A 131,105-nucleotide genomic window follows, 5' to 3' on the forward strand; every position below is an offset into this window, starting at 1 on the left:
TACACAACCTGAGTTCAGGTTGTGCGCCATCTTGGTGCGCATATTTCAGGAGGTCCACATTATATTGCACATACTAAAAGAATTAGACAACAGAATAAAACAATTCCAGATAATTTTTCCATATGTTGGAAGTATCTAAGTTTAGGATTTGTTGTGTTACTATATTATATTGACTATAATTATCTTATCAATGTTTACCAAAGGTCTATTTTAGTTGTCGATTCGGAGAGAGACAGTTTATATGCTTCGTCAAACTTAAAACACACTATACACATATCTATAAAATATAAATAAATGAATGAAACATTTAAGATCAAGTTACCACACCATCATTATTGTGTTATATATATGATATAATTGCACGTGTATAAATTTGACTTGCTGCTTAGTTTGTTACTGCTATGGTGTCTTTGGTTTAAAAAGCTCGTTTCTTACAATAAAGTAGTGTTGTAATGGAAACTTGGTGCTTGTCTAAAAAGAACTAAAGGCAGTACACACAATAAATAAACCACAATGTTTTATTGAGTTCATCGGAGTATTGAACACTGTCTATAATCAATCAGTATACTCTTATATTTTCACACTATGTATAAATCGATCCGTGATTATTTATAAAAAAAGGATCAATTTAAACGCATATCAAGGCAGGGAGCTTCTCAGCAAATGAGAGCCATATCAAACCATAATGATTTGTTCATATCTGTCACACCCAAACTGCTCATGTTTTTGTCTACAACAATGTATGATCCCAACTTTCTTGTTTGAGTTTATTCCTCGAGTCCACAGATGTCATGGAATCATGCATTGTTAATAAGTCTGAAACACCAATAAAACAGTATTACGCTCAGGAGGCCACATAATCTCAGACCCTTGATAAGCTGTATTGCTTTTGTTTATATTGTATCCATAATTTATCTACTTTTCTACAGCAACTTCCAGATTTCACCCTGGACACTATATCAACAGCATGTGTTTTAGATGTTCTTATTCACACTAAGCCATCAACTGCTAAACTGAGCCACAAGTACAAAGACTGGCAAACGAAATATGAATCTGTGTAGTGATTTTGCGGTATTCCAGAGGAACAATTATTACTGAATTAGAAATTATTATAATTCAGTCAAGTATTTCATGACATATGGTCACACTTTATTCACTGTAACTAAGCAAGTCTTAATTTATTCTTGCTTAGTCAAGCCACTTGTACTGTGAAATTTAATTTAGTGCTGTTTAAAAATTTGTACACAACTTTACAATATTTTGTGCACTTTTTTAAAGTGGAAAAAGTACTATGTAGTATTATGTCCGCTTACTAATTGTCACATTTTTATAAGAAAATTTTAGTGATATATTTTCCTATTTCTTTTGTTAAAACCTCTTGTCTGTTGTAAAAGATTAAATTATTATCATTGGTCGTGATTATATGAGGTTGGTTTTGGGCACAGGTTGCTAAGTGTAGGAAATGCTTCATTTACGCTGTATGGGAGGGGGGGGGGTGGTTGCGGGACAATGATCAAGTCCATGCTTTCGAAAACAAATAACTTATTAATCCCATACCCGACTTGGAACAATAACCGGACGAGAGGCCTTGGTTCGCCATATGGATAACCCGTCTTATCACTTTCCTCTCCCCCGGGATAAATATGTAAATTCTATCCATCTCACAACCCAATAAAATCTAGATAAATGTCTAAGACTCATTTATCACGATATTGCTGAATCGGGAATTGTTACAGATGATGGTTAGCAGTGATTCAATATACAGTATAAGTTTGTCCGCTTTTGATTAATTTATAAGATAATTTTTAGCTGAATCGCTTAATTTTTTCACTGGACCAAATGGATATCTTCAGTCGTCTCGTTTTTGTAATCTCAGGTTTTGTTTGTCAGTTTTAAATGATGTTTCCAAATCTTTGTTATGTACAAGAGATGAAAATAGAATTAAACCTGTACATATGCTTAATGCGTCTGAAACAAATAACTGGCCACCATTATTCCATACCTGACATGTACTCGTATCCGGACGAGAGGCGGTGCTTCGCCATATGGTTGAGCCGTCTTAAAGCTTTTATTTTTTTTGAATTCAGCTTATTTACGCCAAATGATGAAAACCGGAGGCGTGTCTAGTAGTCTATCGCAAATTATTCGGGGCTAATTATTGCAACTAAACTGAAGGAAGACATAATAACAATTAAATTATTTGGTGACCGTACATTTGAACCCATGTACATTTGAACCCATGCGTATATCCACGGGTTCAATCTATATTCGGGTGCTAAAACCCATGGGTTAGGGTTAGTATGGGTTTAACTATCCGTGAAACAAAAAAAATTCCATAGGTGCAATAGCATACAGGTGCAATTGTCATGGGTTCAAATGTACGTGGGTTCAAATGTAATGGAACCAAATTATTTGAATTACGACTAATTTTTGGAGACACAACTGAAAACTGACAAAGAACACGCAAATGTCATCGTAGACATAATATTGATTGGACAAGGTTACGGAAATAAACAAGGAAACATCCATGGGCACAGCAGAGCCGTTATATAATGGCTCTGGGCACAGCACAATGAGCACATGGACATGAAATTTTACGAGATCAAAGGTCACGCACGCGGATTTCTTGTATTTGAATTATTTTTTTATTTGCAATCTAAGGTTGGGAGTGTGACTACGAAGAGTACGGTACTGTATCGCTGCTACCGCATTTTGCTCGTCTGTATCTGAGTCTCATTAATTAAGTTGTCGGCGAAGGTACGGTGCCATTTGTAGAGGGTTTTTGGCCTAGATTAGACTATTGTCTGGTAATACACTTACCGGTATACCAGTATACAGAAGTTATACCGTTCAGACGTTAGGTCTTGTTTTCATTCACGTCTTCCAGGTCCTCTGCGTTTTGTTTGTTGTTGTTTTGTTTTATACCAAAGCGACCAAAATAAAATTGATTGATTGACGGTATCTACTTATTTTTCTACTAATCTGCAGTTCTGTAACACAATGAGCGTGCGCTTAATGCTGTAATGTGAACTTAGGTTTCAATTATTACTGTAATAGGTCGAATTGGCGCATTCTACTCTAGTCTGCAAGAATGGCAATTGCAATACTTGGTGATGCAGAAAAGCGCTTTATAATTCATGGAATACAAGAAGATTTGCGGAATGATGGACGAGGTTGTGAAGATTACAGACACATTGATTTGGAAGTAAATCTTGTTTCTAACACAAATGGATCTAGCAGACTGAGAATTGGGAATACAGAACTTCTTGTGGGCGTGAAACTTGATCTCGAAATGCCACTGGCAAATTCTCCTGACCAAGGATTGGTGGACTTTAACATTGACTGCTCCCCAAATGCCACACCACAGTTCCAAGGTAGGGGCGGTGAAGATCTTGCCGCAACCATAAAAAGTTTACTAACAAGAGCCTATAACAATAATCTTGTGTTAGACCTTAAAAGCTTATGTATTGTGCCTGGGAAAAATTGCTGGTCAGTGCATGTTGACGTTCTCATATTAGAATGTGGCGGCAATCTTCTTGATGCAGTGTCGATTGCAGTCTTCGCTGCTTTGTTTGACACATCTATCCCAAAACTGGGAGTGACCGAAGGTGATGAGGGGGAGGTGGAAATTAACTTGCCAGATGATCCATTGGACAGTATCCCCATGAATGTGACTAATTGTCCAATTTTTGTGACTTTGTCAAAAGCTGGTCAGAGATATATTATCGACGCCACAGCCGAGGAGGAAGCATGTTGTTTGGCAAGTGTCATTTTATCAATTATGAAAGATGGCCGCTGTACAGCTCTGCGTAAAGACGGCTCTGGTAGCCTGGACCCACAGAGTATTAGCGAAATGCTAGATGTGGGAAAGAGAGTAGGAATGAATTTACATAAATCTATTTTGAAGTTTCTCAAAAACATGCCAGTTATGAAGTTTAATGACAAAACTGGTTTTCTTTGACTAAAACAATCTGCCTTTTCAGAAAATTCCCAATGCTAATGTTTCCCCATAAATATTACCTAAAATTATATTAGCATTCGTTTTATAATGCTTTATTTTGATATCAGATCAATCATACAAAATTAACGCTTCATTGAAAATAATTGCATAGTATGTATAAGTAAGAATTAGTAGGGGTAGATAGATAATAACAAGCATGTGCTTTGTCAGTTCGGCGTTAATTTCATGGAGGGTTTCGCTATTTGTACTGCAGCTAATAGAGAGGACAACACGCCACATAACCCAACGACCCCGTTATTGAAATTAGTGTATCCCAGACTGTTTGCGGGGATAACTATATCGAATCCATTTTTCAAAAGGTCGATTATTGCTTGTTGATTCTGCTTCACAAAATTGGAAAAGTAGGTCTGGAACGAGATGGATTCTTCGCGCCTTCTTGCATCTCTAGCCAATAGTTGCATATTGATATACAACGAATAGAGATCCCTTGCAAAAGCCATCATCAAAGATGCCAACCAAAACTTGTTCGCGCTCTCTGTCCACTTCTTCAGATCTGCGTGTACCAAGCCAACTTTCCCCATCCATATATAGTGGTCAATGAGAAGGTAGGCTGCTTTATTTGTATGAGAGGTAGTTAGTGTGAGACTCAGAACATAGTTTTGCAAATTTATTGCTCTCTGGGCTGCTCTGAGACTGTCCACACTTTTCCCAAATCTAAATACTGAAAAAAATGTATATTTTTTTTTTATTCAGTAAATTGAGCTTTGGTAATGTGAGATCTGTGTCTGTTGCCAGAATTATTAAAATATAAACTCACATTTTCTGGACGTGCTCATTAATTTTTCCAGCTCTATGAGCATGTTGACTGCATTTTCCTTATTGCCATTTCTCAGTAGATACCATACAAGAAATTTGCTGCCATATTGCGTGACTCTATAAAACATGTTGTATTCAATTACAAGAAATCCCAATTTCTGCACATTTACCTAAAAACAGTCTTGAGAAAAAACAATCAATTACCTATATAATTTGTCTCGACCAGCCGTCTTGTTGCAAAAAGCTAGGAAGTCATCCATTTGAACTTGACCTGATTTATTTTAAAGCTATAGCTCTGGAAATGAAAAAAAGCATTTCTGTCAAAACATCCCAGAATCACATATGTAAAAGGAGTGAATTATGAGGAATACATACTATACAGAAATATATAGTATAAAATACCAGTGGACAGAGGTCGACAATGCTAGGCGCAAAACTGATTTTACTTTTCACTTTACAAGAAAACTCTGCTTGATAAAGTTATTTCACAGGGTGTTTTCACTTTGTGCATGAAATGTTTCAACATAATGGGATTTGGAATCTACCAATCAAAATTACACTATAAAGACCAATGATATGAATGATAAACAAGGGGGCCATGAGTGTTTAAAGTCGGGACGGGCAAGGGGCCACGAGCCATAGCATGTTGGGAATCACTGGTCAAGGCAACATGAAAATATAAACCCAATAAGCGCAGTTAATTGCCATGCAGTCAATGATCTTCCGTATTTTGGGCAATTGAATTGCGTAACTTAGAGACAACTATCAAAAATGAATAAATCAAGCTCAAACAGGGCAAAGATGATGTTTGATGTTATCTAACAGTGAATGATATAAATATAGTCGGTGGGCAAGTTATGGCAAAACCATCGGTCCGGAAATCTTGTCTCGGACTTCCTTTCCCTTCAACATTTCAACTAGCTCTAAAGCAAATTCAAATGATGTTCCTGGACCACGACTTGTGATCAGCTTGTTGTCCTTGACAACCCTTGCCTCAGAATAGATGTACCCTGAAATACAGTTAGAAACTATGTTAGTTTAAAAGCTATGTAACAGATGAACTAATATACAAAAATATGATTCCTCACAAATCTAGCACGCACTCTCTCAGTATAGAATATTGATCTCTGAGCAAAGTCAAGGGCGGGCAAGCACTAAAAAGCCATAAACTACTGGGACTGTAAATTATAGCGTAGAAGTGCGCGTTAACAAAATCCAATTGACACAAGAGTGGATATTGCGACGCAGATTATAAGTATTTTTATGAAGACGAACCTTCTAATTTGTCCTTTAAGGATGGATGAGATGTGATATTGCTCCCTGGTTTTATGTTATGAGATTTGAGAGCTATAGGAGCAGCACATATTGCGCCGATTAAGTTTGTATGTTGAATCTGCATCTCCAGGAGCTTCTTTACGCCATCTGACTGTACAGAAACAATTTTATGAGTCAAATGATGGTTAAAACATCTTGGGTGATCGTGGTATACTGTAGCATCTTTACCTCAAGACCCAAGAATTATTGACATATCTACTAAATTTAGTCAGCGAACAATATTTTCTAATAAATATCTATAGTAGGTAAGTCAAATATATAAGATTTTACAATATTGTCTCGATATTTTTGTATTTAAGCGATTGCCCTACATAGAATATTAAAAATTCAAAACAATTTTAAGCAACCAGCTACCTCTGCGAGTGTGGTCGCACCCTTTAAACCACCAGGCATTACAACTGCATCATACGGGGCAGCATCTATGGCTGTTTGGAGATCAACATCTGGAATTATGCAAACCCCTCGACTACACATAATTTTATCTGATGCGTCAACGCCAGCAACAGTCACTTCAATCTGCATATAAAAAATTAAGAGTATAGATGTGTATGGAATAATTATTTGTCAATACCGCTTATTGGTATTTATTTTAATGTCATTGATGAATATTATTTGGTCACAAAAAACTTTTTGTTTGTTACATCAGTAAGTTCTGTCGTTATAAATTATTTCAATTTTGCTTTAATACCGGTATAGTTTATAAAAAAGCTTAAAACTTGTTGTATATCATAATTCACTTGAATCCTAGCGTTTCTAAACTAGTGAAATAGAGCCAGGTTGTATAAAAAAAAGGAAAACAATTCTGAATTTTCACAAACCTCTGCTCGACGCATCACATCAATGGAAATAACGGCCTCCATCTCTTCTGCGCCATTCGCAAGCAAGACCAGTGCCCTTTTCAAAGAACCACTCATTATAAATTCTTTTTGTCGTTTACTCAATAAGCGAATAATCGTGAAAATAATAACCCGTAGAGCAAGAAAAAGAGCCCTCAACTAGTGCAATTGCATTGAATGAATCCAAACGAAGTCAATGCAGCAATGTTTGAGCTCCACAGCAGGAGTCGAATTTTACACTACCCGGGACTCTGTACTCATATTTGGGTTAGGACAGGAATTTTATTCGCCCAGTAGGAGGGGTAGAAAATACGATAAAATTACTTAATCATATGGTGAGCCATGGTTTTTTGTACTACAGTCCATGTAAAGTATGTAATTAGGCAGCTCATTAGTAGAATAAGATTATCTTTTTACATCGCATGGACTTGACTTCTAAATATTATTCCGAAGTCAGGAGCTCAAGTCGAACTTTTATATTACCGGTATGCCGATTCTGTATTCCAGACTTCAATCAATCAATTTTATTTCGGTCGCTCTGGTATAAAACAAAACAATAACAAACGAACAAACACAGAGGACCTGGAGGACGGGCATAACTTGAAGAAAAGTTAAAAACGTGAAAATACGCGCCCGTCCACCAAAAACAGTCAAATAACACAATAAAACAAAAATACACGATACAGAATCGGGCAATAACTTCAAATGAATAAATTTGTGAATAACAGTGACAACAATGAGTTTATTTTGAAGAGGGGTCATACAGATAAGTAAACATCGTTTTTATATGTAACAAGAAAATGAAGTGATTGTAGGAATAACACTGCAAATGGTAAAGGAAAATTGTGATTAGAATAAACAGGTCGTTTGAATGATGACTTTGTTCGAACATTAAATGACTGATGAAAATTGTTGAAAGAGGTGCTTTTGGGTGTTGATCAACTAAAAAAATAGTGCTGTGATGGTGTGGTGTTTATAATAAACTATATTAAAATCTTAGGCGAACTGGAAAGCTATTCAGTGCCTTCCAGTGGATCAATCAATCATTTATTCGTCGTCACAAAAACATCAAATGCAAAAAAAATTGGTACAATAAATAAATATAATAATAATGATATTTGTGCGACAGGAGTCGCGAGGGACCATATTAGGTCTTCAAGCAGCGACACCTAAAGCGCTGTTACTGGTTCAGTGTAAAAAAAATAACTACATTTGCTACAAACATTGACTATGCAATAGTCGTTGTGATGAACATATTTTGAATCATTGAAAAAATTCGCAGCAAACGCAACTTTACTAAAATCATGTAATAGAGAAAAAAAAAGAAAAACAACTCAACTATAAATTCATAAAAAAGGCATATTTGAATAAATGTATATAAGTTACATAAAAGACAAACGACAAGCGAGGGGAAAATGGTTAGACCAAAGACAAAATTGTAAGAGATTAATTGAATAGGAGTTGGTAAGCTCTAATAAATCATAAAACGTTGATATGTATATATATATACAATACGCTCCACAGTAAGTGGGCATAAAATTTACGAAAGAATGGTAGGCATATGCTTGCTCAATAAATTAAAATATAACGAATTTTGGCATTTTAGTGTAGAGGTTGCACCAAGTTTGGTAAAGTTAAAGTACCGGGTACTTTAGAAATAGACTCCTTACACCTATAGTTCCTCCGGCTTTTTGGGCAGCCATGGCGACGGTCTACAAATGCGACTACTGGGCTATGGACAGAAGATGGCGAATCATACTGAATACTCCAATCAATGGCTGATGGAAGAGAGATAATAACTAATATATTTACTTTTTAGATATAATTTGAAACCGTAATAGCCTAAAGATTTAATGGTACTTGGTAAGGCATTCCACAGTTTCACACCCGTGTATTTTATGGATTTCTGTGTCCTGCTTGATGAATATCTTGGGACATAATATGAACTTGACAAAGCTGATCTAGTAGAGTATGAATGGATATTACTCTGCATTCTGAAAATTCCCGCGAATGCCATGGGAAGCTTGTTATCGAAGTACTGGTGCATGAGTTTCAGTATCTCAAATTCATGGATATGACCAAGCTTAATAATTCGACACCTGTGGTACAAAGGATCTAGTCTAGATCGGAAAGGTGCACTACATATGGCTCTAATTGCTTTGTTTTGCAAAACTTCTAATCTGGGGAGTAGAGTCGATGACGCACTACCCCAAGTTATAATGCCATACTGCAGATACGACTGGAAAAGAGAAAAATAAACCAATCGGAGAGCTGGCATGGTGAGGAATTTTCTTAGTTTAAATAATAAACCTGTTGCACTTGACAACTTTCCAGCAATGTAATTAATGTGTGATGTCCATTTCAATTGGTCATCAATGTGGATACCTAGGTATTTGTATGAGTTGACATTTTCAAGTGGAACCTTGTCAATATTAATTTGAAGCCGAATTTTATTTTTTTCATTTATCCTGGGACTAATTAATAAGCATTTTGATTTTTCAATATTTATGGTGAGTTTATTTATGGTCATCCAGGTTGCAATTTTTTGCATTTCAGAATTCATCCGCAATTCCAAGTCGTTTGGCGAAGCTGAACTTCCAAACAAACCGGTATCGTCAGCGAAGAGTTTGACAAGTAATTTAGTGGCATGAGGAAGGTCATTGACAAATAGAATAAACATTATCGGTCCAATGATCGATCCTTGTGGAATTCCGCATTGTACACTAGAGAGTTTGGAGCAATTCGAACCAAATTTAACACATTGCTGACGTGAACTCAAATAGCTCCTGAAAAAAGTCAACGCGTGACCGCGAATACCATCCTTGGATCGTTGTTTAATGTTAAAGAGTCATCTGAACATAGAAGAATGAAGCACCTGAACTGGGGCCACGGTTTGAATATAATGTGAGATGGAGCCAATATGACTTCTGAATATAATTCGAAGAGTCAAGTGAAAATTATAAGTTATTGTTGACGATCACAAACTATTATTAAGTATCGAAAATTTCCTCCTCCCAATCGGCAAATCATAAAGAAAGTTGCCACTTATCCAATATGACAAAAGTGGCTTTAGAGATAACAAAATCGTATAAATTGATTCAGTAGTTTGCATATATGATGGCTCTTGAATTTTATTTACGTTTGAACACTATCTCTAGTAATATATTCAATTATACTGTAGTATTTGTCAAAATCATGCGGAACTCACCGACTATGACGGTCGTCCCGTAAATAAAAATCTTTTTAATTAGATGTTAGTAGGCTCGGCGGTGTGGCGCATCGTGCTACGCTTTAGGAATACTCTCGCCACAGCATCTCTGCTTAACCTTCGTGAGATCGCAGGTTTGAATCCCATGCGGGGATGATGTGCGAGAGATTGCTGAACTCCTCGCCGCCGTAGAGTGGTTCACGTAACCGCTGGTCGATTACGGCTCCCTCCACCATCAAGTCCAAGCTTCCGGAAACAAGTAACTGTCTAACCAGTATATATTTACGGTCTAACCGTAGTAGTCCGTAGTCGAAATAAAATCTTATGTTATCTTATCTAGTATATATTTACGGTCAATCAATCAATCAATTTTATTTCGGTCGCTCTGGTATAAAAAAAAACAATAACAAACGAACAAAGACAAAACACAGAGGACCTGGAGGACGGGCATAACTTAAGAAAAGTTAAAAACGTGAAAATACGCGCCCGTCCACCAAAAACAGTCAAATAACACAATAAAACAAAAATACATGATATAGAATCGGGCAATAACTTCAAATGAATAAATTTGTGAATAACAGTGACAACAATGAGTTTATTTTAAAGAGGGGTCATACAGATAAGTAAACATCGTTTTTATGTGTAACAAGAAAATGAAGTGATTGTAGGAATAACACTGCAAATGGTAAAGGAAAATTGTGATTAGAATAAACAGGTCGTTTGAATGATGACTTTATTCGAACATTAAATTACTGATAAAAATTGTTGAAAGAGGTGCTTTTGGGTGTTGATCAACTAAAAAAATAGTGCTGTGATGGTGTGGTGTTTATAATAAACTATGTTAAAATCTTAGGCGAACTGGAAAGCTATTCAGTGCTTTCCAGTGGATCCTTGTTTAATGTTAAAGAGTCATCTGAACATAGAAGAATGAAGCGCCTGAGCTGGGGCCACAGTTTGAATATAATGTGAGATGGAGCCAATATGGTTTCGAACCAGCTCTCCAGCCCTGCTTGCACTGAAGTTGAAATTATCAAGAATTGAAAGAGTCCTATCTTAAGAATAACTATTATAAACATAATCCAATAAGAAAAAATATTTCAAAAGTAATAACAGTGATTGACTGAGTACGAAAGGTTTAACTAATCCCATACTAATCCCTTGGGTGAGCGAACACGTACTACTTCTTTTATCAATACCTTTCCATCTAAAATCTGTACGTTTCAAACCTTACTCTAGGTTTTGTTCGCTTTCCCGATTCTATCAGTTACTTTTAGTTTTGTTTTTATCTATTTTTTTATCGTCTATTGCTGATTATGGAGTTGAAATAGACTTATACTTATACCCGACCTGGACTGAAAAATGAATTAGAGGCCGTGGTTTGCCATACGATTAAGCCGTCTTATCGGCTTTCCTCTCCTCTGAGATAAAAAGGTAAATCCTATCCTAACCTTGGGTGTCGCTGCTCGATAACCAGCTACTTCTCCTCCCCAGTAAAATTGTATGACTATATATAGTTTTCTTTCAATGTTGTATACAATTGTTTTTTACTGGTAGGAAAAAATAAACTTAACTTGACTTACGCTTATATGCATAAGATAAACGTATGCTATTAGTATGCGCGAAAAGCAGCCAAAACCGAAAAATGACTGGGTGTTTCGTACTCAGTCAATTACTGTTATTACTTTTGAAATATTTTTCCTTATTGGATTATGTTTATAATAGTGCTAACTTTGTTTTTGTGGCAACAAATCTTGCGCTCTCTCTCTCATTCCGGGAAATAAGCCGATAGGATAGAATTTCGTATTTGTTCCGAGGGGGAGTTGGGAGTAAGACTTCTAATAAGTTTATGGAGCGTTTACCGTATAAATTTTCACCTAATGCATTTTTGCTTAGGCTCTAGAAGCAGCAAAAAGTACAGTTACTCATATACAAGATATACGCGTCAGCGAATTTTAAGTTCTTTCAGTCATATGTTGCTACAAATTTTTCAAGAGATTCAAAGACACTTCTTCGCAAGTTTTTGATGATATTTGGGATTCTGTGCATAGTATATTCAATCAGCACGAAATAAAATCCGGAAAGTCGACTCCTCTCAATGCAATGCAACGGCGAAGTTTCGCGTAGTTTCGTCCTTTATCGCGCCAGTTTATGTTGTTGGGCGTTGCGTGGTTTTTTGGAGCTGGTGTTCCTTGGCGACTTCCAACAACTGGTTTGCTGGTCAGCGTGCGTGTATCGAGTTGATTCAATCAGATTGTTCGTGTATATTATGGTACAGTACTTCTAAAATAACACGAGATATTCAATAACGGCAAAATTTTTGTTTATAATGTCTCATTATAATTCTACCGTTAGCCCGTGTCTGTATTTCATTACCAATTTCTAGATATCTGAACTTTCTGACGTTAAAATTGTTGACTTGATAACTCAAGATTCTGAAATTTATGTGTAGCGTGTGCCGTATATGTTTAGGTATATTCTATTATTAGTGTAATTCTTGAATGCTAACTAAGTAATCAATGAAATTAGAATGAAAAGACTCAGTACAGCAGTATGTACATTTGTTCTAATTAACCCACGTTTTCTGTCTCCTCAACATATTTTGAATAATCTGATCGGAACTTAAAATGTGTAGCAATTTTTAGCTCATTTCATATTTACACAAAAAATGATTCTTATAGCTACGCCACTGAATTTAAAATATACTTGAAATTTAGGTAGAGCCTGATAGCTGAAATCGAATAATTTAGCACTAATTTGTCACTTGTATTGTTGAAAGTATTTTCAAAAAGTTGTATGTAGGATATATATTTCAAATTGGTTCATGTTCAACAAGGAAATTATAGAAATGCAAAATGTATTTCATGTAATGAAAAATAGGTGAGATTTATTTCGAATTCTTAGTGTCCACAAGTTGATGTCAATTCTTGAAAACCCACACATTTTCCAATAATATAATAATAATATTTGTGTAGAAATTACCATATCAAATATTTAACAAAACTAGTAATGGATATTCGACACATTTTGGATATCTCTGATTCTGATACATGACGGCACTTCATAACCAAACTTGATTTTATAAACCAACGTTTTCCAACCAAGGTTGAATTTTGTATTTGCTATATTACAATTACCGGCACTAATATTCTTTATATAATTATTATAATGCTAATTTATGCTCACATAAAATACTTAAAGAGTTCTACTTGTGCTTAGCTAAGGACCTATTAAAGATTGACCATATACAGATATAAGTAGTTTTTATACATATTGAGGGAGGAACAAAGAGTTCCAAAATAGACAGAAGGGAGAAATTCACTGAAAAAGGTTGTGGACCGCTGCCGGATACAATTATGGAAGTCGTAGCTTCTCGCTTCATCTATATCGAATAATTATATTTCGTGGCCTAGATTGTGTGGGGATTCATTTGAAATGGTGTTATTTATCTACCTTCACTAGAAATAGAAACGTCAATGAAAACAATCAATAATCGAGAAGAAATCAATAAGCTTATAATAAATATCAGGATTCACACACAAATTAACTAATTTAGTAATAAAAATAGTAAATAATGATATACTGAACTGGCCACAATGCAAAATTTTTGAACATTGAAATCTACCAATAGCTTCGCAGCATAACTAGCGCAATCATTGACTTCACCATAACACTAAAAATAAGAGAATTGTGTTCAATAAGCAATATTATTAACATATATTATAATTCCCAATTAAAAATAATCCCATTGATTCCTGAAAAGTAGATTTCTTTAATCGAAACAACCATTTTTTCGTATAATGTTCAACAATATCATTCTAATTATTTTTGTCTGAAATAGACATAATGAGTGAATCTAATTTGTCCTTATTTGGTGTTGTGGGAATAGTCATGACATGGTTACTAAATTAGGTCTCTACGGGTATTGGAAGAAAACTTGCAATGTATAAAATTTCCAAGAAACGATATTATTGGGATGGTTTCAAGACGAAAGGGTGAATGTAGAAATTTTATTTGAAAAAATTACAATAAAAATAATTGCTTTTTGACTGGCTTTCTAATAGAAATTTCAATTTGATATTCACCAAAGTATCTCAATAAAAAGTTGGGAGAGTTCAAAAATTATATTTTTTCGTCATTTTCCCAAAACTGTTTTTTTTTTCAAGTTTTATTTTTTTGGGTTGGAGCCCTCAATATCGACTTTTGAAGGTTGGTTATCGCAAGAGCTTCCATTTGCCAAAGTGATGGATATTTTTCAATCTTATTTTAGACAGAATTTTGAATGTTACATTTTGAGTTTGACCATTTTAATTATATCTGTATTTGCTTGGGATTTAGGAATCATGCAACTGGTCTGATGAAAGTTTTTCCAATGGTAATTGGTCCGAAAAAACTAGAAATACCTTCATAATTTTTAATGTTACCTCATTTTTTTTCTGTATGTAATGTTGTATACTATTACTTTACTCAAAATAAAAACGTTATTGGTTGCTGTTTTGCTATCTGACGTACAATCCGGTCATCATTGTTTGTGGTTTCTTTGAACTGATGAAATCATAGACGTAAATTTGGACATTTAGCTCGGCTTTTCAAATACAGTTTTTACCGAATTCTGAACACTAATTATTGATCATGGGAGATTCATCCAGAGCTAGCTACGTGTACCAGGCAAAACTTGCCGAACAAGCTGAGAGGTATGATGATATGGTTAAGGCCATGACAGAAGTCGTAAAATTGAACACAGAATTATCTGTTGAAGAACGCAACCTTCTCTCTGTGGCATACAAAAATGTCATAGGGGCCCGCCGAGCGTCATGGAGAATCATAAGCAGTATTCAAATGAAAAATGAATCGGCTGGTCAAGGCAATGAAGAAGCAAGTGGAAAATATGCCATGGCAACAGAATATCGAAAAACCGTTGAAACTGAGCTTCAAGATATTTGTAAGCAGATTCTGAAAGCTTTAGACGATCACCTGATCAAAAATGCAGAAAAAAATGAGTCAATAGTGTTTTACTACAAGATGAAAGGTGATTATCATCGGTATTTGGCTGAATTTTTGGATGGTGATGAGAGAGACAAGGCCGCTACAGCAAGCTTAGACGCATATCAAAAAGCCACAGATGCGTCAGATAATCTGGAACCTACTCATCCAATTCGTCTCGGCCTTGCTCTAAACTTTTCAGTCTTCCATTATGAGATTAAAAAGCAAAGTGAAGTGGCTTGTCAACTTGCTAAGAAAGCATTTGACGACGCAATAGCAAAACTGGATACTTTGAATGAAGATTCGTACAAGGATTCGACTCTAATTATGCAGCTGCTTCGTGATAACTTGACTCTGTGGACATCTGATGCTGAATCGAATAAAGACGATGAAAAGTGTGATGACGAGGAAGTCGATGTTCAAGACGATTAACTATCTAGATTCAGACACACACCCTTCAAGCAATAAACATTCTGATTTTGGTTGAACAGGCGGTCACCAAAAACTATTATCAGCTGAAATATAAAACATATTTTCTTCTCTTATAACACAATATGCCGGATGATGAGTTGTTGAGAGGGAATGGTCTTGTGTGCTGTAATCATAATGGTTGTAGTTATTTACCGTTCAGTTTGTCTCTGTTGTTTTCAAATTTATAATCCACTCGTTTTCTTTCTGTTCACACTGTCTATAATTTTGGAGAAGATAAATTCTGTGCTTTTTTATTCGTAACATCCGAAGGGTGGAGGTCTATATTGTTCTCATTCTGCCATTTATAAGTTTAAGCTGTTCTAATTGCTGGGAAATTTTGCATTCAATTCGTGTATTAGTTAACTTGATGTAATTGGTTTAAATCTCATTGGCAATTCAGCATTTGTGATTGGACTATTGCTCCAGAAAATTGAATATGCTGGATATGTTGCCAACATTTCAGGATTTATTTACATTTATTATTGAAATTATAAATCAACCTAAAAAAATTGCATGGTATTTTGAGTAGCTGTTCTTGTATTCTTGCTCTTCGCAGTAATCTAACTGCGTCTCTCATAGCATGTTTTTGTATGGCCACAGTTTCTGAAAATGTTCAAATTTTTGGTTTTAAGGTTTTAGGATTATCAACTTGAATATTCAATAGTTGTTTCAATCTAAAAGTTAAAAAAATATTCTGTGAAATATATCGAGTGGTTACTTTGAACAGAGTAATATTTACCTGAGATAAATGAGTGAGTTCTTTGTTGTGTGAAATGGAAGATATGAAAGGCACAGATGAATGTGGAAGGCTGAATGAAAAGACAAAGAAACAGAAGTTCTTACGAGAGTTGGAACAAATAAAATTTCAGTAAGTGTCAGGCAGGATTGATTAATAAATCTAATCAATTTACTATTTCAAATGTATTCTAAATTGGGTCACTTCGACGAAAAAAAAAAAGATTTTGAAATCAGAAATCCAAAAAGGTTAATAATATAGACTGATACATCTGATTGGTTAATAGAACTAAAATAAGGAAAATCGGAATAACATAATGGCCTAACCTGGTACATGCACTACAGGAGTACCCAAAATAGTAACCATTCAAATGTATATATTGTTCCTAGATTCAAACTATCGAATATATTTGAATTGAATGTCGGGTTGTTTTGAACATATTTGGTATCGGGGTTGATTTGTATCCAATGCAGTTTATTCAATACAGTCTATGAATCTCGAATGCGAAATTCCCATAACTGTTATATTTTCAATGAATTCACTATTAAACAAGACTTCTCTCAGTAACTTTACATTGTTCCACTTATTCCAAAGATCAACTTCACAGAATAAAATATCATTAAAAAATAAACTGACAAAAGTACTTATCTAACACATACACATAATTTTTAAATGCTATTTATTTTGTTTGGCGGTTTAAAAGTCTTGAACAACTTGATACTGCACCTTCAAATCCAAAAAAAAAACATTTATACAATGCGGCCATCAAATGTCAGGCAGTGTTTTTATTAGGGCTGAAGCTCCATTATAATTTGGGTTTTATCTGCATGACTGCTGTCATGAAATATCAGCCCAAAGGCAGTTTTGCTGAAGTGGGACACAAATCTAATAAACAAGGATTATAAGTATTAAAAATGATGGGATGTGGTTAGGAGCTGGAACCACTAAAATTTCTGGCAGCTCAAGCTCCATTGGCTCCAGCTACAACAAAATGGTATGGCTCGATTCCTAGATTTTGCTATAGTCAAATACAACCCTATTGGTGGCACATCACATCAGTAGGGTCAAAACAGTCAATTTGTTTTGGTTTAAACAGTTTATTCAGGGGTCTTACTACTTACTGAATACAGCGCAAAACACCGCAAAGAGCGCAAAACCGTGCAAAATAGCGCGAAACAGAAGGAAACCAGCGCAAAACAGAGGGAAACAGCGCAAAACAGGAGACACAGTCATTACCACCTCCTGCCACGAAAGAACCACGGCGCCTCTCGCCATGGTTTATGGCGCTATTTCCGGTATATTTACAAGGTTATGTACCGGATTATAGGTCATCATGCCGAATTTTATCTACCTTTTTGGTGCTCCAGAAGTATGTGCATCAATATGTCGCACAACCTGAATTCGCTACATACACACACACATACTATTTTCAGGTTGTGCGCCATCTTGGTGCACATACTTCTGGATGTCCCTTTTTACCTAACCCTAACCCTAAAGCCAACCATATCCATATGGAAAACGTTCTAAATTATGGTACCCAAAATGTGTCACCAGCAGGGGCAGACCTGCCATTACAGCATTACTGGCTACATACGTTGGTTTCTGTTTTTAATTTGCTGCCGTGGTACTCCAACTCAAAACAAGGTGCCCCGAACTCATTGAAAATTTTTTTTCTGCTTCACACTGTTTCCCTCTGTTTTGCGCTGTTTCCCCACTGTTTTGCGCTGTTTCCCTCTGTTTTGCGCTCTTTGCGGTGTTTCGCGCTGTATTCAGTAAGTAGTAAGACCGGTTTATTCAGTGTTGAAATATATTCTCATGATTTTAACATACTCCTGGATGAGCATCTTAATTTTTTGTACAGGATTTTTCAAACATTGAAATAAGACTGAATATGCTTGCAGCATCTGGAAGCTTCAGCTATCTGAATGGGATGACCCTGACTAGATATGGACTAATTGCCAATGACTGGGCGTTACTTTAGGGAGATCTGCCTATAACTGTCCATGAGACCCAATGACTTTTTTCCAGTAATTACTAGAATTTAGTAATCCATACAGAAGTGACGTTGGCCCAAACACACATAAAAAACACAAACCGCCGACCTGTAAGAAAATTATCAAAAACATGAAAATAAAACAGACTCCATTCATATGCAAACATAGATTTGGAGTAAAAAAACCATGATTGCATTTCATAGAAAAATTCGAAATATTTTTATTCATGCATATTATTAACATCAATTACACAATATGGGTGGTGCATACACTAAGTAAAACCCTAATAATGCAGTTAGTGATTACATGGAGATCTCTTATATATTCATTATAGAAAAAAATTCTTGACACTTTTATTTTTTCCACAAAGAGATATTACTGTTGAGTGAAAGAACATTTCAAGTCAAGGTTGTGCTATAATAATATAGGATTTACAGGGGAGAGGAAAGTCAATTAGACGGCTTACTCATATCGCGAACCACATCTCTTTCGTCCGGTTTCAAGTCCCATGTCGGGTATGGATGAGTGTGTATGGATAATAATTTCAACCAAAATCATTCGTGGAAATGGGATAGAACTTGTCAAAAATTCAAACATACCGATCTTAACAAAGAGGTGTTATTTTTCAGAAAAAATATCGTTGAAAAAGAAAGAGCAGGATTTATATATGATAAGCGTGGTGAATCATACAAGCATTTCCAAGATGTTGAAAAGTCCCTGAGTCATGAATTATCATCTGAAAGTAAGATTTTATAGAAATTTCTCAAAGTAATTTTGTAGGCGTGTCCAGTGGTTGAAGCATTGGACCTAGTTATGTTGGTTCGCTGATTAGAAATTTTGGTTCGCATCTCTGCCCTTCACTTTGTCCCGCGTGTAATAAATTGGGTAGGCAGTGATGAACCAGACAGATTCCTATCCTTTGAAGAAGGTAGCTACATACATAGCCGTAGCCCATAGCTGCTTGTACAAAGCCTTGTTTGGATTGAAAGGCATACAAAAAGCACTGTGTTCAAGTCTTCGACGCGAGAATTTTGAGTAAAATCTCAAACAATGAAAAGCGAAATTGTTTTTTATTTCTAGTACACATTTGTTTAATAATTTTTGGATCAAATATGTGAGTGTTACATACTCTTTCATCCATTCCCAGTTCCAGATAATATGAGCAGGGTAGTTTATAAACACAAAACATATTGTAACATTCTCCTTAACCTAGTACCCTTTTGACAGGAATCAAACTAGAACAACAATTGAAAAAAATGAAAGAAAAAGTCGATGGGTTCCAAAGAGAATTGAAGCAGGTTAAAGCCACACCAGAATGTAAGAATGAAATGATTTGAAAGTACTAACAATTTGCTTAGATATATCATAACACCAAATTGATTGGACCACAACTAGCACTTGACTATATAATGAGTTGAATCAAAATGCATTTTAGCAAATTGCTGGATATAAGAAGTGTACTATTAATTGAACATCAAGTTAATGGAATAAAAATCAGTAATTAAATCACATCCTAGTTGAAAGACAACATTAAAATGCTTCTGTATAAGAAATTATTGCGTGTCACTTTGGTATGCAATCTCACTTGCTTAGAATGATCTTAATTGCATAAAGACATTCTCATAGATTTCAGTTCCTAACCCTGACTAAAATCATTGATATCACACAACCATTGTTTTTATACAGATCTAAAATTGAAATACACTACAGTCGGCGCATTGAAAAAATTTCGATTAGGACTCTTTTTTCCTATCATATTCCAAAGGAGAGGATAGTTTATAGTCCACTTTCCTCATCAGTTATGCTTGACAGTGAAATACCTGTCATTTCATTAAAATTGAATCAATATTTCTTTTATAGTTGTTGCAAGACTAAAAACAACAATGGAGGATATTGAATCTACTATTGGTTTCTTCAAACAAAAACAAAGAGAAACGTATGCTCATTTTGAACTTAATTTAGTAAGGATATCAACGATCACGAACTCAATTTTCATTCAATCTGCGATTATACTTAATCGGCCTCACAACAAATTGTGTAGAAAGCAGTGGTTCCCACCTTTTTTCTTGATATATTTCTCCCTGACTATGCATAAAAACTGTGTTTACGTACTTTGTTCAATTTTTTAAGGGTTTGAGTGACCCTGTGGTTAGCAGGTTTGTTCTGATGAACATAGCAATCTGCGTAACTACTTTCTGCATTCACTCTAGTTGTTATGTACGAGAAACCCCCATGTTCACAACCCTCTATAACAGGGGTGGGCAAGGTGTTTGAACCAAGGGCCAAAAATTTTGCCTACCTAGACTAGACTGGCATGGGTGTAACATAAAAGTTACATTTTATAAACAATATTTACAGTGTTACAAACATAAAAGTTGAAAACAATAAATCTCGGGTCAAAACAATTTTTCAGCTTAAACATCAAAATTTGGTTTTAGTTTAGTTGTAGCAGCATCAGACGGGCTAGATTGAATTACCCAACGAGCCGAATTTGGCATGCTAGCTGTAGTTTTATAACCATCCAATTCATATGTGGCATTACAGATTTGAAACTTTGATGATCGCTGAGAAAGAAACTGAACAAGAGCTCATGATATTAGAAGGCAAAATTGAAGCCATGAAATCCACAAAGGCTCATACATCTGCAAAATCAATCAAACAAGCAGTTAAGCAGCAAATGAGTAATTTGCCGAAGGAAATTCATGATTTTGAGGTTTGTATTCATTTTCACATAAGGCAGAAGTAGTTAAAAACAAATGCTTTCTATATTTTGCCGTTCGAGCATTTTGATTTACAAAGGCCAATGGAAATGTTTTGAAACATGTTTTCAAATTCTTCCTGGTACAAATTTCATGCCTTCAGTGTTGGTGGTCAAAGTCAAAAGTTCCATAAACTTAAAAAAGCATTATGGGTTGATTAAACTTTCTTAACAGACAATTGAAGAAACCTTATACGCCCATAGTCATATCTTAAATGGCTAGGAGTCTGACGGGGTTGTAATTCTTTTGTGACTGTACAGCCCTGGCAGTAATTGTGGAAAGTCACAGTGAATCATTCTGGAATGATCAGCTAAAACTCGTAATCATTTTTATTCATGATATATCTTATATTCTGTCTTCTTGTCTTGTATATTGTGATGTCTCTTGAAATGTACAAGGTTTTAAATTCAGGTTTATGTTGCACAAAATGGAGGTTTGCAAGGAGGTTGGGATGATTATGATCATGGTGCTTTTCTTCGAATCCGAGATAAATTTAAGGTATGAAAATGTTTCCTACTGATATTAAGATTGCATACTTAATCCTGTTTTTTTGTCGATTAGTGCTGTATTGAAACAAACTTCCCACCGCACTGATTGCACTGCGTAAAGTTCACGGGTTTGATTGTTGTGACTTGTGAGGAAAAAAAGGCTCGAGTGTTGGCACTTGGCACACACGAACCAATAGGATTACTCTTGTCACTGTTAATCTGATTACCGTTCATGGCAAATTTGAATTCTAGTCCCATACCCAACATGTATTGATAACCCAGGGGTGGGCAAATAATGGACTATGTGCCAGATCCGGCCCACTTTTGTATGCTGAAATTACGACTCTGACGACGATAATGACCCTGATTGTTACATTGTGTTTCTTATTATTACATAAACATTAGCCTTGCTGTTGTAACTGAACTGTTTTTTATTCATAGCTTTTCATATTGAGGTTTGAGCCTCCGGCCCAGTAACCAAGTCTATTATCTGTAATTGGCCCACTCCCGTGACCGGACAATGAGTTGTGATTCGTCATATGATGATTAAGCTTTATTATTGCCTTTCTTCTTGACCAAGATAAATATGAATTATGCACAAGAACATCACTGAACATCACTTGCAGCTAAATTGCCCATTGTCATGCGCATGAGGATAAAATAAAGTACAATTTCCAACTTCTATTCTGAACCTCCCGTTTATTCAGGCGAATCGTAGTTTCATACCAGCTGCAGCAAGACAAATTCCCGGTCGCTCACAAAAGGACGTGGAAGATCATGAAAAGTGGTTTACACACTTCATTGAGCTCAAAAGAAGAAAGAAAGAGGCAATTGAAGTTTGGCGTAGAAATAAGGTTAGTATCAAGAAGGAAGATAACATAAGTATACGCTCGGCTAGGCGGTGTGGATCATCGTGCTAAGCGTTAGAAATACGCTCGCCACCGCATCTCTGATTACCCTGCGTGGGTTTGAATACCATATGGGGATGATCTAGTGCGAGAGAATTGCTGGACTCCTCACTGCCGTAGGGTGGTTCACGTAACCACTGGTCGGTTATGGCTTCCTCCACCATCAAGTCTATGCTTCCGAAAACAAATAACTGACTAACTAATCCCATACCCGACCTGGACTGGTAACCGCACAAGAGGCCATGGTTCGCCATATGATTAAGCCATGTTATCGGCTTTTCTCTCCTCTGGAATAAATATGGGTATGCTATCCTATCTGACTTTTCACTTTAGCAATGGTTTAATGATTCTGAGAATTTTCCAAATTTTTTATTTTTGTGTACGCTCCTTTCACTTCAAACAAGGCTCTGTACAACATGCCCCTGTATCTATCTAACAATGCGCAGCGTAAGTAGCTGCTATTTTCAGGACTGAAATTACCTACCTGATTTGTTACACTCTGAGTGAGTTGGTGGGCACAAGATTTTGAACTGAGATAACAAGATGGTTAGAGTATGGCCATGTCCCAAGAGTATTGATTAGTCGATGTAAATTTCATTTAATTCATTCAAGGAAGAAAAAGAAAATTGTAGAACAGATCCTGATAAAGACGATGAAGAACTACAAGAATTGAGAGAAAAAGAAGAAAAGGAAATTAGAAAAAGACTTCAGCATGAAAGAGAAATCAAGAAGGAACAATTGAAGATTTGGAAGGTAACTTTTAACTTGAATGGAGGTCAAGTTAAAAAGATGGTGGCATTCTTTCCATCACACTATCAGTCTCTCTGGTTTGAGTCACATGGGGGATATTCATGAGAGGATTGCCGGACTCCGCTCAGTCATGGCTTTCACGATCAAGCTATGAAACAAACTTTTACCAGATCTAACATTTTCTGACTTATCAGCTTTCATTTCTATTCTCTTTGTGCTCACATGTTTTTAAAAAAATTTATATCAAGTAATAGATGATTCCCCGACCCTTGGCCCCAGAAAACTTCTCTCCATACTTTACTATTGCAAAAAATTTTCTGTCTATTTTGGGAGCATTTCTGTTTACAAACTGGTAATTTTTGAATATTAAAACTAACCTAAAACTTCTTAAAAGACAAAATGACAATCAGGTGATTTGATTTAGAACTAATTTTAACCACAAAAACATGGCAATGTTTACCATGCTTGAATATCTGTCTGAACAAAAGAATTGTCTAATTGGCTGCACGAATTGCAATTGTTATGTCAATGTTGACTTATTGGTTATTGTTGTAGTATGTTTGGGAAAACATCCCTTATCATTCAATTTAATTACATGTCATTATCGATAACTTTGTATTTTATTAAAGACCCAAAAATTGGAGAAACAGCGACAAGAAGAAGAGAGGAAAATGGAGGAGGAAAAACTTAGAGAAGCTGCTGAAAGGAAAAAAAGAAAGGAGAAGGTATGTCTTGTAATATTGTTGCCAGATATGAGATTTGCATGAAATATTCAGTAATTGCTATAGCAGGGATGCTAATTCAAAATGTTTTCTTAAGTCTGTTGATTGGGTACTCCTGTAGCGTGTGTACCAAGTCAGGTTTAGGCCATAATTTTATTCTGATTTTCCTCATTTTAGTTCTATTACAAGTTTGGGGACTGCCTGTGTCAGCCAAGTGAATATACGCCCTGCACATAGGTTTAACTTGATGTAAAGTAGGCGAACAAAATTAGTTACCTCCATATTGGTACACACACTTCTGGAGCGCTGTTGATTTGACTTGTAAATTAAATCCAAGCATGGCTAAATGTCTTATTCCTAGACTCCTGTGACTGTTTAAATAAGCACAATGTTCCTCTCTTGAGTGAGCGAACTCTTGTTTTTTTTATTTAAATAATTCTTTGCTCTTCTGGTGTGGTGTAGTCATGGTTCTTGCTAATTACAGAATCAATTCTGTTTGTCATGTTAAACTTTCATCTCATTCTCACAGGAAGAAGCAATGAAACCTGCCCTTGAAGCTTTGAGACAGAAAAAAGAAAACAACGAACGTTTGCGCTGGATGGAAGAATTTGAAGCAGAACAACGAGAAATTGAGAGGCAGCAAGAAGTTCGACAAAAAATTTCTTCTTTCCAAAGCAGAGTGAGATTTGTGATATGCCTTGGCAGCACCAAGCATTATCTTTTACAAATAATAGGAGAAAAATCAAACAACTTATGAACACTGAATTTAGCAACCATGACCGTATTTCATTTACTTTATCTGCAAGCAATAAATATATAGACATTGATAACACAAGATGTAAATTTTCTTAAGCTGGTTTAAATAATTATTCGGGGTAGAGTGTACATAGTGTAGATACTGTGACAAAAATGCATAAACGATGGGACCTAGACCTACTAATTTGCTTAATTACACCTCTGACAAACTGCAGTATTGAACTTGAATATTACAAGAGCTTATTGGTAATTTAAATGTATCTGAATGTAGTTGCAATTTTTTTTCGCTCTTCCAATCAATATCAGGTGTCTCATTGTTCTTGACAATGTTAATACTAGTAATATTTATATAAAGGACCGTGTTGCCCTGAAGTTAAAGCAGACAGAACAGATGAAGAGAGATGGATTAGAAGAGATGAAAAAGAAGAAACTAGAAAAGACCAAATTGAAGGTACCGGTACTCTTCTAGTGTTGCCACTGAATGCACTGCTCCAAATAACACGAATATTCCATTTTTGTCTACCCAGGTTGAAGTAGAAAGAGATCCGACAAGACTATACAGAATGACAGAAGGTTGGGTAAATAGGACCAATGCACAGTCCGAGACGATAGCAACAAATAATGGTGTTGCGAGAATGCCCCACAGGTAAAATTGAGTGAAATCCACAGGTTAGGCAATAATTTTATTCGGATTCACCTTATTTTAGTTCTATTACAAGTTCAGGGACTGTCTGTGTTAGCCATAGGCTTACACAACTTGATGTGAAGTGGGCGAAAAAAATTGGTTCATTCCATGTTGGTACGCAATGAAACTTTCAAGCTTATACCTGACGACTACACACATTTATTTCAGGGCTGTTCCATCCTGGAGACAAAATCTTTGACATCTATGACAATCCACCACGGTGGATGATTATATTTAATTCAATCGTTCTCATAAAAAATTTAGCAACAAAAATAATACACATTGTTGGAGAAATGGCGGACAACCTGGGTGACATAAACATCTGCACGGATTAACTACAAAATGCAAACGAGATACTAATTATTTTTTCTGGTCTGCAATTCCATCGTGCGTCTTCATTACATCTGGAAGTTCAGGAGGTGAAGAGTACGGTTCGATTGTTAAATTTTCAAATGCATCTGTAAAACATAGAAAACATAGGATCGTTTTTAAGTATTTTTTTGTGCCTATTATTTTGGATTATATTTTTGAAATTCCGATTCTTTCAACTTGTATATTGGATATTAGGAAATATAATGTGATCTTGGGTCCTCGAATCAAGTAAGTCTCACTGGTTGGTTATTGGTTAGAGCAGAGTTTCTCCACTGGGGGTCCGCAACATTGTATATGGGATGGGATCTTATCTAACTGCCTTTAGTTAGCCTGCCAGTATTCAACGTTAGTATGTATTGATTTAGACTTTCATATCACCAAAGGAAACATTATCCTTTCCGTCGGTTAGGCATAAAAATGATACGACATAGGATTCACAAACAGGGGTCCACACGATCCAAAAGGTTTGGGAATCTATGGGATTCTGACAAGGATAAATTGATAGAATCATACTTACCACCCTCTCTTACTGCAAGTCCAAGTATTCCAGGAGTTTGGGCTTTAGCTGTTTGTGAGGTAAATCCGCTGTCTGCTAAGCTTTTGTTATCATCCAATTGCTGTGAAAAAATACAATTAACAGGAGATAGGTATTTGTCTGTTAGACACTTTCATATGTTACGCGATATCTCACGAAAGCGAGATTGAATCTGCTTCAAATTTTGCATGTGCATTCATCATATCTCGGACCAGAAGCCTATCGATTTTGAATGATTTATATAGTATAATTAGCGATTTATTAGTGATGGGACCCGTGGTGTCGCTATTGAGTCAGAGCGAAGGATACACGAAGAGAAAAACTCAATGGGCCAATGCAGGGATTGGTTTGGGATTCAAAATCAGGTTCTCTTTTGTATCAAACTAACAAAACAGTTCGTTTTAAAAGTGGTTATTTCTTACTTGATCATCTTTGTATAACATTTGATCTTCCGGTGAAACCTTCAAGATCCCCTCAATAATTTTCTTCAACTCTAATACTGTAGTTGACTCCTTGGCATCAGTGAAGATCGTAGTCTTCTGCCGACGAATTGTCAGAAAAACATCCTGAAATGAATAAAACAAAGATGTTTGAGATAATGTAAGGAATATGGCACTACTTCTTCATTTGGTGGCCAAGCGCAGCGGTTCTCAACCTGGTGCCCGTAGTCCCTCAAGATAACCACAGAGCAGTTGGAGGGGCCACAATGTGGTATTTTACTTTTCCCTTTACAAGATAACATGCTTCCTAGTTCCATTGCTCGATAAGGTGTTTTCACTTTGTTGAGCATGAATTGATTAATCCTAATGGAATTTGAAATCTCACTATAAATACTACTGCAATGACAAACAGGTGGCCCAAAAAGTTTGAAAATAAATAAAAAACTACTTAGTACTTACCATTTTACATTAGAATCCCTGGAATCTAGATCATGAAATAGTTGTCCAATATTACAATCTACAGTATAATCCTAAGCTATGATTGGACAAACACAGAAACAATAAATTTACACAGGAACAATTCCAGTGAGAAAGCAAAATTATCAAAGATGTTTCACCACAGGACAGATATATATAAAGGGAAATTATAAGGAAAATCAACAGTTTACTGAACATTTGATACCGGTATCAAGTACATTTGAAATAATAATGAAAATCAAAATTGTCAATTGCGGGGTTTAGTTGACATTTACAATGTTTGATTGTTGAACTCTTCAAAAACTTGATTTTTTTAGTTGAAGGATTCATTGTAACTTTTTATATACCACTGGATGGTATATAAACAATTTTTCCAACTTGGAACTGATTAAAATTAAATCAAAAATGAGCAGTCAAAACACTCAGTGAAGTAATACGCCCATGTGACATAGACTGAAAAAAAAGTCCATAAGTTCACAAATATTCAATACTCATGACACCAGAATAATATTATCTTTTACAATGGATGTTTCCTCTGACCTCTTTTTAAATAATCTCAATTAATGACCAATCAGCAATAAGTTAATGATGATGTAACAATCGAATTTAGTATAGCCACTCTTTTACACAGACAAATTGTAACAATCGCATTTAGTGCAGCCACTTTTTTACACAGACAGATTTCATTTTTCTGTTTTACAAGCTATTTTTAGTTTTGTATCCAGAATTGCGACCAGTACTTTTTCAATAACCGGTGGTTAAATGTTTTGAAATAAATATATAAACCAGTTTGTGAATGCAATAAAAGACTAAAAATAAGCAGCATGGTTCGTTATAACAATTTTTCGGGAGATAAGGGCCAGGGTAAAACCAACAACTACTCAAGATGTCCGTTTCAAAGTTTTATGTTTCACTCAGGTAAGGTTGGTAGTATTTCAGGCTCAGTGGGCTTATTTTTAAGTTTTCTTTGTTGAGCAATAGTGAGTTTTGGTCCGTTCTTTTGAACAGAATCTACTTTAATTATGGATTCAGTTTGTTCTCGGATATCAAATCCTAAAAGTTTCAGCATGTTTTCTGAAGCATTTCGTTTTGCTTCTTTTTTACTTTTACCGTCACCAGTTGCTTCGTGACTGCCTACAGCACATTTAATGCAAAAGTATGTCAAATGATTGTCTTTCGTGAATGCCACGATAGAGTAGACCGGTAAAGGTTCTTTTTTAGCCTGTAAAATTTGCGTGAGTCGACTGATTGGATGCATTGCGGATTTCGATACAAGAATATCTGCAATTTTTGTCTCTGAATCCTTTTTTATATTGCTTCTTGAATTTTTGGAATTTTTTGATTTCTTTTCTGGTAAAGATAAATTTTGAAGTTTTTCTAGAGCAGCCGATGCAGACTTTTTCTTTGCTGTATGTTTATTTGGTCCTTGCGCATCCGCCATAGTAACTATCTCATCTGAGGACTTGAAAACTTTTATATTCATGGTGAAAAGCTTCAAGTGCGGTGGCCCTTCTTCTGATGTCACAGTGAAATCTACTTTTAAACCATGGTTTGAAGCTTTTTCATATAGCAGACTTATTGGAGATTTTTCCACAGCTATTTTAGTTCCATTTTCACTATTTTCTCCATTTTTTGTATCCACAGATTTCTTTTCTTTTATGGGAACTGGCATCGTCTGTAAAACATCAAGTGCATGCTGCGCAGCATCATGTCGTGCCGCCTGCTGTGTTTTGCCCTCTCCAAAAAATGATCGTTCGCCCACAACTACCTCGACACGAAAAAGTTGGGGATGGATCCAACGTTTGATGGGTTTGCCATTATATTTCTGAAAATCAATTCCTGTTTGGAAAGATCCATTGCTGTATGGTTGAGGTTGCTTCAAATCAGCACCATAATACATTTTGGGTGCCCAATTCAAGGGATCATGTTGCTGCCAATTAGTTGTTTTGTTATATATGGGCTGACAAGGTAAAGGTGTTGTCTTAACAACTGCGTACTTAACTGTTTCCCCTCTAGCCATCGCAAGTCCATTCAATATCACAGTCGGTGTTAATGAAGCCGGATTAGCGATTTTGGTTTTCTTTGTCGATCTCCTCGGAAGAGGATAACCAAGTTCTTCCAGCGCTTTTCTAGACGCGTCAAACTGTGCTTTCTTGACACTTCTACCTTCACCTTGCCATGTATAATTGCCAAGAGTTAACATCACTTCATAATTTGTTTCATGTGGAGGGCCTTCTTCTTTGATGATCTGAAAAACTGGTTTTAGGCTTCTACTTTTCCCCAGTTCTTGGATAACAGCCACTGGAGAAGTTGGTTTATCCAAATCTGTGCCTGGTTGTGTCTCAGCTATATTATTCATGATGGCCTCCATATTATACTAGTTTCCCCTCATTTTCTGAATCGATGAGAGTTGTTTAAAAACTAGTAGAGTAAAGGATATAGTGGAATGTAAGTATGTTATTCCCAGAATCATTCTTTCAAACTACATCTTATGTAAAAAAAACACAAATCAATAAAGAGTCCAGCTGCACACTCTACAGGGGTGGTGACTCCTCTACGACCCATGGGCCGGGGCCACGGCCCATCTAATTGGGCCACATGGGCCGTGGCCCATCAAGCTATGGGCCGCGGCCCCGTCAGGAAAAATTCAATTATCTTACCAAAATTTTCAATTTTTACAAAATTGTCAATATTCGAACCAAAAAATAAACTCCTGTAGTATGTGTACCAGGTTAGGGTTAGGGAAAAATTTTGTTCAGATTTTTTACATTATAGTTCTATTATGAGTTTGGGGACTGTCTGTGTTAGCCAAGTGAATAGTTTCTTCACACAACTTGATGGGCCGCGGCCCATAGCCTGATGGGCCGAGGCCCAATTTGATGGGCCGTGGCCCCGGCCCATGGGCCGAAGAGGAGTCACCACTTCCACTCCACTAACACAGAATAGTCATGTTTATTCCAGCTACAGCATCCTGGCAGTATACGCATACGATTCCACTGGCATAAAGGCATAGAGGAAAGATAGGGAGTTAGTCTCGCGCAAACCCAATTCAAAGTCAAATCAATAATGTCAGGAGAATTCTATAGTCAGATAGACGTGATGACAAAAAAAGTCATACTGGAGATGTCAAAATACGGTCGATGGGTGTTACAGGCGGCAAAATAGGGATGCCGAACTACAGTCGACATTCCCAATAGGACTTTTATGCTATCAACCCCTCTCATAAAATTGGCAAAAAAAAAATTTCTATAAAACATTTAACTCCAATAATGAAGATTAAAAAAATAGTAATTGATAACAGTGATCGGTGTTGGCACTTCTATAAATTCCTGAATTCTGAAATTCCTGTTCCTAAAATCCATACAAATTACCAGCCTTGATTGGCATTACTGCATATTCAGATATTATACGAATACAAGAATCCATTTGGACATGCACTACTTTGTGGCAACACCTCTTACTTCAGTACTTGATTTATGTGGGTTTTAAAGCTTACATAAAGTTTTGTTCGGTTTCATGATTCCGCAATTAGTTTTCATTTTGTTTCTGGCAAATATTTTATACCTTGATACTTATAATTTCATCAGGTTGTCAGAACTGCTGGTAGGCTACATAATATTCGAAGACAAACAAAAGTCTGAACGTACATACTGACATATACCACTATACCTGTATACTGATTATACCGTACCAGTATACTGCCTACTGGTATACGGTACCAGCACGGCAGCATACAGAACAGACATAACTTACACAGGTTATCTTGAAGTCCTGAAATTCAATATCAAATAACAGATTTTCATTTGATCAATTTTTTTATATAAATAGCTACGGTAGCTTATACAGTTATACGGGTCCGCTATCAGAGAATATAGTCACAGAAACTATCAAATATCGAATAATTTTGCCTATGCATTTCGCTGGTGATGGTTTTTAATCATACTGCTGTAGACTACTGTCATATCATATGTAACACATCTGTTTGCTAAATAATTACGCGTTTTCAATTATTTACGTTCTTCCATAAAAAATCTGAAGTTTCTACCCTTCCCTACGACGTATCAACAAAAAGTTAACGCTAAGTTCCACCTGATTTAAGAATTCAAACGCACGACGCCATTACAGTATTAACCCACGGCGAAGGCACAACCGATCTTTTTTTTTTATCTAATCGACAAGGGAAACGAAACGAGTTAACAAAAGAATACGGCTGCTGCCATGGGTGCCAGAAGGGACATCCCAGCTTTTGCTTCTGTCTTGGCGTTATGGTTTATTCAATACGAATGTCCTCGGGTTTTACTTAAAATGAGAATAGGTAAATAAGTAGAGTGTGGTTATAGCAACAAGAAACTTCAGTTTCCTCGTGGCTTATATTTTACATTAATTCCGTATCATATACAATTTATTAAAGTAACGTGTTGCTTTATTGTGTTCGGCTAATGTGGACCTGTTTTTGTCTAGAAAATAATTTTCCGTCTGGCGCACATAATCTTGGTAATTAAAAGCGCAATAACTTATTATAATAACACGATTTTTCGACGAACCATGGATGCCGGCCCTGCCAATAATCCAGTAATAAAAATTTCAGCGATCTTTGACCCCGTACAGATTTTTTTCGGCATTAATAAAAATAACATTTCTTACACTTTATCATTATAATAAGTTGTAATTGGTATTTTGATTGATATATCGTAATTGACATTTACTTTTTTCGAGTTCATTCGCTAGTTGATGGTTTAAACCGATTCGGAAGACAAACGATTTGTTGGTGTGAGAAATCGAGCTAATATATATTAGGCCGCGAGCCGAGGCCCTGAAAGACGCCTAGAAAGTGAGTTTCGTAGCGCACATCAGGTAACTAACTGAAAATGATTTTAAAATGTTCCTTAAAAATTTAGTAACAAATATTGCCTTGTTCCCACTTCTAAAAGTTGCACGTTTTACGGAAAAGACGCTTTTACTACAAGAAATATGTGCTACGATCTGTCCTATATTCTCTACATTTCCGGCAATGAACAATGACTTCTGCATGACGTAACAATTGAATCGAATCAGCTGTTAGCGAGCGGATGAATCTTAGTTATTACTGCTCGATCTTGCGTTGAGTTGGGCAGCCTTTCCATAGCCCTGTTTAGTTATTATTAGTTAAGTTATGCTTAGACGTTGTTAAAAAGTATAAGTAAGTTACTAAACACTTGTACATCCCTGCCACGGATATGGGCGTGAGACGAGGCCTTGAAAAACGCCTAGAAAATGAGTTTCGTAGCGCACATCTGGTAACTAAATAAATTCTTTAGTTTTGTATGAGAATGAACATACTGAACGCATTACAGCTTGTTCCACAATCCTGATGCGAAATTGAATATAAGGTTTCCGGGAATTCAATAACCATAGGTTTACATCAACGCAGCATAAGAACTATGCAATTCAAGAGCCCTACAGCACACTAACACAAATGTATTTCTGTAACGTCTTGCCTGACCAAAATCAGACTTCCTCTGTCAATCACAATTTATTAGGTAGATTACGAAAAATATGGTATACATGTAACCAACAACAAAAAATATTTTAATTGTGTGACAGGATTCGCGAAGGACCTCGAAAGGTCTTCAAGCATATGGACACCAACAACGCTGATTCAGATTAGCGAATAAATTTTATGTAATAACCACAAGCAGTTTACAACAAGAACAGCATAAGAAGTTGCATTCATTTTATAGAAGCTATCAAACGTATTTATTTTTAAGCAATCAAGTCACAAATTAACATCGAAAGCACAAAAACACAAATAAATCAGCTATTTCTCACTTAGAAATTTACATGAAAAGTCAAGAAAATCAAATGAATGTACATAACATAGTGAACAGAAATATTACAATTAGTCTTTTTTTAGTTTATGTATATATAATGTTGGGACGCATCCGACTGTTTCTCAGTACTCAAACGCTCTGATACAAAGTACCACGTGGTTTTACTGATGATTGTTATCTGAAGAGCCGTTTTCTCCAATATTCTCATATTTTTTTTTACAGAATTTTGCTTTTGTAAGAAGAGATTACTATCATTTTCATCCGGCACCTAATAATACTTTTTGAAAAATAATAGCGTGGAACTTGAAAAATCTGATGGGATTTATGGATTAAAATAATTACTTGCATTATCAAAAGTTCCTGAAAAGTAAGATTTTGCCAGGAGCAAGTTTTGGCACATCTCGCAAAGTCAAGCTTTATACGTACCATTTCCACAATATTCCAGCTGTGTTACTTAATAGTAAAGTTTCCTGAATATCTAGATAAAATTAAACAGTAGGCCTACTTAAATCTTCACACAAGGAGCCGTAAGATTTATCTGCGATGAATTCTCTCAAGCATGTGGCAGCCCTCTTTCTTTCCTTTGTAATCCAATTCTACCTCTACAAATTAACCGCGCACTTCCATTGCCCTAAACCAGGGATCGGCAAACTTTTGTCACTCGCGGGCCAAAATTAATTTTGCAAGTCATTGGCGGGCCGCACATATTTTTAAAAAGTTAAAAACCGAAGGAATGGCCAATGAATCACATTTTTCCACACAGATTTCAGTGAAATTTCAAGCAGTGCGCAAAGACTGATCATTTGAATATTTTCTGCGCCATTGAACCATTTGCACTCAGCATCAACATTTTTACGTGCTGTTGCCATTCGTCTATCTATAATCAATTATAGGCTCATTAAACCAGTGATTGTGACTCGTATATACTTGTTAGGTTATAATATAATTTAGTGTCTCAAAACAAATTCTGTCACATAAAGAATATAATCGTCAACACAGCTGTTTTGTTAATATAATTCGGTGAAGCGTCGCAGGCCGGATTATATTGCTCCATGTCGTAGTTTGCCGACCCCTGCCTTAAACCCATCAATGAGATGCAAACACTCCAATGCCAGAACCTATCATTTATTCCACTGTATTTATCTACCACCAATATTTCATTCATATTTCCATAATGGCATCTATTTATTTTTTGTTAGAGTTCTTTGTTTTTCTGCATGTTGAACTGTTTTCTCTTCTACAAAAAGTCCTTTTCTTCTTCGAACAGTATTCATATATTTTGTAGCCTGGTTTTCAAAATCTGCTTTTTCGCCAAAATGTTGCATTTCTTCCTCTGTCGTGGGAACCCAGAATGGGTCACTCGGGACAACCTAACAAATTGAAAACATACATGATTGATGGGATTTATTCCAATCAGACGACTTCAGTCACCATTTGATGACTTTGGCCTCACCTAATTATTTTCAAGATGAGTAGCGAATCCAAACAAAGTATTTTTTAGTCTCAGATCAATTGAGCTAGCATGCAGCCAACATCAGAATCGAGAAATGAGCAGAAAAAATAATTAATATGGATGACAGCACATAGAAGAGTGGCAATTTTTGGTCTGCCTAGCACAAAGTAGATGATTTTTAAAGACTATGTAGAGAAATTTTCCCGCTCAATAAAAGCAAATACAGATTTACCTATGGAAGGATAAACAATCCAAATTTACATTTTATTGACTACATGAAGAGTTTAATACATTTTCAATCTATTCATACCTCCCAATGACTAAACATTAGTTGAGGACTGGCCAGTCCACTTGTCCTCTTCCTAATTTCCTCTGCAAATCCAAAACTTTCTGCAACTGGTAACGCGGCCACAACGTTGAAAATATCTGATCCTTCTTTCATATCTTCTTTCACAACACGACCTTCCCGTTTTCCAAGCACAGCATAGACTTTTCCTACAAAAATTTACGAATAAACCAAAACCAGCTAGTCATAAGTGTCTTGCTGCACACCAACACAAATAACAGAAATATATTTGTATTATTGTGCAGATAATTATCTTCACTCTTGCTACAGCATCCTACAGATCCACCAATGCAAAACATAGAAGCAGGATAAGCAGTTAGTGTGGCAGAAACAGAATCAATAACTAGCTATAAGTTATAGTTAAACTAGGACAAAAATAATTATCTAAAACAATGTTGCAATATTCAACCAACTATCATATCTTATCCGCAACAAACTAATTGCAGACAACACAAATTAACGAGCTTATCATATCAGAAATAGATCAAGGTACCTAGTACATCAACGGTTGCTTGTATATCACAGGTATACATCGCAGCCATGAGTCGTTGGGGCTGATTCTGGAAAGCAGACCTGAACGCTTCTTTCATCATAGAAATCAATTGGCCAGACAGGGAACCCTTTATGCCACCAAATTTTCTGAAAATAGAATACGCAAGTGAAAATATATAGCAAGCAAAATAGATTTTCTGTACACAAAGAAAGTTATGAGAAATGTTTTAGATGTCTAGAAATCACATTGAAATATGTATATAGAGAGTTGTGTTGTGTGAAAAACTATGTGCCCATTGTGGATGAGCCTTGTACCACCGGAATTGTACGTGACAACCACTGGTATGTACCACTGGTATTGTATGTGACATACGTTACAAGGATGCTGAAACAAGATGCAACCGAAAGTTTATAGTACCAAAAGAGAACGTATGCCTGATGAAGCTAGACTATGCAAAAGCTTAGCAACAAAACTTGTAGTATGTGGAATTTGTTGCATTTTAGTTATTTGGAAAATTTTCAAATTGAATTTATGGAGCGAGCGTAAAACAATCATTGCATTAGCTTTGAAAATGGATAATAATTCAAATTTTCCAGACTGACAATTATTGAGGAAAAGATAGTCTTGAATTGAAATCACATAAATTCGGCAAATGAATATTGACATACCTTGTACCCATGTGACCATTACTCTCAGTAGAGTCTACATCATTTTGTTGTGAAAAATCTCCAGCGTTCCATTCTTCCAATATAAAAGCAACACCATGCATTGGCTCTTCACACAATGGACCAGCCAGAGTAGCCAACTGAAATCCACTTGTTATACTACGATCAAGTTCACGATATTGTTTATTTCTTGTATCATCGTGGCCTAAAATACCACACCAGATGGACGGCCTATCATAATCTTTCACTGCATTAATTAAAACATTGCATCCATTACGACGTGGACCAAAAGACCAGATATTATCGGCCACATTAAGCCACATTCCTTTTTCAGTTTTTTCAAATTTTTCTTTTATTTCATTATAAAGAGACTTTAATCGTTTCAAAGCTTCACTTTTAATTTGTGATTGCTCTATTGGGATTGTATTATTTGTGTCACTTTCACCATTCGTCTCTATAGTTGTATCCATTTGATTTTTTCGTTTTAGCTCTTCCCTAAATGTGACATCTAATCTATCAAGAATTTTAAGGTCATCTGCGTTACTTTCCAGTATTCTTGTAACTTCCTCAGGTAAAGGGACAGCACGCAAGACAAATTCATATTCTTGGCCAGGTGTGAACACACTTATGCAACCTTTTCTTTCGAAATAATTTTTTCTTCGACTTTTAACTTGGTATGATTGTTCATCAGCGTCATCCTCTGAAATATAGCAAATGAGGCATTAAAAAGCTAGTAAACAGCAATGTGCAATATCTAGTTATAAATGTGTCGGCCAGTTGATCAACTAATGCCAAAAACAAAAACTGGGTTACTATGCCACAATATTGGGTGGAGTTTCCTGAGTCAAAGTCGAGTAACAGAGTCTCAAGTTGAGTCAATTACAGAATCTCACTGGCAGTTAGTTGAAAGGGTCTGAGTCTCATGAGTTTTACATTATCAAGATGGCTCATTTCATAGTGACTTGCGTCTGACTCACGTAAATGGCTCGAGTCTATACAAAACAGTTAGTTGATGATGAGTCTTCAGCAGGGGTGTGCAACATGCGGCCCAAACAAGACTCACAAGAAAAACATATGCGGCCCGTGGAGACCGGGTCTTCAGTTTTGTTTAATCAAGTATGTGTGATCTCAATCCCTTTGTGTTGCGAAGCCTATAGTTGAGTCTGTTTTTATGATGTTACAATGCCCTAACAGCCAGCTTACGGGAAGCGAACAACACATGACATAAGATTCATGACCAGAATTTTGTGCAACTAATAGAAAGCCTATGTTAATTAAATATAAGTGCGACACGCGATGCCACCCAATTATTTGAATCTGGCATTCCTGTATCAAACGGTTGCATACCCCTGGTCTTGAGTCTTCCCATTTAGACGACTCAGGTCCTTTCGAGTCTTTGATAAACAGTGATTCGCATCCAACTCTAATCGAGTCAATTACTCGAGCATCCGCAAAACTGCTGTGTGAGTAAAAACTTAGTTTAAAATAATTATGAAACACATTACCTTGATCTTTCGACTTGAATTTCTGCTTTAAATCTTTTTCCTGTGTTTCCAATAGTTCGTTCATCACATCAAACTTAGGTCGTGGTATCACAGTCTCTCGGAATGGGACAATAGGAGTGGATACATTAAAGTCAATTTTTGCAAATCTAAAAATAATTGTAAACGATAATACAGCATTAACTTCGGAAAAACATGTTCACTTGTTTTCTTTGAATCACAGAAATCATTACTGTCAGGTAATTATTTCAATATACAGTAGAAATACTGATTACTCAACTGTAAAAGCGATCTGTCATTTGTGATATGTTAAGCATGTGCCGTTTTTATTCATTTTTTAAGAATAACTTTTGTTCAAGTTATCAATCCATACCTTTGCTTCAAATCGTCCAGGCATCTTTGTAAATGAACTTCACCCGCAGTTACAATGACATGTTCCCCTGTTTCTTGCACCAAGACTTGAACGCAAGGATCTGCCTGGTTTAGCAATCTCAATCCCTCCATCAACTGATTCATTTGACCTTCAGTAAGTTTAGTAAAAATTAGTCTCAAATCGACTTCTGATGGGGGTAAATGAGTTCTGATGAGGGTAATGAGTTCAAAATTTACAGTTTTCAAGTATAGTTCAGTCTCAATGCTTACAGAATGCAACATTTGTAGGTCATTGCAGGCCTATGGAGTCTGTGTTAGAGTTTGGCATGTTTTCGCTGGAGTTGGCCGGATGTATATTTTCAAACTGCCCGCGGTTGAAATTAAAGTCAATTTTTTTTAATTCCTCTCAATTTCGTACTTTCAAGGTATGATATAAAACTTATAGAAACTCGAAATCATAAAGCGTACTGAACATTTCAAATAGTATAAAGGAGGATTGTTATCAAAATTTTGCTTTGCTCAGAGTTAGTAGATTGAGTCTAAGCCAAACTTTTCTTAACTCTGTGGCCATGGCTTAGTGCATTTATTCGAAATAGAAAAACAGCAGCAATACCATACAGCCCATTACAATTATACAGTTATCAGTTTGCCAAAGACCTCTCAAGTACGACTCACATTATTTGATTCGATACCAAAAAGACAAATTTGAAATTTCAAACTTTTCAACCGTATATTAAAACTGCTAAATCTCATTTCGGTGATGAAACATTGAAGCAAAAACTTAAAAAAAAATTGTTTTGAACATCTAGAATAATAATCCTAATTATTCTCAGTATAAACATATTAGAAAAATAGGTCCTTGTTTCACAAATACTAACTTAAAAGTTTAGGTTCTATTGCTACCCTTATTATAGGTGCTGTATCTTTTGATAATGCATTGAATGCTGGACAAGCAATTGTGGTAGATAATGTAGCAGACTTCAAGACGTGGTCCTCCAATCCTGCGATACCTAAAATAAAAATGGTAGATGAAAATTAAATTTCAAAATTTGGATTACAACAATAAATAATTGTTCAAATCATTTTTAATTGTGTACGATGTGGCATAGTGTTAGGCATAACTAAGATGACAGCACAGGTTAAAATCTCGGATTTAAATTCCACACACTCACCACCCCACCCAAGAAGTTAATAAATTGGGTAGTTGATGGCAAACCAAAAAGTTTCTGGTTCTTTCAAACTGTAGGAGATACCCTACCTAGGAAGTAACTGCTTCTACAGAACATTGGGCACAGAAAGGTATATACCAATATGGAGGTAATTGTACAATTTGTATAAAGGGACTGAAACGTATGGACATGGGGTATAGTATATTCACTTGGTTAACACAGGCAGTCCCTGAACTCGTAATAGAACTAAAATGGGGAAAATCGGAATAAAATTATGGCCTAACCCTAACCTGGTAGGCTGGTACATACACTACGGGTGTACCGAACATTGTTCAGAGTGAAAGACGAATAAATATGTCATATAAAAAGTAGTATAGGTCTACATACCAACTATATTTCCTGGAGGAACTTCATCCAGTGATGACAACTCTCTTCCCATGAGCAAATATAAATCTCCAATAGAAACCTTCGTAATATGTGGATAATCATCCAACTTGGCCAAAACATTTTCAATCCTCTGCAAGGATTCAAATAAGTAACATTTTTATAGAAATTATTTAATTTTCCTCAACTAGATTTTCTTGAGAAGTAAAATGAAGAATAAAAAGGGTTCCAAACGCATTTGAAGTGCATTGTGTATAAAATTACACACACTGAGGATCTAATCAATCAAAAATCAAGTAACAACAACAATTACAAGGCCTGCTTCTACTTCTTGCAACCAAAAACTTCACTGAGTTGCTCAAGTTGTGAGCTTGATGGCTTAGTGGTTCAAGTGTTACACGCAGGTCGGATTCAAATCCTATTCCCACCCAGGGTGTAAGAAAGTAGGAATGCAATGTCTTACTGGGGAGAATCCAGTCTCTCATCAAAAACAGTAGCTCTCTACAAGTACCGGTAATAATATATCAGTACATGCTAGTATACAGAGTTTGGAGTTATAAGTTATAAAACTACTGTAATATACTTCAATGGTTTACATGGCACAAGCATATGACTTACATGATTGCATAATATCTCTGTTGGAGAATGCTTAGGTCCGAGTAAGAATAGTTCTTGACCTTTTTTCAAGGTGCCACTAAACACTCTCGCAAACGCAACAAAATGAGGAGAATCAGATATTTCATTATCTTCATTGTCATTTTGAATTTCTTTCGCTGCACATTCCTGATTTTCTTCCCCAGAAGTATTTTTCTCCAGTTGGTTTTGTCGTTCTAGAAGTTTCTGTCGAGCAGCTTCTCTTTTTTCCTTGATTTCTTCTTCTGTGAGTGGGCTGTTCAATGGAAGAAGAAAGTGATTAACACATTGGACAAATAGGATAAGATCTTTATGTGTATCCCAGGGGGGAAAATCCGATAAGAAGTTTAATCACATGACGGGCCACAGTCTCTTGTCTGAATACTAGTCTATGTTTTGCATGAGGATAGTTGCCCAGTTACAGATGAATGGACTTGATTTCCTAAGAACAAGGAATGGATGGAAAGAAAACATTCTGAAAAGATTCTTTATTGTATATCTCTAGCTAGTAGATATTTTAGCCAATGTCAAGCTTACAGTTAGCAATTTATCTTTAGTCCCTATGATGATTATCTTTGATAGACTGTTATCCTGGCCAACCTAATTTATTCAGAGATTCTTTTAAAAATTTTGACTTTGATTATCGCCATTAAAAGTGTGAAATACAGATTCCAGGAATATCTAAATTTCACCGCAACTCCTTTTAACAAGTTTTGGAAATATGACTCTGTCACTAGGTAAAATAGGCCAAACACCGTCTCTACAGCAACTCCCAATTGAAATGAGAAATAAGTGTATTAAATGGAGCGAGTTTGTGCTCATTTGTTGTTGTATTCACAATTAGATTAATTCTCACCGTTTCTTAGCCTGGGGAAGATGACTTGGATCAACAGCCACCATCTTAGAAACGAGAACAATCACTTTACCGGATTGATCACAATTCAGAAATTCTAAAAAAAGGGAAAATTGCTTATAGAAATTACTTCTTCAAATTTCAAATTACAGTTTGGTCGTCCCCACACCGATTTTGCCCCCACAGACTCAGCTCAGGTTGGGTTAGTTTCTTTGCCCTTGCCTGGTAAGTCATAAACTTAATTCTCAGTTTTGATTCTGTACGAAAACCATGAAAAAGCATGTGTAGTTCGCATTCATGAGTATATTTTGTGAATAAGTAAAATTTATATATTAATAACATGGTTGGGTAGAGGCCCCTAAACAAGAGTTGTGAGTCAAGTTTAGCCATGGGTTATCTGAGTCAAGTCTGAATCTAAAGTTAAGTCAATCACTGAGTTAGTCTGTTGTTTGATGAGTTTAGATGAATCTAGTCATTTCGAAATTAACTCAACTCGAGTTGATTCAACGACTCATACCTCCTCTACACCGATGCATAGTACTAGTTCAACAGTTTTCCATAAATCTATGTTTTTGTCTACAGTAATCATCACTGTCATCAGTATGTCATTGCATGCCTTGCTAGTCACTCGTATAAATACGGTTCATTCAGCTGCAAAAGGACAGTCTGTCCTTGATGCTGTGTTAAGCATGTGCCCTGTCTGTTTCAGTTGTTCACTTTGATAATGAACTTTTATTCGACTTACCAAATACTATAACATCTCTCACCATTCCAGCATTTGTTATAAAGAATTCCAATACAATACCAAACCAAAATTAAAAATTACCTGGCTTTAAATCTTTCGTTTCATTGGGAAACGAATCAAAACTATGTGAATTTCCACACATCAGTCCTTCCACTTTTTCATCAGATATAGATAAAGGATTTGGCAAATGCAAACAAACACTAGCTGCACAAGTGGGAAAGATAAGGAAATATTTCATATTAAATCATGTTTAATAATGTATCAAAAAATAAGTAACGTAAGCAGAGACCCGTCGGGGAGAATTAACACCTTCTTAAAAACGCTATGGCTTCATCTCCAGATTCTAGCTCATAAGAAATTTGTATGCAACTTCGATTAATGCGCTTCGTGAGTTTCTCGTTAAAAATTACTACTTCGATTATCACCATAAGAAGTCTGAAATTATGTCTCCCGAGTCCAGACTTTAAGAAGTTTGGAAAAACGACTCCAGCTTGAACCTCAAAATCGATAAACCATAAGAATACCAATCACCAAGTATTGCGACACATCACTTATGATCAATAAAATTAATATGTTACAGATTCCATCAGATTCATAACTATTTGATTTATTTCTATTACGAAAGGATACATAGAACAGCTTGAGACAAAGGAATCCATTGATTGCATATTGCACGTAGATAAGATTTAGGTTCAGTGCTGATTAATCTTTTATCTCTTGCAGATACATTTATATTTAGAGATTGAACTATCTTCTCACATTTATCTTTGTCCCTGGAGTGATTAATAAACACAAAATAAATAATCAGGTTGATATTACAGTACTAAGCAATACAATTTTACGTTTTTTTTTATTACAATACAAGGTCACCTAGTATCTTGCTTATTTCTCTTCGAATGTGGCAATTTCACAGCACAATAGCATAGCAGTTAAAAGCGTTTGACTCAACTGTGTTGGCGTTGCAGCATAGACTTCTTTGGTTCAAATCTCATGACAACCACGTCGCCCAAAACCAGAAAAATTTTGGTCCGTCCAAATAATAATAGCTCATTGCATTTTTCTGGATATCAGTGGTTGAATGTTCACAGTGAAAATTTTCTATTTTTAATTCGCAAGTATTCCAGAGTTTTTAAAATAAACTATCTATCTATTATTTGAACATTTCAGACCACCTCCCGTCCTCCATAGTCTCAATATCCCAAAGGAATATGAATATTTTCCATTACGCATAATATATAATCCAGATCAAGTAATAACATTTTTTACCAACCTCCTCACAAGCACAGTGTCATATAATGACCAGATATTTTCCAACACAAATTGTGCAAACAAACATTTCTTTCCTTTTGCCTACAAAGTAAAATAATATTTATCAAACTTTCACACAGAGAGTTCACATTGGGGAGTTGATATAGATTTACCCTATATACATCCAAAACAAAAAAAACAAGAGGAGAACCCAAAAAAGATACAAAACTTGAAGTAAAGTTTCAAATGTGGAAAGCACTCGTTTCTCACTAACATACAAAATATAACAACAGTACATCGCACATAAATAGATGCATAAAAACACAAACCATCTAATGAGACTTTAAGCTTGTGATAATACAAAAAAAAAATAAAATGATAAAAGAGACATATATTAGCCAGGGCTTTCTAAGTCTTACATTATCATCAAAATCTAATTAAAATATCAAACAAAATGTTTATACATCCTACGCCAAACCTAAACACACAGCCAAATGAAAACAAATTCAAAAGGTAAAAAGATTTTCAAGTTGGTGTGCTGGTGTATTTTAGGTTTTACCTGTAATATACTTGATGGATATTTGGAATGCTAACTCAATTTGATATTATCCAAAAGTTTTGAAATCTTATTTATAACATACTTGAGCTCCCTTGAATATCTTTTTGGCCTTTACATTTGCATAGTAGTCGCCCCACAATGTTTTCAACAAAACGTTTTCTTGAATGCCAAGCTTCTTTGCATAAAGTTTAGAAAAGTGGTCGATTCTATGAAAGAATAATTAATTTGTCAATCACATTGCTTTGCAAACCGAGAAAACATGTATGTACAATTCTATCTATATGATTACCATTATTTAATGTGACAAAAAAGTTAATTTGCCTTGTCTTCAAAAGTTTCGAATTTTATTGTTTAACTATTACTTAATAGAACTGAAATAAGCTGATACCAAGTAAGAAAATAATTTTCTCGTCTCCAAGAAGTTTCGCGAAAAAAAAGAATAAAAAAATAGATAGAAAACTTACGTGAATCCCCATCCATCTGTTGCACTTGCAAAAACAACATTTCCAGCATTCGGAGAAAAATAAAGATGAGAATCATCCGTCAACTCTAGACCAGCACTCCAGTCATAAACGATCTGATATTTTATAAAAGAAACTGAATAAATACCGTACAAGACACGCCAAAATTAAGATTCATGGTATGGCATGAATAATGCAAGCGACTATGATTGCAAAAGAGCAATGCTGGAATATATCAACATGAACGTCGTGCATCGGTACTTGAGAAATAAAACCCTTTCATTCATATAAAACAGCATTTTAGTGAAATCCTGTAGGACTTCCACTAGCGGCTTTTACCATTTATTAATTGTAGAGAAAAGTGATTTTTCCATAACATTTGCACTCAACCGAACAAGAAGAACAACAACAATGAATTTAGCAAAATGAATAATACAAAGTAATCAGTAAAGTTGTAATGTACAGAAAGATTCCCATTACGTGGTCCCCTAACATATCATAATGTGTTTATCCCCTTCGACTGTTTGTCCTGCAGCAATAATGCAAAAGATGTCATTAAAACTTGAAAATAATGAAGTTACTCACATCAGATCCTGTTTCAACTTCAGCCTCATTAGAAGTTGTATTCTTATTTGACTTTTCAAGAACTTCAGCAGAAAATAAACTTCCTGTGACGGCATTGACCTAGTAAGAGCAAAAATAAACTTAACACATGAAAAGATAATGCAAAGCAATTTTTAACCAAAGCTTTAACATACAGCACTCTGATGGTGAAAAATGACAGTTTGATTTGATGTTTGATGATTATTTGGCAAAATACACTATTTATTCAATTTATATGACGGCTTGAAACACATGTTCAATCTTTACTAATTTTTTTGTATTTTCACTTCTACAAATGAATGACGGATAAAGGCTTAGGAATAGGAAATCCCAGTGTAGATGTGTGGATGCAGATGATTAAAATTGATTGCAGCAATGCTAATTTTTCATCCGTAACCAACAAACAAGAAGTCTTCCCATTAGTAAAAGCTGAATTACATTTATCACACAACAAAAGGCGTTTCAGTCCCAAAAAGGTTTCAATCTGCTGTTTTCAACAAATAAATTTTATTATTCATTGGAATGAAACGAAAGTGACCCCCTAAGCAAGTAAATTTACCACAATTTAGGAACCCATGGTTTGAAGGGCCTTATATAAAAAGCTCTTATCATCACATGTTGAAAAAAAGAAAGAAATGTGCTTAAAAAAGAAGTTACAATGGATGACCCTGATTACATAATAATTTATATATGCATAAGAGGATCTTATTCAGGCAAGCATGTATACTCGGGAGTATTATAATTTTGTCATTCAATAGAATAAAAACCTTCTCTAATATCTGTTGCAAATGCATTGCGGCTTCTTGTGGAGTGAGTTTTAATTCTGTTATTAATCTGTCCATCTTGTTGAAAATTAACATTGGTTTCAGACGTTCCAACCAGGCCTGCCGAAGTACAGCTTGAGTCTAAAATTAAAACAAATATAATATAAGAAGATATTATGATTATACTTTGTTTCCTCAAGTGGCAGTTAATGAGAAATAACCTAGTCTACTATCACTATTAGTAATGCTAGGCCAATGTCATATTTGCAGCAGTCAAACGTGTCGGTAAAATTCGCTTGTTTTGAATCAGAGTTTTGTATATTGTGACGGCCAGCAATGAAACTCACTTGTGGGCAAACCCCTTCGACAACATCAATAACAACAATGGCGCCATCACATAATCGAACTGCCGTTGAAACTTCACTCGAGAAATCAACATGTCCTGGTGAATCAATCAAGTTGATCAAATATTCATTTGCATCTCCTTGAAAAGAAAAAACAGTAGATCATATGCAAATTGTTTTTACATGGCACTTTTAATAATAACGTCTTTCACTTCCCAATTTAATAAACTCTGAGTGAGAAGGTGGGCGAGAATGAACCTAAGATCTGTAACTCAAAAAAGGCTGCAATGGCAGTATAGATGAGTCCATAGAGCTGTGCTAAAAAAGAATATTATTTCAGCTGTATGGCAGTGAAGTAGATTTCCAATATAGCTTTTCACTCTAACAATAGCCAATTATACCCACCTGGGGTTTATAACATATTTATACAGAATAACCACATGCAAACTGGGCCTTCTAAATGCATCATATAGTTAGAAGTTTATTATTCAGGTTTTGCTAAAACACTATTGAACAGTGTTGGGACGGCTCCGGTTATTTACTCGTCTCAAAGATTCAAAATGATCCGAGTCATCTAGGTGATGAATTCGCCAACAACTACTCGCTAGCTAGACTTAACTCAGTGATTGAAGAAACTTCGGGACTTGGACTAGGCTTGAATAATCGGCGGACTTGGCTTGCGACTCTGGATTTTAGGACCCCTGCTCAACAGGGCAAATTTTCTAATAAAATTTAAGATAGGGAAAACTAGATAGAGCAAAATATTGACAACAAAATTAAATTTAAAAGTTGTAAAAGAGCAACTTAACCAAAAATACTTCTGAGTTGTTGTAGATCAATTTTGATCATTTCACTTAGTTCAGATAATCACACAATATCATCGCACTGAAGGATGGATACTTTAAAGAAAAAAAAATTGTCATACCAGACTTGAAATATAATGAAATTGCACTCGATTTCATTGTTATTCCTCTAATTTGTTCATCTTCTCTGCTGTCCATGTATCTCAACTGTAAAATAATAAAAGGCAAATAAATAAAATAAATTTATATCACAAACGCTATTCGTACCAGAAATATGGAGGAATATTCACACCGATTTGATTTAACTTGAGACACCAGACCTTGGTTAAAAGGAATTTTTGCAAGACTTCAGCTCCGATCTTTCCAAGAATTAAAATTTTGATAACAAAAACTTTAATGTATAACCTTTTTAATTGTCTGTTAAGAATGCTTAGTCAACTCGTTAGAAATTATTTCTGAAATATTCATTCCAACTCCTTACAATTTAAACTACGACCCCTTCTCAAACTACAATATCTATAAAAAACATGCCGAACCCAAGTCCCCATAGATTGGTACAATAAAGTGCACCAAAATTAAATGAAATAAAAATCTGTATTGGAAAAACATGGAGCTTTGGTAATTCTTGAAAATTGATGAATATTACTAAAACACAAACATTAATCCTTCTTACTTTTCCCGCCAATCGTTGAGATATAATTCCATTGCTTGCTATAAGAGAATCAGCCAAAGTAGTCTTTCCTACAAAGACGGGTAAAATTTAGACAAATTAAAGATACAGAGCATAAGGATTAATGATTCATTTTACAGAGATTACAATCAATCTATTTTAAGAGTCACAAAATTTACATTCCATGACTTGAGTAGTTCCAGCTTGAAAAATAACTGACGAAAGTTTCAATAAGCAGATTTTCGAAGCATTCTAATTCATGGACTTACCTTCTGTTACCATGACAGAGTTAACATTAAATGCTCAAAACCTTTTTTTTACAGCTATGCCTGAAGGTTAATTTTATATTATCTCTTAAGCACCAAAATTTCATCTCAAGGAAAAATCTTGAAATTCAGTGTTTATCAATACTTGAACTTGGCCACCCATGTGGAGGACCGGTAACTAAATAGCAAACAAATTATTCTAATAGCTTACCATGATCAACGTGTGCCAATATACAAATATTCCGAATGTTCTTGGGATTCTTCTGCAGCACATTTATCAGGCTCACCCTCTCCGCCATTATTTGAAACTATACGCCCTAAACAGTCTCTACCAAATGGTTTACATTTACTGTAAATAATTATTTTTTTCTTACTTGAAAATTGATGGATTAGTCATACAAATACGTAAATCCTACCATATGACTGTATGCTTAAGCCTCAACAACACTGCTCATATTGCAACGCGAAACGAGGAGCAATAGATGATTTCTCGACCTTTGACCCTATGCTTTACGCTTACACAGTACGTTACGTACCCTCCTGGACTTTAAAAGTGTCTTAGCTATTGGGATATATAACCTCAATGGCCTTAGCGAGTTGGGTCTTGCACTTTACCACAAAGGTTTAGCTATCCTCTGTGTCGTTACAAAGCACTACGGTATTCTAAATCGAAATTTTCAATTACTTGTCAATAAAAGAAATACAGCTAATTTCAAACTGGCCTCTTCCTGCCTTCTGCAACAGTTTTTATTTATTAAATTAGGACACATAACTAAAACTTCACAAACAGTACCGGTAACCGTAACTATGAAAAATAAGTCAGTGTTCATGACCATGCTTGGAAATATGTCAGAACAAAGCAACTGTTACGCGGGTTTGTTGTCGTGGATTGTACGCTGTTGCGGAAATAGGAGAGCAATGCTCAAATATATGAACAAGGCCAAACCATTTTTTTCTGTCCATGTAGTGGCTAATTTACTCACATTTATTTGGAACTAATAACTTTCGTACTTGCTGTGGGCGCGAGCTAAAATTTTCAATCGATTGCCCTTAACAACGTGAAAACTCCGGTCCTCCCAAGCACAGAAATTCTAAACTAAATGATTGCTTATACAAAATCTGCTTTGGGTCAAAAACTCAATTACGGTAAGAGAATTCAAAATAAAATAAGAGCTTACAAACACCGCCACAATTCCCTTTCATTCAGCTTTGCACTGAACTCATTTATTAAAAATTAGGCTTTAATACAGAAATAGAAAGTGCATACATGAAATTGGCAAGTAGAAACGAAAACGTAGAAATAAATATTAGAAATAATCAGTCATCAATCCTTTCCACCAGTTGACATATGAAAAAATATTTATCTTTTAACTGTTGTTCTGAAACTATCTGAAATGCAACCGGTTTCATACAACACTGACATCGATATATTTGATAGCACCTATGATCTTCTTCGCACCAGATTGAATTTAATTCAATGCTTGAATCTGAAGAAAAACAGGGATTCCGATTTAAATCTCAATAACTGGAGTCACATTTAATCAGTCATTACTATTTACACAATTATTTTGTATACAAATGTTAGCCCTGATGGGTAGGAAAAACCATCCCAGAATACTTGCAACGATACAACTTATAGATGTTTCAGCGCTTACATCATCTTATCATCCGGCCCGCGACGCTTCACTGAATCATAGTAAACAAATGGTTTAATAGCGCAAAAAATATTCGAATGGTCAGTCTTCGCGCGCTGCTTAAAATTTAACTTCTGATCTGTGTGATAAAATGTGATTCATCGGTCATCCATTCGATTTTTAACATTCTAAAAATATGTGCGGCCCGCCAATGACTTGCAACCTTTGATTTTGGCCCGCGAGCGACAAAAGGTTGCTGACCCCTGGCTAACATCATCAGTGTTGGTACGGCGGTGTGGCTCAACGGGCTAAGCGTTAGGAATACGCTCGCCACCGCACCTCTAAAGGTTGCTGACCCCTGGCTAACATCATCAGTGGTGGTACGGCGGTGTGGCTCAACGGGCTAAGCGTTAGGAATACGCTCGCCACCGCACCTCTAATTACTCTGCGTGGGTTCGCAGGTTCGAATCCCATGCAGGGATGGTTATGTGCGAGAGGATTGCTGGACTCCTCGCCGTCGTTGGGTGGTTCACGTAACCGCTGGTCGGTTACGGCTTCCTCCACCACCAAGTCCATACTTCCGAAAACAAACAATACAGTAAAAACTAATCCAATACCCGACTTGGAATGGTAACCGGACGAGAGGCCGTGGTTCGCCATATGGATAAGCCGTCCTATCGGCTTTCCTCTCCCCCGGGATAAATATGTAAATCCTATCCTATCCTATCCTATGTTACAAATGCGTTTTTTTATCACCAGTAGTCTAAGCTCGCTCCATGAGCCTTATTTTCCATACCATGTCTCCCATTAGTAACTATCAATTTCATAAAAGCAATTTTAATTATTTAATCATTTATGGTCACTGATAACAAGGCTGAGTATAGTTTCGCCTAATAAGGCCGTCAAAAATACAATATAAATTCTTACCATCTCTACTATTTTCTGTGATCAATGTGATGAATTCAAAATCCATATGCTTTGATTCTACTGAATACACATCACACATGATCGATTTTTGTTCGAGAAAATTCTCGTTAATAAATGATGATTGCAGCCTCTCACATGCAATAGTTTGTTGAATATGTTCATAAAGTATTACTGTACATGTTTTGCATTTGAGAACGGACTTCTTTTCTGAAATGTGTGTCTGAAATGAATAGATATGAAATTTGAAGTAGAAACAAGAGCGCAATGAACAATTACATGAATACAAGGATAGTACATCAAAAGTATTTGTTAACACTTGTGAGCTAATTTGACCAAATAGGCTTGTGATACGATACGCTTATGATCAGCGTGAAAGATGATGCAACGGCACAATTTTATTAAATTACAAAACACTGGGCCTCTGGAAAATGTGTTATAGGGTATAGCCTTCTGAAAGACACCTCCATATAAAGGTACTAAATATTTGAATGCAAATGGTAAGTCAATTGAAGAAAATTGATTACATTGTCCCAACAAAAAATCTTAGTCAAAATCCTGATAAAAACATTACTTCGTGCAGATATAAAACGAACAATAGGATTTAGATAAGGAGTATCCTGATTCAGTTACACCAATATTATATAAACTAAACGACGCCCCAGAAGTATGTGTACCAATATGGAGGTAACTAATTTTGTTCGCCCACTTTACATCAAGATGTGTAAAGGGACTGAAACCTATAGGCATGGGATATATTCACTTGGCTAACACAGACAGCCCTCGAACTTGTAATAGAACTAAAATAGGGAAAATAGGAAAAAAATTATGGACTAATCCTAACCTGGTACACATACTACAGGAGTGCTGACTAAACATCTGAAACTGATTGATTACTTTGTATAATAACTTAGAATATTGTAGGAATAAATATGGAAGCAATATGTTCATCATACCCCTTTCTCTTTTTTCAAACACTGTTTTCTTGTAGCCCGTGATAAAAGATCACCAGAATTCTGCTCACAATTTGATGATGTATCAAAATCCTCCTTATCTAAGATAAAATAAATATGTAAATATATGAATATGCAAAATGTTGGAACGTAAAACGAAAAAGAGTATGAAAATCTGCAAACACAAAATACAGTCAATTGTGATCATTTCTAAAATTAGTGTAAGTATAAGCAAACAAAAAACAGGGAGATAAAATTCCTTGAATGTGACAAAACTAAATATAAAAACAATATAATTGCTTGATAGATTTGAATGTAATTTCATAAAAGAAAAGTGAAATTCTGACGCTCCAGGAGTGTGTGTAGCAATATGGCGGTAACTAATTTTGTTCGCCTATTTTACATCATCAACCTATGGGCAGGGGGTAGGCTATATTCATTTGACTAACACAGACAATCTCCGAACTTATAATAGAACTAAAATAAGGAAAATCGGACTTAAATTATGGCCTAAATCTAACCTGGTACATGCACTACAGGAGTACCGAGAAATCTTCTGTCTTGACTATATAATACACCCTAGGAAATTGCTAGGTGTAAAAGGACACACAACCAATTTTTAAAAATTAAACCTGTTCGCTTGGAATTAGGTGTTGAGCTTCCAGTATGGGATTGTGTCAGTTTTCTCTTTCTTGCTGACGATATTCCAGAATCAAAATCTGAAAGTAGATTATTCTCACAAATATAAATATAGATACAAAACTAAATAAGTTTTGTTTCAAACAAAATTTTCTGATTAGTCCTGGTGTCATCCAAGAAAGTAACTGATACCACAACCTATTAGGGATGGGACGAGTCCAGCATTACAGAGATTCAACAAATCCAAGTAATAGGTCAAGGACTCAACTCGAATTCTCCGAGTCCGTGAGGTCACAATGTAAAAGTAGAAAAACACGTTTTCGACCATATTACAGCATCGCGCGCTCACAAACATACGTCGTAGCTCATATTTTTTGCCTAATGGTTCCGCAGATAGCTGTTGGATCAACTTAAAAATATATTTTTATTTTTCTTGGCGACCATAATACAAACGTAAACGTGGGTCAATGTGCGCCTTGGCTGTTAACTAGATTTCCAGCCCACCACCTTGCGTCAATTCTGGGCGGCTATTCAAAAATTCTCACATGTCAATATGAAAAATAAAAAGCTTTTAACTACAATGCTTCCCCATAATTCCAGACATTTCTAGCCTTAAATTTACTATGTGGCGTGCGCAAATGGTAGAGAGATGCCACTCGTCGTCAATACAATGATTGCAATTTAGTAGTTCATGTAAAAGTTCTAAAACGCTCCATGCTTCCATTGCTCCCTTTCATAGAAAGGATTGCACGTAATAAACTCGATTTAAAAGAGGTATCGATGAGATTCCCCATTGAGTTGATCCAGAGCATGCTTCATTTTTACGCGAATCAAAAACTCAAAAATATTGCGCTAACACATATTTTATTGTGTACCAAAAATGATAGATAGTTTGAAGGCGACTGGCGCAACATCATTGTTATAAGCGATCAATAGTTTTTAACTTGTGTTATATTATCCGCCTAGCGGATTAAGCGTTACACCGTGTTGGCATTGCTGGTTACACATCACAGGTTCTAATAAGTAATAAATTGTGTAGGCAATGCTCAACTAGAGAGTTCCAGTCCTAACAAAAAAAATTGCTCTTTTTATATTGTTAAAACAAATTCAGAGTAAAGGGAGTGAATGAAAACATACCCAATGCTCGCTGAAATCCGATGTGACTTGAATCTCCATTGGCTGACGGCGGTGATTCGGGAATTACAGTGATGTTCATTTTTTCTGGGGTGGCAGGAATTGTGCAATCGAACAAATCATCAACCATTACATCATCGTTTAAAGAATCAATTACATCCAGAGTACTTGGGATTGGAAGTGTTGTGTTTGAAAGAGCTGTGTCAGATGATGGTTTTAAAATCGTTTTTTTGGATGAATTTGACAAGTTTGTTTTGGATTCCCGTTTAACTGGAATTTGTTGGTGAAATTTTTCACAATTGTTTGTGGGTTTGATATTGGCTATAGTTTCAAGTCCTGAAATTTCATTTTCATTAATTTTGCGATTCGTTGTTCCATCTGAACCGTTATTTTCCATAATTTTTGAATAATTCATCTGAGATGGTGGTTTAGCTTTAGTTTTTTTTCTTACAGAAGTTCTATTAAACTTAACAAAACTCTCATTCTGGAAATCATCATTTGGACTTGAATCTATTTCATCGTTGTCATGATGAAGAATATTTTCTGTAGTCTTAGTCACAACTTTTTGCTTGGTAGGCTTCTTTTTCTTTTTTGTAGAAGATTTATCGATACTTCTATGCAGAGATACATCCATTGACTTAGGCTCAACTTTTTCAACTTGCAATGATTCATGAATTGAAGACAAGATGGATCTGTTTAAAATAGAATGACAATATGATATTTTCAAAAAATCACAATTTGATTTTACTTTCATACATCATGAAATAAGGGGTACTTTTTACTGCAGATAACAGTTTGAAATAAACTAAAAATATTTTGTGGGTGATCAATTATTAGTAGCCATCGCTGTGATGAACAGTGTTGGAGATTAAGTGAAGGCGAGTTGGAGTCGGGCGAGTTTAGAAACCGGTACCCAACAGTGGTAATTTGAGCAATTGAAAAATTTATTGTTGTGACGAAGATGCCATTGAACAACACTGAGTCAACATACCTTGCAGTGGAAGAAGATGTAATAGGGGGTGAACTGTTAACATTGACGGTTGGTAATGAAACATTAGAAGTACCTGACATCTGTCTCTGTACAAATGCTGTGATATTTGACATTGCATTGTCAAAAGATGTGTAAGGTATCATCTGTGAATTAACAAAAATCAATGACTTGTACCAAACTGCTGGTATACAGGGAACAAGCTAATTTCAAAAACAGAATTCTGAAGTAGAAGATTACTGCTGACAGCGGGCATGATGGCCTAGTTATTGAAGCACAGCCCTTTAGCTATGCTGGTTTGCCGAGTTGAAGATCTCAAGTTTAAATCCCACGGTCACCACATTTCCCAGGGTATCATAAATTGGGGAGGCAATGATAAAATATAGGTGGTAGGTACAGTGGTAGCTTGGTATCATAAAAAAACGTTGTAAAAAAAGATAAAAAATGGTAAAATGCCAAAGCAAGTAGTGATTATCATTTTTTCAGTATTATTAATAAATTCTTTTGATGCTGTTTCATGTCCACTTACCTTTTGCCTAACCCACTTTGACAGACCCTTGGAGTATTTTTTAGGATTTTTACAAAATCTATCATCAACAATGATGAGAGCACCCCAGTCTGTCTTGTGTCTGATACAACGACCGAGTGCTTGATTCATTGCCCTGTAATAAATGAGGCAAATTTATTCTGATCAACATCAGGTATCATGGTGTTGTCATCTTGGTATAATATTGTGAAGATCTTCGGTACACTTAGCGAATTGGCATAAATCCTGGTACAGCTGTCCAAAATATAGCAAGATGCTGAGATAAGATTTATTCAAATATCTACTTCTAATGGAGAAAAATTACACATTTATTAAACATGTTGTTAAATAAAGTAAATACAATTTTTTCTTTCCAAGATTAGAATGCCTTACCGCTAAATTCCTTACAGTATCAGCAGTTGGCGCATCAGTGGCCATTCGTAACTTGGTTCAGACATCACCTACTTTGATTTACGCGAGTGCTCATGATCTAACTTTAAGCAAATTTTCTTACAAAAAAATTTGTGCAAAAATGGACAGACAACCACCCACCTATCAATTCCAATTTACCAATTCTAAATGCTACGCAATGATCCAAATGTTGTCGACTAATATTACGAATATTCAAAAATGAGAATCTTAACGAAATGAGTTGCTATAGAGCAGCTTTTCCCCACCAAGATTCTTCTCTGACTTTTTAAAGTGAAAGCGAAATAAAGAGATGTCAAATTAACAAAGGGAGGAATATTTTGAAAAAAAGCTGAAACCATTACGATAGAGTTTCGCTACTCATTGTCTATGGAACCCACCTGAAAGCCTGTATTTCATACCACTGAGATCCAGCTAACAATCCCCGATGATTCTTGTGCATATCATTGTATTTTCTTTTCAATTCAACTTGTTTATCTTTTATACTTGGAAACGGAATACCAACTGTTATCACTGCTCTGGCATTATTGTCAGCAAAATCAAGTCCTAAAAAGGAAATTAATGAAGTTTGAATAAATCTGTATCCAGCAAATGATATATATGGAAAATATTGAACGTTTTACGAATGTTTAGATTGTTCTTCTGTTTTGACAACTCCCAACATTACTCAAAATATAATATGAGTTCTAATCAAAGCGTCACTTTCTATATTATATAATTCAGTCACAGTTGGATTAGGAGCTCTGCATGTATTATATTGTACATTTCAGAAAAAGAAGAAACTACCGGTATACTTCAGTGTCCAGGCTCACCGTCGAACAAAATTTATGATCAGTGGTTTACTATGTATAGATATAAACTAAGTAGGATTAGATAACATTTTCATAGTTGTCGGGGCAGGAGAGGAAAGCCAGTAGGAAGGTTTTACAAAAAAAATGTGAACAATAGTACTTCTAATATTTCTCAATGAAATATTTTATTTACCAGTCCTGTAAGGCTGTAGGTATGTAAGAAGAGCCGGACAGATGAAGAAAACTATTGGTCCGATAAAAATCAAAGAGGTGGCATCGACAAAACAATTTTTCATACCACGAGTGACATAATAAATTATGTAGTCTAGGCTAATGCTGACTCAAAGTTTTATGTTTAAGCTCCAATTTTTAGCTTGGATGAAACAAAGTTGGTAAAATCAAAATTTTTTCAAAATATAAAAGAAAGGAGAGATTAATTTTTGTTAATTCTGATCAAACTAAACGACTCAAACAACTATATATTCCCTTGTTCATACCTTCACTGACTTTTCCTCTACATACAGCAATCAACAGAGCACCACCAAACTGATTCTCTTCTTCCGATTTCTTCACAGCATCGTAGAATGATTGTAACAAGGAATCAAACTCATCTTTGCTGCTACTTCTCGGTTCACAAACAATCTGTTTGGTTTCTTCGATTCTTTCCCAGAGTCTAGTGGTCTGATTTAGTAAATGTTCAAATTGAAATAATCAAAATAATTCTCTACCTATCTATCAATCTAAATCAGGGGTTCCCAAGCTTTTTTCAGGACGACCCCAAAGACAACTTTCATGTGTCCAGTGCGACCCCAGGTCAATATATATATTTTTCATGAAACTTTAGAGCTTCTTTCACTGGACTTTTGAGTTTGGTCATGTGGTGGTATTAAGTAAAATAAGCCAAAACCCAACAGTGATGTCACAATAAACACCTACATTTTCAATAACAAAAGCATAGGTTGATGCCTATGGGCCTGATTTACATTAAGCCATGGTACAAACTGCTAAATTTAACATGGTTTGTCAAATCTTAGATGAGTTGTACATCTATCCTCTACCATACCTCAGCGACCCCACCGACCCCATGACCTGGTTGCGACCCTACCTATTTATCACTCCGACCCAATTTGGGGTCGCGACCCCTGGTTTGGGAATCCCTGATCTAAATGAAACTTCGAATTGTGCATGTGATATTGGCATTTTAGATCATAAAATCCTGGCCCGATGGTGGTTCTCATGCCTTCACTGTCTGTAGCCCATTTTCAAAGACTCTCAACATTTCTGACACTCTATTCTGCAATGAAATATTTTGTTTTGGTTTTAGTCGGTATTCATCAGGTATTTTATTCGGCATGTCACCAAACATCACAATAATGGAAACTACAATTTCAAGTTTAACTACCAGGTACTTGGTTAGTTAATACCTCTGTGGCCCCAAGTGGAGTCGAGTACCCCTTTAGGGGAACCCTGCCCTAGTCAGTCTATTAATTAAACTACAAGCAGCACTTTAAAGTGCAGGTAAAATTTGAGGAAACTGTGACGCCTAAAAAATTCTAGTTGAATATTCCATGTTGATAGATATTTCTAGTTTTCAAATATCTCTCTATACCTGCCAACGTTCTTGCAATTTTTTCAGCATGTTGTAACTCGAAACAAAACACAGAACTCCATGAGGAACAGCTCGACAGACAGAACATATAAGATTCCCAAGTTCGTCTTGAAATTCAAACTTATCTGTATTTTTATAAGTTGCTTCCAATTGTATTCCCTTTGGCCCTCTGCCAATAGATCCAACCCACACCTAAAAAAATAATAAAGAGGTTTAAACAGGTCTGTACAGTCCGAGAAAATTTACAATTCGGAGTTTGGTGAGAGTCTTGATTAAAAATTTTCCTCAAACTCGAGGTGAGAGCTGGCATAGATAAAATTTTATCAAAATGAATCTGGAACATTTTTTGAATAGCTCAGTGTTGAACTGTAGTAGTCAGGTCTAAATTTTCCTCGATTTGGTTCTGGCTAGAGGCGCAGTTCTTACCTTCATCAGGGCGGCTCCTGCACTTGCCTGGCTATATATCCTCTATTTATGAGATGAATCAACAAAATAAAAACACTATTCACAGTGTTAAGTCAGTCACCTCGACAAAAACTTTAAAACAGCTCAAAAATGAATACTAAAGTTATTCCAGGAATATGTGCGCCTGCCTACCAGACCACTCATTGCCATCAGACTAACCTGTGAATCTTTGATAACATGGTTTGCTTCCAGTTGAATTGGAAACGAGAGACCAAGTTCAGATGAGAAGGATGACATTGGAGATAAAGTACCGGATGTTAGAATGATTGAATGAGCTCCACTGAAGTCATTGAAGGCCTGAAGAAAATATAGCATTCTACTATATAGTACTAGAAACCAAGCAGGATAGGATTTTCATATTTCCAAAGGGGACATAAAATGGTTCAACCACATGGTGTACTGTCCCACTACCTCTCAGATATTTGTTTCAGTTGTCTATTTCAGGGGTGCACAACACAAATGAGGACATGTGCCAAATTTTTCAAATTAATCTTGTCGCGTGCCACGAACAATCGTTGGTATTGTAAATTAACTCCCGTAAAACAAACAAATTCCAATAATAATACATAATAACGAATATCTATTTATTGAAACAGTTTAATGTCCTGAAAAACTGCTGATTTTGATATAAACGTGATATTTTAATGTAGGCCTATATCATAAATAATTTATTTTTTAAAACCTTTCGTGTGCCACGTTTGAGCGTTTGGCGTGCCAAATTTGGCACGCGTGCCCTGTGTTGTGCACCCCTGGTCTATTTAATGTTGTCTATATTTAGCTGGTGGCGGATTCCTAGTGATAATCTGCTATGGTCAGAAATTTTGATGTGTGTTCTCCACAATCTGTGATCGACTATGAAAAATTTGAGACATATAGATTATCATTGAGTCACTATTTATCACTATTTTTAAACATCTTTGTAAGTTCTCTGCTGCCATTATGAGGCCCCTAGATTAAAAAAAAAACTAAATGAGAAAGGCAGACATCTTACCACTGCAGGATTAAGACACCAGAAATGTAGATTCGTAACAGAGTGTTTCTTCGATCTCTTATTCAAAGTTACCCATCCGTCTCTGGTTCGTTTAGGTGGGACTGGACCAAACACCATCTGTCTTATGATTGTGATTCTGTAATCATCGCAATATTTGTGTTCTTGTGTCATCAGGTATCTTGATTAAAAAAAAATTAGTGATAAAGAAGAAAATTGACAAAAATTATGTCGAGTATGGTGAACAGTGTCATCTAACAAGATAAAACCCAAGTCTCTGAGTGCAATGTGAAATACAATATTGATAGCAGTAATATTGTTAGAGGACTTCATGAATTGGTTCAATTGTTTGGGTTATACACCAGGTATAAGAAATTGAAGAAGGTATACCAGTTAGAGGTGTCTCAGGAATATAACTTGTGAAATTTGTATTATATGTTATTCAAACAGTGACCTATGTTAATTATTCTTGTCGTCGGAATCCCAGTGTTTCTTCTATTTTAGGTCTAGTTTTACAATGTATGACATCGTGCTGTTCTGTGAAACAGATCAATTCAGAATATTACGGGATGGATGTAGCAAAATTATAAAATACTGAACCTCCTACATATGAATACCCCTATTTGCGGTTATTCTTAACTGAGTAGATCCATCCTCAAGAGTATAAAATGAATGGGAGGAGTGAAGTGAATTAAAGAAAGTGTGTTAAGATTCACATAGCAAACAATTACCTCAAAACATTGAAGAGACCACCAAGAGTAGCCTGACTTGATGAATGAAGTATTTTAGCTGTTTCTATATCTTCCTCCCCAAGATCAGTTGCAACTGCAAAGTTACCCTGAAATTCAAATATGATAGGTTGAATATCCTGAAGCAGAGACTGCAAACCAGGTCGGGTAGGGAAGTAGTTAACCAGTTATTTGTTTCAAATTGACTTGATGGTGGAGGAGATCGTTACCAACCGGCAGTTACAGTACCACCCTACGATGACGACAAGGAGTCCAGCAATCCTCTCATAGTAGAGGTAATCAGAGGTGCCATAATGATGATGACATAATGATGGCATAATGTTTAACAGTGCGCCAATCGCCCAGCCGTGTATCTGAACTATCTGCATTTTTGCATACAAATTTCATAAAATTTAATACCAAAAGTTACTCAAGTCTGATACAAGGTTAGCCATCCCTGGCCTACAGCTTCGAATGGATCCTTTGTACAAAGCTTTTTTCTTTACTTTAGTGCTATGTATTACTTTTGCTTATAGAGGTACAAATATACCAAAATGTTAACAATATGTTATAATAAACACAACAGACTCAATGCTGTATTCAATTAAAACTTCATTCTCTGGATACTCCTACCTGATAAATAACAACTTTCGTTGGAATCTTACTTCAAGTAATGGTAGAGTATCTTGAGTGATTCCCCAATCATTCAAATGCCTGATAATATCTCTGCCGTACCAAACTTGAGTCGCTGTTTCATAATCTGAAGGACTGAGATTCCTGGCATGCTCTGTTATCCATTGACCTAACCTGTGTAGTAGAAGTTAGCAGTGAAGAAATTTTCAAAAGCATGCTAAAGTTGCTTGAGAATTCAAGTTTGAATGCTTAGATAGCGTTAAACAGGGCTGAAGGGCTGGAGACTAGCGATGGAGATATGTTTCGTTGGAGCTGAGTCAGACCTGGATCCAATCTTACCGCAAGATGAAGCTGGAGCCAAAGTTACCAGAAATTTTAGTAGCTCCAGCTCCTAACCATCTTATTATTATTTCAAATTTACAATTTTCTAAATTTATGAAATAATAAAATCTATCCTTTTCAGAATATAATGTTTTTTCCAATTTAATGTAGATGTCCATGATTGTACATTTCTTTCCATTGTTGTAAACTGCTTGTCTGAGGAAGTCTGATTTTGATCGGACAAAACGTTAGCATAAGGGCATAGAGGGAGGATAGGGAGTCACACAACCAAACTCAAAAATTAAAATAGGAGTTAAGTTAAATTTGTATATATAAAGATTTAAAGTTTAATTTAAAATTTGAAACCCTCAAATCATACTTTAGGCTGACAGAATTTTACCTTGTACAAAGAAGGTGCAATGGCCTATGATCATCAACTTTTATGCCTTCATTCATCAAACAATCTAAATCAGTTGTTGTGTTTGCTAATGCAGCCTCTGTCATTGTGAAACTCCCAGCTTCCCTTGCACTATCTTCTATATTGTGAGCTTCGTCCAAAATAATTATTTGATTTTTCAGATTTATCTGCATCTGGGGATGAAAATGTCAAAAAGAAAATCGGCATTTAGTTGACAAGGTCAAAATTTGTACTGAATTGAAGGCTGTCGCATGACAAAATGAAACTGAATGTCGTAAAAATATTGCACACAAAAGATCAGTAATCTAGAACAAAAGTTATGTTCTTTTCAGAATATGTTTTGAATGACCTGGGCTTTGTTTTTAGGGTCACTCTGTATGTGAAATCACAAGCAAGCATAGTGTTTTAATCCATGTATTCCATCCAAAAATACAAGTGCAGTTTTAAGTATTCTGTGGCGCCTGCAGCTGCCGCAAAACCATGGCCGCTACGGCCAAACCTATGGCGACTGACTTTTTAGCTGCCACAAACCAACCACGATCTGCCGTTACCGCGGCAGCAAATTGAAAAGCAATGGCAGGTAAAATTTTGCTGCCGTAACCACGACAGGTGGGCCGTAAAGACAGGGCTGTCCCTTATGGTGAAAAATATCGGGTAAGTTGGAACTTTTTTTCCTATGGTTACAGTTTTTATGGATTTGGGGTTAGGGTTAGGGTTTAAGTAGCTATAATTCCGCATGATCAATTGAAATCGGGTACATTAATTTGTGAATATACCGTTAATACTGATTACTGATTACTTAATAGTGCTATAAAACCATGGCAAGAGCTGCCGCGGTTCGCTCGTGGCAGGAGCTGCCATGAAGTGGTAAGAACTGCGCCTCCAAAAATAACAAAACATTAAAATTTTCGAAATGGGGGCCCTGATGGCAATCGTTTCGTTACAGTGCAGTGTGCAGTATCATAAAAATAACCCCTTGAAGATATAGTTAGCAAAAACATCAAGAGTTTATTTCCTTTTTGATCAAAAATCAAAAGTACACTGACCTGAGATCTTATCATTGGGTCAATCAAGTAGTTATAAGGACAAAAAATAATATTTGACGATGAAACAAGTTCTTTAGCACTGTAATAAGGACAAGCCTTAATAGTTTTTCCAAGTCCCACTAGATCCTCAAGGTCCCATGCAGCACCAAGTCCTGCACATCCCAACTGGTAATGACTTTTCATTCGGTGAACATTTTGATAAAATGCACATTTTGCTGTAATAATATATAATAGTTGAACAGAAAAAACAAGAAAATATACCGGTAGGTGGTTCATAGAAACAATATATAATAAAAAAAAATGATCAATCGGTTATCGCACGACTGTATAGGGTGGAAAAAATACAGACCCCACGACACTAAAACAGAACCAAGGTAATTTGGAACATATTCTAAATCATACACAAACAGAAGTCCAAGTGTTAAATGAATTTCCCTCATCTTTGTAGAGGAAATTAATGAATTAATTTACAAATTTACGGTTTGTTTTCTTTTGGGGTCACCCGGTATATTCAATCAAATATATATTCAACTTGGGATAGGATTTACATATTTATTCCGGGGGGAAGGAAAGCTGATAAGACAGCTTAATCATATGACAAACCACGGCCTCTCGACCGGTTACCTGTTCATGTCGGGTACAAGATTAGTTAGCCAGTTACTTGTTTTTCGGAGGCATGGACATGATAGTGGAGGAAGCCGTAACTGAGCAGCGGTTACGTAAACCAGTGGTCGGCAACCACCGGGCCGCGGCCCATCGCCGGTCCGCGAAAAGGTTACTGCCGGTCTGCAGAGAGGTGACACAAAAACGGACAAGGCCGTAATAGAACCTTCACAATCTCACCACAAACCCTACAACTAAAAAACAGCACCCAACAGTAAACCAGACAAACACAACACCAGGGGTCGGAAAAAATGCGGCCCGCGAGCTAATTTGTTACGGGCCTTGAACGACCCGACATTTAATAAATAAAACAAAAATTAATCCCAATATTAATATTGTCTCTACATGGATTTATGCGGTGACAAGTGCTGCTGTACGGCGCTTCTTATGTAACAAGTAGCGTCGGTTGTATGTCGTTCGAGTTAATTTTGATTTTTAAAATTTGAAAATGTCTGTAAAACAGAGCCACGCGGGTCGACCATTCCAAAGTGCTTGAACGGAAAAATAGTTTTCTTTCTTGCGCATTCCAAAACCAGTTTGCTCGATATGCCCAGTCAGCATCGCAGTTGTTAAGGGTTTCAATGTTAAACTCGTTACGAAAACAGTCGTCGAAAATTCGACCCCGACACAGATCATCTGTGCGACAGTGCAAACCACTGCATAACACTATTGAGCAACATGTCTGATTTCATTAACAATTGCCATGTCAGTATGTCGCAATAATGCTGGGTCAATTGTTTTCTCTACGCTCGTATTAGAATGTCTCTCATCAGTCTGACTAAGATCTCCCCAACAAAACATTGTTAACTTTCCCGAAATCTTAATGTGAGGCCTGGTTTTCAATATTGATTACTAATATGTTCAGGGCTGTGCTTGCTTGATTGCTTCCTGACAGCTAGCCTGGCTTGACTAAGAACAGACCAACGGGTGTAGAACTGAGCTTTTATTATCAGTAACAAAGAATATAATCTTAACTGCAGTAAACTACTGTTTTATCTGTAAATTACAGGTTAATAGTTAAAGCAGATTGTTCAGTGCACAAGGCTAGTTTAGTCCAAGAGTACCGGCAGACAGGAAGCTCATTGCCATGTACAGGTGGAGGGGTGCAAAGGTCAAGGCATGGTACAAGTGCCATCATGTTGTGTTACTGAAAGGATACATGTTGGAAAGGAAGATTGAAATGAAATTATGTGTTACTGTACATATGAAATAATATTAAAACACTGTACACAATATTAGCACAATAAAGCACTTTACAGTACACTGAGTCACACTGTATTTTAGGGTGATAGTGAATCTTTTGGGACATATCACTACTCCCCTCTTTTATACTCGTTTCAATAGTCATACATTTCTGTGTACCCTGGATTGTTGAAGTCAGCTAAGCGACTCAGTGCTCGTGGCACCGCAGGGTATGACTGCGGCCTGTGATCCACCTGGTCCACCAGTGTGTTCCGTCATTGGGTATCCAATGAAATGGGATTGCTGTCAGTCTGAGCCATATCATCCCATTGCCACCAGCTAGGAGGTTGTGTCTGGTGTTGAGCAGAAAGTCGTGAACGTTGTGGTGCGGAGAAATATGGCTTCACATCGTCGAAATGTCTTCGAAATCTTTTGCCATCAAACTGACGCTCTAGTGCCAGTCCATTACAGCCAATGTTGATGACTTTGAGAACATCTGGACCGAAGATTGGGTCGAATTTCTTAGCGTTATTGTTTCGCATCAGTACCATATCGCCATATCTGAACTGTGAAGGTGCTCTTTTGATAGAGCTGTTGATGGAACTTTGACGTTCCAGTTTCTGCTGTATGTCCAGAGATTCCGCATCTTGAACTTCTTGTGGAGTGAGTACTTTGCGGGGAAAATCTTGTTGGTAGCCACCTCTGAACATAAGGTTTCCTGGTGATTGCCCCGTGGCAATGTGAGGGGTAGATCGAAATCCTGTCAGAAAGTTGTTTAGGGCTTTGGTCTTGTCCCTGCCCTCAGCGTGTGCGATTTTCATTGCTTTACCCAGAGGTTTCATCAGTGTTTCCACCGGGTTAGCTTGAGGGTGATAAGGGTAGGATGTCTGATGAGTAATGCCACGTCTATCTGAAAATTCCTTGAACTCTCTGGAGTTGAATGGTGGTCCATTGTCAGTTCTATGTGTGTTAGGTTGCCCATAGTAGGTGTATGTTTCCTCTATAGCTGGTATGACATGACGTGCTGCTGTGGAATTCACAATTTTTGCATTTGGGAATCGCGTCTTCATGTCTTGTATTACCACCACATGTTTGTGATCTGGCATAGGGCCAAAAAGGTCTATGCTGACTTCTTCCCATGCTGATCTGGATGGAATGATTGACTTCAGTGGCTGTTTGGTTGTCTTATTAGTGAATTGTTGGCACATTTCACAATTTTTTACCTTGTTTTCTGCAAGCTTGTTTAAGCCTGGAATCCAGAAATGGCTGCGAATTCGTCGCTTGAGAATATTAATCCCTGGGTGGCCTCCTTGATGTGCTTTTTCAATGGCTTTTTCCCATAGTGTCTCTGGCAACACTATCTTGTCTTGCTTCATAATGAGTCCATCAACGAGTGTTAGCTGATCCTGGAATTTCCGGTACTCGTTAAAGCTCGATTTGTGCTCAGGAATCTGTCCTTTGACAATGTATTTTTTCAACTTCCGCAAAACTCTATCTTTGCTCGTCTCTTGCGCGATGGTTGACATAGATATTGTTTCGATGTAAGGCCCGTACTGAAGCCAGTATACAGTCCTTTCAAGCTCTCCAGCCTCTTTCTGCCACTCTTCGGGTGTTTCATGGAAGGGAGTTGAGTGTCGTGAGAGATAATCTGCTGGATTGTGCTTGCCTGGCTCCCATTGAACTTCGTACAGTATGTCTTGATGTCTCATTTTGATTCTGTCGGTTCTGATTGAGCCTTTGCGCGAATTGCTAAAAATGCTGACCAGTGGCTTATGGTCTGTGATGATTTTCACTGGTGGGCCTCCAGCGATATAGTTGCGGAATCGTCGCAAAGCAAAATCAACAGCTAGTGCTTCGAGATCGAGTTGAGGGTAGCGTTGTTCTTCCGGCTTAGTTGCACGGCTTGCAAACGCTACTGCTTTGGATTCCTGGATGCTTTTCCCTTGGGCGAGGATAGCTGAGATGCCAGATGTATGGGTATCCACGAACACGAAGGTTAAGGAATTTATGTCAAAATATCTTAGCTCTGTGTCTGCTTGCAAAGATTGTTTTAGAGCTTTGAATTCTTTGTTGCATTGTGATGACCACCTAAATTCTTTGTGTTTCTTTGTTAGGCTGCGCAGATGTGTGGTCTTGCTTGACAAGTGTGGAATGAAGTCACCAAATGATTGTACAAAGCACAAGAAGGACATGACTTCATCTTTTGACTGGGGTTTTGTTGCTTTTTTAAGTGACTCCACTTTGACTGGGTCTGGCCGAACCCCATTTTTTGTAACGATCATGCCCCAGAACGGGATTTCTGGTTTGCGAAAAATGCATTTGTCCGGGTTGAGTGTCATGCCAACTTGATGTATTTTATTGAGCGCTTCGTGCAAGGATTTGTCGTGCTCTTTTTTATCTTTGCCTGCCACTATAACATCGTCATGAATGATATGTACACCCTTGATGTTAGCGAAGACTGGGATCAGCGCTTTAGTTAATTCGCCTGATGCCGGTTTAGCTCCCATTGTTAGTTTTCTGTATCGCATCAGACGCTGTCCAGCATGGAATACTGTTGCAATGCGTGAACTCTCATCTAGGAGAAGTTGGTGGAAGGCTGATTTGAAGTCTAGTTTGCTGAAAACTGCACACCCAGACAGCTTGGCTTTGATGTCTTCCACCCGCGGAATTGGGATGTTTGTCGCTTTGATTGCTTTGTTTACAGCTCTAAGATCTATGGTTACTCTGATATTACCATTGTCTTTTGGTGTGAGCACCGGGTTTGAGACCCAAGGTGCTGGACCGCTGTGCTCTTCGATGATTCCTTGTTCTTCCATTTGTACAATAGCCTGTTGAAATCTCTCCCGGAGATGAAATGGAATTGGACGCGCTGCCTGAGCAACAGGAGGTATTTTATTGTTCATATAGAAATGCACTTCATGATCGATCAGTGTTCCCACACCCATGAAGACCTCTGGGTATTTTGCAAAAATGTCTGATTCAGATGAATGGAGCTTTCTTACAGCTCGTAATTTGCCTGAACATACCTTTGTGCAGTTGTTGAATTTGATGATTCCAAGTTCTTCACAAAGCTGGCCACTGAGTAGTGTTTCTGAATCACCTGGGACTATGTAAAATCGAGCTGTTGTCGCTGCGTTTTTGAACATGATACTACCTTCATAATATCCAGCACATCTGATTGGCTTGGAGCCATACGGTCTGAGCTTTATCTTTGTTTAGCACAGAGGCAGTTTCAGTTTGGATGCAGAAGTCTCTGACATCACATTGATGTCTGCTCCCGTGTCCGCGAAACCTTTGATGCGTCTCTCGGCTACAATTATCTCCACTCTGTATCGAGGTTTTGTTATGTTGCGAATAGTAGATCCTGTTTCGTGCGGATTGGCTGGAGTGAAGGCAGGCTTCTTCGAACGGCTGTTCTTTGATACTCCCTTCTTACATTGGACTCTATGTATGCGTCTCATTCTGCGCACTCCTTCTTTGGAGCTGGGTGGACTGCTTTCTTCCTCTGTATCATTCTCGGAGGAGCTGTCAGTTTCCGAATGTGGCTTTGAGGATCTAGTTCTTGGCTCCACCCTGTGTGCTCTTGCTGCTGGTTTCCCTTTACATATTTTTGATCCTTTGAAGTGGCCTTTTCTACCACAAGCAAAGCAGTTTGAATGGCGTGCCTGACATGTTTTTCCACCCTGACATGTCTTCGAAGAACATGTGGTGCACTGGGAAAGAGGATATTTTGGCCAGGAATCAGCTTTGGATTTCTTTGTTTTACGGGAGTATTTCCCTGGTCTCATCCTGGATATGCTTGTGAAGTCTTCCTCAGTTGTCGAGTTTTCCAGGAGGCGTTGTGCTGTGTGGGATGCAGCCTCTATCTTGCGCCCATTTTCTATCAGATCCTTAAGCCCCCACTGATTTTTTAAAGCATTCCTTCTAATGTCATCATGTCTCGTTCCAACTATAATTTGGTCGCGTACCATGATATCTGGGATGTCGCAGCCTTCATTGCTGCAGCTGAATTTGCAAGATCGAGCTTCATGCTGCAAACGATGGACAAAGTTATTGAAGCTCTCGTCCTGATCTTGATTTAAGCGATGAAACTCATGATTGGCCAAGGTATAGTTGCGAGTGGGCTCATATCTGGCCTTCATTCTCGCAATGAGGTTTGTAAATGTGAGAAGTGAACGATCAGTCTCTGCGACAGTGTCTTCAAAGTCTTTTTGAAAGTTGCGAGATGCGAATCGGCCAAGAAATATTTTTTCTTTTGTTGATCTGGACCCATGCATTTGTGTCCTCCGTGCCTTGAGGCGGATCCCTCGCAATAGCTTCATATTCGTAATGAAACTGGTTGACAAAGTCACAGAATGCGTCATGCACATTCGTGGTGTGCATCTCTGGGTCAAACTTTCCGATTGACCTGGATGGTGATTCAAATTGTTCAGTAGCCATTGTTCCAATTCAAAACTACAGTCAGGATTATCTGTTGTGATGTCTGAGATGGGTTACTATAGTGTCTGTTCTTCCGTTTCACCTCGTCGCCATTAATATGTTCAGGGCTGTGCTTGCTTGATTGCTTCCTGACAGATAGCCTGGCTTGACTAAGAACAGACCAACGGGTGTAGAACTGAGCTTTTATTATCAGTAACAAAGAATATAATCCTAACTGCAGTAAACTACTGTTTTATCTGTAAATTACAGGTTAATAGTTAAAGCAGATTGTTCAGTGCACAAGGCTAGTTTAGTCCAAGAGTACCGGCAGACAGGAAGCTCATTGCCATGTACAGGTGGAGGGGTGCAAAGGTCAAGGCATGGTACAAGTGCCATCATGTTGTGTTACTGAAAGGATACATGTTGGAAAGGAAGATTGAAATGAAATTATGTGTTACTGTACATATGAAATAATATTAAAACACTGTACACAATATTAGCACAATAAAGCACTTTACAGTACACTGAGTCACACTGTATTTTAGGGTGATAGTGAATCTTTTGGGACATATCAATTACTACAAAAAAGAAATAGGCTGGAAGTAAGAAACACGTTACGTGTGTCAATGTCGACCATATCTCGAATATGGGAACAGTTAATGGCCATCAAACAAATACAGACATCACATTAAACAGCATCACCGTCATTTTTAGTATATTGTCGACATAAATTTCCTGTTGCGTATAATTTATTGCATAGGCTTAGTTCGTTTGTATAAAGGTGGTCCGCCAAAAGTTTGGTCAAGCTTTACCGGTTCGTAACTTGAAAAAGGTTGCCGACCACTGACGTAAACCACCCTGCGGATGCGGGAAGTCCAGCAATCCTCTCGCACATAACCATCCCCGCATAGGATTCAAACCTGCGAACCCACGCAGGGTAATCAGAGGTGCAGGGGGGAGCATATTTCTAACATTTGGTGTAATTAGGCTTCTCATTTTTTACTGTGAATTGCGGTTCAATGACAAAACGAATTGACATACCTCCCAGAGTATGCGTTCCCATTCTCAGGTCTCTGCATTCTTCATTTTTATTCGATGATTTCATAACTGCAGGATGGATACAAGAATGCTGACGACTTGATAATATAGTCATGTTTGTAGAGCTTAAATAAATAAATAATATGTCAGGTATCTGAAGATCTAAAGTCTAGATGGGTATTCTCACAATTTTCTAAAGGATTTTTAGCCAAATACCAATAGTTTAATACAGTGGTTCTCAAGCGATGGGGCCCGTCACACAAGGGGGCGTATACAATTTTTCGAGGGGGGGGTGGATCTGATTAAAAATAAAAATATTTGTTAGATTTGTCCGCTTTATTTTGAAAATTTATGTTCCATCCATGTATTTTTAAATTGTTTTTCGAATGAAGTTTACTTTCCCCTAATTATCTGTTATTTGTAGCTTACTGTTAGCTAGTTATTTTTTAGGTGGGGTACGAGACTTTACAAATTCTAAGAAGGGGGAAGGGACGCTGCTTAAAAAGTTTGAGAACCTCTGGTCTATTAGATCTAAAACATAAAACTAAGTATCCTAATTAAAAAAAAGGCTCATGCGGATATACATAAAGTGTATGAGTTTTCTCCACATATATTTGTGGAGAATAGAGATAACAGTTTCAACGCATGAGTGGATTAATCAGCCAGATAAACGATGTGTTCAGATAACAGAATGTACACGAAGTATGAGAATAGATGACCACATAAAATATCCATATGCACAACTTTACATGGTAAACAAAAGTGTAACTAACAGTGGTGACTGGTGATTGACATAATTTGCAACAATTGGAAGTTCAGCAATTTTGCTGAGAAATCAGCATCACTAAAGAATCTTTAACCAATCATGTATTTTGGGTTTTAGTTTAAAATTCATTATCCAGATTTTAATATTCTGGAAATTTTTGTTCGGTGAATCGAGGATTTGATAAGAAATAGTATAGGATAGGATTTACTAATTTATCCTGGGGAAGAGGAAAGCCGATAAGATGTCTTCACCATATGGCGAACCACGACTTCTCGCCCGATTATCTTTCCATGTCAGGTATGGGATTAGTTAGTTATTTGTTTTCGGAAGCATGAACTTGAAGGTGGAGGAAGCCGTAACTGACCAGCAGTTACGTGAACCCCCCTACGGCGGCGAGGAGTCCAACAGTCCTCTCGCACATAATCATCCCCGCATTGGATTCAAACCTGCGAACCCACACAGAGTAATCAGAGTTGCGGTGGCGAGTGTATTCCTAACGTTTAGCCCGATGAGCCACACCGTCACGCACAAGTATAGTATGCTTTAAACTGGAAGTGAAATAGAAACTATTCTCACTCATAAGATGTTCTTCCCAATTCTTTTGTAATTTGAGCAATTTGTTTATGTGTTCTTGTACCAAACCATATCTTAGGTACTCGAGGTTTTTTAAACTCTGTGTCGTCGATTTCTTTTTCTTCTGATTGACAGCATTTGCTTTTTTCCTTCAATTCCCTGCAGGCAGGACAAAGAATAGTCTTCGCCTTTGCTGTAAAAAAATTTATGCAAATCGTCAATGAATATTCAACGAAATTGCGTTTAAATTAGAGGAAGAGCAACCTGGAATATTTTTCAAATGGTTTATATGACTCTCGCTCTGAATAAGAATCTGTATAAGCGGTCATAGATAAGTAAGGAACTACTATAGCTTGGAGGAGACAAAATCATTCCGGTTTTCTTTAGCATTGCCAATTTTCCTATACCACTGGTTAAGTATTGTACACAGGATTAACACAGTTATATATCTAATTACCGAAAATTTGAAATAGATTGGGATATTAGCACAGATTTCTCAACAACAACGACAATTTAGCAAAAGGTCCACTTTGTGTCCAGAAAAATTTAAAATATAATATTAAATGAATATTATTATGTTTTGCATAATTTTTATCTATGATATATTAGGAAACACATGACACGATAAAAGTCAAGATGATATAGAAATTTTTATAAAAATTTTCGATAATAAATTCTCCTCACATTTAGCTTTAACTTTTTTTTTAAAATCATCATCACAGTCATCATCTTCAGGTGTGCAGAGATCTATGACGTCACTACCGGTCGTTGCATTGAAATAATTACTACTAGATGTGCCGACAGATGACTCTGGTTTGCTTTTACCCTGATATCATGAGAAAGAATAGAAGAATGTGAAATTCCTTTCTCCTCCATAAATGCTTTCATTAATCTTGGTTAGCTACTGTTAAGGAAGTTTGGATAAAAGCATAATGCGGTAATGAGATCATACCAGTGTTGGGAGGAATCGAGTCATTGTCTCGAATTTAGGTAAACTCTAGTCCGAACCGAGTCATCTACATAAAATGACTTAGACTCGCACTTAGACTCACTGACTTACCGTCAGTTGACTTAGCTCAGTGATCGACTTGCCTCAAGTGACCCACATCTCGACGTATAGGACTTCTTCCGAACACTGAATTGCACTACAATTAGAGATATTTTACACAACACAATTCCCTTACATTCAATTCATCACATGTACAAATAGGATTCTGTTTTTCAACATCTGAAGTTAATTTGGAAAGGAATTCGTTCTCTGATTTCTCGTATTGTGTCTGAAATGAGGAAAAGCATTTGTTTTAGAAAACAAAAAATAATTAAGATAAATATCTTCACAATACTTCTACATCAACAAACAGCTTAAAACTATAACCTCAGAAAAATTAGCATGCAGGATGAAACACAGAATTATAGATAAATGTGCAAATTGGCTTGATGATTTTTGCATTGTGCAAGTGATTAACTGGTTAACTATTCTATGCCAGACAAGAACTTGCAACCGGACAGACGCTGTGGTTCATCTTATGATTAAACCTGTAAACCCTGTCTCAAAGTTTTCCTACCGTCCCCCGAATGTATATGGAAAACTTAGTTTAGGTTTAGCACATTTCTGCAATTAGACGGAATACAAAGCCTACATTCTGACATTTTTCGTAAAAACAATAAAACTCATGGATAGACAACAAACTAGCCTTGACTCAAGTCAAGGCAACTTTCTAATTTCGGAATTTATATATAAACAATAGGGGGATAAGTAGTTAAGTCTCGCGGAAATCAAATCAATACGGGGAAGTGTTTGAATTGCCGGAAAAAGTTAATTAAAATGAAACAGTACTTCAATACCTGCTGCCAAGCAAGAGCCGAACACAATAATGCTAAACTTTTTCCACTTCCAGTTGGACTTTCCAAAAGACAATGTTGACGTTTTTCTAGTCCTTTTATTATCATACTCATCATAGAAAGTTGTGAAGGATATGGCTGTGCTGGAAATTTAACAGTAATGCCTCCGATTTTGAGTGACACAGCAGACGTTGCCGAAAACTTTGTATCCTCCATAGTAAAATAATTGTTGTAATATGAAAACTAAAGTCGGAAAGTCGTCAATTACCGGTACTGCAATATATACATATTATTGAGTATGTCTAGTGACGGCGACAGACACTGTAATCATACAGAAGAGAGGTCAGAAGAAGGGCTTCAAATTCGTAGGCTATATATTAGGGATAAGATTTAAATATTTATCTCAGGGAGAGGAAAACCAATAAGACGGCTTAACCATATGGCGAAACACGGCCTCTCGTCCGGTTACCATTCCATGTCAGGTACGGTACCGGTGTGAGGGATTACAGGATTAGGTAATTATATGTTTTCGGAAGCATAGACTTGATATTAAATCAATGTATTCAAGAAAATTGCACAATATTCAATTCTTATTTGTCGATTGTCATATTGGAAGAAGTAATATCAGTATGTTAGAGGCAGGCAAATTATATTTAACTCCATTTTGACGTCTTTGGCTCGGTGACTAAGCAGCTGTATCAAAACAGATTGGTTTGATTTCAGTGCTAATTTTGCTGCTGTTTGAGTTTGGCCTAATCAAAGTGTCTATAAACACTTTAGGCATAACCACTTGTGCGATATTCAATAAACGTAACAATATTGTCCAAAATTAAATGACGAATGGATGGGAGTAATACAGGTGAGTGGTGCGGCACTAGCCCTGTGCAAACACAAGACTGCAAGAAGCCGATATATCGATAGCTACAAATTAGGGAACTAAAATCCAAACAGCGCCCTCTGCTTTTCAGCGGATTATCTTTCCCGCGGGAGCGGGATGTGTCGAGTCATTCCTGCACCCGAGAAGATGATTGGGGACAGTCATTCTGTTTGTCAGTTGTACCATTGATTGTCTTGTTATGTAATTTATAATAACGTCATATAGCAAATAATAATATCAAAATCGTTGTCCGAGAACTAATTAAAATCTGGGTTTCAAATAATATTGCTAAGGTGCACATAAATTGTGTTGAACAAACACGATTGTTACGAAAGGCTAATTGAGAGGCCCAGTAGTGTTTTGCATCGTGCGTAGCGTCAGGAATACGCTTGCCAGCGCAACTCTAATTACCTTGCGTGAGTTCGCAAGTTCGAATTACCGTGTTTCCGTGAAAATAAGACCTAGCCTGAATTTTTATAATGCTTCTAATATAAGCCCTCCCCTTAAAATAAAACCTAGTTAATAGCGCGAATTTTTTTTTTACCTAGTTGATAGCAAGAAATCTGTCCCACACGTTTTGAATGATTAACTAAAACGTGTGAAACAGGAAAACGTGTCATTTAAGTAAATGGATATCGGTTTTCATTTTTGAAAATCTTGTAATCTCTATTATGTAATTTTGTTTTTGATAAATGAAAATAAAAGACATCCCTTCGAAAATAAGCCCTCGTGTTATTTTTCAAAAAAAAAATAATTTGAAATAAGACACTGTCTTATTTTCGGGGAAACACGGTATGTGCGAGAGGACTGCTGAACTCCTCGCCGCCAAGGTGGTCACTCAACCCGTCGGTTACGACCTCCGCCACCACGTCCATGCACTTGAAGGTATATAACTGGCTGACTAATCCCATACCCGACATGAACTGGTAACCGGACGCGAGGCCTTGTTTCTCCGTATGATTGAGCCATCTTATCGGTTTTCCGGTACTCCTGAAGTATGCGCACCAAGATATCGCACAACCTGAATCTTAATCTGGTACACCACCTGAGTTCAGGTTGTGCGCCATCTTGGTGCGCAGATTTCAAGAGGTCCTGTTTTCCTCTCCCCTGGATAAATATGTAAATCCTAAGCAATTTAAAATTGAATGTCGAGGTGTAGGCCCCGCTCGTGTAAAGTCGTAACTTTAATTCACATGGATTTTTAAGATAAACGTATTTTTCAGCATTGAACAGCGTATCTTTCAGAACATTCAACTTATATTATTGTTAAATATATTTTATAACTGTAATTAAGGCTAGACGAATAAAAAATCCAACTGCTGTTCAAAATGATCTAGAACAGTGCTCTTCAACCTTTTTGCTATTGCGGAACCCCTGATATTATTTTTCGTTTTTTATGGAACCCCAAATAACAAATATTAAAATAAAACACGAAATACTCGTAACACGAAATATTTGTAATTCAAATATTTCCACCTCAACAACGAAACAGAAAGAAGATAACAAGCGCGAAATTCAATGACTAGGTTGTTCTTGCATTTCCGTTGCAATCTTCTGGCTCCACTGCTCTCTATGCAATTCTCATACTCATGTCTACACTCTAAACTTCTTTTTTGTTTTTTAATAGTTGTTACAGCAGAAAATGCTGATTTACACAAATAGGTATTGGGAAATTAAAGTTTTAATGCTTCTTTTGCAATTGATGTACCCTCTTTGTGAAGAGTAATCCAAAAATATTCCTTCCCGTGTTTTTCGAAGGTTTCCTCCGCATTTATAATGTTACGGATATCTAGGAGTCCTTCTTGCTGTTGCGCACTTAGAAATTCATCCAAAAACGTAAAAAAAGAATAATCATTTTTTGCAACTTTACTGGCCCAGCAGTCATTTTTAGCAGTCAACTTTTACGCGGAACCCCTAAAGAACTCTATAACCTCACGGAACCCCACTGCATGTGTTGCGGAACCCTAGGGTTCCGCGAACCCCTGTTGAAGAGCACTGATCTAGAACAAATAAAGATTTTCTGACGCTACCGCTAATTTCCAAACGCCGCGATACAAAAGATTTGAAGAAACTTTTGCAAAGTTTTGCACATCAATTGTCTTCAAATTGTATTTATGCCTATTGACGTTCGAGTGTTGTAAAAAAAATTAAATTTACGATAATATGGGTAAGAATTAGCAACAACTGGATCAAAATGATTGTTTCGGTGTGAATATGCACTGATTGGTTATTCTGATTATCAATTATCAATAGTGGAACATTTGAATATCAAGTCATCCTTGACCAAATAGTCGCGATAGTGTTTTTCCGATAAAAAATGGTGTAACAATTAAATATGATTAATTCAATTATTTCGATTAAATTAATTGAATGATATTCTAAAATGTGATATAACAAACAGTATATATGACATAATTTTCACGTTTTCGATAAAAGTGAAGAGTTCTTTTATTTTTTTTTTGTTCACAGAGCTTATATGTACAAATTATCAGACCATTTAAACAGAGTTTTTGTACATGGCATGTAGGCTGTATGTGTGTCAGTTGAATAGTTGGATTACTTTTATGTCATAATCCAGATTGGAAAGTGAAACCAGATATTCCGTCGAAATTTCATTCGACTTTGTGTAAGATTAATATAATATCTACGTGCAATTATTTACTTTTATGCACTTCCTTTAAAAATAACGCTGGTACATTTTCCAGGGCGCTCCCGTAGTATGTGAACCAAAGTGGCGGACACCGTAACGTAGTACCTGTACCAGGTTAGGGTTAGGCCATAAATTTATTCTGATTTTCCTTTTTTAATTCTATTACGAGTTCGGGGACTAGCCAAGTAACCCCCGTGGTATTTGTACCTGAAATTATGCTCTAACCCTAACCTGAAACACATACTATGTTCCGGTGTCCGCGATCTTGGTTCAAATACTACGGGAGTACCCTTTCGTTTAAAAATAACACTGATACATTTGCCAGTAACCCTGCTCTCCACCCCGCTTCTCCATAATGCAAGGGGGGAATACGGTATTAATAAAAATGAATACGAATGGCATTTAACCTAAATAAAGAATTCAATTAAATCGATCCAGCTCCACAAAAAAACAAGTTGTAATGGAACAAATTAATGCCAATGGCGCAGTACAGCGGATATTACAATTTAAATAAATATATATGTGTTGGGTCAACACCACCACAGCCAACCCGCTGTGCAAATGACACACAAAATTAAAATTGCTGCGAATGGCAAATCGGCTATTGGTTTTAAATATTAATTAGATTTTAGTTTTAGTTAGTGTTACAATAACTACAAAATTTATAAGACTCACCTTGGATTTTACGCACGAGGTGCGGAAAAAGACCACAAGCGTGCGTTTCCATTGCCAAGCAGGTGAAGAAAGAGATATAGCACTTTTGTGTATCATGTTCTAATTTCATTTGAAGTTTTGTCGACTCCATTGCATTTCCATTCTGTGGGATTGTCTCGTGTATTGGTATTGGTATTGGCCGCGTCTTCGTACGGTGTCCGAGTTCAAAAATAAACAGTCTTATATATGGAACCGACATATTATGCCTCACGTGATTTTGTTACCAAGAAACCCATTGTGGTGCAATTTTTCCTTGCGATGACATTTTTTCAAATCGGAATTTCGTTTTAAAGGTGGCATTTGTGACATAACAAGATAATTCCCTGATAAGCGCGAGCTCGGGTAATAAAATAACTTTCATCATTTTCAGATTTATTCCATTTCGTGCATAATATCTTTGACGACTTGTGATATTAGGCATACATACCTGATTTTTGTGAATAACAGTGCTTCCCAACCTTTGAAGGTATATTCGTCCCTTCGCATGATTTTGAACCCCTACCCCCACACTACGCATTATACCTTCGTCTTGAGGTTACGTCGTCTTATAGATTCACCTGGACTAGATATGAAACATACTTTTTTACATTGTGTGTTCCATTTTAGAATGTTTCAGTTGCATAATGTACCTGCGTAGCCAGCCATACTTTGACGAAAATATTGACGCCAAAAGTTGAGCCTGAAATTCTGCATCCTGGACGAAGTGGGTCTACGTGGAGAAGGAGACGAAGTGGGTCTCCTTTAATTGTTAAATATGGGAATTTCTTCAATTCTAGGATAGACGTGGACGAAGAATCAATTGCAGGTAAATACTTAAAATTCAATCGAACCCAGGTAGTGGAGGTAAATAGTGTAAATCATAAATTGTTCAACAAAAATAAATCGATTGATACTGTTGGTACTATTACATATAATATTACATAGATCGGTACTCTTACGTATGTGGTTTGATATTCTACTGCTCTCAAATAAAAAAACAACGTAATACTTCGATTTCTAATATTCAAAAGATATTTCACAAGCCGAAAACGTTCTTTGGTGCAATGAAGAAACCCATGAATATACAAAGCCCGCTAGATCTAACAACTATTGATTGAAAGTATGAACCAAAGATTCCCGGAATAAGTTCCTCCTTATTCTATAGTTCTCATTTCATTTACAATATAATTATATTTTTACATTACAGTTGGGAATCCACAGATTATTGGATGAGAACATTTGTAATCGCATTGAATGTGGAGAGAATTCTGAAGAAAAAGTTTTATAACATGATTCTAATTTTTCATTGTATTTATTGTAAATAAATGGAAATACGCGACAACGCAAGAAAATATTTGAAAATTATGTGTTGCCAATTCTCATTCTGAACATACTCTATAGTTAAATTTACACTTGTATGAATTTATTGTGTCAAGTCGTTAGCATTCCTGGCAATCCTTTGGAGATCAATATATTAAATTTTACGATATATAAGAATAGAGTTTTTTGTCGTCGAAACGAAACATGTAATTTCTGGTAGGCGTTGCAGATTTATATGGTGTGCACAGTAAACCTTAGTTAGTAAGGCATAGTATTGAGTCTGTATATATGTTTTTTTTTTAATCACGTCAAGACATTTTCATTTGATGCAGCAATGATTCCCGTCTTGATCGTAGCTTTATTTGTATTAATCCTTCCGATTACGAACACGAAACTGAACCAAATTGAAGCATCTTTAGTATGAGTTAAATCTAACGCGATTTTAAAGCTTTGATCATAACATATACCGCGAACCTGTTGGTTATTCCACACAACTCTAATTAAACTTAGATTTCAGCGATTCTTGTGAACTCGTCGACAAAATATTCATGCATTTCCACACAAGAAAGAATCTTCACGAGAAATGTAGGTCCCACCTCCGAGACATTTACTTATTGAGTCAGCATTGAATTGTTCTCATTAGTCATTTCGACGCGAACCAACGAACCACGCCTCAATTAAATTGGTGAAAATGCGACTCAAGTTAAATAAGTCGTATGTGATGGTAATTGTTATGCTCGTATTCCGGGCTACTCTGCAATTTGTTTTGTATTTTTCGCATTATGTATAAAAGAAGGAACAAAACTGAAATGACCCCAATGATAATGGCTATTGATCATTAACACAATGGAGTTACATCAAATCAACCTGATGACCTATTCCGAAGTTTTTATAAAATTTCTAAATTTAACAAATGCGTTACTAAATATAGCGTAAGAAATACACTTGGCATCTATTTACCAAAGTGGAAACGTCAATATAAACGTGATATTAGTGTCAGAAGATGTCAACCCGCATTGTATTCTCGAAATATCAAAGTCACTCTATGCTCTGAATAGTCTACTATATGTATCAACAATACTTAGCCTACACATCAGGTCGACAATATTCTACATGTGACACTGAAAAATACATACTTTAGTGGAAAAGTAAGCAGATGTTCGAAGTGATGATTCAAATACATCTTGCCAAGAAGAAATTAGATTATGTATATTGAATTGTATTTTTATGAGCCATTTGTCTCGGCATGCATAAAAACAGTTGAATCTGTTTTTTACTACCGAAAGACTTAAAAGCACTATTGACCATAATTTACTTCGTTTCACAACGCATTTATAAAACAGTGGCGAGTAGTTAATAGTTCTTATAAGCATATAAATGTTCAAAGCCCAGACAGAATTACCAATAAAAGATAAGGTAGAGAAGGAAAACTGTTGTATTCTTAGGCGTTTGTGTCCATACATCAGAAAGTTGAGGATGTCAGGCGCTAAATTGACTTGGTAGACTTTTTTTTGTACTTCCAAAGTATGTGAACCGGATGGCGGACAATGGTACGTAGTGTGTGTACCAGGTTAGGTTAGGCCATAATTTCAGGTTCAAATACTACAGGAGTCACTTGGCTAGTCCCCAAACTCGTAATAGAACTCAAAATTGAATAAAATTATGGCCTAACCTTAACCTGGTACAAATACTACATTCCGGTGTCCTCCACCTCGGTTCACATACTCCGGGCGTATCGATTTTTTTGATGAAATTAAATGTAAACCGGGGAATCATGTCATCCCTCGGTCGTCAATTGTTTCGATCCAAGTTATACCGTTCATTGGTAATGATAGAAAAATTGTTGTTGATGCCAAACCATTATTCAACAAAGAAGCATTGGACAACTTTGTATTACATATTGAAATGTATTTTTTAAATTATATTATTTCCAGCATCGTTGATGCAAACCATTTTTGAACAAATTCAGAGTTTTTTTCGTAAAAATATTTGAACTTCCACAAGAAGAAATATGATATTAGCAAAGTTTGCTGGAAGATCATCGATTCTCTTGACATATGTTTTACTATGCATTGGATTATCATCGTGTGCACCTCCCGGTAAATATTACTTTCATTGTTTTTCCAATCAAAAATATTCAGTTATCCAGTTAGGAAAGTGTGTCAGATTAATATTGCTTGCAATTCATCAGATAAATTAACTTGACATTTATCTCAATGCTATTTTCGATATTATCACATAAAACTTAGATATTCGCGTTACTTCTCTCCAATCATTAGAACCAGAATAGAAAAATCGGTGCTCCTGAAGTATGCGTATCAAGATGGCGCACTACCTGAACATTGTATGTGTACCAGGTTAAGGTTCAGTTTGTGCGTCATCTTGGTACACATACTTCCGGAACGCCGAAAAATCAATAATTGAGACTCTTCTTCACTCTTCTACAAAAATATTTCTAATCTCTACTTTATTCTTCTATGTCGAATTGTCTACTTGTCATGGCAAAAATCAGTCGTAAATTATTGTATTTCATATTTTATGGAATTTCGCTATTGAAGATATGGCACACACATATAGAACAAGCTGAAGTCCTGAATAAACGATGTGATTTTACAAAATGATGACGTTTACGGTTTAAAATTGGTTACCGAGCAATCCGATTCTGTTTTTTGATTTTATGAATAACTTATTTATTATTGAAAGGCTTTTGGCCAGTGTTTTATAACAACCGTCACTTATTCCAGTAGGATTATTGAGAGCATGGGCGCGCTGTTTATTTAATCCAATGTTTTATACATCAAGAGAGATGATGTACAAGAACCAGTGATACCAATATTGGTATGCTAACGTACCAACCACAAGCCAACTGGTTTTTGAATCCATGCTTTGTATTCCATAATTCACTTGTTTAGCCCTGTGCCATTGAGTTGTTGGTGAAAATTGTCCATAAATGGTCTGAAGTCGGAAAAAATAATCGAATGACATCGTTAAAAGTTGCATTTATTGTATTTAATAACAATTAATTAAAAAACCGATCGCACGCAACCTTTGCTGTAATAATATAATCCAATTCAACTCAAGGCTGTAAATGTTTAAAGTCAATATGGGCGTGAATCCAAAATCCTATGAAATATAGAAATAAATTTTATTGCGATCAACACTATTCATGAAACCCAGCACACGACGATGAGGAATTTGAGGATTGTGAAGATTTTATAAGAACTAATAAATGGAAGTAATAGTAATGGCTAATAAAGTGAAGTGAGAGTAAAAACGTATAAATCACACGACAGGATGTTTGCTTGAGCGTCGAAATAAGTTTTAGAAAAAAGGCGTCAAACACGTATTATATCTTGGGTAAATGAAAATTTCTATTGTTTGGAATAGTCTGTCACAAATCACTAAAATAATTTTCAAGCTAAGATTATTGATATTCAATGTACGAATTTTAAATATTTCAGGAGAAATAGATCCTCCAGTTGTAACAAACATTAAAGAAACTACTTTCGATGTCAATTTTTCAAGTCTCACAGGCGTCGTTGCATATTATGTCACTGTGGCGCCACGGCATGCTACATTTGCTCCACAAACTGTAACCGCAAACACGAGCGGGTCTGTTTTAGTGGAGGTTAGTTTTTGTGATTTTTTCCAAAAATTCCATTCATTATTTACTTACATGCATTTAATACTTTTACGTGATATAAAATCATCATTCAAAAGCTTTGGCTGAACGTTAACAAGTTTACGTCAACGTTTTCGCAAATCGGATTTGTTTGAAACTCATAGTATTCATGTTTTTTTTCAGAATCTTGTCGGAAATACTATATACTATGTGAGGGTCAAAGGGAAAAATGCAGCTGGTGAAATTGGTCCAGACAGTCACGCAACTTCAGTACATACACGTAAAAATTATATTTTGTTGTACACTGTTAAACATTTTAGCAAATTGTACATAGTCGCGTTGCTCCAGCAAAGAATACTTCCGTGTACACGTGCCTTGGGTTAAACGTCAAGATTTTGTGTCGTAAGTGCTCGTGTTCCATATTTGGAAACGAAGTCTTAGCTGAGGTCACGTTCAAAGTATGTTTACTCGATTATTGGGCACGAAGGTATATTAGTTAGAAAATGTAGTTGTTCGGATTGTTGTTGTGGAAAAATCGTTTTTGCTAAAAACTGCTCGATCGATTTTGAATTTCTAGCTCTTGAAGATCAGAATGTCGATTAAAGATTACTTTTGTTTTATAGGTTTTTCTTGAGGCACAAGAGTCTGTTACTTCCCCCTAGTGGTTTATTAAAAATAATAGAAACAAAGTGTTCACAAATGTTTTGCATCGAACAAATTTTAAAACGATAAGACTAAGATTTAAAAAAATAGTAAAAATACAATTCCATGATTTTCAAAGCTTTTCTTTTTCCTTTCAGTACCAGGGCCTCCAACGTTCACATTAAGTGATCCGTTACCTACATCAGTATATATCGCATTTCAATTAAACAATTACGCAAGAGTGTCGGAGTGGACAATTCAATATCAAGAAGTGACTTCTAGTGATTCATCAGAAGTTATAACAACACATAGTGGTCAATACTATCAGTACTGGTGAGTTATTAGAAAAAATGATTGGAAAAGTTTTCAAAATGACGATTTTTTTGTAACCGCGATAACATTGGATCATGGCCTATTCAAATATCATTTTGTTGTTCAAAATAGCTCCCAAGTGTTTTTGACCGCTTGTCTCATGTATTGAAGCAAATGAAGGTACAAAAATCAGTTTGTAAAAGATTTTTCTAGAACCTTCTACATGTATCTACAGCAGTGGTGACCTTAACCTTTCTTTTGCATATTTTACCCCTTTATCAAACAAAATTACAAAATTTACTCCCCAATACTGCCATTGGTCATTATTTAAACAAAAAAAAATTAAAAACCAAGAGTGGGAACTAGCCAAGTGACTCCCGTAGTATTTGTACCTGAAATTATGGCCTAACCCTAACCTGGTACACATACTACGATCCGGTGTCCGTCATCTTGGTTCAAATACTTCGGGAGTACCTTCTCCTCTCTTGATAAAATGGGAGTGTGGAGTTCGGTGGGGAAGGGGGGAAAGTGGTACGGGGAGAGTGCGGGTGAATTTCGATCATTTCAGACATTTTAATTCTAATAAGCTAGAATTTATGTTTTCAAAAAGTTGGAGCTAAATATCGATATTAACAAAGAACTCAGGAATTAACAGAAAAAAAAATTTTGGCCTACTGATAATAATAGGCTACTAGCAATTTCTTGTTACCAATATTTCTTTCAGCAAAGCAAGCAAATATAAGTGGTTTTTGTTTATTTAAAACTTTTTCCCAGTAACGGAATTTACCCCTAAGAATGAAGCAATTTACCCCCAGGGGTAAATGTACCACAGGTTAAGGAATGCTGATCTACAGTGTATTCGTGTTGTATTTGTGTTGTAATACAATTTTGTATTCAATTTTTCTAAACGAGTATTTAGGGTAATCTCTACAAAAAAATGTTAATATTCTAGTTTCAGCCATTTTCTAAAGAACTCTGTCTATATGAGCTGTGAATTAGTATAAAAGTTTTCACAGAAACAATCGTGATAAGCAATTTGAAACAAATATTCGCACGTTGTCACAAATGATTGATTCATTCAATTCATAGGACTATTTCGACTTCAAATCTACTGCCGATCTTAGATTAACTATAAATCCAATGTCTTCGATACCTATTTAATATTCTCTATGCAATTCCATTTAAACTATTAGGTTATACTTTAACAGGTTATCTAAACTGATACCGGACACTGATTACAAAATACGAGCAAGGGCGTCAAAGTTGTATGGCAGCACGAATATATCGGATACTCGGTATTCGTCGTGGCAAAATTTTAAAACAGGTTCGGTATATTTTTCACAGCATAATATAAACCTAAACTTAAATATGGTGAAAGTCGTTGGAGGGCTATAATTGATTTTTTATTTGTTTTGTTCCGAGGCTTACGAAAGTTGATAGTTCAAAAGAAATTTTGCTGGTTTATCGTAATAGCAGCATGAATATATTGGGTACTCGACATTCGAGTTTTTAAACAGTTTGCGATGAGATCTATATGTTACCGAATATTAGAAACTTATAGGTTATGATGGCAAATGTTAGTATTTCTGATTATATTTGCGTAGTACACATTACTTAAATTAACACATGCGGATTGGGATTATAAAATAATAAATCACTTGTTCAAATAGAAGAATCTAGCCATTTGTTTTTCAGCTTCTGTTTCCGTTCTTGGTCGAGTAGACCTTACAGCAGATTATTGTACTCTTGTGGTAGCTAAGGGATGATTGAGTGCGCGTGTCTTCGCTTTCAGCAACTTTCTTTCAACCACTTTATTACCGCATGGGGATTGGGATTATAAAACAATAAATAAGTCATTTGAATGATGAAACTCAAACTCGTATATTTTTCAGCTTCTCTCTCAATATTTGGTCGAGTAGACCTTGCAGACGAGACTTACAGTCCTTCATATTCGAACGATTTCAGCGAGGAATGGAATACAACTCTTTCAATAATAACAGAAGCATATAGTGCAATGAATATAACTTACAATGAAATAACGATTATTGAAATTGAGGAAGAAGGCGGAACTCCTCTCGTATTTTATGAAATTAAAGTCAAAGAAAAAAGCTTGCCTTCACCACAAAATCATACGTTAACTGGACCAAGTTTCAGCAACTCGTTTATCAATAACGGAGGTATGTAATCGCCGATTTAGCATATCGTCACGCTAATAACCGAATTGCGTAAGTCATTTTTAGCAGTTTTGAGGAAAACGTAAAAAAACTTCCTATTGATATGCCATTGAGAGTCAATAATTTGCCATGGTTCAATTTTTTGATCGTAGCCCGATTTAAGTTCATTTGTATGACGCAGTTAAGTGACGTCAAAATGGCGCACGGCGACTTAGGCAGAAATGTGTCTATGACTTGGGGACATACGCAATTTTGCAACTTTACTATATGCACCAGTCCTGAAAACTAAACACTCCAAAAACGAATGTAATTCTCAGTATCTACAATGTCTATTCCCTAAAATAGCTAATTAGTTTCAATTACATTATTTTTTATTGTTAAAAATAAATATTTCATCAATATAACACGTTCTGCACACCCACCGAAATAAGACTAAGATTAAATATAAAGAATAAAACAGCAATGCACCCAATATAAAAGCCAACCAAGGTGAACTGGACTCGGACAGTGAATATCACAAGTGCCCCTCCCTCCTATACTGTAGTATGAATTCAAATTAATACGCGCTAAGCTAGAATCCGAGATGCAAAAACTCGAAAATACTTCGCCGATGTTAATTTGCCTTTGTGCGTCACAATAGTCCTGCGGTAACAATGATAATTCATTATGACGAAACAATTGCACAAATGTGCATGTCATACTAAATCTCCATTTTCATGGGTTTCGGAATTCTTAAAATAAAATCTGAGTTAACAGACAGGTGCGCAGCATTACATAAATACCTATTTTATAAAAAAAAAACTCAAAATCGCCAAAAATGACTTACGCAATTCGGTTATTAGCGTGACGATATTATAATGTATTTCAAATAAATTTTATTCTAAGGCGATGCTGAAATTATATATTGAATTTTATCAAATCACTCATCATCATTGACACTTAAAGTTGACATCGTTTCCAATACTAATTCACACAAGATATTGATGTAGAATAGTTAGTTGCATAGCTTTTCATTCTGAAATGTTACTCGTCGCATATGGAATTCCACTCATCTTTCATATCTGCTATTTTATGTCATTCAACGCGTTGAGCGTTCTTAAAGTTATTACAGTCATAATAGGACACTATTATATCTATTTGGTCTCAGATGAATGCGTGGGAACCCCGGGCATATATGTAGAAGCATTAGGTAGCGATACTGAATACGTCTTTGCATATTTTATCTACAACTCCTCATATCCGGTGACCCATGGTGACATTGACATCCACATGTACATAACACAAGAAGATAGATCGACCATTACAATCCCAGGGATATTTGGAGGAGACATGACAAGTGCTGATCTAACAACTTTAATACGCATACAAGCGAACGGAGGTAAATTCAATATTTTGTTACTGTAATTGAACTTATTCTGGTGACTACATAGTAGTATGTAGTTTTTGAAAATTCCACTAAAATGGCGATCGGGAAATATATATTGTTTCAAACTATGCGAAACAACTACGTTCGACATAGTTCGTAAACTGATCTCATCTGGTAAATGACAACTTATACTAGTGGGCTAGTGGCCATGACAGAGGTTTCCAAATTTTTTGTTCGGACGGCGCACTTAAAGGGAGAAAGTGCCGTCTCTAAATAATACTCAATTTTGTGATCGTTAATGTATTCATTATGCCTTTTGAAAATTGTAAACAAGTAGACCTAAAAAATAAAGGCATCTCTGCCCTATTTTTTTTTGAAATACTGTACTAACAAAATCACTCATGTTCGCTAAACTCGGATCGGCACAGATAAATGAACTTCAACTCATGAAATTGCAGAAGTAATGTCTATCTATATTGCTACGTAAAAGTTACGTGAGAATAAATACAGACACTACGTAACAGAGAGTAAACAACATAGAGAGATAAAATGAATTTATTGATTCATATACACAGCATTTGAAATAAGAAACAAAAGAACATTTATAATATGTAAAATGTTCTATCATATATTATTTTATCCTGTTAACTTTCGAGACGCACTAGTACGCTGGGTACCGCTGGGCTGTGGCATTTGACATGGATATGTTGGCGTCGATAACAGTTAGTGAGCTGTTAGAGACTGTAGGATAGGACTTTTTGTATGACTTCGATCGCAGAAAATTTACTTTATTTACTGTTTCAGTCATATCAGATGCTTACGCAACTGTAACTGGATTATTGAACTTAAACAGCGCGGCAGGCCTCACTCTAGCTTTTCTTATAAAGGACGTTGTAAGAAAAACTGGTGTGAAGCTGTATACAAGATATTTCGAAGCTCAAAGTTTACCTTTACCCGGAGACACTGTTGATCATCTTTTTCACTCAACAGGTAACCATATGCTTACGCCTTGATAAAGACGTATATTTAGGAGAAAAATATTGTCTTGCAAACTTAGTAACCTCTGTTACCGAAAATAATAAAAAAAGGACGTCGATCGCAAGTTGAGAAAATTAAAAAAGAAAACACTTTTAGGGCTTTAAAACTTAAGTCACTTTTAACAATTTTTATACACTAGTGTGAGCTTACGAGCTTGCTATGATATTTAGCTTGGATTTTTCTAAACGTAGTCATGACTTGATGCTATAAAATAAAAAACACACCTAAATATTTGTTGAGTACTCCCGCAGTATGTGTACCAAGTTAAGGTTAGGGCATAATTTTATTCCGATTTTCCATATTTTAGTTCTATTACGAGTTCCGCGACTGTCTGTGTTAGTCAAGTGAATATACCCCCTGTCCATAGGCTTCAGTCCATTTACACAACTTGATGGAAAGTAGGCGAACAAAATTATGTCCTCCATATTGGTACACATACTTCTGGAGCGTCATGTATTGTGCTAACCAATAGGCGCGATAAAAAAAAACTATTCCAATTATTATTTGACTCTCATTCCGTTTCTTATGTTAGCAACCTAATAACAAAGTGAACAAAATTCAGAATCGTTGCAACCACATAGACGTAACCGGTGTATCAATTCACTTGCAGTATTGAATGGCAGCGTTATAAACTCGGAGGATATAACGTACGCCTCATCATCTGACGGAACATCTGTGACGTTGCATATACCTTCTCTAAAGAAGGCGATTAGATATGAAATATTAGACAGTAATGGCACGGTGGTTGCTACATTGGAAGAAGAAGAGATCGATGGATCAGACGTTTTAAAGGTGAGGCTAAGATATGAATGCCAATCTGCCAGTTGTACGATTATCTATCTGATAAGTTACCTGCCGGGAATAAGTCGTTATAATTGATAATTCCTGGTAAACCTTCCGACAGATCGACGATTTTTAATCAAGCTACAATGACAAACATAGTATGTAGGAATGATTTCCAATAGGTAGATATACTTTGAGTTTCCAAGGAACGATCTCAATATTCAGAGAATGCCTCACGAAACAAAAATATACAAAGTATGCTCACAAAACACCTAAATCAATATTACAATATATATATATTTTATTATACAACAATATGTATAACTTTTTCTTCAACAAACAACAAAGTTCATTCAAATGTTATCCAAAACCCATTTCAAAAAAAAAATCGAAATCTTAGATTTTTTTCTCATTCCTATTCTAAACTATCCAGCTATTCTTACTCCCACATGCATGACTATTTGGACTGAACGTTTGTGAAAATGAGAAAATTCCAAATTTCAGTTGTTTGTTACCTCTTTGACAAATGGTACGCAAGTCACCTTCAAGCTGAAAATAAGGACAAGGCTACAAAATGGACAAACTGCGTCGGCAACTTCACCCAATGAAATACGTGTAACACCAAGTTAGTACAGCGGGCAAGTGGCTAAACTCAATGGCTCCCAACCTTTTATGGCTCGTAGCCCTTTCAGGTGGCGTTTAGCATTCGTTTAGCATTCGCGTTTAGCAAAATATAAAATCAGTTTTGCGCGTAGCATGGTGGCCTCTTTCAATTTTTCTATGGCCCCCTTGGTGGGCCACGGGCCCCCAGTTGAGAACCGCTGGGCTAAAGTATAAATTGGAGTAAAATACTTCAATCCATACAAACCAGATATGGCATGAATATTCCTAGGAGTACGATTTGGAATATTCATTTGATAAAATAAGCAATTATCATTTAATTGAAACTTTACTATCATTGGACTTGTGACGCTAGACAAATATTTGTTAATTTGATTTGTTTACGGCATTCTAATTGGAATTAAAACACAAGACTTCAATTATAAATTATGAAAATGCTTCATAGCTCTGGAGTTATTTTTCTTTATTTAAATAACATTTTTTGAATGACAGCTGCGGACCCAATAACTGCAACTACGGAATCAGATACCACCACAGCTGTCGATCCAACTACAGTAGTAACAACTGAAACAACCACAGCTACAACTTCCCAACCATCCACTACTATTACTGAACCAACCACAGTTGCAACTTCCCTACCATCCATTACCATTACTGAACCAACCACCGCTGCAACTTTCCAACCATCCGCTACTATTACTGAACCAACCACACCAAGAACAACTGAACCAACCACAGATAAAACTTTTCAACCAATAACTACTATTACTAAACAAGGCATAGCAGCAACAACTGAACCAACCACAACCTCTCGACCATCCACTGCTATTTCTAAACCAACCACAGTTGCTACTTTTCAACCATCCACTAACATTACTGAATCAAACACAGCAACAGCTAAACTAGTAACGCAACATATTATCTCTGTCGCTGTATCACACGAAACTATGAACTCGACTTCACCATCACGGACAAATGCAACATCTGGATCAACTATCTCAACTACCGGAACAAATTCAGCGACCCCCACGTCAACTACAACGCTACCAACAATTTTTCTTGCTCAGCTACTAATATTGCTGACTATGACTTGACTATATTCACCAGAACAGTTTTTTAATAATGATTATTTTGTAGTATGTTAGCACGTAGGAAGAATCTTTTTAAAACGCACACGCTCAGACAGTCAGACTTGCAATATAATTTAGAACTTTCTTGATTGTTGCGATACTTTAATCGCAATTATGACGTCCCTACACTGCAACTCATTCAACCATAAAAACAACAAAGCAATGCTCAACTTGACGACAATGCACGAATACGATGGTGTGTACCAGATATCATATTAAGGTCCTCCCATGAGTTAATAAAACAGCAAAATGTGTAAAGTAGAATATCAGTCCTCGTAAGTAAAATTTGAACGAAAAGTAACAATCAATCAACCAAATCATTTTTTATCTATTCAGGAAAAGCACATTAAAACAGAGCAATAGATTTATATATAGGCATGCCTGTAATATGCTTGTATGGCGACTTCCTACATTGTAATGACTTGGAGTCTATTGTCAATCAGTTGTTGTGAATACTATGGATCGAAACCCCAACAGGAATTTAGTAAATCGATGCATAGAATAATTTTGTATCAATAAATCGAAATTATTTATGTTGAACAATCGACATTATGCTGAATCTTCAATAGCATTTGAAAAATGATGAATGGGGTTCCAATACAATTTTTAATTTAAAAAAAAAACGTCGACGAGCATAAAAACGTCTTTTAAATTTAACTCTCCATAATAATAATGTTATGAGTTATAGAAGTGATCATTTCGAAAAATAGTTTTTTAAACACAACCTCAAAAAAACTCATTTACTGAACCCAGATTGCTGTTTTTGTTATAGTATATGGATAATATGTTATTTGAAGGTTATTGTTATGACCAAAGTATTTTGATGTTTGCACTAAAATGAAATCATCTTGAACACTTAACCTTGATCCGAGCAAGCGCAATCGCGTCTATGTGCAAACCGCATAACGATTTTATATATTACGCCGAAATTTTTCTTACGTCCCAAGTTGCGAATGCGACTCTTCTATAGGTTTGAGTATAGATAATACCTAATGCGCAGACGTTTAGCCTAGTTGTTACCTGTGCATTGTTTTGTTATGAAGAACTGCTTTCGCTTTCACTACTGGACCAATTAATTCGAAATTCGCTGTGGTTAAATTTTCTTGTTGTCGCTGTGGCTCTAAAATTCGTTTTCACTTCAGAGTTTGCAGTGACGACGTCATCATCATTAACAAGAGAGCTATGCTCAAATATATGGACACGTAGAATAAAACGAAATATATTATCGTCACTTCACCGAAAACCATAGGGTATCCTGCACGACTGCACGAAGCTGAACTGTGAAACAGCTACATGGCTATGGTAACTGACTTGCTAGTACCGGTACCCAGTACGACATAGTTTATCTATTTCAAAAAAGCCACCATATATATTAAAAGACATTAATTTTAACTTGCATTACATTTGTTTGCGTTTTTTTTTTTAATTTGTTTTCATTCCAAGTAAGGCTTTGTGGAAGCGGCCACTGATACAGCAGCATTGTCTACCCTAATTTATCACCTTGACTGAAATTCCTTGGTTTGAATCCTTGGTTTGAACCCGGGAAGATCGAAGAGAACCTTCAAAACTCTAACAACTTTCCATCGACAAAATAAACTTGATGTGCTTACCTAGACCAGCGTTTTCCAAACTTTTTTTGGCCACGGAACACTTGCACTTTTTATCTCGCCTCGCGGAACACCAAAAATTGAAAGGGTAAAAATGATAAAGAAAAACGGTGTAATGTAGCGGTTCCCAAACTCGTGGCGAGTTGCCAAATACGCCGCGAGAACTAACAGAATTGTGTTAAACATACCTAAAAAATGATTAAATATTTTGCATATTGCATCTATTAATATAAATGTTTTATTGTTTATTAATCTAAATGCTGTGTATATGAATCAATTCATTCATTTTACCATTCTATGTCGTTTACTTCCGTTACATAGTGTTTGTCTCTAATGCAATTTATTTATCTTCTGAATAGAGTTTAGCAAAAATGAGAAATTTTCTCAGCATTTCAAAGTAAAACCATGCAAAGGTGGAGGAGAAATAGCGACGGTTATCGAAAATTCCACTACCCCATCCTAATTAGTATACTTTAGGCCGACGGTGACGCGATATCGAAAGGTCAGTTGGGTGACAACTTTACGTTCCGTAGATCGCCATGGCGACCATTTTAGACGTATTTTTGATTCTTTTTCCACGGAACACTTCGAAATCAGTGGCCTCTTGTAGATAATGGCAAAATGGCAGACACTATTTTCATTTTCAATAATAATTTCAAAACAAATTCTTGTAAATAAGAAGTTCAGTCATCAAAACTAATGTAAGCTATTAATTGCAGTAAAAGAACAATAATTGGTTCAGTATCTGCTTTCATAGGTCTATTTCTTTTCTGTGAAATATTTGGGACTTGGCATTAACAAAAGCGAAATTTTGTATTAATTTTACCAAATGTCTCAAAATATGAATCGTCTTCTTTACACGAGTTACAGTTTTTAAGCAATTTATTTAAGTTTCGTGATTACCACAAACATGGAAATATTCCAAAAATCAGAAGTGCATTAACGTCATACGTGCATAACTACTTGCATATAATTGATTTAATAAACGAAATTTGATACGCCCGAAGTATGTGAACCAAGATGGCGGACACCGTAATGTGTGTACCAGGTTAGTGTTAGGCCACAATTTCAGGTACAAATACTACGGGAGTCACTTGGCTAGTCCCCGAACTCGTAACAGTAATAAAATAAGGAATATTGGAATAAAATTATGGCCTAACCCTAACCTGGTACACATAGTACGTTCCGGTGTGCGCCATCGTGGCTCACATACTTCGGAAGTACCATAAATTTAAATTGGAACAAAAATAATCTCATGTGATTGTCCCGTTTATATATATATATATATATACAGAGTGCCCACCCCCAAACCCCCCCATGCGAAAAAAAAAAACAGATCTCAAAAATTTCCTAAATATTTCAACGCAAATGAAGAATGTTTATTTAGCACTTTAACTCTGTTTGTGTAAGATTTTACTCAAGAGTTTGGGTAATCTAACTCGCTTTTCACGAAGTTACGTTCTCTATAAAAATTTCCAATTTATCTGGGCACTTTGTTGGGTAACCCTGTATATAGTGTTTTATTATGCTGATATTAGTCGTCAACGTGTGCGAAGAATAAAATTTTCCGTGAAACTTAAACAATGTCATGTTAGAGGAATTTTGGTTTTTGTAAGATTTCAACTGTCGTCATGGTTACCCGTCAGACTCTAGCGAGTTTGAATTACTACTCATAGTCCACAGTCTTGACAACAAATAAAGTAATACGTTTTACAAAATAGAACTATTCATAAAATATAAATAAGTCTTCAAAATAGCGTCTTTTATCGAGTAATAATGTCGTTCCAGACATATAAATCCTTTCCAGTTGAGGTCTCTTTTTGATTGTGTTGATTATATATTTCTGTCTGTAACGACTTTTTATTGGACACGTTTGTTGGACACGTTTAGTGGGCATAACGATCGTTTCAAAATTTTGTTGTTATTGTTATTTGTCTCCATCATTTTTTAAAAAATCGTTTTTTTTTCGAATACTGGACCAATTGCTTTGAAATTTTCAGTGGTTAAAGATAAAATTTTTCTCCAGAAGGCTATTACTTTTTTTTTCGCTATGACGTCATCAAAATTATTGCCATTGGGTGGCGCTACGTGTCCATATATTTGAGCATAGCTCTCTTGTTTAAATTACGTCGCATCCGTAATGATTACGATGCTGTAGCAAAGTCAAATATTTGTCATCATTGATCGCCACTTTCACGGCTTCTTTCCTCGTACAACTCTCTTTGTTTATTGTAATTATACGTCAATTAATTTCTTCATAAGGATTCTCTTGCCTGAAAAAAATTTGATAACCTTTCTGTGTTATCAGAAACTGAAACATGAGCACTATATGAATATGTAATTTATAGTTATGTTCAATTTTAGGGTTTGTGCGCACTCCGAACTAAAATGTATAGAGAGGCACACACACGAGGAGAGCAACTGGCAGTCGAATAGACTGGAGTCGCCTAAAAAACGTATTATGGAGGCGACCTCACATCAGATCTAATCATCCTGCCTGACTATTAAAAACCGTTGGATTGTGTGTATTGTATATATCTTTTTACAAAATGAATTCAATTGAAAGTGGTGCCTAATATTTTCTCAGGTTTTGCGGATCTTTTTTACCTGTTATGGTTGCCATTGACATTCCGCATTTCCAAGCTTGGTTTTTCCTGATCGTTCTGTTTATTATCGCAATGTCTGTAAAGGTATAAAACTTGTAAGGCGCACATAAAGAAAACATACAATAAAGTTGTTTTACCATTTCATTCAGATGCTTTAGGTAACAATGTTAGAATATCCTGGCTCTATATGCACAACAGCTATGTCGACAACAGCCCATTTTTTCAGCTGTATCAGCGGCTAATTCTACCTACTACGGTAAGAATCAACATTTTATTTTTTCCGAATACCAGAACAGCACTTGACATGATAGATAAAAAAGAAAGAGCAACATACCTGGCTATAAAATAAATCGGAACTCCAAGTAACCCGACGCCAATTACGATAATAAGAATCAATCCCCAGACAGGTAAAACTGAAAAACAAGCATTGGAATAACAAAACAGTCTTTATGTACATTTTGTTTATGTTTTCGCTAGTTAATCTCTAGTGAGAAAATGGTCATAAAGCATCAATGGTAAAATATTTCGCTTAGCGCTTCACCGAGGGTGAAGTAAATTGGGAAGGCGATATCGAACCAAGATGATCTGTGTTATATAAATATCAGTTTTCATCAGTTGCTTCTTATTTTTGGCTCCGACCGCGAAGTAAAATAGACATCTCATAAAGATATATAATAACATCGTTGCGAGCACAGTAATCTTTCCAATAATAATGAAATTGCAGAGAGCAAGTAAATAAAATTGAGAAATTATATCGTGTGCGTTAGAGAATGGATATCACTTGATTTCATATACCGTAATCCATTTTATGATGAATTACAAAATGCGAACAACCTGGTTGGGAATTGTTAGTCGTAGTGCTACTTTCTGATACAGTAGTAGAAGCTGTTGAGTCTGTTGCTGGTTTAGCTGTTGTTGGGGTTGCTTCAGTAATGGGGGTGCATGGTTGGGAAGTTGCAGCCGTGGTTGGTTCAGTGATGGTAGTAGATGGCTGAGAAGTTTCAGCTGTGCTTGGTTCGGAACTGGCAGTGGATGGTTGGGAAGTAGCAGCTGTTGTTGGTTCAGTAATGGTAGTGGATGGTTGGGAAGTAGCAGCTGTTGTTGGTTCAGAATTGGTAGTGGATGACTGGGAAGTTCCAGCTGTGCTTGGTTCAGAACTGGTAGTGGATGATTGGGCAGTTGCAGCTGTGGTTGGTCCAGTAATTGTAGTGGAGGATTGAGAGGTTGCAGCTGTGGTTGGTTCAGCAATGGTAGTGGATGGTTGGAGAGTTTCAGCTGTGGTTGGTTCAGTAATGGTAGTGGATGGTTGGGGAGTTTCAGCTGTGGTTGGTTCAGCAATGGTAGTGGATGGTTGGGAAGTTGCAGCTGTAGTTGGTTCAGCAATGGTAGTGGATGGTTGGGAAGTTGCAGCTGTGGTTGGTTCGGCAATGGTAGTGGATGGTTGGGAAGTTGCAGCTGTGTTTGGTTCAACAATGGTAGTGGATGGTTGGGAGGTTGCAGCTGTAGTTGGTTCAGCAATGGTAGTGGATGGTTGGGAAGTTGCAGCTGTGGTTGGTTCAGCAATGGTAGTGGATGGTTGGGAAGTTGCAGCTGTAGTTGGTTCAGCAATGGTAGTGGATGGTTGGGAAGTTGCAATTGTGGTTGGTTCAGCAATGGTAGTGGATGGTTGGGAAGTTGCAGCTGTGGTTGGTTCAACAATGGTAGTGGATGGTTGGGAAGTTGCAGCTGTAGTTGGTTCAGCAATGGTAGTGGATGGTTGGGAAGTTGCAGCTGTGGTTGGTTCAGCAATGGTAGTGGATGGTTGGGAAGTTGCAGCTGTAGTTGGTTCATCCATGGTAGTGGATGGTTGGAAAGTTGCAGCTGTAGTTGGATCTACAGCCGTGGTGGTATCCGACTCCGTAGTTGCAGCTGCGGTTTAAAAAAAATATATAGTAAATTAATAAGGCTATCTTGAATTAATATTTGTGTTAGAATGAATCGTTTATTTGCTAACTTCCTTAACATTAACTAATAGCAAAATGCCAAAAGTGACCAGGAGAATTGAAAACATCCATACGATTGATCGCAATAGTGAGTCATCAAATCGTAATCAAAAATAAAATGTTAATACTTCGAATCAAACGATCGCTGATTCGGGTTTTCATTGAAAATAACGCACAGCGCATTGGTTACGACTCCAATGTCATCATCTCTCGTATTTGTTAAATACTATTGTGCGGTAATATTACGATAGAGTCCTTGTCGAAGGCGCTGACATGACATCGACTTCCCCGTAACATTAGTCAATATCAAATGTGATGTAGTAATACTTCTTCGCATCGCACATTTGGAGTTCTGGACTGATTCTGCCGTGACTATTTTGACCTGCTCCGCCGAATGCTAAATTCGAATTTGTAAGAAAAAAGCAGCGCAGGCTGGCAAAATCCTCTTTATTGACGCAATGTGGCTCAGCTTGGAAATAGAACAGCGGACTCTGGACTTTCATCTTCAAAGGTGGGTTGACTATATGGAATTCAACATGTCGTCATCTCTTTTTCATCTGACTGCTGTAAAGGTCGGACGCGTTTTCGTTGCTTTGTATTTTATATACTGTATGTGCAATTCGTGCCTTTCTTTTGGATAATGAAGTTTTTTACTTGCGTCATTCGATTATCAAAGCGATTGTATGGCTTGGTAGCACACATGGAATCTTGTGATGGTTTACCGACTTGGCCGTATTCGCGAAACCGCACCATGGAGTTCATATCGATCGATATCGCCTTCGACCACAGTCAAATGTAAAGTTTCCATAAAGCAAACTATTGTATTGGCGAATCTAAGTTGCGTTTATCTGCTATATTATATATCGATCTACACGGTGGAAAGTTGCGCAAAATTAAGGTAAAATCTTTCGTTATGGCAAAAAAAGTAACTGTTAAAAAGCGTCAGTCGTAAAATCTTTAAATGGCATTTCACCGTAATTCAATACTATTGAAAGGTATCAGTCGTTAAATGTTTTAAGTAGCATATCATCCTAACTTCTGTTAATTTTGAGTTACTGTTTTGACACCCTTTATATTGCATTTGACCCTACTCGAACGTTTCGCTATAACGCATAGGACCAATCTGCTCATGAACAAATAGCACTCGCTGGTTGTCCACTTGTCAGTGCGTTATAGAAACAGTTGACGAATCGCACGTAACAATGTCAGTGCTTGTTCGTTACTCAAGTCTTCTTACAACTTTGCTGTGTTTTATCGAATTAGGAACACAATCCCAAATCTTTTTTCTGCAGTATTTTTTGGCGTAAAATTGATATCCGCTTTACCTGTTGTAGCCGCAGTTGTTGTTGTTATGAAGTAACATGTCGTACCATCACCTCCAAAGCCATCGTTGCACGTACATATTACATCACCTGATCTATCAGTCAAGCCCACGCAACTTGCGTTTGTTGAACATTTGGAGCATTGATCGGAGTCTGAAAATTATATCTTCATTAGAATAGATATAGAGCGTCTGTTTATGGCAACAGAAAATATTGAAAATAATATTATTCCAACGTCTATTCCAACTAGACTATTTATATCGTACATTGTATTGATCGGAATATTTGTTCCTGATTTTTATTACATATATACAAGGATAGTGAATGATGAAACATAATAGTGACTCGGTGTACTAACTTGGTGTTACACGTATTTCATATGATGAAGTTGCCAAAGCAGTTTGATCGTCTTGAAGTCGTGTCATTATATTTAGCTCGAAGGTCACTTCCGTACCATTTGTCATGGAGGCGATGGGTATCTACAATTTGAGAATAAATTCAATATTTCCTGTTTTCACTATAACAATATTTTGTCTTACCCATCGTACGCGCTCTGAGAGTCTAGCACAGGAATTGAGATTGAAAAATCATAAATTTCACTTTTAAAAGTGCCCCGTATCACCATTGTAAGCAATAACGACAAAAATATACTTTAACATTGAAAACAAGCTTTTCAATCGATTATCACTAAACATCATGGTCTAACGAGCCATATCTCCAGGCAAAGCCAGATTTACGACATATGCAATGCATTAATTTGATTCCGATTCCAAAGTCATACCCTAGAATTTAACCCGTTAGAAAAGCGATATTTGTAAACCGATATTTGTTTTTCGTTTTTGGGTTAATTATTCTTGTTCCGAAAATTTTTCGTTTAGAAGAGTAAAATATTAAATATGTTAAGTTGTTTGGAAATGGAAAGACACTGGCGTACCGTGGGCAGGAACAGGCGTTTTATCATTTAAATCGAGCCCTACCCCCAAGCATCCTGCTAGGTCGTATATATATGCAAAAAACGAGAGAGGGGGAGATACAGAATCGTATGACATTTCCTGGCCTCACTTTTAAAATATCTGATCCATCGATCTCTTCTTCTTCCAATGTAGCAACCACCGAGCCACTATCATCTAATATTTCATATCTAATCGCCTTCTTCAGAGAAGGTATATTCAACGTCACAGATGTTCCGTCAGATGATGAAGTATACGTTATAGCTTCTGCAGTTTTATTCACAACGCTGGCATTCAATTCTGAAAGCAAATTAATATTCTTGTGTTCGGGGTTAGTTTCATATTTAATTAATATTTATTTCATTATTAGTTTTATGTTGGTGCGTGCTCCTTTTATTATCACATAGCAGATAGCAGACTCTTTTTTAACTCTTTGATGGAAGGTCGTGACCTTGCTTTCCAAAAATTTACAATGAATCTCATGTGAAACAATCTCACCCTAATAATAAAGACTAAATGTAGCTATTTGACTTGAAGAGCGTTACTTTACCTAAAAAAATATTGAAATACTAAATGTCTACTGAAACAGGTATTTTCACGAAATAAACGGGAAATTCCTCCATAAAATATTATCCCCCTTTTTTAGTTTTGAATATTTTTTGTATAATTTTTATTTTCTCGCTAAATGCCTAAAAGTATCCCTAAAACAAGAATAATCAACTGCAAAGAGCGAGGACGATAATAACTAAATTTAAATACGTTTTTATTTCTGATTTGGAGGTAGGTATTATATTTATAATCGTATTTTAAATATTTTCATGCAGCTACAAGCATGTGGTTACCTGTAGAGTGAAATAGATGATCAACAGTGTTTGCAGTGGATAAATTTTGAGCACTAAAATATCTTGTATACAGTTTCACGCGACTTCCAATTAGAACGTCTTTAATAAGAAATCCTGGAGTAAGTCCAGCCGCGCTGTTTGATGTCAGTGTTGCTAATTCTTCGTCCTTCGAAGAACCAGGCGTTATAACTAAAATATATTTGAATAAAAAATGAAGAAAGTGCAATCAATTGATGCTATGGCGGATAATTCTATTTATAAAAAGTCACCTTATCCTATTGCAGTAAAGTCTATTTAAAAAAAAAAACAGTTATATTGAATATTTTAAGCTATATTAATGAACACAAGTATACCTCAGTGGCAATTTCCGTTGTTCACAGTGTTAGATTTGACCTCGCACGCCCCACACTTTCGTCCATTTATATTTCTCTATTATATTAACAATCCCAGACGATGTATGTCCTATCTTTATTATCTTAATTTCCTATTGACAGTGACTCATTATTTCGCCATAGTGAAGACATAGGGAGTGAAACTTTTTCCCGGGTTTTGAGAAAACGCTTTTCTGATTTTTTGTTCTATACGGCACTGTGGAATTGTGAAGATGTCGTTTAATAGTGAGATTTATTACCTCTATGAAGCTAGCAGCAAAACACGAATTTGGGACTGACAGAATGAATAGCAGAAAATATCCACGCGTAAAATTAAATGTTCCCAATGATTTGTCTTGTTATTATATAGTAAAGAAACGAAGAAGGGACGGTTTTAATATTTCAAATGAAAGATACAATCATTAAAATTGTAAGATATGAAAAGTATTGTAAGTTCAAAAAATTTATAAGTTTTGCCGAAAACAACATGCTGAAAAATTCGCATAATTCTAAGTTTTTGTTGAAATTCAATTGAATTTGCTCACAATTCATATGACTATATCTTCAATTTGAAATAATAAAACCAACCCCCTCTTGCCCGATACAACATGCTGCTGGGCTTTGGAAATCACCAAAATCGCCATGCACGAGTTACGTCAATTATTCGTCAGATTATCAAAATTCAATTGAAAAATTCACATAATTTCAAGTTTTTTTAAAAATTCATTGGACTTTCGTACAATCTATATGACTATATCTTTAACTTAACATAATAATATCAACCCCCTCTTGACTAGACAACATGCTGCTGGGCTTTGAAAATTGCCATATTCGAGTTACGTCAATTTTGCCTCAGAAAATTCAATCGAAAAATTCAAAAATTTATGAGTTTTGTTTTAAATTTATTTGACGTTTCTTACAATCTATATGACTATATCTTCAATTTAAAATAATAAAATCAACCCACTCCTGATCGGAACAATATGCCGCTGGGCTTTGAGAATCACAAAAATCGCCATATACGAGAGAAGCCAATTTTGCGTCAGATTATCAAAATTCAATCGAAAAATTTATAAGTTTTTGTTGAAATTCATTTGACATTGCTTACAATCTACATGACATTATCCTTAACTTAAAATAATAAAATCAACCCCCTATTGGATGGACAACATGCTGCTGGGCTTTGAAAATTGCCATATTCGAGTTACGTCAATTTTGCCTCAGAAAATTCAATCGAAAAATTCAAAAATTTATGAGTTTTTGTTGAAATTTATTTGACGTTTCTTACAATCTATATGACTATATCTTCAATTTAAAATTCAAATAAAGCGTTGCCTTAGCTTATGTCCGAGAGTTTTTAGTGTCATTTCCACGAAATATTTTTGGCAGGCGGGGGGGGGGGGGGGGGCGCGAGAGTCTTGCTACGCCACTGGCTAGGAAATTGCGCATATTTTTTCAAGACGGGTGCGGGTGCAAATAGGACTCCACTACAACACCCACATCAGAAAAACTTCTCACTTAAATTGTGGTTCTATCGAAGATAGCTGACCAACTAATCATTTCTGAAATACGATTTGTCTATTAAGTAAAATCATTATCTTGGCGCGTGTATTTTATTAGCATCCACATGGGTACGTTTTGAAAGTGCGGAATTTTTCGGATTCGACATTTGCCTCTAGAAGTGATAAACAGTTCGGTGAAAGATTTTTTATATAGAGTATATATAAATCATTATTTACCACATGTGCTCAGTTTAAACGATTTTGCTCAACATAGTTAGAAAAAATATGTTTACTGATCGCCAATCTCAGTCAAGCAACAAGCAGCCATAACTTCAATAAAAGTTTTTCAATTTAAAGTAACAAAATATTGAATTTACTTCCGTTCGCCTGCATGATTATTGAAGTAGTTGGGTCAAGCTTCCCGTCACTTCCTGAAATTGTTAGTGGTATTGTGGTCGTAGAATTATCTTCTTGTGTTATGTACATGCGGTACTCAACGTCATTCAGGGTCATCGGAGATGAGGTGTTGTGGATAGAGTATTTGAGGGTAATTGTAGTATCGCTTTCTTCTACTCCTACTCCTACTTCCACATATATGCCCGGGGTTCCCACGCATTCATCTGCAATGAAACAGATATAATAGTATATTAGGACTGAAAAATCGGGTACGTTTCCAATCAATGCTATGACATGACGTAACAGATATGAAGGAGTATCTTCTTTAAACTTAAAGAGAAGGTAACGGCATCGATATCTTCACACGAATGTCAAAACAAAACTCTGTCATCTCAGATAGAAAATGACAATTAGTGTTTCAATAATAAAAGCTTCAGATAATTATAACGGGTAATAATTCAATGAATAATTCAAATTCTAACTCCCAAGTGCCCTAAATATCCTGTCATAACCTGGAAATTAGTTCTTGAATCTTTGCACAAATGGAGCACATTTGCTTGGCGAAACTAATTGCCTTTTTTGCGATAAAAATATTTCTCGGAATACAAATCATGCCAAATCTCCGTATAGTTCAGATTTCCTAATTCGAACAAGAAAGTGGATTTTTATTGGCAAAATAACAATTGTTAGATTTAAGAGACTTTAACTCTAGAACTTGAAATACATTATGCTAATTCGACTTTTACCTACCTCCGTTGTTGATAAACGAGTTGTTGAAACTTTCTCCGGTCAACGTATAATTTACTAGGGAAGGCAAGCTTTTTTCTTTGACTTTAATTTCATAAAATACGAGAGGAGTTCCGCCTTCTTCCTCAATTTCAATAATCGTTATTTCATTGTAAGTTATATTCATTGCACTATATGCTTCTGTTATTATTGAAAGAGTTGCATTCCATTCCTCGCTGAAATCGTTCGAATATGAAGGACTGTAAGTCTCGTCTGCAAGGTCTACTCGACCAAATATTGAGAGAGAAGCTGAAAAATATACGAGTTTGAGTTTCATCATTCAAATGACTTATTTATGGTTCCATAATCCCAATTCGCATGAGGTAATGTAGTAAATATTCGCAACACGGATAGAAGTGGGAAGTCGGTTCGTAAGAAAATCTGGGGCTACAGAAGTATTTGTACCGATATGGAGGTAATTAATTTTGTTTACCTACTTTACATCGAGTTGAATAAAGGGACTGAAACCTATGGGCAGAGGGTATATTCACTTTGCTAACACAGACAGTCCACAAATTCATAATAGAACTAAAATAACCTGTTTTAAAATTCTGCCACGAAGAATACCGAGTATCCGATATATTCGTGCCGCCATACAACTGTGACGCCCTTGCTCGTATTTTGTAATCGGTGTCCGGTATCAGTTTAGATAACCTGCAAAGGTATAAATAACATAATGGCCTGCTTGGAATTGAATGAATGAATATTGAATGCATTTAAAATATTACAATCGATAAACTTGCTTTGGAAAGAAAATTTAAATAATAACGTAGATTATGAACAATATCACCACTAAGAAAGAATTATCGTGATTTTCGGATTATCTTTATACAATGCAGTTTTCGATTTGAATTGAACTCTAAAGTAAATACACTCATAGGCTCGAACATGCTTTTCAAAGAGGTCAACGACTATATTCCTCCATTGCGCCAGACACTTGATCAGAAACGTGGGCGACTAAATAAGGATTTAAATTTCTATTCGCTGTCATTGTAGTTCCACATTTAAAATAGTCAATCCCAAATGCTTTAATGTTTTGTTTATCTTATTAATAACTTACCAGTATTGATAGTATTGACCACTAGATGTTGTTATAACTGATGGATTACTAGAAGTCACTTCTTGATATTGAATTGTCCACTCAGACACTCTTGCGTAATTGTTCAATTGAAATGCGATATATACTGATGTAGGTAACGGATCACTCAGTGTGAACGTTGGAGGCCCTGGTACTGTAGCATATAAAACAGCTTTAACGGGGTATGCAACATTTTGTTTTCGGTGGCGATATAACCAACCTAAGACATTTAGCTGGACCACACAAAAAAATTAGTTTTTAGGTATTATTACTTCACAATATAAGATTTTAAACAAGCGTTATGAAAGCCTGCAGCAGCGATATACATTGGCAACAACCAGAGCACCGACGGAAAAGCGATCAAAGAGAATGCGGCTATCGCTTAGCCTCACGGTAATAACGGTATCGGGCAAATCGCGCAAGATTTAACTAAGTAACGAGAGCAAAAAAAAAAGGTTTTTTTCTAAAACATGAACTGTCGTATTAGGATTTTAGGCTTGGTGAGAGTTGATGAGGGCCACATTTTATGGTTTGGCGGGCCAGTTTATGGCAAGCGGGTTCCTGCTGCGCATCCCATCGAATTTCCTGCTAATTTTTTTTTTTCATAGAACTTATGATGAAGATTGAGAAAGTAATGCAAGTCAAAAAGTCCAATTTATTTTTTCATGATACAGATTCAGACTAAATTGAATAAAATAGAATATATATACCAGTTATTTCAATGCGGTCTAAAACACTAATCACTTAATATTTATGGAATTTAAAATTAGAAGCGACAAAACTACAATTCGCTTGATGACGATATAATAGCGTGATTTACTTTGAGTATAATGTTTAATACACGTCTTTGATCCATCAACAATTTATTTCGGGTTATCAAAATTTTTAGTATAAATTATTTTTGAACTTTCGATATATCTCGAATAAAAGAAAGCTACATTATATAACCAAGCTCAGCAAGAATACACACCTCGATATAGAATTTTATTAAGTGTTCTATGACTGACAAGTAATTTTAAATGCAATATGGGTTACTCAATAGATATAAATCATCGATTATTGTGGTTTAATATAGACTTCCAGTCCATTTAGTTTTAGGTGAATCTCTATCATCACAATTTTTCAATAAAACGTTGAAATCGCATATAAATGGTCGAATAAACATTATTCTAAGTTTGCTTCAACTAACACAATATTTTTCAAATGGTCGGTCCATTAGTTCTACAGTGTCAAAATATGACTAAATCACAGATAACTGGTTTATAGGAGCAAGTGCATTTGGTTACTAATTCATATTAAAATAATATCCGGTATGTGTCTATTAAAGTTTGCCAATTTGGCAAGCATCTGTTAAAACTGTTAGCAATCACAAGCTGAAAGTTTTATGCTTTGCAATTGTGCAAATTTACCGAGGGATACCGACATTTGGTCGTTCGATAATGCTTCTATCATTAAAAAAATAATCTTTACGTGTATGTGCTGAAGTTGCGTTACTGTCCGGTCCAATTTCACCTGTAGCATTTTCGCCTTTGACACTTACATAGTATATCGTATTTCCAACTAGATTCTGAAATAAAAATGTGGAATACATTAGGTCAATCCGCCTGATGCTGCCACAATCCAACTAAAAATGTTTTAGCGAAAAAATTGCTCAAGGAATTTGTTGAGATTGCGATTAAATTTAGTCTCGACACGAGGCTTATTGTTTTCCGCATTTACTTTTGCGACACTGTAAATATTGTTCATAAAATGTACTTTTACGTCACACTTACATGGCCCGCTAGTCCAGGTAGCAAAATTTTGGCCCCTGACCCAAAAACATTGCCCACCCCTCTGAAGTATCGAAAACCTTATAAATAATTATCGAATCACATGAAGCACGTCAGCATTGTTTCCAGAAAATTGGAATCGGAATTTCGAAACAGAAAATAGTTCAGATAAGTATTTAAAAACATCACAAAAACCAACCTCAACTAAAACAGATCCGGCCGTGTTGGCCTTAAAAGTTCGGGGTGCAAATGAAGCATGACGTGGTGCCACAGTAATATAATATGCAACTACGTCTGTGACACTTGAGAAAGAGACATTTAAAGTAGTTTCCTCAATGTTTGTTACGGTCGGAGGATCCATTACATCTGAAATATCAATTACTTATATATTAGTTATATATTACCTATCAACGATATATTTAGTATCTTCAAGTTGTGATTATTTGATTAGTCTCTGGGAAACCAACGACGGGCTGATTACAAACAATAGTTTCAGGAATTTTTGGGTACTCCCGAAGTATGTGAACCAAGATGGCGGACACCGGAACGTAGTATTTGTACCAGGTTAGGGTTATGCCGTAATTCTAGTTTCCTTATTTCAGTTTTATTACGAGTTAGGGGACTAGCCAAGTGACTCCCTCCGTATTTGTACTTGAAAATATGGCCTAATCCGATACACATACTACGTCCCGATGTCCGCCATCTTGGTTCACATACTTCGGGAGTACCGTTTTTTTTTTGCCAGTTTGAATATTAGATATGATGACGTGAAGTATACAAATTATGTTGAGAACTTTTCTAGTCTATTAAACAGCACAATCACCACAGTTATTCAAAACCCATCCCACGCAGAAAAATATAATGTGGCATACTCAAACAGCTTCTACCATATGTTCCGATATGAGCACTGTATTTAAAGTGTAATGAAAAAGAGATGAGAACAATATGCCAAACTATAGAATTAGATACTTTTAAATCTTTAGTACTTTCCTGTGGCGACTGAACCTAGTGGAGCGGTAAAGTCAATATTATGTCGCAAAATTTCCACAATTTTTATGTATTCGGGCTTTAAGCGCACTCTATTGGTTATACTTTTTTGTTTATTTCTCATTTCAGTGTTTGAACTTTTGTGAATAGTGCTGTCAGTAATAAAACGTGCTCATGTGTGATAAAAGATAATGGATTCGAAGCCCACGTTGGTTACAATTTTTACAACAGTGAATTGAATTGAAAAATATTATTACGACTAAGGTTGCGTGTGATAGGATTTTTATTTGCTATTTATTACATTTAGTGCCACTGTTAACACAGCCGTGCGATCATTCGTGCTTCTGACACAAGCGCTGCATGATTAATATTCAACAAAACTTGAGCCATGGCACTGGGCTGTACAAACGAACAGAAATCTGGGTCATTGGCTCTTGGACGATCCATTAAGTCTAACATGTTATGTAAAACATTGAGATGTATAGCGTGTCATAGCATATTATTAGTAACCCTGCTCGCATGAGTGGCGACTTTTATGAAGATTCATACAGCATAAGGAGTGGCGTGTTTTGCAAATTATCACTCATTAAATTAAAACACAATTGTAATTTTCTAATATATCATTCTGGAAATTTTCTTCTGGAAATTTTCTTATGTTGTCATATCATGTTCAGGAGTTTTTTGTCTCGACTGCGCACAAATAAATCAATTTTTGACTGGAAAAACAATGAAAGTCATATTTACCGGGAGGATCACATGATGACAATCCAATGCAGAGGAAAGCATACACCAATGAAAAAGCTGATCTTCCAGCAAACGAGTGCTTTGCTAATGTCATATTTTCATTCTCTTCGTAAAATTCCAAATCATTAGATAAATTTAACTATAGGAATTAAATAATTTTAGTATCTGTGATCTAGCGGTAAAATATATATATTTATCACTATACTGTGATCTAGTTGAGCAAGAAATGATTTTAATTCTGTGCAGTCTCCCGATAATAATCCAATTACATCTGCTTGTAACGTTTTGACAAAACAAAATAAGTCCTGGCTATGGGACGGGGATGCCCGTCTGGATGAATATAGCTAAAACTAAATTTTTAAAAATTTAGTTTCCATTAAGTTACACCCAAAATTACCGCTCACATGGTGCACCTTGGCTTGGAAGGATATTCAAAACACTTGGAAATATTTATACGATTTTCGGATGCGGAGAAAGTTTCTTCTCTATGCAGCAGCAATCGGTTTCCAATAATCCATCATGGGGTGTGTTCAAAAAAGAAGTCCGTTATCGGCGCAGTTTCCCCATGCAGGCATTTTTCTTCTGAACCTTGTGTTACATTGTAAAAAATCGTAGAACTTGAATTCATATGGTATGTTTTGCCAATTGTACTACGGTCATCTCAAGCCAACTTGTAGATTTCAATTGTACCTTATACGTGACTCTGTTAAAATATTTCTGCATCGTTCATGGTGCAAAACAATGTGACAAATCTAGTATCTAAAATAAACTATTCTGTTCTCATTTCATATTATACTTTTTCTAATATTTCTTGTATCACATTCTGAACATGAAAAAAATGACTCTCTTTACTTATGTTAGACATGTAAGTTCAGTCTATGTACATTAACTAATAAGTATTACTCGTGATTGAACAAAGACAAATATTACTGTATCCATTGAATGAACTTTTATGACTTTTTGGAAGGAAATCCTGTCTGTGCACTATTTTTATGTCTGTAATAACTTTTCACAATTTGCCCCCTGTCTTCTTAATACGATGTTAAACTATTGTTATCTTCTTTCGGTCGTCGAAAGTCTTTCGATTTTATAGTGTATTGTCAAAAACATCGTATGTTCAGTTCACTGTCTCATAGATATATGTATCAATTTAATTAAAATTATTGTATCATTACACTTTGTTCATGCATCGTGTGAAAATTGAGACCAAAATAGTTACTAATCACCACACATAAATGTTATCAAGTTTCTACTTTCCATATTTCCCATATATACAATTACTACTGAGCAACACTTCAATAAAAAAAACAATCGAATGTACCAACTAGAAAATCAACTGAATGTTTTTTTGTTTAAAACAAAACAACCTAACCTAAACATCGTTATTTTTACCTGTCTATAATTTATATCGGGGATGGCGAAAAAATTGTTAAAACCGGCCTTTGATAATCCAACAATAACTAAACTATTATAATGTACCGTCAGTTGGGCAGTCAGAGCTGCGATCGTTCATTTTCAAATTGTTAATTTCGGCCCGGTATGGTAATTTTCAAAACCCCTAAACTTTGACGCATGTCTGCACCACTGTTTAGCGTTATTCATCTATTGGCTATGACTTAACAATGCATTTCTCGCGACATCTTGTCTCATTCGGAAGTGCATCTGCAGACTGTTTTAGGGGTTATACGAGAACTAGATGCTACTTTGCATTTTATTAGTTTCTCGCCTACGATGCAGTTGAGAAAACAAAATTTTTCAGACTTAAAATAAAAACCTAGAAATCTGAAATAACAATGGGGAAGCGTAAAAGTGCCGTAATGTGGTTGGAGGCTGATCGAAAAATATAACACTATCAGAGTAGAATTCCCTCCAAATTATATTATAGCCGTGAATTTGATTAAATTTAAACAATATACATTATAAAAATGAAGCCTCTCGGATAAAAATATAAACTTGTGGACTGTACTTGCTGTATCCTAGCGTTTTGGAAAACTCTAGTTGAAACCAATGATCTAAGACCTATAGCTTAACTAACTATCTGCCACATGCATTCGGCGTAGTGACACACATTTTCCGGTACTCCCGTTATGGTTAGGCCATAATTTTATTCCGAGTTCCCTTATTTTTTTTTTTATTTCAATTCCTAGTTCGGGACTGCCTGTGTTAGCCAAGTGAATATACCCCCTGGCCATAGGTTTCAGTCCCTTTACACAACTTGATGTAAAGTAGGCGAATAAAATTAGTTACCTCCATATTGGTACACACACTTCTGGAGCCCCATTTTTCTTCGCAGTCGATCTCCTATAGTAATATGATTTATAACATAACCTCGCGCTACCACTAAAATTATCATTTAAGGCCACTTTCGCTTACAGTCTAACTCAGAAATAACGATATTGATCTCAATGAGATTATAATTCTCTTATTCAGCATGCTTCCCTGTGTATGTTGACCCTAACCTTTACCTGCTTTAGAAACCTTTGTTTGTTCTGTCACGCAGACAAAGTTTGCATAGGTGTGACTTATAGGTAATAACTGATCATCCTTGAACAAATATGAACAAAAACGTGGTAAAGCAATTTCTTGGAAATCATTTTATTTGTGGAAATACGGAAGAATATATCGAAATCACTCGAGACAAGGCTATTTACTGTTTTTTGAAGTCGACTAATGAACTGCGTTTTATATTTAGAGCAGTTTTTATAAAGATCGTTCGCGAAAAACACATCAAACCTATATTTCAACTTCAACGGACCATCCACAGCTGTGAAATTACCTTTCTGAGACAACTGCAATTCAGTTCAGTAAACCAGTTCCCGCCATTTTGTTTTTTAACTTTCAATATTACAGCGACCCAAGTCTAGATTAATGGAACGGTTTCGTCTTTTAACCTAAACAGTCAAATAAACAAGTACTCAACATTCAGAATATTCTTGACTTAACGATACATACAATACGCGATTTCGAGATACTCAAGAGAGTATGAATTCATGATATATATATATACATAAATTATTATTATCCACATCTAACAATTCCAAAATTTCATATTTTCTGATAAATGAATTCGCTAACTGCAATTGCAATACCGCTGGGTTTGGTTCAGCAGTAGTTAGCCTCACGGATAACTGAATAAGCTATAACTATAAATCCGTCATTGTTTGGAAATCACCATAACTTATCAAAAGTAAATATTTAACGAAACTGCGGGCGGGGGAACTGAAATTCTGAACAAAGTATCGAATATAAAATAATCAAAACACTCCCGATATATATATTATTAACAATGTCAACTAAAATTGTTTTGGACGAAATAAATAGTATTATTACGTATATGGATGGTTGAAAATATTGCCACAACTAATGGTATCAAGCATATTGTAGAATAATACAGCGACCTTTCCTGACCGAGAGGAATTTTGCCGTAGTATTACTGTACTGTAGTATTATACTATATTCTTTGGTTTTTATTATCACTATAATACCTGAACACATAATAAACTCCTTAAACTGTTCAAAAACGGGAGTGCGACTTGCTCCACAAGCTAAAAATTCTTTGAAAGTATTATTATGCATATGGAAGGAGGAATAAATACAGTAGTTCCAAAATAGACAAAGAGAGGTATTTAAATTAAAGTTTGGGAACATTCACATTGTCCAGGGATGGCCGACACGTAGCCGCGTCTTGGGTAGTCGATCGTGTCCGATGTCATGTGAATTTAAATTTAGTCCGGGTACTATACACATACTGGATGCTCTGGTGTAGTTATCTGCATATTCAGCATTCATTCGTTTATGTGTATCACCGATCAGTCGATCGCGAGCTATTTCGAAAAGTTTAATCGATCGCGGTCGAAAAAAAGATTGGCCACCCATGCACCCGTGGCTGATATAGTCGATTAAGATTGGCAACAACAACAAAGCTCGCGTATTTATAACGTTATATTGTCGGATAAAATTATTTTCAACCCAGTGTTAAAAGTCTGCTACTTGCCGATTGTTCCACATACAAATACTCGTTGTCATATCAATTCACAGTCGAAAATTAGACAATTTGTTTTTGTTTTCCCGCCTTTTTCATGGAATCAAGTGTTCAAATTATCAGAACCCACGAAACTCTCTATGCCTAGGTTCAATTTTAATTACATTGAAAACAATCCGACAATTGAAGATGGAAATTTATCCCACTCACAAACACAAGGTGTAAAATGAAGGACAACATAATATAATAAATAGGTACAAACAGAAATAGACTTCTTTAAAAAAAATGTAATAAAAGTATTAAGCTCAACGTATTCGATCTATTAATTTTAGGAAATAACAAATATTATGTAATATTAAATTCAAGTACATATTTAGGTACTTTCGAAGTATGTGAACCAAGATGGCGGACACCGGAACGTAGTATGTGTACCAGGTTAGGCCATAATTTCAGGTACAAATACAACAGGAGTCACTTGGCTATAGTCCCCGACCTCGTAATAGAACTAAAATAAGGAAATTGGAATATTATAGCCTATTATTATTATTAAGGAATTATAGCCTAACCCTAACTTGGTACACATACTACGTTCCGGTGTCCGCCACCTTGGTTCACATACTTCGGGAGTGCCCATATTTATATATAACATTGTGCCCCACCACGAGTGAACAAAAAATTGTATCGAAATGTTCATATTCAGTCAATTGCAAATTAAAAATCAACCTAATAAGCATAAATAACGAATATTTTGACATAATAACAACATGCAATTTTTTCGCTTTTAACCTTTACCGGATAAAAATAGGAACAATTTTAATCAGGTTTCAATCATTAGCAGTACCTGCACAGTAGATATTACATAACGACAATTGCAATTGTCGGTCTTCGTTCGTTTACAGTTTCACTACTTTTTTTCATTTGCATAAGTAAAAATTAACAAAGTCGATTTTTCACACAAAAACTGATTGGTGGAACTGAGGACTAATTGGTGGAAATCTTAGCTAAAGATCACCATGTGGCGATGGCATTGGACGATGGTAAATAGAGATCTGACCCAGGAGATAAAGCGATCTTCCATACCTTCTCGTAAAATTTATGTCTCTTTGTAACAATGTAATTTATACAAAGTATAGAACAAACATAAAAATCATAATGTCCCAACATCTTACTTTAATCATGATTGCAGTGTTTGTAGTGAATTCAATAATTATGATACGTCCCTTTATTTCTCCGAGATGCATTCGACCATTCACGGGAAAACGACGCTTTCAGGAACGACTCTTGTTACTCCAACTATACGCGCTAGAGTATTGCCATCTCTTCTTACTGGAATATTATGACGTTATATTTTTCCTATAAATCGTTGGATGAGTATTGGGTATTCCTCAAGTTCATTCTCAGACGATTGTCCGGTTATAAAAGGATGACGAAGTGCTTCTTCTGGTGTAATACGTAATTCAGGATCCCATCTGTTAAATATTAAGTATACTGTATGAATATTTTGATTTTAAGTAGTTCATATTGTTGCTCCAAACGAGCGAGATTGCTGGGTTTGAGAGAAGCAAAATTTCTAAGCTTCACACTCAATAGCTTAAATGTCTAAAAGAGGGGGGATATCGAAAATAGTTGGGAACCACTGCTCAAGCTGGTGGTAGTAGATAGGCAGGCATATTTGGCCATTCATTGTTTTATCCATAAGCATCATTGCCTTTATGTTTAAACAATATAATTTTTCCTCTTCACATGCGTCATATTGAACACACGCTGACTCAGACTTATTTGTAGGTAGGAATTTTTCACCAAAAGAAAAACTTGAACTTGTCATAATATTGTAACTTACTCAAGACATCTGCATATCAAGTCTAATAGCACATAATCAATTCCCTTTAGAATCTTTGTTAAAGGTCTACTGAAAGGTTCGTGTTCTTTGTAGCGAATGGCCTCTAAAACATGAAAAAGTAAAACAAAATTTAGAACTACTTACTGCCGTTACAATGTATACAAATGTTATTAGCGATCCAACGACTATAGTATTAAACTTCGACACATAACTTGGGAAATTACTGACGAACGAGATTTCTACAAATGAATAACAGTACTCTAGAGATATATCAAGGGCTCATAATCCGTTCCTTATCGCACTTGGTGTCCACGAATATTGTGTTTACGACTAGACCTGGGATGGGAAACTACAGTCCTCGGCCGCAAGCGGCCCACTTAAGCATTTTGTTCAACTTTTGGAGGAAGTTTCGAAAAATTTTCACAACTACGTACAAAATTTAGATTTTTATTTAGGCTTTGTTTAGAAAATCTGGTCCATGGAGTGTTAAAATAACAAATGTTTTTTAATCTCCGGTTCATCAATTGCCTCAGTGGTTTCATTAACAATTAACTGGTAATTAGTTACCTTCGTCGAATAAATTTGTGTAAGTTGATGTTTTCATATGTCTTTAAAAACCTATTTGCGATATTTTACGTATTATATTGGACTAAAAGTATAATATTGACTTTTTTTGAAAATAAGTACCATTCTCTATAACATTTGCAATAAAAGATTTTCCGGACTTTGCCCACCTCAGAATTCGATTCATGGGTCTAACTTGGCATCGTTCGCTGTAGGAAAATAAAATCCAGTCAAACAATTTCTTTATTATTTCCTAATAATCTGCCCCAGCATGCGCAATTTTGATTCGCGGAAACAGCCATAATTTTACTTTCATTAGTGTTTTCATATTATGCCGGTCTATTTAGGAAAAAATTATTTGTATAGCTATGTATAGCGAGTTTCTCATTCTACGACTTTTTCGTGAAATACGTACCCGAATAAATTTGTTTTTCGGAAGATCTAGCAATCATATAAGTAGGTGGGAGTCCAATTACTGCCATCATTGCGCCAAAATGTTCTTCCGAATTTTTTTCACCGAAGAATGGAGGATGACCCAGGTACATTTCAGCCAACCAAATTCCAAAGCTAAATATGTCAGCCTGAGTTGTGTGTCCAAGAGCAAGGGTTACCTCCGGTGCGCGGTATCTTCGAGTCATTATATAGGATGCAGTTCCACACGCTGCAAAGATATAAAACTAAAATTTTAACGATCAAGAATTTCATGATATATATTTATGTTTTCTATTTAATCCAAACTCGAATACGTTGTAAACTCCCTTTCAATAGTTTTTGTGCTATTATTATCCCAATTTATTCTCAGATACCATATGTTTTCGGTTTGCGAGATAAAATACCGACGCCAAAAAATCTACAAGAGATCAAAGCACGAATTTAAGAACACTGAGGCCAAAACAAAGTAGTACGGATATCTAATCTTTTACAGTAGACTACCCCTCACGCAGCCTTCACGTCTGACCACCGGATAGCAGCTAACTCGTCGCAATCGCCACAGATACGTAATTTTTCATTTCGATGACTTCATTGCACAGAAAAATGAATCTCATATAGTCTACAGAACTTTTTGAAATAGATAAAATTGATAGACTTCTAGCGACAAATTCAATTTTTATTCACTAAAAATTCTAGAGAATTTGGTCCAGTAATAAATTCTTGACATCGAGAATAAGGAAAAGACTTCTAACAACAACAAAATGATAACAAAACCATCTATAGGTCCCCTTCGTGACCAAAGAAATGTAACGACAGTCAGTCACATCTCATGACACAGTGGGAGGTGTTTCATGTTCTCCGATCTAGGCACTACATAAACACACAGTAATACGCAGCGACCTACTAGGTTTGTAAGGAAATGCACGAAAACTTCCAATAACCAATTGATTTACGCCTTGGAATAAGTTGGGGATACCGGAATCGAAATAGAGTTGTTTAATATTTCAGTATAAGTGGTGCAGCTTGGCTATCGATATGTGTGTCTCAACGACATCGTTTATAAACAAATGTGTTTTTTCATAAATGTAAATATGATCTAATCATCACTTATTCTGCATTTTATAGCTACAAAGCGTTTTTCATTTGAATTTTCCAACCTGATTTTCCCAGAACGCAGCTTCCTCCAAAATCTCCAATTTTAATAAGTTGTCCGCTGCTCTTCTCGTTTTTTCCATGAATATACATCAGATTGTGCTAAAAATATAAATGGCAAAGTTAAAAATATCGTCGCAATATTTCTGACAAGGCGTCAGACACCAAGAGTAGGCTTTCATATCAGGTTTTCAATCGACATGCCTATTAGTCAACCATTTTGACTTTGTATCACGTAGTTTCCCGACTTGTTTACGTGGCCGTCAGCGGTCGCGAGTAACCGGGCGATCAGTCGTATTTCGTCATTTACATGAACCCCAAAAAATGAATAGATTTCACAATTATTTTTACGAAAATGAAAGAGAATTTATTCAACACTTGAACTTCCGTATTTTGTGATTGTTCCAGTAATATAGGACGATTTCCCCAAAGTTACACAAGAATATGTTCCAAGTAAGCTGAGTCCTGTTTTTTAGGATCACCCTATAATTAAGTCTTGGCTTTGCCCGAAAAGATATATATTAGACTGTTCTATTATTTACATTTCAACACTAGAACAATGTAGTGAAGGGTATAAAATTGCTATCTTATGCAAATATTTATTCAAGCTCAGTTTTAACAGCATGTTTAATCTGGCAAAACTGGGTTATTGATTTTATATCAATGGTTTGAACTTGACCCATATCTCGCGAACCTTATCTTATACTAGGACAAGTTTTACATCTTTCAAAGACAAGCTCGGAGACTTATTGTTATTCTGTAATAAAAAAAAAAATGTTGCGATTATCTTACAAAGATCGACATAATTGAAAAGCATGAACAATTTCTGAATAGCTCCTAAATTAAATTTGAAAAAAAACTTTGATTTGTTCCCGTTAAAACTTTATACATTATTGACACATTTGTAGAGGTTGAAGATAGCTTTCAAATGGTACCATCAGATTAAATTTATGATGCACAAGTCTAATTGTATAAGCAATTTTATTCAATGTTTTCTTCGTCGCCACATGTCCGCTGCGCCAACTTGACGTAAACAACGACGTTACGTAATTACTTCGTCACGCAGCGACTTTGGTATCCAATATGAGACGACAGGATAGTTAAGACCATCAATTCATCATGTTTACAATACAATCCTAATAAAATATACTTTTGTAATAACAAACTTACCGGTTTAAAATCTCTGTGCACCACACCAATTTCTTTAAGAATACTCAAACCATGCAGAGCATCACTTGCAAATCGTCGTGCCAATGTCATGTTTCTAACGGGACCTTTCAGATATTTCAAATCGATATTTCCCCTGTAAAGTAAATTATAATTGTGACGGCTTGCTGGATATGTTAAAATTAGATCGTTTTGTTGGGGTGTCTTAAAAATGTCGAGCCCCACGTGATCCCCCGTGTCTCACGCGTCCCACTTATCCTATCAGTCCCATACAATCATATGATAACTAATTAAATAATTATTATCGGAATACCGGCAATGTTGGCATTTTAAAATATCGGCGTTTCTATATCGGATCGGTACCGGTATCTTCGATAAAGCGGTATCGGTATTTTTATTGCATGTATCGCCATTTAAATATTTTAACTAACAAATGTTTTTCTATAAATAGTAATTGCAATACTTTAATTCAGTCAGGTGTAGTTCACATATACGCCAATTTTCACAACCTTGGAGCAAGTGGGACACGTGGGAAACTCTCCCCGATTAGGAAACATCGCTTTATTGTGATAGAAAACAGAAGATCTGTATGGTCTTGGCGTGGAAATCACATTTACTTTTTTCCATTTTGTACAAGTTTACTCAAAGCGAAGTGCCGATCATTAATTAATGTAATGATAGAACAATTTCACGAGATGGCCTGAGCGGTGAGAACCAAATTGACTATTCAAAAATGGGATTCTCAATTTCGTAAATGAATATTATTCAACATATTTCGTGGGCTGTTTGATATTGGCGAGCAACCTTGACGACACTATAGGTTGTATCGTATTGCAGATGGCTTTCGTGTCGGGCAGAAAAGTTTGACTGGATAGCTAAGCCCAGCAATACAGAAAGTGAGACATTCAAATCTCCTTTGCTTTATTCTTGACAAATGAAGAACTCACCCTAATAATTCCAGAACCATACATAGATGGTTACGAAATTTGAAGGTTGCCAACATCCGCGTAAAATAATCCAGATTTGAAGCATGAGACTCGATGTATTGGAACATTTGAACTTCTCTCCAATAAGTCCAATCTATACTGTGAAACAACAAATAAAACCAGTTGAAAAATGTAGTGAGTAATGATATCAGAGTTACGGGTGACTGAAAACACAGGGGGGTTGGTGTATGGCTAGGCAATATGCAGAATGGAAATGAGGAGAAAAAAGCCGATAAGATGGCTTAATCATATGGCGAACCACGGCCTCTTGTCCGGTTACCAGTTCATGCTGGGTATGGGATCAGTTAGCCAGTTATCAGATGCATGAACTTAATGGTGGAGTAGTCGTAACCGACCAGTGGTTACTCGAACCACCCTACGGCGGCGAGGAGTCTAGCAATTCCTTTGCACATAATTTTCTCCCACGGGATTGGAACCTGCGAACCCACGCAGAGTAATCAGAGGTGCGATGTAATCCTTTTCCTAACGCTAAGCGCGATGCGCCACACCGCCAAGCCTGTATATAAGGCGATGCAGAAACTTGCGAGGGGGCGAAAGCATATATCGTATGCATTGTACTACGGGTTCTATTCAATGTTGTTACAATTTGAACATAGTTCATAGGAAATAGTTCATATAATGAAAAAAGAACATATATATTAATTTCTCGATGTTCATTGAAGTTCTAGCCTACTATACGTAATTGTTTAATTCATTGTTATATATTTTGAGATGCCGCGGACAACCGTAGAGAGATTTTTTAACCTTAATGTTCACTTATGCATTCTAATTGGCGTGGTTTTAGTATTCAACTTAAATTAGGACCGGAACAATTTCCAGCCGAGATTCGCAAGATCTAAACGTTGCTGACTATTAAGTTTCACATCGGATCATGGAAACAAAGTTGGTCGACACTAAACAACTTATCACCGCTCGTCACTAACAGGTTTTACCGGCCTTCTTATGTCCTGCATTTAACTTATACAAAATACGGATAAAAAACACTTACTCATTATCAATGCGAATTATTTTGATTGCAACGTTCTTCAGTGTCGGGTTCGACCAATCTCTGGCTATAATGACGTCACAATAATATCCTGTGTCAATGTATTTGATAATTTCATACCGGTAGCCGATGTGATCGCCGGGAACCTAAAAAATATTGGAATTGCCCATCCAGGTGTATAGTCTGGGGGTATACACTCTACAGTGCTAGTGTCAGATCTATGCCGAAAGTCGCTTAATTGAATGTATAACAATAAGATATATGGGGTGTCCATAAAGTCTTAAAATAATTTAAAATTGCAAAGGTAATTCATCGATAAAACAACCAACCTGGTTAAGATAGATTGAGAACTGACTTCATAACAAAATTATAAAGGGACTTTATGGACACCCTGCATATACCAAAATGAATGCAGCGGTAGTCCTCACGCCATAATACGAGCTCAATGTAGATCTCACGCTAGAGCGTGGTAGACGTAGTAAAGCTATGGTAGCCATGGACTCAACAATTTAAATTAATTTAAAAAAATGATCACAATCAATGGGTAAATAAAATATTTATTGCTCTTAGATGACAATCTCTGAATAGCCCTTAATTTATCAACTCCTATATACGAGCCTTCATATGAACCCAAAAAAAGAATCAATTTGTCTCAATTCGGCATTTGCCAATGTAGCAATGTTCAAAACAATATATTAACCTCATAAATTTTTTACTTCAGACAAAACGAGCTTCATTTAACTTCGGAAAAATGTGCAAGACTGAATGCGTCATAAACCTCAATCTCCTGCATTATCAAATTTGATCCTAAAATAATTTATATATACCGTATATATATAATAATTTATGCAAAATATTACTATTGAACATGAACTAATTTATGCTATTATCTGATTTGCATTTCCAAAAATGATTTTTCACAGTGAATTCGGAACAGTATATTTTCTTTCGAGCATCTCCAAATCATTGATAATCTGTTGATGCTTTCATAATATTCAAAATCGAAAAATTACACCCACCCCGCTGTGCTCGAATTTTTGCGTTTATCTTTCTTGTTGTCATAACCTAATATTATAATTATTGCAAAACCCATTACCATTTTATAATGACCGCTGACGTCATAATTTCCCTCGGTTTCTTTTTCAACCTTTGTATCAAAATCAAATCCAAAATTGTTGTCACCGTTTTCATTCAATTGACTTTTGTTGGCATTCAGTCCAAGATAATAAACTTCCGGATAGTTTAAAATTTCATATTTTTCCCAATACGGTAACTTAGTCCCGAATCTTTGAATTGCCTCTAAATAAATAGAAAAAAATCAGTGAAGGGAAGTAGGATACTTTATATGGTTTCGTTTTGACTCACAGTAACTAATTTTTTTAATCGGCCATCTTAAATTATGAAGCACGGATAAACATTATGCATTTATGCTTTTCCATAACAGGGAAGATCAGTAAGGGACAAAAAGGTTTTGATAAAGTCGTAATTTTTTAAGCCTCGTAATACAGTTGGCATCTGAAATCAGATTAGCCTCCAAAGGAGGCGATTAATTACGCATTATTCACATTGCATTATCCACGATAAAAATAGTGATAGTATATTAAGTTATTAGCAACAGTAGAATATTTCTGCTATTGCAAACGAGGAACAGGTTAACTATTCCTAAAACCGACATGGGCTGGACATCGACGAGCTGTCGTATCGGCTTTCCTCTGGCCCCCAAGATAATTATGGAAATCTTAACCCATTCAAGTTTTGATAACAGCAGATAACGAAGTTCGATTATTCTTTAAAAAATGTTGGGTCAAATCGCTACGAAACGACGGTTTTCAATATCGCTAATAAGAATAGTCGCCCAGTAACCATGTGAAATAATTTCAGCTGTTACAAGCGAACGAAAGATCACTCCATGGTTTTTGAGTATTTTAATTGATGAAAATAAAATAAATCGTTGTCTCGAACGCTGAAACTCACACCTGATCAAAATATCGTTATTGTCTAATGCAGGGGTTTTCAACCATAGTTACACGGCTCCGAGACGACAGTACAAATCAGGGAACGCGCAAGTTATGTTCAAGTCCCATATTAATATATGCATATTGTTTGAATATAATACATAGTTTAATTTTCAACTCGATACACTCCGAAGGTCATTTTGTCTTGCCAGTATTACGTTTGCTTTTATAGATATATATATATTCATAGCTAATATAATTAAAGACGAATAAATTATTGCACAGGGAACTTCTGGGATGTTTCATGAGGTTTAAGCTTCACCAAACAGGTTTTAAACTACCAGTCTAAAGAAATGCAACCATACCTTCAGGAGACAGAGGAAAATCTTTCGGAAGAGAATCTTCAACTCTGCTCTCATTCACTAGCGATTGTTTGAATGCTTTATCGTTTTTATGTCCATTATACATTTTTATTTTTGCGTCACTCGGTCGAAAAATATCTTTGTAAAAAGATTTCACAATCACGTTCAATTCGGCAGCTTTTAACGCTACTTCTGCTTCGAGTTGTTCTTCATCAAACTCTTCCTTCGTATCTTCTTCTTCATCGCCGCCTTTATGAATAGTTTTGCTAACTGGCGATGTTACTTTTTTTGAAATTTCGCGGGTGACATGATTTGAATCACTGTTCAGTTTTTCGCTTTTTAATTCAATGGAAAACGATTCTTTTTGATTTTCCCTTTGCCTTATTAAATAGTACATAAGAATGCATGACAAACATATTAGTACAGCATATCTATTTTTTCTCCTACCGCGTATCTGGAACATTCTCTTTACAGTGAAGTATAGCATTTGGGTTAATTTGAAATAATGCTTCAGGTAATTTTCAAGTACTAAATCTGTTGGAATGAACGTAAAAAACGAATTTCGATTATTATTGAAACGCATTTGTGTCCGAACAAATATTATCTCACTGTGTTTACATATATATATATATATATATGATAATGGAATCTTTTCTTTGAAATTTCTGGCCTGGTCCCAGCTAAAAAAAATGCATGCTGTCGTACTCCGTTGGCCTTTGTGTCTCGTCACTGCACCTTCGAGAAAAATTTCTGTTTGCCAAAAGTTTTTTGTTTTGGTTCAAAAACTACCGATTGATTGTTTTACTGAATACATTAACTTCTAATGAACCATTTTATGTCACTTTTCAATCGGCAATCATTAACGAGCGAGAATCGATCTTCAGGCAAAAATTTTTTAACTGTACCCTGGTAAAAATCTACCAAAAGAACTTGAATTCATTTCTAGACATTCAAATGTTACGGACCACAAAACCTATTTCATGCGAGAATTTACAATTTGGCATGATGGGCCTGAATTTTCGAAGCGCCGATAAAGTATTGGTCGAATTAGGATGAAGGTTTTATATTAGATTACTATTTATTAGTGGTATTTCACAGGATATTTTTTTAATATTATTATAATGCAATTCAAGAGTCTTGCTGCACACTAACACGAATGTATTTCCACTAGCGCAAAGGCATTTAGGAAGGATTGGGAGTTAGTCTCGCGTAACCTCCACTGATGATTATCATTACAGTATTGTCATGATTTTATGATCCTGCATAACTAGGACCAGGACTATAAGATTCCTCGTTGATTGCCATCATCATTTGCATTGTTGCAACTGTCTGGTAAATGACTTTTTTTAAACTATTCTGTATTATACTACCATATCGCTGCCTTTACTCTATTCTTCCATAAACGCCCATAATATTTCAATGAAACAATGACCGCCCCAACTTTCTTTATATTTACTTGTCTGCTAAGTTTCAGAATCTAGTATTCGACTTACAAATGAAATGCTTAAAGTAATCTTCAAACTAACAATTAATTGCCTCGAGCTATCGCGTGACTGGCAGCGTATCCTCGGTGCCGTGAATGAATACTTTAGAAACGACGCATTACCTAAACAAATCTCTAATTAGATTCAAATTAACCCTGTAAATGTTACAATTCAAGTATAATTTTATAAATAATCATTTCGAAAATAAAATAATCAAAATTATCATATAATTTTGTATCATTTGTTTATCTGGAAATTTTGGTAACAGTTTTATATTTTTTAACAGTAATTTATCTCACGAAGGAACTTGGCTTTTATATTTCGATTGCCTTAATATATTTCTGAAAATTCAACTTTAGTTGACCTTCTAAAATCTAGAGGTATAATTATCATTGGACGTTGATTCGACGATGTTACGTTAGTCTGATTTGAAAATAAAAATGATAGAATGTGCACAAAATATTTCAAATATAGACGTTTTGGAAGCTGAATTAAAATAAATTTTCAAATAAATGTCGCTTGACAAGAGAACTTCGGTAAACTCTACTGGTAGTAAGTGTCACACATGAAATGTATCAAACTATACTATAATATGCGATTTCGTGCGAATTATAACGATGCCCCTTACATCAAAATTCATTCGGGGGATAAAAATGGATGCTATTTTTACATGGGAATGAACAAATTGAAGGTCAAGAAAAGAATTTTTGTGATTGAAACTCACTATTTTTCTATTCTGAAGAGCCTGGCTGTTGTGCTGACATCCCGATTTGCATTATGAGACTCGGTTCACCCACGAGATGCGTGTGAGGAAATAATATTTCGCTCTCTTCTTTGTCCTATAAGCTCTGACTGGCTGCTGTTTGCTTCTGTCTGCTACTTTTGATATTTCATGCGTCCAGTTGCTGTCTTCAATAAACACCAATCTGTAATATTTTTATTTTCGAATCTAACAACCTAGCTGTGCCACATCCATTTAGGTTCAGCGTATGTTAGCTGTATGTGATCGTTCATCTTGAAGTTATCGCGATTTGGGAACGATTTCGAAAGGCTGAGGAAATAGGAAAAACTTGAGGTATGCTGATGAGGCGCGTGATGGGTAAGTTTGATAGATTTAGTAATGTATTCAGGAATGATATTGAAGGTAGGGTACAGAGATGGTTTATAACGACAGGCTAGACCAGACATGGACAAAGTACGGCCCGCTGGCCAAGTCTGGCCTGCTGGGTAATTCAATCTGGCCCGCCCGATGCTGCCACAACCGAACTGAAATCAAATTTTGATGTTTTAGCTAAAACTGCCTCATGGAATTTGTAAAGATTGCGGTTAAATTTAGTTTTGGCACGAGGCGTATTGTTTTCCACTTTTGCTTTGTAATACTGTAAATACTGATCATGAAATGTATCTTTTTACGTCAGACTTTCATGGCCCGCAAGTGGGCAAAAGTTTTGGCCCTGGTTTAAAAACCGTGCACATCCCTGGGCTAGACGGAAAGACCAGTTAAACGATGTTGAGTGGAGAATAAGTTTATTAGGCTTAGCGAGATTGGTAGGCTATATTTGAGGCAGCGTGTTGGTTGTCTGAAGGAATGGAATGAGTGGCGATGAGCTGAAGAATGTCTAGAATAGCTTGATAATATTTATTAGAAAGGTCGTTTCCAGGCGGAAGGAAGTGAGCACATACACATTAATGATCTCTAAAGACTGGTTGTTCGAGGGCAGACGGGTTGGAATGGAGATTAGTGTGTTGGCTTATATTGTTAGGGAGGCAAGTTTAATAAAACCGAGGGCGATGGGTCCGGTGTAGAATTAGTGATAGGAATAAAACAAAACTGGTTGAAGGCGGCTATGTTGCTGATTTAAATAAGTTTGAACACCGAAGCGTTATCAATCAAGAATAGAAAACAGACTTTGATAACAATTCTTTATTTATTTATTTTGTTTTCCATGTCTATTGCTGAACTAGTTCTTCCTATTTCCTTTCCGGATATATTTCTCCTCGTGCCTATTTTAAATCCCTTCATTCCATACTTCACTGTACATCAAAATTCCGTTTCCGGTATTTGTTCAATCTAGTATTACGAGTTGTACATAGGTCATTATATTTCTATAAATACGGAAACAAAATTAGTTCTTCTAATACAAAGAAACATTTCTGTATATTCTTTCCGGAAGCAACAAAATGGATCACGCTTCCAATGTATTTCTTGATTTTGCATATATATATCTCTCCGAGTCTATTGCGCAAAATCTTTATTTTGACATTATTTCTTAACACTTTATTATTAAATCCAAATCCTGTAATTGGTAGCTTAAATGCTGATGATAAACTTTGTGCCACTAATGCTTGACGTATGTCATAACTCTTGTTCAAACGTACGAGATATTTGTATCAACTTTCATTCTAAGGTTGAATTCATGCACATTAATGATCTCTAAAGACTGGTTGTTCAGAGGCAGACGGGTTGGAATGGAGATTAGCGTGTTGGCTTATATTGTTAGGGAGGCAAGTTTAATAAAACCGAGGGCGATGGGTCCGGTGTAGAATAAGTGATAGGAATAAAACAAAACTGGTTGAAGGCGGCTATGTTGCTGATTTAAATAAGTTTGAACACCGAAGCGTAATCAATCAAGAATAGAAAACAGACTTCGATAACAATTCTTTATTTATTTTTGTTGTTTTCCATGTCTATTGCTGAACTAGTTCTTCCTATTTCCTCCCCGACCTTTCCGGATATATTTCTCCTCTTGCCTGTTTTAAATCCCTTCATTCCATACCTCACTGTACATCAAAATTCTGTTTCCGGTATTTGTTCAATCTAGTATTACGAGTTGTACATAGGTCATTATATTTCTATAAATACGTGAACAAAATTATTTCTTTTAATACAAAGAAACATTCCTGTATTTTCTTTCCGGAAGATCACGCTTCCAATGTATTTCTTGATTTTGCATATATATATCTCTCCGAGTCTATTGCGCAAAATCTTTATTTTGACATTATTTCTTAACACTTTATTATTAAATCCAAATCCTGTAATTGGTAGCCTAAATGCTGATGATAAACTTTGTTCCACCTATGTCTGACATATGTCATAACTCTTGTTCAAACGTACGAGATATTTGTATCAACTTTCATTCTAAGGTTGAATTCATGCACATTAATGATCTCTAAAGACTGGTTGTTCAAAGGCAGACGGGTTGGAATGGAGATTAGCGTGTTGGCTTATATTGTAGGGGGGGCAAGTTTAATAAAACCGAGGGCGATGGGTCCGGTGTAGAATAAGTGATAGGAATAAAACAAAACTGGTTGAAGGCGGCTATGTTGCTGATTTAAATAAGTTTGAACACCGAAGCGTAATCAATCAAGAATAGAAAACAGACTTCGATAACAATTCTTTATTTATTTTTGTTGTTTTCCATGTCTATTGCTGAACTAGTTCTTCCTATTTCCTTCCCGACCTTTCCGGATATATTTCTCCTCTTGCCTGTTTTAAATCCCTTCATTCCATACCTCACTGTACATCAAAATTCCGTTTCCGGTATTTGTTCAATCTAGTATTACGAGTTGTACATAGGTCATTATATTTCTATAAATACGTGAACAAAATTATTTCTTTTAATACAAAGAAACATTCCTGTATTTTCTTTACGGAAGATCACGCTTCCAATGTATTTCTTGATTTTGCATATATCTCTCCGAGTCTATTGCGCAAAATCTTTATTTTGACATTATTTCTTAACACTTTATTATTAAATCCAAATCCTGTAATTGGTAGCCTAAATGCTGATGATAAACTTTGTTCCACCTATGCCTGACATATGTCATAACTCTTGTTCAAACGTACGAGATATTTGTATCAAATTTCATTCTAAGGTTGAATTCATGCACATTAATGATCTCTAAAGACTGGTTGTTCAAAGGCAGACGGGTTGGAATGGAGATTAGTGTGTTGGCTTATATTGTTAGGGAGGCAAGTTTAATAAAACCGAGGGCGATGGGTCCGGTGTAGAATTAGTGATAGGAATAAAACAAAACTGGTTGAAGGCAGCTATGTTGCTGATTCAAATAAGTTTGAACACCGAAGCGTAATCAATTAAGAATGAAAAACAGACTTTGATAACAATTCTTCATTTATTTATTTTGTTTTCCATGTCTATTGCTGGGCTAGTTCTTCCTATTTCCTTTCCGGATATATTTCTCCTCTTGCCTATTTTAAATCCCTTCATTCCATACCTCACTGTACATCAAAATTCCGTTTCCGGTATTTGTTCAATCTAGTATTACGAGTTGTACATAGGTCATTATATTTCTATAAATACGGAAACAAAATTAGTTCTTCTAATACAAAGAAACATTTCTGTATATTCTTTCCGGAAGCAACAAAATGGATCACGCTTCCAATGTATTTCTTGATTTTGCATATATATATCTCTCCGAGTCTATTGCGCAAAATCTTTATTTTGACATTATTTCTTAACACTTTATTATTAAATCCAAATCCTGTAATTGGTAGCTTAAATGCTGATGATAAACTTTGTGCCACCAATGCTTGACGTATGTCATAACTCTTGTTCAAACGTACGAGATATTTGTATCAACTTTCATTCTAAGGTTGAATTCATGCACATTAATGATCTCTAAAGACTGGTTGTTCAAAGGCAGACGGGTTGGAATGGAGATTAGTGTGTTGGCTTATATTGTTAGGGAGGCGAGTTTAATAAAACCGAGGGCGATGGGTCCGGTGTAGAATTAGTGATAGGAATAAAACAAAACTGGTTGAAGGCAGCTATGTTGCTGATTTAAATAAGTTTGAACACCGAAGCGTAATCAATCAAGAATAGAAAACAGACTTTGATAACAATTCTTTATTTATATTTGTTGTTTTCCATGTCTATTGCTGGACTAGTTCTTCCTATTTCCTTCCCGACCTTTCCGGATATATTTCTCCTCTTGCCTATTTTAAATCCCTTCATTACATACCTCACTGTACATCAAAATTCCGTTTCCGGTTTTGTTCAATCTAGTATTACGAGTTGTACATAGGTCATTATATTTCTATAAATACGTGAACAAAATTATTTCTTTTAATACAAAGAAACATTCCTGTATTTTCTTTCCGGAAGATCACGCTTCCAATGTATTTCTTGATTTTGCATATATCTCTCCGAGTCTATTGCGCAATATCTTTATTTTGACATTATTTTCTAACACTTTATTATTAAATCCAAATCCTGTAATTGGTAGCTTAAATGCTGATGATAAACTTTGTTCCACCTATGCTTGACGTATGTCATAACTATTGTTCAAACAAACAATCCCCAATAGGGGATTTCGACAAGGATGCCCATTGAGCATGTTGGTATACATTCTAAACGCAGAACCACTAATTAGATCAGTACAACGAAATTCCGACATACATGGCATCAAACTTGGAAAATTCACACATAAACTGGACCAATTTGCCGATGACGCCACCTACGCAGTGAGAGATATAACTTCCATTCAACAAATCTTCTTTGAATTACAAAAATACGAAAAAGCAGCAGGACAAAAAATTAATATAGATAAAACCCAGATATTGAGTTTCACAACTGACGCAGCACAACGTCTCCGGAAATCCAACTATAATACCCACCATAAAGATACAGCAAAAATCTTGGGGATATATTATGGATTAGGGCGGGAAACAATAACATGGGACGAAACACTTGTCAAAATAACCAGAAAATTAAACTTTTTAAAAACACGAAAACTCACCTGGATTGGAGAACTAACAGTAATAAATTCCCTGATCATGTCACTAATAATATATCACGCGAGATTTGTAGAAATACCGCCAGTATATCTCAACAAGGTACAACACCTAGTTGCTAAATACCTATGGTACCCCGAGGGAATGGAGGCGATAAAGAGAACCACGCTACAACGGCCATGGTTAGAAGGCGGCATAAATATGCCCAATATCAAAATTAAAATTTCAGCATGTATAGCAGAGCGAATAAAAATACTAAGCAATATCGATACACCTTACCTTTTTTGGCATCAGGAAGCAGTCTATGCCTTAGGATCCAAAATCATAAAAAACAACCCAAGCTTATATACAAATTCTACCCCACATCTCCCCTTCGTCCCCAAAATCTGGCAAAAATATTTGGATACAACAAAGGGAATACATCTTACCAAACAACAGTGGGCTGGCATGAAGCACAAAGACATATACAGAAATCTCCTATACAACCTGAAAACTGAGTCTCCATACCCAACGGGAATAGATTGGACTTGCGTTCACGTAAAGCAAAAAACTCTGAAACATAAAACAACAAACAAAGAGAAGATATGTTCGTACAGAATAGTGGCTGATGGGTACATCTTTGGGAATAAAGCGCGGAAAAGATCTATGTTTAGCGATGCGCACGGCCAAAGAAAACTGCTAAAATGCAAATTCTGTGGAAGCCGTGAAGACAATACCCTACACATTTTCTTACACTGCTCTTACATTTCACGACACCTTTCCAAAACCACGGGCATACTGAACAGGACCCTTAAAATACCAGTACAAATATCTAAAGAAAATATCTTCTACAACTCTTACACCATGCCCAACCAGACAGTTCAGACCATAATCATAAAACTATTTTTAATATTCAAATTAGCAATAATCAACTTCAAAATCAAGTTAGATATAGAAAATAGAACAGTCGATCCGAGCGAGGACAAAATTATCCCCAAAACAACTCGAAAATGGTCCGATTTTATCAACCAACTTGACAAAAAATTTCCCAAGGTATACACATCCAATTTGAAACCTAATTGGAAAGAAATACTTGCGGGGTACGAACAATAAAATAACGAGAAAACCAGATCCTAACAACAATAAATGTAATGAACCTTTTATCTATGCCACCCACAAATGGTAGCATACTCCTGAGAATACCATCAAACAACCCAACGGAAGTGATGAGTGGATGTCATCTGACCGCCGCATATGCGGCAATGTGATTGCGAGGATTAATACCGATACGACTCGGGTATGACGTGTTATTATATGTAACACTGATCCGAGGCAGACCATACATACTCTGATCCGAAAAAAAAAAAAAAAAAAAGATATTTGCATCAACTTTATTTCGAAGGTTGAATTATTGCACATAAATGCTCTTTAAATACTGGAGACTGGGCGATGACTTTTTCAAGAAAAAGGGGATGTTGCCATATTGCGTTGAGCAATCTTTTTGTGTCAACGCAGCAGTGGACTATTGTTTATGAAGATCACGGGGATCCGGACCTACTGGCGTACGAAGTAAATATAACATTCCTGTTTCGGTATTTGCGAAAACATTAGACTATTAAAATGGAGATCACAGTCGTGCTTCGCTAACGTTACAACAGACAGACCCGAGTTTCGTCTGTAGACTGTATTTGTAAAACATGAGCAAAATATGTCCCTTATACATATAAAAATGCCATTTAGAGAATATCAAAGTGTTTTTCTCCACATTGTGGCCATGAAAAGGTTGAAATACTACCACTGTGAATTCAGCGGAATTTCAGCGGAAAAGTTTTCTGCAGTTTTCAACCGGTTCCCATGCGGAAAATAATCCCTTATTACAATATTTATGAGGGATAAATGGATCCTATTTGGAATAATATGTTCCGAAGGAAACAACTCAGACCAAAATATTATTTTAAGCACATTTAGCTGGTAGTGGTAATTACAACATACATAACTGTATATCACATAAAACAGAATAACTAAAACGTATTAGAATATATTTGCAGAATGAAAAAAAATAAAAATAGGCTACATTTGATGGGAACACAAAAATATCGGAAAATATTTTTTTCAATGTTACATGCAAACTCTAGAGTTCGAGACCAAATGCGAATATGATCCGCAAAGTGCCGACAACTTTCCACAGTAATTTTGAATAGTACCAAATAGGCTTGCACGTAATTTACAGATTTACGGAATTATTTCGATTTACGGAAGGGAAGTTACGAATTACGTAAAGTCGTAATTATTGGTCGAGCGCTTTCGCGATTGAAACGAGCTCTCTTCAAAGCAGTCAATTCCGTCGATTGTAAAAAGTGAAAGTTTAAAAGTAGAAGAAGTTAGAGCTTCAGTATTTGCAGCCGTTTTTCTCACTTTTCTCTCTCTTGCCAATACGTCACCGTGATAATTAATGTCGCGCTTATCAAACAGCAATATGACGACGGAAGAGAAATTGCGTAATGAACCAACGCGACTTCGTCTTTTCGGCATCGGTAAAGCGATTGAGACGGCAGAGAAACAACAATATGACGGGATTTCCCGCGTTCCGGTAAAAATCCTTTGCGGACCGTTGACGGTTCGCGGATCGGCGGTTGGGAACCACTGTTTTAGAATATTTAAATCGAATCCAGAATCCTATTCTATTTTTATAGTTACCGTATTTAAGTAGTGGGATTTCTCCACCACAATGCATGATTGAAATTTAAAAAAAAGCTAAATTGTAGCCTAATTGTTGAATGTATAACTATCGTTTTGCAGTATTTAATTGAGAAAATGTCCTGATCATTGGATTATATTTAACCAAGGCAACGAGACTTAAGAATTTCGACGATCGTTTTTTTGTTTTTAACAATTCAATATTCCCAATTTAACTACTATCAAATATCAAGTATGAGCCAGTGTGTTTATTCTGTGCGAGAACCATTTCCAATTACAAAATCTTGATGTTCTGTTACCGGTTTTATCGTTTTATATCAGTCCGGACTAGTCCTTGCTCAATATATTTTCACAATGCCTCGCAATATTTCGGCCAAATATGATTAACTGTCTTTACCAAATGCGGCAACTTATTTTGATTATTGAAAACCACCGACACTCGACCAAATTTGTGTCTATCTTGGCCGATAGGATCGTCGATTTGAGTTAGAAAAATAAGTTAATTTTTTCGTGAGTGCAAAATAAATGTCACAAAATGCATTGTTTTGCGATATAACTTTGTATTTTCGGAAAAGCAATATCATATAAGTACGGTATTTAAATTATGCGCAAATAATTAATATTTGATCTAAATTTGTTGCAAATAGTGTTACAGCATTTAGGCCGCGAAATGATTTAATGTAAAATGAAGCATGGTAATCGGAATAACGTCAATAAGTTGGCATCAATAATTATTATAAAATGCTGACTAGGTAGTAAAGTCGAATAATGTTAAAAACGGTGCAATAACATGTCTTCGTCGCGAGGCAAGCGCAAGTACAATCAAACGAGAAAATACGCTCGTCGTGGCATGGATAAATTGGAAACCCGACATTTTTTAATACAATTTAAAAAAAGTCAACTATCGTTTCATAAATATCCGTATACCAGTGTCGGTAATGATAAAATTGATCGCATAAAATTGGGACGGTTAATTTGCGAAGGTTATAAAGGAAATCAAAGCTAGCAGAAAAAATAGAAAGAATAAAATTAAGAATAAAATTAATTTGAATTCACTCTTGTCTTAACATCTGTCGCCGGCGTTTAGTACTGCCAGGAATATGAAAACCCAAACTCGATGTCCCAATCGAAAATAAAGTGGATTCAATTTGTTGTTATGATAAGTTTAAATGTGTGAAAAAATATCGCAATTACGGGGTCATTACGTAATCGATTTGGCCGTAATTACGGAATTGATTTTTGTCAATTACGTGCAAGCCTAGTACCAATAGTGACAAGTATTATATATAAGAGTTGAAGGGAACAAAGCGGGTATTTATGATTATTGGGGCTTCAAATACAGGCCAAAAACAAGATTTTCTGAAATTCAATGCGTACTCGTTACATCGAGGCCAAATTTGAACATGTTGCTTCATTTGCCGACAACTTTTGACAACGATTTTGATGACATGTACAAGTCAAGTGTCTAACACCAAAGTATGATCAACAGCGGA

General features: G+C 36.0%; 12 protein-coding genes, 1 long non-coding RNA gene and 1 pseudogene across 14 annotated transcripts in view; 5 read left to right on the top strand and 9 right to left on the bottom strand.

Moving 5' to 3' along the window:
- The window catches only part of LOC120345769 (katanin p60 ATPase-containing subunit A-like 2), an 11,594-nt gene extending 10,166 nt beyond the window's left edge, over positions 1-1,428 (top strand). Inside the window, exon 14 of the mRNA XM_039415314.2 lies at positions 930-1,428. Within this exon, the coding sequence (XP_039271248.2) occupies positions 930-1,061 (132 nt within the window). The 3' untranslated portion in view covers positions 1,062-1,428. The remainder of the gene's footprint in view (positions 1-929) is intronic.
- Positions 1,429-2,867: 1,439 nt separating this feature from the next.
- On the top strand, positions 2,868-4,784 carry LOC120346160 (exosome complex component RRP42-like). The gene has a single exon (XM_078115398.1). It carries the CDS (start codon positions 3,092-3,094, stop codon positions 3,959-3,961), a length of 870 nt encoding a protein of 289 aa, XP_077971524.1. The 5' UTR covers positions 2,868-3,091; the 3' UTR covers positions 3,962-4,784.
- Positions 4,038-5,124, bottom strand: LOC120346161 (peroxisomal membrane protein 11A-like). Its single transcript, XM_039415829.2, has 3 exons — positions 4,982-5,124; positions 4,779-4,894; positions 4,038-4,682 (listed from the first exon to the last, which is right to left on the bottom strand). The coding sequence occupies exons 1-3, from the start codon at positions 5,035-5,037 to the stop codon at positions 4,168-4,170; spliced, it is 687 nt and encodes a 228-aa protein (XP_039271763.2). The 5' UTR covers positions 5,038-5,124; the 3' UTR covers positions 4,038-4,167.
- Positions 5,125-5,144: 20 nt separating this feature from the next.
- Positions 5,145-7,140, bottom strand: LOC120346162 (Parkinson disease protein 7 homolog). Its single transcript, XM_039415830.2, has 4 exons — positions 6,931-7,140; positions 6,467-6,628; positions 6,053-6,203; positions 5,145-5,787 (listed from the first exon to the last, which is right to left on the bottom strand). Exons 1-4 carry the CDS (start codon positions 7,024-7,026, stop codon positions 5,633-5,635), a joined length of 564 nt encoding a protein of 187 aa, XP_039271764.2. The 5' UTR covers positions 7,027-7,140; the 3' UTR covers positions 5,145-5,632.
- Positions 7,141-14,675: 7,535 nt separating this feature from the next.
- Positions 14,676-16,239, top strand: LOC120346723 (uncharacterized; annotated as a pseudogene).
- A 96-nt stretch (positions 16,240-16,335) lies between these two features.
- Positions 16,336-25,850, top strand: LOC120346722 (coiled-coil domain-containing protein 112-like). The gene is made up of 13 exons (XM_039416529.2): positions 16,336-16,475; positions 18,967-19,079; positions 19,565-19,654; positions 20,198-20,273; positions 20,882-21,050; positions 21,508-21,594; positions 22,292-22,438; positions 23,105-23,245; positions 23,872-23,967; positions 24,494-24,643; positions 25,076-25,171; positions 25,248-25,366; positions 25,574-25,850. The coding sequence occupies exons 1-13, from the start codon at positions 16,381-16,383 to the stop codon at positions 25,602-25,604; spliced, it is 1,410 nt and encodes a 469-aa protein (XP_039272463.2). The 5' UTR covers positions 16,336-16,380; the 3' UTR covers positions 25,605-25,850.
- On the bottom strand, positions 25,609-27,343 carry LOC120346724 (elongin-B-like). Its single transcript, XM_039416532.2, has 4 exons — positions 27,212-27,343; positions 26,735-26,878; positions 26,295-26,394; positions 25,609-25,863 (listed from the first exon to the last, which is right to left on the bottom strand). Exons 1-4 carry the CDS (start codon positions 27,212-27,214, stop codon positions 25,766-25,768), a joined length of 345 nt encoding a protein of 114 aa, XP_039272466.2. The 5' UTR covers positions 27,215-27,343; the 3' UTR covers positions 25,609-25,765.
- Positions 27,288-30,055, bottom strand: LOC120346721 (double-stranded RNA-binding protein Staufen homolog 2-like). The gene has a single exon (XM_039416528.2). It carries the CDS (start codon positions 29,598-29,600, stop codon positions 28,140-28,142), a length of 1,461 nt encoding a protein of 486 aa, XP_039272462.2. The 5' UTR covers positions 29,601-30,055; the 3' UTR covers positions 27,288-28,139.
- A 4,093-nt stretch (positions 30,056-34,148) lies between these two features.
- LOC120346092 (elongation factor-like GTPase 1) lies at positions 34,149-47,794 on the bottom strand. Its single transcript, XM_039415743.2, has 21 exons — positions 47,584-47,794; positions 47,110-47,177; positions 46,559-46,643; positions 45,637-45,773; positions 45,293-45,430; positions 44,508-44,606; positions 43,926-44,038; positions 43,544-43,667; positions 42,925-43,004; positions 42,285-42,427; positions 41,736-41,858; positions 40,913-41,006; positions 40,042-40,312; positions 39,427-39,556; positions 38,749-38,880; positions 37,872-38,019; positions 37,502-37,647; positions 36,000-36,696; positions 35,332-35,477; positions 34,803-34,987; positions 34,149-34,409 (listed from the first exon to the last, which is right to left on the bottom strand). Exons 1-21 carry the CDS (start codon positions 47,669-47,671, stop codon positions 34,221-34,223), a joined length of 3,336 nt encoding a protein of 1,111 aa, XP_039271677.2. The 5' UTR covers positions 47,672-47,794; the 3' UTR covers positions 34,149-34,220.
- A 770-nt stretch (positions 47,795-48,564) lies between these two features.
- LOC120346345 (Fanconi anemia group J protein homolog) lies at positions 48,565-72,398 on the bottom strand. The gene is made up of 21 exons (XM_039416056.2): positions 72,085-72,398; positions 71,424-71,516; positions 70,924-71,065; positions 70,243-70,432; positions 68,904-69,025; positions 61,599-61,813; positions 60,535-60,725; positions 59,846-59,987; positions 59,184-59,290; positions 58,456-58,633; positions 57,624-57,761; positions 57,000-57,191; positions 55,888-56,071; positions 54,980-55,145; positions 54,174-54,306; positions 53,648-53,790; positions 52,660-53,348; positions 51,516-51,602; positions 50,887-50,984; positions 49,934-50,153; positions 48,565-48,859 (listed from the first exon to the last, which is right to left on the bottom strand). The coding sequence occupies exons 1-21, from the start codon at positions 72,295-72,297 to the stop codon at positions 48,690-48,692; spliced, it is 3,813 nt and encodes a 1,270-aa protein (XP_039271990.2). The 5' UTR covers positions 72,298-72,398; the 3' UTR covers positions 48,565-48,689.
- A 13,302-nt stretch (positions 72,399-85,700) lies between these two features.
- On the top strand, positions 85,701-89,862 carry LOC120345666 (uncharacterized). The gene is made up of 5 exons (XM_078115638.1): positions 85,701-85,749; positions 86,542-86,727; positions 87,386-87,567; positions 88,063-88,183; positions 88,672-89,862. Exons 1-5 carry the CDS (start codon positions 85,701-85,703, stop codon positions 89,271-89,273), a joined length of 1,140 nt encoding a protein of 379 aa, XP_077971764.1. The 3' UTR covers positions 89,274-89,862.
- A 2,390-nt stretch (positions 89,863-92,252) lies between these two features.
- LOC144425829 (uncharacterized) lies at positions 92,253-94,142 on the bottom strand. Its single transcript, XR_013477688.1, has 3 exons — positions 93,857-94,142; positions 93,524-93,598; positions 92,253-93,189 (listed from the first exon to the last, which is right to left on the bottom strand). It is a non-coding gene; the product is annotated as an uncharacterized LOC144425829 (long non-coding RNA).
- A 167-nt stretch (positions 94,143-94,309) lies between these two features.
- LOC120345658 (uncharacterized) lies at positions 94,310-106,419 on the bottom strand. The gene is made up of 12 exons (XM_078115639.1): positions 106,252-106,419; positions 104,720-104,886; positions 104,222-104,318; positions 102,734-102,905; positions 102,212-102,327; positions 101,638-101,922; positions 100,869-101,111; positions 98,619-98,807; positions 97,889-98,076; positions 97,185-97,305; positions 96,830-96,979; positions 94,310-95,430 (listed from the first exon to the last, which is right to left on the bottom strand). The coding sequence occupies exons 1-12, from the start codon at positions 106,343-106,345 to the stop codon at positions 94,310-94,312; spliced, it is 2,943 nt and encodes a 980-aa protein (XP_077971765.1). The 5' UTR covers positions 106,346-106,419.
- Positions 106,420-110,838: 4,419 nt separating this feature from the next.
- Positions 110,839-120,726, bottom strand: LOC120346656 (dual specificity tyrosine-phosphorylation-regulated kinase 3-like). 2 transcript variants are annotated; one of them, XM_039416441.2, is made up of 9 exons: positions 119,701-120,723; positions 118,477-118,679; positions 117,384-117,526; positions 116,336-116,473; positions 115,392-115,524; positions 114,227-114,323; positions 113,053-113,298; positions 112,074-112,176; positions 110,846-111,702 (listed from the first exon to the last, which is right to left on the bottom strand). In XM_039416441.2, exons 1-9 carry the CDS (start codon positions 120,278-120,280, stop codon positions 111,576-111,578), a joined length of 1,770 nt encoding a protein of 589 aa, XP_039272375.2. In that variant the 5' UTR covers positions 120,281-120,723; the 3' UTR covers positions 110,846-111,575. The 2 variants fall into 2 exon arrangements, with proteins under 2 accessions (XP_039272376.2, XP_039272375.2); XM_039416442.2 differs by lacking the exon at positions 112,074-112,176 and having other exon boundaries at positions 110,839-111,702; positions 119,701-120,726.
- Between the last annotated feature and the right edge of the window lie 10,379 nt (positions 120,727-131,105).

Source organism: Styela clava, chromosome 8 (assembly GCF_964204865.1).
Source record: "Styela clava chromosome 8, kaStyClav1.hap1.2, whole genome shotgun sequence".
In the NCBI taxonomy this organism is placed as follows: Eukaryota; Metazoa; Chordata; class Ascidiacea; order Stolidobranchia; family Styelidae; genus Styela; species Styela clava.

Coding starts and splice junctions, on each gene's coding strand:
- LOC120346656 (XM_039416441.2), bottom strand. CDS start 120,280: ATGCGTTTCAATAATAATCGAAATTCGTTTTTTACGTTCATTCCAACA. Junction 117,527..118,476: donor TCAGCGGTCATTATAAAATG/GTAATGGGTTTT, acceptor AATATTTTTTAG/GTTCCCGGCGATCACATCGG. Junction 112,177..113,052: donor CGAAAAACAAATTTATTCGG/GTACGTATTTCA, acceptor TTCATGTTTTAG/AGGCCATTCGCTACAAAGAA.
- LOC120346161 (XM_039415829.2), bottom strand. CDS start 5,037: ATGGATGACTTCCTAGCTTTTTGCAACAAGACGGCTGGTCGAGACAAA. Junction 4,895..4,981: donor GGTCGAGACAAATTATATAG/GTAATTGATTGT, acceptor CATGTTTTATAG/AGTCACGCAATATGGCAGCA. Junction 4,683..4,778: donor AATGAGCACGTCCAGAAAAT/GTGAGTTTATAT, acceptor CATTTTTTTCAG/TATTTAGATTTGGGAAAAGT.
- LOC120346160 (XM_078115398.1), top strand. CDS start 3,092: ATGGCAATTGCAATACTTGGTGATGCAGAAAAGCGCTTTATAATTCAT.
- LOC120346722 (XM_039416529.2), top strand. CDS start 16,381: ATGGAAGATATGAAAGGCACAGATGAATGTGGAAGGCTGAATGAAAAG. Junction 23,968..24,493: donor GGAAAAAAAGAAAGGAGAAG/GTATGTCTTGTA, acceptor TCATTCTCACAG/GAAGAAGCAATGAAACCTGC. Junction 24,644..25,075: donor TTTCTTCTTTCCAAAGCAGA/GTGAGATTTGTG, acceptor ATTTATATAAAG/GACCGTGTTGCCCTGAAGTT.
- LOC120345666 (XM_078115638.1), top strand. CDS start 85,701: ATGACAAGTGCTGATCTAACAACTTTAATACGCATACAAGCGAACGGA. Junction 86,728..87,385: donor TCATCTTTTTCACTCAACAG/GTAACCATATGC, acceptor ATTCACTTGCAG/TATTGAATGGCAGCGTTATA. Junction 87,568..88,062: donor ATGGATCAGACGTTTTAAAG/GTGAGGCTAAGA, acceptor TCCAAATTTCAG/TTGTTTGTTACCTCTTTGAC.
- LOC120346721 (XM_039416528.2), bottom strand. CDS start 29,600: ATGGAGGCCATCATGAATAATATAGCTGAGACACAACCAGGCACAGAT.
- LOC120346162 (XM_039415830.2), bottom strand. CDS start 7,026: ATGAGTGGTTCTTTGAAAAGGGCACTGGTCTTGCTTGCGAATGGCGCA. Junction 6,629..6,930: donor ATGTGATGCGTCGAGCAGAG/GTTTGTGAAAAT, acceptor TTTTATATGCAG/ATTGAAGTGACTGTTGCTGG. Junction 6,204..6,466: donor GTGCGACCACACTCGCAGAG/GTAGCTGGTTGC, acceptor GTTTCTGTACAG/TCAGATGGCGTAAAGAAGCT.
- LOC120345658 (XM_078115639.1), bottom strand. CDS start 106,345: ATGACATTAGCAAAGCACTCGTTTGCTGGAAGATCAGCTTTTTCATTG. Junction 104,319..104,719: donor CCGGATCTGTTTTAGTTGAG/GTTGGTTTTTGT, acceptor TTTTTATTTCAG/AATCTAGTTGGAAATACGAT. Junction 96,980..97,184: donor TGAAATACGTGTAACACCAA/GTTAGTACACCG, acceptor TATAATTTTCAG/ACTCCGATCAATGCTCCAAA.
- LOC120346345 (XM_039416056.2), bottom strand. CDS start 72,297: ATGGAGGATACAAAGTTTTCGGCAACGTCTGCTGTGTCACTCAAAATC. Junction 69,026..70,242: donor TTGGGAAGAACATCTTATGA/GTGAGAATAGTT, acceptor TATTTATTTAAG/CTCTACAAACATGACTATAT. Junction 53,791..54,173: donor CAAAGTGGGTTAGGCAAAAG/GTAAGTGGACAT, acceptor GTTAATTCACAG/ATGATACCTTACACATCTTT.
- LOC120346724 (XM_039416532.2), bottom strand. Junction 26,395..26,734: donor TGTTATACAAAGATGATCAA/GTAAGAAATAAC, acceptor ATTTTTTCACAG/CAATTGGATGATAACAAAAG. Junction 25,864..26,294: donor ACTTGCAGTAAGAGAGGGTG/GTAAGTATGATT, acceptor TATGTTTTACAG/ATGCATTTGAAAATTTAACA.
- LOC120346092 (XM_039415743.2), bottom strand. CDS start 47,671: ATGGCGGAGAGGGTGAGCCTGATAAATGTGCTGCAGAAGAATCCCAAG. Junction 45,774..46,558: donor TTCATTATATTTCAAGTCTG/GTATGACAATTT, acceptor TTTCTTTTCAAG/GAGATGCAAATGAATATTTG. Junction 38,881..39,426: donor TCCTCCAGGAAATATAGTTG/GTATGTAGACCT, acceptor TTTTTATTTTAG/GTATCGCAGGATTGGAGGAC.